The 119,107-nt window shown below is 37.2% G+C and overlaps 1 protein-coding gene across 1 annotated transcript; it reads right to left on the bottom strand.

Moving 5' to 3' along the window:
* Positions 1-3,251: 3,251 nt before the first annotated feature.
* On the bottom strand, positions 3,252-118,751 carry AFDN (afadin, adherens junction formation factor). Its single transcript, XM_036379461.2, is given in 35 exon segments — positions 3,252-5,409; positions 6,168-6,246; positions 10,387-10,678; positions 12,871-13,005; positions 19,373-20,395; positions 23,005-23,193; positions 23,631-23,722; positions 23,988-24,182; positions 25,220-25,338; positions 25,852-25,925; positions 26,100-26,165; positions 44,842-44,928; positions 46,381-46,484; positions 48,082-48,280; positions 49,430-49,573; positions 50,061-50,326; positions 52,239-52,333; positions 53,376-53,521; positions 54,264-54,284; positions 57,983-58,188; positions 59,126-59,187; positions 63,951-64,066; positions 66,188-66,257; positions 67,765-68,027; positions 68,754-68,848; positions 72,953-72,997; positions 74,349-74,446; positions 74,448-74,536; positions 74,929-75,039; positions 79,407-79,564; positions 80,540-80,700; positions 81,141-81,304; positions 82,837-82,949; positions 84,473-84,668; positions 118,280-118,751. Coding segments are annotated over 35 exon segments (5,529 nt in total). The 5' UTR covers positions 118,391-118,751; the 3' UTR covers positions 3,252-5,264.
* Positions 118,752-119,107: the final 356 nt, after the last annotated feature.

Below are 119,107 nucleotides of genomic sequence, written 5' to 3'. Positions count from 1 at the left end.
TTTAAAACCAAAACCAACATGATAATTACAGAGGAATCCAGTTCTGCAAAATAGCAGTTTCAAGTTACTCTCTACTGAACATGGTAAATGTGCTCTCATGTGGACAGTAGAAAATCCAAAGACACAGAGCAGTGAATCCCTCCATGTTTGGCACAAAAGATATAGTGTTCCTTTCCTAAGGAACCCAGATACAGCCCAGCTATCACAGACCAAACCAAACATCTCTGTGCAGCTCTATCCACCATCTTCTGGGATCCTGCATCTTCAACAAATTGCTACAATCTATAGCCTTTGTTTAAAAAAAAGAGACCCATCTGGCTGGTTGCAGTTAAGTTTGGCACACAAAAGTGTAACTCAGCAGTTCCTCCTTGCAACTAGCTCTGCTCTGATGGAAAAATGAGAACTGACAAATGGATACAGGCTAAAAAACAGTTCAAAAGTGCTGCAATGGTGTAGATGTTACAAGATGTTGGCACTAAGTAAGGCAGACAGGATTTTAATCAACAGGATTTTATTTTGGGGAGAATGATTTAGTTGCTTGCAGGGTGTGACTCACTCAATTCTTGACAATGAGCTGTGATTTTATATGTAATGCTTATCCTGCAGGAGCAATCAAGTCAGAACAATGTTATTTACCAGCGAAACTCAGCTTCATCCCAGAAGGATCATCTCTGAAGTGTAATGGTTAATCTCTCCCTCACTGTGGATTTTACCCACAATTAATGAGATTAAGGATCTTTGTAGGCTGTAACAGACAAGACTTAATTTACTAGCACTCTTTGAAGTAGTAACCTAAAACAGCATCCACTACTCCTATTTAGTCATTTCTCTGTGCACCTCTGAAGGTCAAATAGTACTAAAAATTGTCCCATGAGCAGAAAACCAAAAAATTTCAGTATGATGTGTAACTCTTCATAACAGCAGCAAATCTCCTTAGGATCTTCCTTCTATTCCCAAAGCTTAGGAGAGGTTGCTTGATGAACCGAACAGCCTGTAGGTGAGACCTGGGAAAGAAACAACATCCAGCTATCTTCTAGAAATGCTGCCAGACTACTGCAGCACACCCTTCTACACTAATTCTCTACTTTGAGAATAATTTTTCCCCCAAAAATTCACCAACTTGATCCCATATTCCCCCTGCAGATGCAAGGCCCTGCCATATCACAGATCCTTCTGTGGAACTTCAGGGCCAGAAATTTAATGGAACAGTCTAAATCCACATTTAACTCTTAATTTTAGCTTCAGAGAAATGCCATACGTGGATTATAAAATCTGTCAATGGATTACAAATCTTAGGATACTATTAAGTAAGCATTGTCTTGAATACTTCTGATGCATTTCACTTTAACCCCAGTGGTGGAACCAACAAGACCTAAGAGGTCCCAGCTCCATAAACTTCGGATGAGTTGTCCATTGCAACATTCCTAAATGCAGAATGGATAGAAAAGCATTTGGGGAAAAAGCCCAGGAGAGAAGGCCATTATCCCTCTTCTGCCAAATACAGAGAGATTCTGCTGTACGCCCCTGCCTTTTCTACTGCCTCTGCAAGGTGACATTCTCCACACTCAGCAGATGGTAACTTGAGACTGCTGTACTGCACACAGCCTGTAAAAACATTATTTGATGAAGCTGTAATTATGTCATTGCACATTTTTTGGTAACTGTAGTTGAGTTCTGAGCACCTGTCAGTAACAATAAACAGATTCTCTGGGCAGGTGTATTGCACTGTGGTCTCATTATGTTTACCTGCTACTACAGCTGGGAAAGAAGTCAGCCAACTCCAAAGTTTTAGCCTGTGAGGCTTTGCCTTCTGGAACACACAACCAGTAACTGACCCCGAGACAGCAGTATCATTTGACAAAACAGGAGGAAGAGCCAATTCTTATCATACATGAGTCACTGCATGTGTTTTAAGACTGTTATTACTGAAGCTCATTTTTTACCAGGACTATGTTTTGTGTTATCTAATTGAATAAGGAGGTAAAGAACAGTCTTGTTTATTCTGCTACTTGTGTACTCATTGCTTGACATATAAACAGCAATCTGTATGATCAAGTATATTGCTTATTATTTCAGGGAACAGGATGCATACTATGGACTTGGCCAACATCTTCATTTCACTGCCTTTTCCTCAAATCCCATCAAGATTGTAGTACAGACTACCTGAAGGAGTTGAAAAACAGTGTATATGGATGACAGGAGCAGAAGGGAGAATTTAACACAGATTTAAAATTATTTGTTTTGTAGAGAGCTGACTGCATATGCAAATGTAACTTCACAGTTATCACTCTAAGGGCCATCATCAGTAAAAGCACAAAGAGCTGTGCTGCCAAGGCTGACAGCTCATGTCCCTAAAGCAAAGCAGGTGCTGCAATGCCCAACAGCATCACACTAGTATGCTCACTGAGCAAACCTGACCTGAAGGCATAGCTCAAAACATTTTTCCCACTGAAAATGCATTACTACTGCCCATCACACACAGTTCCTCTCATAAGCCTGGAATAGTTTGGTCTAGAAATAAAAGTTTCTATGACAAAGTTCACAGCTGCAATAACTACAGACTCAAATACACCACTTTCTGTTTGTACTGGCTCTTTTGTTTAGACTCAGGGACTCACATACAGAAGAGCAATGGATTGTTTTCATTTTCTTCTAGTCTAGACAGTCTACATTCAAAATGAAAAGTTGTGTTCTTTTGAGGTTATAGGTGTACATCTTCAGCAGATGTACACCTACAGCAGAAGGCATCTACAGCACTTCACTGGGGTAGGCTCCCTCCCCAAGCAGAGTTTGAACTGCTGACTCCCATTAACCACAGCAATCACAGTGGAGACTCTGCATACACTATTTACTTTTCCAAAAGAAGCCATGTTCTAGGTTCCTCTTTGCTGTTAGAAAAACAACTTTGCACTTGAGGAAGATACAGATACAGTGTGACGAGTCTGTATGATCAACACCACTGGTATTTACAACTTCATAAACTGCTGGTTAAGCTGTAAAAATCACTTCCTTCGTGTCAGCACTATAGGTATCAAACAGGCTAAGAAATTCTCCTCTCTGATTAGTGAAGGTCAGCCTCTGTTGATTCTCCATGTAAAATTAATTTGAAGTTTTCATATGAGATACACTGACTTTGCTCATAAATATGTTTTAAGAGGACAGGCAAGGCAAAACATATTAAGAGCCCCTCTGGTATATTGTTGTTAGTAATGCAGAAATAAATAAGAATACAAAAAACATTAAATGCAAAGTTAAATACAATACAAACTTTATTAAAAATAGGTTGCAAGTGAAATACAGTAGAAATGGGAAACTACAGCAGTTTTGATGTTTTTTTTCAAATAATGCACAGACAAATATGAAAAGCACTTTTACACATATTCACACTTGACCTGAATGCCCAATAGCGGCCAAATCCACTCAACTGAAGGTTATAGGTACTTTTTTGCTAAGCCTTTTTCAGAGTCTAGCAGCAACAGTAAATTCAGCCACAGCATAAGTTTTTTTCTTCAAGAAAAATGTGTCACTGTAAGGCTGCTAGTGTTCTCAAGATAAATTGGGAGAGGCTTGCTTTTGCTGATGAACAGACATAGCAAGCATGCAGATCCTTCATTAACACTTTGAACCAGTTTAATCTTCTACTTCATATTCAACAGGTGAAACGGTAAAAGCACACTTTCAAATAAGAAACCCGAAATACGTAAAAAATATTTACACTCCAATTTTCATTAACTTGCATTTATTTATCATACAACTCTTATTAAAAGTGATTTCTTTCCTAAGGCAGTGAAAGTCTACCCCTTTGTATTTGGAAGTGTGCACAAATCCCTAAATATATATTTATAAGAGAACAATATGATACAGGGGAAAAAAAAATCATCTAAAGCCAGTAAAGGGCTTTGTCAAATAGAAAATTTGTTTGGAATCACAATATATATTGTCTTAACATCACACAATGAGAAAGACTCTGATGAGGTCCTTATTCCCAACATCATCAGCCACATAAGCATAGCTGAGGAAATAGTGGGAGGAAAAAGATTAACAATTAAAAATTAAATAAGGCTATAACAGTGTGAAAAAATAGCTTGAACTGCCAAAAAGGCTTTCAGTACAACCATAATAGGATGTCAGTAAAGCCAGCTAGACGGAATGGGAGCTCGCTAGCACTGCTCCTCAGCATGAGCAGGGATGGTTCCTTGCTAGCACACCAGCTCTGTTAATGACCTTATGAACATTCCCACTTCCAGAATGCAGTACTGTATTTGATGCTTTGCTCTTCAGTCTTCTTGATATCTCCATAGAAAAAAAATCTATTGCTGAACTGATAATAACAGACTTATCAATGCTGTTCCAGGCCTAATTGCCCAATAACTTCTAATATGAATTTCTCAGAAAACATACCCACGTGTTCTGCTCACCTTCTGTAATCCTTGCCTTTAACACACTACTAACATTTTGGTCCTAGCTGATGAAGGGCCACTAAGTGTAGCCTACTATCTATTGCTTATGTAATTTTTAGTGAAACAGTTATCCAAAGGTTGTTATCTTCAAATTTTTTCAAAGTCTGAAGCACATATAATGGGGATACAACAACGTAGACTTTTCCATAACTACAGATAAAATCTTAGGCATCCATTTTAGACCCAACAAATACATAGGAATAGAGACACTTTTATTCCGAGATTCTATCTAGAGAATGCATGTTATGCCAGTACTAAGTAATGGTAAGATCTGTATTGATATGCTGATTCTTCTATGAACACCATACAGTATGTCACACTTGCATATGAAACCTTATTTAAGGTGGCCCAGACATTGGCTTCTTGTCAAACAACCTAAAATACTAATTTCTAGTGCACAGTTTAGTTTAGGCAGTTCAAGCTATTCTCACTCTCTCTGCTCAGCAGCTAAAACAAAAGTGTGTCTGTAAAACACCAGGAAACAGAACTTATCTTTGACAAGTGCTACTTGGTCTGGTGCAAAAGAACTTTACCCCCAAAACAGAAAAAAAGTTACCTTCACGTGATTCGCATCTTTAAAAATTTACAGTGCTTTCATTGTATAAACCACAAGCTCCTGGCAAAGTAATCAGTTTTCTTGCTATTGCAACATCTCTAAGTCTTAATTAACAGTCTTAGATATAGAGGAATCAAAGTCACTCCTTTCAGAAAACATTCATTTTCTGTTCATACTTAGTAGTGTGCCCCCAATCTCAATCCCTCAATTTGGAGATCATCCATTACATCTCATAAGGTGCTTTAATCTTATTTTGTGTTCAACTCATTTTCCAGTTCCATTAGTTTCCTAGAAGCTTTTACTTTATTGGATACATCCTGACCCTGTGAAAAAAGTCGCTGGCGTTCCCTGAACGTCAGGTTTTCTGGTGCTCCAGGTAAATCTGCATCTTGACTGCAAAGGAAACAAAAAATATTTTTTATAATTCTCATCTACAAGATCCTTAAACATAATCATTCTTGATGACACATAATTAGAGTTTCTTTGACTACAGCAAAGCAGTCTCCACTGTGTTCTGAAAGGTTTTGTTTCTCACACATACCTTTAACTCTGACATTGTGCTATCACTTGAGAGAAATTAATAACTTGACCATTTATTCCATGTCAAAATAAATGGACATGCTTGCCAATTTCAACACGAACGGCAGGTTATAAACTAAGGCTCTGCCTGTGTTAGCACAGCATTACTGCTTTGGCTAAACTAAAGCAGTTTTCTGTGGTGGCACATTTCTAAGAAATAGCACTGGAAGTGCTTTACTTGTCCTTTTCTTGTCCCATCATCAATATGCTACATGGTAAAGCCTGTATGAGATGTATACACAGCTTAAATCTTTAATGCTTATTACAGGTTTTGTAAGAATCCCACTGCGGAGGTACTGCTCAGATTTATAAATACACCTAAACCAGGTGAAGTTGCTCATTTACAGTGATCATTTTGTTTACTTGTAGTGCCAAAACTCGTTGCTATTCAGCAGTGCTTCAGATCATCTAAGGGCTTGTGGAGAGAACTTAATTGTGTTTTATAGTAACCCATAACAGAGCCAACAGCAGAACTCTGGAGTAGCCCCCAGAGATACAACGACGACAACAGAAAATACTGCAGAAGCTAGCCAAGTTAGTTGTATAGAAGTCAATGGACTCCTGTATATCACCTTTTAGATCTTTTGTCTCTTGGATCCCGATAAACATCCCCAGCAGCTGCTCCTGTAGATCCAGTGTATGAATTTATTCCTTATGCAAAAGAAAGAACTAAGTTTAAGGACAGCAGCAACAACACAGAAGTTTTATACTGTATTCCTTCAAAAAGGTGCAGTGCTTCTTTCAAGAAACAATTCAAATGAGAATCATAAATAATCAGAGGTCATGTGACCTCTAGACTATTTAATCCCAGTACTATTAAATTCAAACCCTCTTCAAATGGGCTATTTTTTTAATTCCTAATTTTGAGTCAAAACCCATTTTGTTTAGATTGTCCAGCACATGCCAAATCACAGTCTTCTAGAAGCTGTTCAAGAAGATCAACAGAAAGAACAACACTCTTCATTATCCTGTGACAAACTTCACAGGAAGTAAGTTAGCTGTAGCTCTTTCTGAGGCTAAAAGTAAGCAAAGATTAGTATATACCATCTTTGCAATTCAGCAGATTCAAAATTTTAGTCCCTGTTAAGTCTGATACACAAACTGTATCACTGAGAAGATGGCCCCTCCCTCCTGCCTCTGAATTTAAATTTCAAGTCCTGCAGCACTGCACCTTTAAGTTGATATAACACACAGGTTTTACACATCATATTAATTCCTTGTAAAGGCCACAAGACAAAACCTTTTATTTCCAATCAAAAGTTTAATAATTTAATTTACATTTAAGACCATATTCTCTTAATAACTGTCATGAAAAGACTAAAAAGAAGTGTAGCACACTACTCAGATTTGTCTTCAGACAGTTATGATCTTAATATTGTTCATGTTATGTCTTGTGAACCTTCTTTGGTACAAAAGGAGATGTTTGCTTCTTCCACTGGTATATCTAACTTCTCAGAAATATTCAGTAATTCTGAGTGAGGCTAAAACACATAAGCCAATTTAGCTAATGTGTTGTAGGCCAAATTTTTTCCACCAAAAATTTGCAGCAAACCAAATCATACTAGGTATGCCAGGCATATAAAGATTTTTTTTTCCTCTTAGTTGTGAGTCTTACATTCCTGTAAGTACTGCCTTCCCTACTTTGAAAAGCTTGTGGCTGGATCCACAAGGTTTCATTTGCATTTGGATAGTGGTTTTCATTTGGGTGGTGACTTTTTCCTTAGTGAGCTGACAGACCCAATGGTCCCTAAAGACCCAGTGGAAGAAAGCACGAGAGCAAAATTTGCAGAAGCATGGTTCACTAGAGTTAACACTCAGAACAGGAAAGAGCTGTAAAGGACAGGAATGTAACAGAGTCAGCGAGATGGGAGATGGTCAAACTGCACAGTGAATTCTGCATTTTGTGCAAACGGCTTTGTACGTTACGCAGGCAGTCTTCAGAGAAGCTTGAGCAATCAAGTGAAGTTAACCTGTTCTCATGGCTATTTTAAAAATTATGAAATAAGAGTATTCAGAATTAGTTGTATGGCTTATGAATTAGGCTATTAAAGGCGAAGCATCATACTACAATATTCCTTAATTGTTACCAAAACCCTAACAAATCTTTGTAAATTGTCCTTTCGATTGTTTTCCATGAAAAACAAATGTGCACAAACAATACCACTGAACATTTCACTTTCCTGAGATTCATTTTTCAATTAATATTAACAGAAAGCAGGATTAGAAATGCAATTATATACTAAATAGCATTCTGGGTTGTGGATGATGGGAGGCAGGGAGATTGGTGGTGACAACTAGTGACTGATGGTTCTAGGGTTGCCTAACTGATTACATGTACAGCCTTCTAAGTGCCAACTAGGGAAGGGATGCAACGGCTTTTGCAAGCCTACATGCTGTGATTGAAGGCACATTTTACTTTTTATTACAGTCAATTTTAAATAAGAATTCCTAGAAAATCCTTTGAACGAAAAAAAATTAAGTACAGACATAAAGTACCCATGTTTCATGTGAGAAGCCTGCCCTTTCAGAATAGTCTTAATTCTTTGTGATATCTGGTGTTCAAAAGCTGAAGTTCTTCTGGTACAAAATTGGCTGTGGGTTTATCAGTGATTTCAGGTGCACGGTAGTAGGCATTATGATAGTACACAGCAGGTAGAGTCCAGAATTATCCTCCAGTCTAATGAAATCACACTGAAAAGCTAAAACCTTCCCTCACTTTCCCTTAAGATTCAGAAACTATTACAGAGCCAGAGAGGAGTGACAGTAGGTTTGAAAAGAGAGGCTATTATCACAGAGACAACTAGGTCCTGAGATCTCATAGGCCACTCCATCATAAATTACCAGGCTTCCCCTGACTTTACAGGAGAATCACTGTAGATACTTTTATTTATGCAACTTGGGTGTTGTGCTGACCACAAACAGTGGAACTACTGATCATCAGCTGCACCAGTGGGACAGTAATTATAACTGAGCTAAACTGTCCCTTCAGTAATATTAAAAACTACACAATACAGTGCAGAGCTTCTCTTCAGCACTGGAAGCAGTTCAATGGTAGCAGAAGCTAATCTGCCCTGCAAAGGAAAGGATGCTAATTTTCATTGCTGGAAAATGATGACTTGAGCCTCAACTGAACAGGATGTGGACAAGCAGTTCAGTGGCTTTGTATATATCCTAAATCAGATTCACATATTATTGCAGCTGGATTAGAAGTGCTTCTAATAGATGGAACCTATTTGGAGGCTCATATCCTCCCAATGCCCAGGGCACACTGCTGAATAAAGCAAGCGAGTGATTTTCCCAATTTGTTAGGTGGCCAAAAAAGTGATGAGGGATGTAACACACTACAGGATTCCATCTGTGCCACTGAGACTTGAGTCCAGCAAACAAGTTGATCATTCAGCTAGAAGCCAGCATAAACACCTTCCCTTGGGATCTCAGGTGACTTGCTACCTTTCTCAATTTAAAAGGATGAATGATCACATAGAGTTGGTTGTCAGACACTTGTTAACTGCCAGTGTAAGTAAAAAGAATAAACTAGGAGAATGTCATGGCCACCACCTTCAAAAGAACATAGAAGAAAACAAATGTAGAAGTACCAGCAGATGCTGCTGTTTAAAGACAAAGTATTATATCAATAAAGTGCAATCTTATCAGAGTGAGACATACTCAAATAGTTAAGTATACAAGATTACTCCTATACAGCATCAGTTTAAAAAAAAAATCCCCAGACTTTGGACTGAATTAGCTTTGAATTCAAGAGTATAGTTCAATTAGTACTCTGCAGGTAAAATATGGTGCTGAAGTTACTGGCAGCTAGAACTTTAACTGAAATTAAACTTCATTATGGTTAGCTTGGAGTTATACAACAACAAGAAGATGAGGAGTCAAAGAAACATAGAGGTAAAGAAGGGAAGGAGGAAAACAAACAGCACTAAGATGAAATTTAGATTTTTGTCTCTCTGCAAGGAAACTGCACTGTACAAACCAGAAATTCAGGAATGGTGCCTAATACATGAAACTAACTGCAAGACCTGTATTTCTCTTGGTGCTTGTGTATTTAAGATCTACATCTACAAATACAATTTTTAAAGCCATTTGCACACACTATTAAAAAGAGAGAGAACCCTGGTACCAACAACAAAGCAGAAGATAAGATCTGTCCATGAACCCCTTAGGAGAGATTTCCTGTGTTCAAGAAAGGTGCACTTCCAGATGCTCTGAGTAAACAGCAGTCATACAAAACAAATCACTTAGAGATACAGAGTGAAAGCCAAAACCAACAGTACTTCAAACTGATTGAGTAGCAGTTAAAATAATTTCTGATTCATACATGAAAGATGGAATTTTTGCTTTTGAAAAGTTTGGGTAAAGAGCAAGAAAATTTGAGAGATCAAAATAATTAAAAATTGAAGGATTCATATTAATATCAAGATTTAAGTTAGATCACCAGAGTGAAAACAGTGATTAAGGGAGGGGGAAATCACAAAATAAGTGATTAAATCTAGAGCCCTGGAGTTGAAAATACAAGGACAGTTTTGAAGAGATGACTTATTTCATTGTTTCTACCTTTAGAGCTGCTGGCATGGATGAAACTCGGTTTGTTTGATGGGGGCGGGGGCTGGCTTTTTTTGACAGTAGTACTGTTGGCATTGACAGAAGATGACTGGAATGAGTTGGAAAGAAAGATGCCATCTGAAACTGGGCGAGGCTGGCGGGAGGGCTGCTGTGGCTTAAGGGTGGCAGGAGGAAAGTCACCATAGGATTTTCTTGTGCTGGAGTACTTATCCTGACCTGCTAGATTGGAATCCTCCTCCTCATCATCATCATCATTGTAAGCAACAAACTTGGCAGTATAAATCGTGTCAGGGGAGAGGACCTGTGTTTTGAGGTAAGAGGTGTTTCGCTGAGGTGGGGGAGGAGGAGCGTTAGATGAAGGGGTTGGGGATGGGAGTTCATATTCCCGTGGAAGTGGAGGTCTGTACAGACCAGGCTCGTCAGGTTCCAGCAATCTTCGCTCAGCTTCATCGTGCTGCCTGCGCCTTTCAGCCTCTAAGCGACTGTAATACTCCTCTTCCTGGCGCCTCTGAAAGCCCAGAGGAAAAAGAAACACAGTGGTCAGACATTTCAATCCACGAGATTTAAGCTTTCTATCACTTAGCTACAAACATCCTCCGTCAATCTTTTTTGTCTCCTTTTCTGGCTATAAGCAGGGCATCTATATGGGCTCGTACAGAGAATATTTACTACTAAGAGTGAATGATTTTCGTGGGTGCACTGGTGTTTGGCCAGTGGTCAAACTGTCACATTTGCAAAAAACGAGCAGCCATCCAGTAACACAGTGTAGCTGTTATTTACAGATTTACCACTGCCTGTGGTCACTAAAGCAACTGCCTGCATAAACTAAGGGCATTCCAACATTTATTACTCAAACTGTAACTACAGTTAATAAGGTGCAGATTTACTAAAGTTGTAGAGAATCTGTGGGAGAGGAATATAACCAAAATTAACTACCGCCTTAAAAAAGGAACTTTGTGATTTTGTTTCATGCTTATACAATGTAAATTAGTCAACAGAGCCTTGGAATAGATGACTCCTAACCAACTTTCTAGTATAAACACCAGGAAAACTACTTTCACACAAAAAAATTATTACGAAGAATTTTTCCAAAACAGGCATCAAACAAATACTGTTAAAGGCATTTAAAACAGAAATGATGGTAATGATATCTACATGAGGTTACTGACCATTTAAAAGGTCATTAAATACCTTCTGTGTATTCTTCCGCTTAAAAAGACTGTTCTGTTTTTAAACTAAATAACATTTAATTCTGTTCAGCTCTTGTCTCAGACACATTGTAAATTAATACAAGGGGTTTATTCAGTAGTTCGATAACAAATGAGGTGTATTTGGGAACTGTATGTACATTACAAAACCCTTTGCGCATAAGCATAGAATAATTTCTGCTGAGAATATATGGCATCTGAAATAACCATAACTTCTGGTTTTAATCCACATGTTTAAAGAAATCCACCTCAATGTTTATCTGTCCAATACTGAGTCAGTTATCCTGAAAAAATAATAAATAGCTCTGATCTTGTTCATCTGCGGCAAAGACATGAAACTCATCTCCTTGTACTACTCTCTAAAACCATTTTACTGATGGTACTGAGTTCTGAGTTGGTAGAAGTATCTTAGTCAACATCTGCTAGTGAAAACTCTTTCAAGTGTGATCCAAATGTCATTTGGCTGCATCGTTTTCAGAAGTTAAGAAAGCCATAGTTGTTTTCTCTTGGTTGCATTTTTTAAGGTCTCTACAGTCTACTTCTAAAAACTTTCCGCACTCCAGATACACCTTCCTCACTTCTCTCTTATTACCACCTCTTCCACTCATCCAACCATACTGTTTATGGAAACAATTTAACAAAGCCTGAAAAATAAATGAACAAAGTTAATGTATCTAAAGTTTGGGGGCTTTTTAAACGTATTTGCTCAATCTTCCAAGATGAACGACTTTAAAAACCAGCTTTCTTACTGAAGTCAGTGTTACTAACAGGCAAACTGAACAGAAGTAACTGCTTTCTCTAGGAACAAAAAGATCTTAAGAAACATGCTGAGTCAAATAAGTTGCTTTGTCTTCTAGTTGATCAGTTAAGCTTCTCATATTTATGTATAATGTTTCACAGAACCTACAGCCCTGAATTTTTATAATTTGACTGCACACTTATCTGCTAAAATTATTTACTTGCTTTCTAGAAACCACTTCCCTCCAAACAGTCCAAACATAAAAAGCAATATGGAATATTCATCACTACTCCATCGCATTTCATGCTTCTCTCTGTATCTATATTAAAAAATACTACAGAAATATGTAAGTGTCATCTACTGGGACATAGGAAAACCCACTAGCACTAACTGAGCCATGATAATAAAAAAGGTATGCAATTTATGATGGGAGCTGAAGGGAAACAGGAAGTACCTGATTTCTTCCATAATTTTCAGAAAGGCTCTGAAGTTAAGAGCCTCGCCCCTGCTAAGAACTGTCAGGCACTAAGCCTGCAGTACTATTTCTGCAATACCAGTCAACTCCAGCCAGCAGGAATGGGCTGTTTCTTTAATTCCTTTTTGGTTTGGATAGACAAGTTGAAGCCTTGGGCCATGATCCCTATCACCAGGGCTACTGTGTTTAAACCCTGCTGAACCAACACTGAGCTGGTACTGGGCAGGCTGAAGAGGAAAGGCCTGCAAGAACCCCTGTGGCACTCAGAAGACCACAACCTTTTCTTCAGCCTCTCTCCTGGTCCGCTCCTCCTCTTGCTGTCTGCGCTCTTCTTCCTGCCTGGCCCGGTCTTCTGCTTCTCTTTTCCGCATTTCTTCCAGTTGTTGCTGCCGTCTGCGTTCTTCATCCTGTAACTAACAGAGACACAATTTTAATTGGTCACTCACATGGGCAAGATGGGTCAAAAAGTTAACTAAAAATGTAACTAAATACTGGCATCTAAAAATAACTCATTCAGCAGAGAATGCTATGCTACATATCCATCAATACAATTTCCAGTCATTACGAGTATGCTTTGTTACACTGTTGCCAAAAATCCCTAAGGAAAGAAAAAGCAAAATAGAGGTGCACAGAACTACATACATAAAAGCACAAATTTCACAGGGAGACATTTTTAGCAGTCATGTATGAACCCCCAGTAAAAGACTGATGTGACTCATGCTCCAAAGAGCTTCAACAACCATAGTCTCATAGGTACAGTAAAATGAAATTAAATACTTGGAACCAGAAGTCCACAGCTCCAGCAGTCAATTGTTTTTTTCTTTCTGGATTAGAATTCAAGCACAGGAAAATCATGACTCATTAGTCAAAGGGTCAATCCATTTAAAGTAACAGGCTCATTCAGCAAGTCTGCAAATAGTCTCAGGAAATAAAATCTCCCACTGTATCTGCAGCAGATGGGTTTTGGAAAAAGCAGAGAGCGAAGGAAAGAAAACGTTTGACTACTGGGATGAAACAGCTCACAAGAACAATTCATGTCCAACAGACAATACTGGTTTATATATGTGTGTGATGCTGCACAGATAGGAAAACTGAGCACTATCCAAACTTTGCATGATTCTTTAAAGCTAGCAGTATATAAGCCCTTGATGGACAGGAATATTCACTGGCAAAGTAATACAAGTAGAAATTAGACTACATGCTGTGTTATTTCTTACTGTTGCATATGTTTTAAAGTAATTTTTTTTTCCCTCCACACAATTTTTTAAAAAAATCCTTATTAGTATAAATCAACAAATTATTTGATCTTGCTATAAACTGCATGTAACAGGGATACTTTTCTACTCCTGGATTTTATGTTACAATCCAAATTCACTTATAGAAAAAGACCCTTAAGACACAAAGCAGTACAAGAGAGAAAGAGAAATTAAATCTTAATAGACTTTGTGAGGACAACCTTCATGCAAGTATCTTCCTCCCCAATTAATTAATAAAAAAGTATAAACAGTTTGGCTAATTTTCTTCCAATTATTTCTCCACATTATTCATTTTTGAGCATGAAAGCTAAAGAACAAAATTAATTTGATGAATGTATTTTAGAGGATGCTACTTCCGAGTAAATTCCCCTTATTTAGGGCTAAAACTTTGTCATTCCTAACTGAAAACAACAAAGATAAAGATCGAACTCAGTTTGCACTGCAGAGCAGCGAACAGAGTAGTTAACCAACTCCCTACTTGGATTAAGACTTCTTGTCTTAGTTATTAGAAAAACATTATTTTAACAAAGGAGATAATATTGCTGTCAAAAGGAAATACAGCTACTAATTCACAAGAGTTTATACAAGAGAAGTCATTTCCTCTTAATAATGAAAAGAAAAAAGAAAAAAAAAAGGCAAGCAAAAACTGCACAGTGAGAAAATACAGGAAAATTCCTGTCCCAACTATATTAGAAAAACACCCTAAACATGGCAGTTACTGCTCCCAGGTTATGGTATGGATGCCTTACTGCTTAGCAGCAAATATTCCTATTCAAAAGCACTTAAATGGTAAAGAATTTCCAACCAAATTATAGAGAAAGTTAGGACTGGTTTGTTTAATTGTCTTCTGATCATAACTAAAGAAAGAAGGCAAAAGTTACCAAGCTGCCCACCTGGTAATTGTTGTTAACATCTGAATCATAAGAATTGTGAAGACAACTGTATTCATGTCAGAGGCTATTCTAGACATAATATATCTATAGGAAAATAGCTAAAAATTGTATGGAAGGCAGAAATGAGAATACAGAAACTTAAGAGATGACATTTCATTTCCTGATGATCACTAACTAGTTTCTATTTTGGAGCATTCCCAGACCAAGGCACGGAGTGGTAGGATGATGAGATATGCCAGAGCACTTGCAGGCATGTGTCTGTAATTCTGTGTGTTCAACAGTACCCAGTTCTAACTTCACCCTAAATTTTCAAGATGCAAAGGAAAATCAGCTTTGCATCTCACTTCTAGTGAGAGGGCTGTAAGATTCCCAGGTGGAGTATTTTGATTGGATGCTTCTCTATCCAAATCAGTTTCTCTCTTGTTTAAAAGTCATGTTTTCACATGATTTACTGTACTTCCACTATCTCCTCCAAAGCCAGGTGCTTATATTTTAACAGGGAAGAACAACTAATTTGTACAGCCAGAGTGATGGAGAAGAGCATTCTCCCAGCTGTAACTGAGCAAAGCAACTGAGCACAAAGCGCCAATTCTTCTCCCCTGCTTTGACTCAGCTCTACTGCAAAGTGCCAACCATTTGCTCAGTCACACAACTTTGTCTCCCTATTGCCAACATCACTCGCAGCACTACTCCTACACCTCGGAGGGCAGAGAAGTCCACCCTTCCTCCGAGCTACTGCTTCTGGTAAAGGGGTCAGTGGGCTGATCCTATCAGGAATGTTAAGATATCCACACACCTGGCAGGCCATTCTCAAATCCAGGAACTCTCAAATTTCAAAAAACGTTAATTTCTCCGAGTACTGCTTATAACACTCTAAAAGATGCTCCAGGAGAACTTTAAGTTTATACCTATTTATTTAACGACAGCTAAAAAGCTGTGTCAGATCTCATAGGTCCTGGGGAATTTAAAAAACAAACACTATCTAATACAAGCTGACAATTCTTGTATTAACTGTTCATCACCTTCCTTCAGCCTTGTAATTAGAAGAACAGCTATCAACCATGCTCACTCTAAACATACAAAATAAGCATCAAACAAGACAAAGTTTTGTTGTTGTTGGTTTTGGGGTTTTTTAAGAAACAAAGTAGCAATTACTTGGGTATATGAAGTATATACAATGCATTGTTTAGATGCATTTATGTCTCGAAAGTCATGTGAATAGGATAAAAATCATGAAAATATGAAAAAGTGGTATTTTCTGGCTGTAGTGTTCAACTATTTTAGTATTAGCTTGCTGCCTTTTTTTAAAGCTAATTTTATGAACATCATAAATCATTGACTGATTCAGGCCATGCATCCATCTAGCCCAGTATTTTTCTGTCTCTGACCAAGGCAAAAAGAGCTGCACTTGAGCCTGGCCTTTTCTTCTAGCATTCCCCTGGCATTTAGCACACTACTAGAGATGTCAGCTGGTACAGCCTTGTCTAATCCTCTGAGCAGCTGTTTGCAGGCGTGATGTCTATGTATTTGTCTAATCCATTTTTCAAGCTGGTGATACCATCTGCCTTCATCAACCTGTTGCTGAAAGATCCAGATGTTTGCTGTCTGCTTGGAAAAGCTTTCTATCTATTGAGTTGCAGCTCCAGGAATCAAGGTTTGAGCAAAAAAAATATAGGTAGTAATTAGAAAATATTGATAAGATACTAAGTCTGAAAAATCCATGACTCCTGGCTTGTCCTTAAATTCAAGAAGGTGAAATGCTTCACCTGTTCCACTGCTGTAAACTGTTTAACACTCACGTAGCACACAGATACAAAACTGAGCACCTAAGATTTTATAAGAAGTATGCATTTTAGAAGGTGATTTTTTTTCATAAAGCAGTGCTGAATATTCAAATCCATATTTCGAACCGACACACTGACAGTTTTTCCAAGCAGCACAAATTAAATTTTACTAACATCCCCTTTCTTTTAGAACTGGTACACTAATTACACAGAAATTGACTTTGAAGGGGATGTATTTTTGCTATGGAAGACTACAAAACTCCTTTTCCATGCCCAATGAGTGCAATAAAATACAAAATTAGCTGGAGTCATAGCAATTACTGTTCCAGTTTGAAAGCCTGTCATGTTTTAGATGCAAGAGAACAGTATTAACCAATTGAAACTGAAATTATATTGTAATTTAATGATTGCATGTTTATGCAACCAACTTGGAAATATCAGTTTGGAAGTGATTTCTGAGTTTACAATCCATTTTTATGTTAATCTGCCAAAACCAAACACCTGTAACACCTGCAAACAGCAGGGTGTCAGCATGTGCTGAAGAAGTATGCTGTATTATTAGGCTCTCAGTACAATCTCCCTTCAAACTGTAAAGGAAATGTTCTTAGAGCTCTTCTAAAACCTGCATGGGTGCAAAAGGGAAAGGAAGCAATCTTACCTCACAGCCTGTTCATTCAAAGTTATTAGTAAGATTTTGTAAAAAAAATTGCACAAATCAATAGATACAGTTTTTATGTTAGATCACTGCTGCAACAAACAAATCAAGTCTGCAAGCAGAACACAACATCTAAGAGGAAGGAAACACAGGGAAAGGAATCACCATATCTGAAAACATTCAAATGCATGCTTGCAGTTAACTGACTGCTTACAGTATCATAATGATCTCTGAACACCTAAAGATGCCAGATCATCATCCAAAGCACATAGGGCAGTTAATAATAATAAGGAACTGAAATGGGAAAGAGATATTGAAGAGAAAGAAACAAACATACCAAATCTAGAACAGAGATTGCTGGCACAGCAGTCTGCTGCAGGTAGTAAGAAAGGGGAAAAAAAAGAAAGATGCACAGTGTAAATAAAGATATGTTAGACATGTGTTATTTCAAAAGCATTTTCTTTTATTTGTTTAGTTGGCTGCTTTAGAATGAGGAACTGAATGGACATAAATGTGAAATACAGAAATTAAAACAAATAATCCAAAATATCCAAATAATCCACCTCAGTAGTACCGCAAAGATGCTACTTAACTGCATCTCTAAAAGTGAAATGTAATCAAAATGAAAACATGAATTCAGTTCAATACAACTGTTATTTTTTAGTTTCAAAATGTTCCAAAAAGCTGGAAGAACTTCATGCACAAATAGTGTTTTAAAGCCAGCACTTGCAGAGAAGACTAATATTGTTATGCAATACAACTGGCTTTTTTTTTTCATTAACACGTGGCTTTCTTAGCCTCGCCACAGTAAAATTTCAAAGACACTGTTTGTTAAAATGGCAGTTACACATTAATTTTTTATGCCCATAGGTAACTGTCTACTGTGCCACAAATTGCCTGTTAGCAATGCTGGACTTTAGGGAAACCTGTTTGCTGAATACATATTTAGCTTTTTCTTTCTTCAATTTCCAAGTTTGAGGTATCTATTCTTTTACACAGTAATAAAGTTAGGCATAAGGGAAAAAAAAGGAAAGCAATGCAGACTGCAGCGAATATGAGAAGAGTAAGTTTAGGAAATGAAGCTGCCAAAACAATCGTGAACTCAAATCCCACTCAAGCCACCAGCTATTTCTGAATGTCAAAACAAGCATGTCCAAACATTTCTCAGGAATTAAACACTGCTTATCACAGAATTAAGTCAACTTTTCAAGACAAACACACAGAAGACACTGAACATATTACAGAGCTAGCTTTTAAGCCTGGAAAAGCATAGCTATTGGTATGTAATTTTGGAATCCATGCTGTTATTCAGGAAAGAACAGATTTTCCTATAGACACCTTTTCTCAATATCAGTAGATTTAGCAGAGTCTTGGGAGACAACAGCCACCAGCAAGAATGGTTAAAAATTCCACCGAACCAACTGTTCAGTTGTATTATCTTATTACAAATATTATGAGCTTTCACAGAACTGAAGCTAAGGTAAGCAAACCTCAGATGCTGATTAAACTGGACACCATGAAAAATCCAGGCCTCGGATTACAGGAGCTGGAGCTCTAGACAGGGTGTATTAGCTATTACACCACCCAATACCACACAGCTCAAGCAATGCCCCCTCCACTGCTGTGGTCAGCACTGAGGGGTGTTAAAGGTAGAGGCAGCAGCTGTATCAGACCAGCAAGTTGGAATGTCTGCTCAGCTCACTACTCCCTGGAAACAGTATGCATTCAGTGTCTGTGTTCATGACCCAAGACTGTAAATAAAAACTTTTAGAGGTAAATACACTGGGGAGGAGAGGGAGAAATCACACTATTTTTATTCCTGATTCTCCTACAAACTTTCATTAATTTCAAATGTTTTTGCTTACCTTTCTCCAAGCAAATTTTTAACATATTTTACCCTCTAGCCATACTTGAGGTATGTGGCAAAAAACCTTTATCCAAAGGAAACTTTTCTCTCCCAAAAACCAGAAAAATAAATTCAATTGCTAAAATTGAATTCTATAAAAGGTAGCTTCAATATTTTCACAATATATTACTTAACTGATGAAACCACTCTAAGTTACTAATTTTAAAATTCAAGCCATTTAAGAAAGTCTCATCCTTCTTTACTGTCTAGGAACATCAAAACACTCAAAGCATGAAAACCCACCAAGCTAGAAATTTACAGTATTTTTTTCTAGAAAGGATTTTACCCTTGCTCTTCTTTCTGCCTCCAGTCGCTGCATGATGAGCATAGTATCCACCTCATCATCCTCTTCTTCATCATCATCCTCATCCTTTTGTTTTGATTCTTGCAGTCGCTTTTGGAACTGCCACTCAAGCATGAGTTTGCGGAGGCGGTCGTTTTCTTCTGCTGTACGATCAGGTTTGTTCTGAAGGTCCTGAATCTCTTTACTCAGCATGTCCACGATGTGCATCTGTTGCTGCTTTTCCAGCTTCTCCTTCGCATCCCGTTTCCATGGATCTGGAGAGAGGCTATCACCAGAGGACAGTTCTTCCTTGCTGATGGTAATGTACTGCAGGTCTCTCCGCTCAATAGTCCGCGGCTGCTGCTGGGGCTGCAGCTCTCGAATAACTGTTTCTTGAGGCCTCTGTAAAGTTGAGGGCTTTTCTGATTTCACTTGTTGAAGTGAGACGGGAGGAACTACAGGCTGAGCAGGAATTAGTGGCTGAGAACGCATTTGGCCCAGTTTTCTCTCCTGCTCACGACGTTTCCTTTCTCGTTCTTCTTCCAAACGTGCCTTTTCCTTTTCATACCACCTCTGATGCTCTTCTCTTTTTTTACGCTCAGCAGCAGCTACCTGGGAGGAGGCTTGTGCTCCTATCTGATTTGGAGGAGGAGGTGGAGGCAGAGGCAAATCCATTTGTAGTTCATCAAATTCAGCAGCATAATGCACTGGAGGAGGTGGCGGTGGAGGGGGAAGATCTGTTCTGATGGGCTGGGAAATGGCCACTGGAGTCGGCTGGCTAGTGGCTGGAGTTTTCCAACGGCCAGGTCCACTTTTAGTTAAACAAGAACCAGGTGACACTGGTTTGGAGGAATGGTTCAGGTGTTCCTGGCTAGATGTGCTGGAATCCGCAGATGAATTCATCCACTGATCGCTGTCTGACTTCCGATCAATGTACTCCACATCCTTGCGTATGACAACTTCCAAACGATTCCTCTCTGGCTGGAAAACTTTGTCTCTGAGCTCTTCCTGAGAACGAGCTACACGCTGAAAAATATTAAACAAGTCATGTGTATCACAGTCCATCCACATTAAAACATATTTGAAAATGGCTTACAAAACACATTCTTATTACTGAAGGTAATTACTTTTAACAAATTTCAGCATTTCCATAACCAGTAGGTTTCCCAAAACCAACAATAAAATATTTTTCTCAGTCTTCTTAACTCATTCAAGCGATGGAAGACTTAGTAAGCTCCTGGGAACTGCCTGGTAACTGGACTGGGAGGAATGATGAATGCAAAATGGAGTTTAAGCTGAAAACCTCCCCAGCTCGCACAGTTTCTCAGGACTAACCCTGACAGCCCCTCCCCCATGTGTGAGTATGAGAGTCCTGGTAGCTCTGAGCAGTGACTCAGTCATACCAGCTCTGCCATTCAGACTTCAACTGGCTTCACTGAACATGTTTCCTATTGGGAAAGCAAACACAAAGGCTGCAGACAGAGAGAGAGAAGAATGCCTCTGCCTACCCTCCTCCATTAGCAGGAGAGATGCCCTGAAGAAAGCTCCCATTACTGACACAATTCAGGGTACAGAATCCAGGCAGGCAATCTAATTCTACCTGCTCCTGGAACATGAGTATAATGGTTTGAGATTTTTGTCACTTTAGTGCAACACCAAGTCTTTTTCTATAGAAGCTCTGGGTCCCATTGCACTGAACAACCACCTGAAAAGGGACACTGGACCATAAACCAGGATTATTAAATCTGTTAATGATTTTCTTGAAGCAAATATTCATACTTTGAATGTGAGGAACTGCTACGCACTGAACACATAATGCACCAATTATCAACAACTGAGAGAAGACTAACAAAGCAAACTCCTTTTATCTTCCTCCATCAATGACCTTAACTATGACCTCTAAAGAATGCCTTCTTTGAGAGGAACAAGTGTATTTTTTATGCTCTATTAGTCCAAAGGAGCTGAACACAAGTTATTTGTGGTAGATTTGCTGTAAAGATGCACCTAGCCAAAGTTTGCTAATGCCTTCAGAATAGAAAACAGGCATTTAGCAGCTTTTTTTTACAAGCTCAGTTTTCTCTACAAAGATTAAAGCGTATTTTTTTCATTTTTGTAAAAGTTTTTCTTCTGTTTTCTTCTAATTTTCAACTTAAAAGAACTATTGTCTGGCAGGGAAAATCTATTAACACTTTCAGTGCTAGTAAGGAGTTAAACCTTCTATTTTGCTTTAGCAAAATCCTTTTCTGTCCTGCCTTCAGCCTTAAGGCTATAGCTCAAATTCAGTGTCTGTCAACAACTTTAATAGATGGGCTTCATCTTTACCAGTTTTAACCACCTCATCTAAGCTACTCACTTAAACTTGTTTTAAGCAGGGGAGAGATGCATGTCCAGGCAACAATTATCACAGAATTCAGTTAAGACAAATGGGTAGGAACCGTTCTCTGGAGACACCCACCTCCCTTTCTCCCATAACTGACAGAGAGCACGTAGATGTTAGCTATGCAGCTAAGATTAAGTGAGAAGAAATAATGAAATGTGTAAGAGTTAAGCATGGAAATTCAGTAAAATATTTCTGTATCTTATTTGGTAAAGTTGTTCAACTTGCAGCATTTCCCTTTCAAAATTACTGTCTTACTTTGAGCAAAACATCTATTTTTTTAACAGCCCAAATATCAAGAATTTACTCTCTAGAATACTAAAAAACCACTAAAATAAAAGTGACTTTTTACTGAATACTCTTGCCCATGCATGTGTGAGCAACCTATAAACAATTCTTTCTTTGCTTAGTTAGACAGAATCTCAAGCTAATTTACACAACACTTTTCCAAAAGTAAAAGATAAGTCTGGTGTAAGGCTCTGCTCTTATCACTAATTAAGAAATAGCAAGGGAAAAAAAAAAGTTCTCTATATTTTTAAATCTGGTAGATTAGAGAAAGAAGATGATCCAGTAACTAGATTTAGGAGATCTAGGTTTAATTTCCTGTATGGATTTGAATGAAGTTCTCACTACAAGGAGCAGAACAGCACTGTGTTTGAATTTCTAAAAGTACACTGGGTGTAAATTCATTCCATGTCAAGATGTCAAGATGTATCCACACTTTGATAATAGATATGATTTGAAATTATACATTTCTTTTTTTAACTAGGAACAGGGAATGTGTTTCAGTGAACACCTTGATAGGTCTTAAGAACTGTTTTATTTCAATTTTAATACTTTATCATTTAAATAACACACCCTTCAGGCAAACAATTTTCCACATAAACCTTCTTGGAAGAATGGAGATTTAGTTTGCTTTTCAGAAAGCCACAGAACATTTTACATGATGAACCCTACTACCACTTACACCCCTATTATCTCCAACAGGGGGATTAAAATATCCCAGAAAACAGGTCTGCAGAACATGGTAACAAATTCTGTGAAAGGAAGGGGTGGGGGGGAGGAAAGGCAAAATGTGAAGGAAAAAAACCCAAACCATAGGGTTCCTGAACTCAAGCCCACCTTGGCAAAAGTACAGTTGCCATCTTATGGTATAGTTGTAGAGAACTGACTATTCTGAAAAAAGTCTCTAGCAGCCCAGGAATGGAAAGCAAGCAGTTTCCTTCTTTCCTCATACTGAAAAAAAATTACTTCTCACCTGCATGGTAGTATTGATAGAATGATTACTTTCTGCCTGAAGCTGTGGTTTTTCTTCATAACTTGGCCACTGACTCTGAGCTGGACCCATTCGATCCTGCGACTTTGAAGCTGGAAATGTGAAATATTCTCTAGTATAGGTCTGTGTTGGGATGGGATAAGCTTCAGGTCGTGGTGGCAGAATCTGTTCCTGAAAAAGGGAGAAAAAAAACCAAGGTAGGATTCTCTAATCACATAGATCTGTATTGAAGATTGTTCTAAACATGCTTTTTCCAAATATTTTCTTTTGGCTCCTAAGAGCATTACTCATCTGGGACAGGAGATGAAGAGGTTGCCTAGTATCAAATATAACTGTGGCTATGACTCATGTTTTTATGGTCTCAAAGCGAGTATGCAACATTGTACAAACCTAAAAATCACAAGGACAACTTCATTAACAAAATTTAATGAAATCAATGAAAACTTTCCAAACCTTTCATTAGCTGTAATAAGCAAAACTCCACCCAGTCACAAGCAACAGCATGGTGGTCAAATAGTTCAGTAAGACACTGATTTGACTCAAGCCCACTGACACTACTAATAGATAAAGAAAGTTTAATAGCCAGCATTTTGCTTGCCATTTCTGACCTCTGTACAAAGATTTCCAGTAGAGACTGAGGTTATTTTGGTGGTAGTTCCAGATGCATAAGCATTCTTTCCCCCAGGGCTTGGAGGCTGATCTGTTGGAAAGTTAAAGGAAGCATTTACATGACTGTTAATAATAATTTACAGGCCTTAATAAAGACTTAATAAAGTAACAGTATTCACAAAATAACTATTTTGTCTTTAAGTAGTTCTAGCAAGAAGCTTGCTCCAAATGTTACCACTACACTGGTATTTTAAACTTAATTCATTTTTAAAAACAGTCACCCCCTTTTGAATACAACAGCCTCTAAAACTACTGCAGGAGGAATCTATCCCCAAAAGAAGGATAACTTTTCTTACTTGCTACATTGGGACTGGAACGATGATCAGCCCTGTTCTTCATCAATCTGTCATCCCCTGGCAGCTTCTTTGGTTCACTGTACTCCGTCCAGGGCAGCTGGGGACTCTCAGGTGATCCATTTTGCGTGGAATTGTTATACAGCTCAAAACCTTCACTCTTTGGTCGGGGTTTACCTGAGCCACGGCGGTCAGAAACTGTAACAGTTGGATATGTAGTTTCTCCTTTTCCCTTAACTACTGCCTAGCGTATTTTTTTTCAAACCAGAGCTACCTTGAGCTTATATTTAAAAATTAAGTTCCCAGTAAAGCAAATGCTAGATTTAAAAATCTTTATTTCTTCAAATATGTAATCCCAATCTTCTATCAAATGTACAGAATTCCCTCCATCTGTATTCTTCAAAAGAACTTCTGACAAGCTATCACAACAATTGGAAAAACTAAATATGTTATACTGAGAGGTCTCTGGATGACTGGGACATATGGCATCTGGGATGGTGGTGTCAACTGTGATAATAAGGATTTGTTCTTTTAACCCATTCTTTCCTATACTGGTACTGTATGTAGAAAATGTCTTCATTAACAAAATTGTTTCCTTTACAATACTATTTTATATTAGACTTTAATGCCTTTTGTTAGTACCCTGAAGTAGGATGATAAAATAAAACATTGGAGAAGCATCCAAGAACTTCTTATGATCAGACACTGAAACTTAAGAAGATACATTTCAACATTTCTAGTTTAAAAAAAATAATTAAAATTCAATGGCAAAATACATTTCAGGGCTTTTGTTTCCATTTATTTCTCTCCTACTAGTTACACTGCACTCTGTGGTTACAAGGAAGACATATTCTGAGAGGAGAGAAGCTCTTATAAAAGGGATAAAAAAATGCCATTGAGTTTAATGCCCTTTATATTAATTGTATTCCATTTGTTAAAACAAAAATTAATTCAAATCAGAATTGTGTTTAAATGCATAATTAACTTTTGAAAGGTGCATGTGCAAAGGATTTATTCATTATTAGACTAGGAAAATTTCAAGCACTATTTAAAACTAGATGAATTTCTGATAAGAAAGGAAATTTCTTTTTTTCTGTGCAATTACATTTCTTTTCTGATTTAATATTATAGTAATGCTTGGTATGATACTGTAAATGATTATATTTTCTGCATTCTTATGAATGCAGAAGACAGACTTACGAAGCTGTTATTAACATCAATATTAGTATCTTTACCTCTTTGCATCATTGGGGATGGCTGATTAAGCAGGGTTGCCAGGCCATGGTAAATTGCTCCTTGTTTTGCTACTTCTAGTGTTACTACAGAACCTGTCCTAGTCATAAGTTCTGCTGCCCTGCAAAAAAAGGCAGAGAAAATAAAACAAAATTAAATTAGGCACTGCATTACTTAGTTACCCTTATTAACAGTAATCTGTTGCTTGACAAAGCACTCTTTTTCAGATTAATACTTAAAATAACTTTGAAAAAAATTACAATATAATGACAAGAAGATAGGCTTATGCACGCAGACAATACCTACTGGCAAGTACTATTTAGTCCCAGTTTCTGCTTCAAAGGTCAGAAGCCAAAGTATTTAAAATTAGACTGAAATAAAGATTGTTCAAAACCAAAATCCAAAAGTATAATACAATCTTACAATCTCTTTTATATAAATAACCCATACTGCAGGAAAAGAAGAGAAAAATAGTACACAAACAGTTGAATTTGTTGCCAAGGTTATCCATAGGCAGTTATCAGACACCAAGACAAAGCCTAAAGTGTAAAAATCATGAGCTTCTGCCCATTTTGGTACATTATTAGGCTAACATTTTCTTTGTACACAAACAACCAAGGAAAGCATTCCGTACCTCTCCTGGGACAGGCCCACCAAACTTCGACCATCCACACTAAGCAACTGATCCCCCGCGGCCAGACGACCATCCTAAATACGTATTCAAGAGAAGCAAATTCATACGTCAATGCTAGCATGATCGCCACTAAAACAATCAATCATTCACAAACTAGTGAATCATACAAACTAGTAAACAAAGGATTTTCAAGCATTTCTGAAGGCTCTTACTACTTTTGAAATTGATGAATTAAGAATATTACTGACCACATCAGCAGCACCTCCTTTCACAACAGACTTGACATATATTCCAAGTTTGTCTTGACCAGCACCCTACAAAGAAAGAGGCATTAATTTAGTTAATTTATATTTGATCTCTTAAGCACTCCACAAACTTTAGAAAAGTTTACATGGTTAAGTAAACCTTTACTTTCTCATTACTTTTATATATTTTCAAACTGCAGAAAAACCAATTATGCAGAGAAGAGTTACATTCAATTAAAGTCATATGAAAAATTTAATAGTAGGCCTATTAAAACTGCAAGCTTTGTTAGAAGCAAAGAATATTTGGTCTTAATGCAAGTTGGAATAAAAAAAAACATTAACTAAAACTTATACTTCAGAAGTTTGCTCTAGTCTCCTTCTAATAAAAAAATGCTTATTTGCACTTTTACACACATGTTAATTATAACTCTTCGTATTATGTTTTTAAAGAGAACACTGTACCCCAGTGAAACAATGTAAATTGCAGATTATATGAAAAAGGAATAAAAATGTTTTTTTACATTCATTAGGACTGTAAAGGAGCCAGTGTAAAGGAACAGAAAGTGCCTTTAGCTTTACATAAACAAGTAAAGCAGACATAAGTATTTTAGAATTGACAGAGCCAATATTTAAGTCTAGTGCAAAACCATGCAATTTTGTTCATAAAACATCTTTCTCAAAAGTGTTCTGCTACATTTTGAAAGGATTGTTAACAATGAACTTATTGCAAGACAGATACCAAGATACAAGAATGGAAGCATCTATTCAAGCCATGCTGTTGTGTCATCCACATGCTCCAATGTACAAGACACCACACAAATCAGTCCAAATGTTAGTATCACAAACCTTTCCATTGTCTCTTATAATGTAAGACTATTACTTGTCATTTATCTACTTCAGCAAATGGTGCCATTTTACTCTGCAAATCACTTAGGAGAGTGCTAAAGACATTTTCAACAGAGCACAGACTTAATTGTAACATCATTTTTCTAGTACAACCCCCCAAGTTGCTTTGATGTTGAACATACAGCTTACTCCCTTTTTTCCCTCCTCCTTTGCAACTCTTTTGTTTTGGCACCAAAAGCATGCATTGCTCCCATTGTTTTAATAGAGTAAAATAAGAACCAAGGTGAAGATTATTCCAAAGCTAGTGTTACACAGACATGGTTTTCTACACAAGTGAAAGACCTATTTTCATTAAGTCTTAGGTTAATCCCAAATGTTTACACGAAAGACGCAGAAAAATAATTCCTTCAAGTCTTATGATTCCAGATTAGCATTTGACGTGTCCAAATTTTCCTAATAATTGCTTAAGTCATACTTATGGATAGAAAGGAAAAATGCAAAAAATAGCTGAAATACAGATACTTTCTTTGTCTAGAAAGAATACAAAGAAATTAAGAGAGTTCAGTTTCTTTTTGGTTTTTTTTTTTTTTTAAGGCTCTAAAGAAACACTGCTGTAACTGCAGAATAATTTTAACTTTATACCAGGAAAATTGGCTAAAGTTATGAGAAAACAAGTCAGAAGATAGCTAGATATATGTAATGGAAAATGAAATCATGCTTCACAAATCTCTTTGTTTTTCCCCCGAGGAACCAAGATGCATATGAGGAAGGATGATCTAGCTGAACACCTAGACTTCCAAGATGGACATCACAAGATCTTTTAGCAGGAGTTCTTCAAGACTTCAAGGTGACACGCAATAAGAAAGAACCTGTCCTTGTGTATTAATAACAGGTTCAATAATGAATCAAAAGTTGTTAGTTTTCACAAGGAACAGAACTTTGCAGAGGAGCCCTAAATGTATGCGCTGTTTACCATGCTCCTACGTGTTCCAAAAAAAGGGCAAATAATAGTAATGTAACTAAATGTACCAAATAGAAGATTCATCAAGTAAGTCAAAACCAAGAGCTGCAGATGGATCACCTGATGCTGAACACTGGAGCAGTAATGGGGTGAAGATGTACTTCACTGGTTCAAATGTGATGTAATGTTTCAACCTTCTAAGGTGCTGGTTCCCACCAGGGCACTGTTGGCAGAACCAGTTACCACCTTTCCTAGCTGGGAACTGAAAATTAAATGACAGTGTTTATATGTCCCTTCCTATGCCTCCAGCCACTAAGCATACCTGAAGGCAAGAACCTTGAATTCCAAAGGGCAAAATAATCAACAGCAACTCACCCACCCACCCTTGAGTTGTAACCTCATGCATCACATCTGTCATTGCAGGAATCAAACACCAGCTTTTTTTGGAGGCCACACTGACCAAGGATAATCAGATTCCTCTTAAGCCACCTGGAATTGACAGCGTTTTTATTCAGAACTAACTTCAAAGGATGCTAGCAGGAATCTCTTCCCCTTACGTCCAGAAATTCAGACAAAGATCTGTCTCATACCATGATTAGGTAAAAACAAGCAAACCTTTGGAAGAGCACTGCCACTTAAAACAGCACACAATTAATCACACAACTCTGGTACTCATTTATTGCATTAGACGCTACATTCATCCATATACATCACCTTTGTCATGCTTGATTACAACTCTTAGGCACATTAAACAAACTTGAAACCTTCTGTATAAGCCCATGATAAGTGGCTTATATTGGATTGCAGATAATGATGAAATAAACATTTTCAATTGCACAAATACCATAAAGAATGGTTTCTAAACTGACTTTAACTTCTGAAGTTTAGTCACTGTTTCCAGAGCCATCTTATATCAGCTCAGAAATCTGGAAGCCAGCAGAATAGAAAAGAACAAAGCAAAAACCACCATGGTCACTAAAAATCTAAAAGGGTCACATTTAGAAAACTGCTTATAATTCTGATTACTCCCTTACAAAATGACACTAACAGACTCATCAGAAACATGGAATACCTTTCTTGAGAGAACCAACTAAGCAGACAAATTGGCTCCTCAGCTCAGCAACAATCAAGGAACTGAAGGCCATTGGGATTATGAGTTGCACTGATATAATTATTTATCATCTCTCTGATCAGCCAGTAGAAAACACGTTCTTACTTCTCCTATCACATCTAGAATGCTTTAAATAGTAAAACACAAACAAAATGCAACCAACCTCCACCCTGCAAAACATTTTCCATAGGATTTCATAATTAAATTGGGAAACAGCCAGGAACAAGACTGCTGAGAGGTGCCAAAGTGTAAACAGAAGCCAAGATTCTCGGTAGAGCTCTTTGAGGCTTTAGGGAAAAAAACCAACCAACCAAACAACATAAACCCCCCCCTCCCCCAAACAGATACAAGGCACTCTGAAATTACAGAAAGCTAAAAACCAGGATGAACCACAGAATAGTCGGGGTTGAAAAGAACCTTAAAGATCATCTAGCTCCAACCCCCTTTACACAGACAGGGACACCTTCCACTAGAGCGAGTTGCTCCGAGCCCCATTCAGCATGGCCTTGAATACTTCCAGGGATGGGGCATCCACCACTTAGCTGAGTAACCAGTTCAAATCCATCACCACTCTCACAGTAAAGAACTTCTTCTGACCATCTAATCTAAACTTACTCTTATTCAGTTTAAAGCCATCCCCCCTTGTCTTACTCTTCTAACAAGTCCCTCTGCAGCTGGCTGGCTGGCACCCTTTAGGTATTGGAAGGCCACATTTAGGCTACTCTGGGGTTTTTACTTCTGGCTGAACAATCCCAATTCTCCCACCCTTTCTTCACAGGAGAGAAAGATCTTACACTTTTGTTATGTTCTTTGGCTAAAGGCACCACAGCTAGAAGATACCATATCAGTCAGATTTTTGCTTTAACTGCGCCTATAACCCTGACAGTAATTCTTCATTATGATTCAAAGGAGATGGCATTTTACTCCTCATTGCTTCTTTTCTAATGTTTTTATGATATCTATACAGTTTGTCAATCTCTTTCCTGTTCTTTTAAAGGAAGTTATGAGCAGATGTATTAGCTCCAAGTTATCTCACTTAAATACAAAAATAATGCATTTTGAAAGCATAAAAATTACTTAAAAATAAATCTCTGTTCAGATTACATGACAAGAAAATCTCTATCAGTTACCACATTTACTCATCTCTTATCAGGACCAGCGAGCTTCTCCTCTAATTCACATGTCATTTAACATGTTTCTAATGATACACTTGTACAAGCTTGGGAAGACTTCTCACTAAATACCTTAAAATCAACTCATCACCTTCCCTTCAACTTTCACCCTAAGCTTTACGGTAACTTGAATCCAAATTCCTAATTTCTATTGAAATAGACTTGATTTTGCTTTGTTTCTACCTTCCAGAAGGCTGCATTAGAAGAAAATATACAATTTTTAGAAACATAAAAAGGTTCTTAATATGTAGTCAGCCATACTAAACTCCAAAGTGAATAAAATTCTCATATGCTCCACATGGGTTTTCCTGTTTTCATTTAAGGCTTCACAATTAAACAGATTTCTTGGTAAACTACTTATTAAACTGCTTTTCTTTCAAAGGAATGTGAAAGTCAACATCATTAAAACTATTCCCCCACAAATAGAGCAATAACACGTATGTATCAGTAACAAAAGTATGATAAACCTTCTTTTCACTTCATTTTATTTTCTCCAATCTTTAATACCAGAAACATGTGCATCCATATGGCCTTTAGTCCAAACAGAAGAACACAACTGTAAAGGAGTCAGATGACTGTGGAAAGCAAGAATGCAATAAGCATAAAGAGATGGCGTATTCCCTTTCCCCAAGATTAACATACTGAAACCTACAGCATATTTTCTCAAATATACATAACCAAATACAAAATCACGAAAACCTTTTCAAGGATTTTTCAAAAAATAATGTAAGATATTCTATATTTTAAAAAGCCTCATCCGCTGTACCACACTTTCTAGTGCTACCAATCTACCCATTTTCTTTCACACTTGATGCAACTTCTTCTCATTATCCTTGCAGAAAGTAAAAGATACCCTTTGAAGGAAAAATTTGGGAAATCCTCCCCTTTACGTAATAATTTAAGGAAAAAAACCCAATAAACTGCTAGTGCTGCTTCAGTTCACCTGGGTGACAATATTCTTGAACTGAACTGAGTATAATACAACTCTGAGGACTTCTAAGTGATACCTACTTTTACAATGCATAGCCAAAACAGGTCCCATGGGGAAAAGAAGTTCCACAAGGAAGATATTAGCTGAGCAGAATTCAACAAATAGTGAAGTGGGGACTGAAGAAGGGAATATGGTATTTACAAATGCTCATACCTGATGTACATCAGACCTAAGCTGCAATATGAGAAACACTTCCATTCTGTGCTTTTACAATCCAGTTAAATAATCAATACACAAAAACCTTTATACACAAATAAAGCGCATAAAGCCGAGAGAACTAGTTTGGAGGCCAGCAATGAAGCACTCTCCACACATTTCAGGATTTTAGAAATCCCCTAATAATAAATTAATTACAGTGACAGTAGCAGTGTACTTATACAGTGTCAGGAAGAAACCCACCTGTCTGCTCCCATGCTGTCTCACACTTGGAGCTGTGCAAGCACTACTGTGTTGTGGCAGGTCCCATGACAGACCTGGCTAGAGACTCAGCTGATCCCTGTCTCCAGTTCCCCTCCTCCCAAATACAAGCTTTGTTTTCAACTTAATCAGCTTCCCTAAATTGTTTACAGCACAGCATGACTTGTTCATAACAGTGCAGGAAAGGAGGTTGCTAGGAGGGGCCTGAATCATTAAGGGAGGTCAATTCCTTTATTTTGTGAATAATGTTATTTTCAACCCAACAACTTAAACCATTTGAAATTCCTAAATCTTACTATGGCTCACCTATTAACTTTTCAAGCAGCTCTGTGCAGTGCCTCCAAACAACCGTATTCTAGTGGGAGCTGAGCCCCCAAACAATTGCAAAACAAACACCCACATACATGCAGGTTCCCACACAGAGAAGTGAAGTACATAGTGGAAAATGTCTTCATTTTTAAGCTTTTGAATGCCTCCATGGCAAATGCACTGAAAACACACTTTCCAATTTTGCCAAGTCCCATCCATTCCCCTTCTAAATGTTAAAAATTTCCTAACTTTAGCAAGGGATGGAGATGAATGACACATGTAGAACTGACGAAAATGCATCTGGCTAAAAAGCACAATGCGCTTTTACTCATGTAATTGCACAATGGGATAAAAATGTTATGTTCCTGCCCTCCTCTTTTTCCAGAGAGCTTTATTATATCTCTGAGGCCAAGCATGAAAAGATTCTTGAAAATAATCTTCTCCATGCTTGGGGCTTATTCATCTTTAAGATCCATAAAGCCAACACATGGGGGAAACTGAGGCAAGCTATTAAATCCAGTATCCAAGATGAAGCCACACATTTGCATGAGATACAACACCTGTATAACGATTTTCTAATCATCTCACACTTATCTTAAGAAGTAATTAAATGTTTTAAAAGAGCACAAGTTGAAAGATGTTAACACATTGCGCTTGGGAGTTTAGTCAGAGTATGAGAATAATTAATCCTAAATTTGCTGTGGTTTACAGGTTGGAATGCTATGACAAAGGACAACTTTTCAATTTAACTGGAATTTTAATAACTAGAACTCTAAAAGATTTTCTAATCCTGCTTGGGAGGTAAAAATAAAGACAGGACACTTCTGCATAAAGATGTCTGCTAGAAGAGTAACTTGGGTCATTATTCTAAACCTAAATGAAGAAAATCTATGGGAAAATGTTTAAGTGACCAAACTACCACATAAACCATGTAATAACAAAATAAACAAGGAGTCCTCCCTTACTGATAGACTAAATGGAGCTACAAGTCAAGAGGATAAATGAAAAACTGAGGTAAGAAACACTATCAATAAATCCAGAGATTAAAATTCACTGGGAGTTCTACTTTCCTTAGACCTACCTTTATCTCATCTGTGTGGCCCTGTACAGGGTGTGACAATATTTAAAGTTGGACTGAAGGAAGATAGGGAACCCTTTAGAAAAGTGGAGTAGCTCTATTTTTTACAAGGCAGGCTAGTTTGAAATAGTTCTTACCACAGAACAAAAACATGTTTAGAAAAATCTTACAAGATGGAGTCTGAAATTACAACCAAAGGAAAATAAAAAGCAAGGAAATAAAACACAGAGAGGGTTTAATAGGCATCTGGCTGATGATGACTGTTGAGTTTTCTATTAGTACTGGTCACAGGCCATGAGTTGCAAAGTCCATACAAATCTAACTTCACTTGAATATATGACCAAAGACTGGAGCAGAGAACAGCTAACCAGCTGGAACTGCAGCAAGAGCTTCCAGTTCTTTTTAAAAAAACACTACTATTTATCATGGAGATGAATGAATTCAGACAGACTGAAGCCAACAAAAGCCCATTAAAATCCAACAATTAAAGTCGACATTAAAATCTCACCTAAGAGAAAACTTTTTTTTAACATAGATAAATAACATTGGTATATTCTGACAAATGTGCTCTTATACATGGATACATAATATATTCTTCTCAACTAATGCAGGAAAAGTGCTTGCTAAGTACTCATATTTGGAAAATTAAGACGTAATGAAGACTCTGTAAACTTTCACTTACAATTGTCTTCTAAAAGGCAGTAGGATAACTGGAAAACCTGAGCTGGATCTCAGGCCATATCACCTTTCATAAAGAAATTCAGTAAAGAATTTATTGAACAAACAAACAAATAAATTAACTGAATTGCTTTCCTGTAGGGCCTGAAAGATTAGAAGAGTTCCGAGAACTCATGTACCTATGGCAATCCATAGGAGCTAAAGACCCAATTTTGGCACCTCTGATCAGCACAACTTCAGTCTCTATAATGCTGATATATTTAAGATGGCACTGACACAGGGCCGGGGAGCAAACAACTAACCACTACAGTACCTCACTAAAACAGAACCTGAAAGATGAAGAAAATAAACAACCTCCCCCCAGTTTATAGGATTTTCATTCTTCAAGTCAAAGACTTCAATCTCAAAAAACCCCCCAAAAAACTACAAATTCACTGAGAGCAGGAGGATGGAAGAAAAACTAACTTGATACAACAGAGCCAAGTCAATTTAATGCATTAAAAAAAAAAAAAAAGCTCAGCTGAAACAATGCTATACAAAGATTTCATACCTGTTGTCCAAGAGGGTATTCGCCTCTTTTAAGCCTGGTACAATTTTCTCCTTAAAAATTACAAAAATTCTGTCATATTAAAGAAGCCGAAGGACCAAGCTGGATAATGGAATCTAACTTAAGTTTTTGAGATAGCCTAACAAGAAACAAGTCCTTTCCCATCACATCCATTTTTAATATATTAGTACACAGTAGCCTATAATTGTTTGCACAATTAGGATTACTTTGCAAGCCCCTCCTTTCAAAATCTGAAAGGATTGTCCCCAAAATACTGCATTTGCTTAAAAGTATCACTATGAAAACTGTAGAAATAAAAGAGGCAGCATTAAAGAATACGTGACCAAAACAAACCATTACAGCTACTTCTATAGAATATTCAGACTAATGAAGACAAGAACAAGATAAACTACAGTGATCTAAAAAAAGAAATTGCTACTCCTACATCAGGAGGATGTAAAATTGAGGATGTACAAAAGTACCACAGTAACAAATTAATAAACATGACAGATTTAATCAGAAAAGTTAAGGAGAACAGATTTTATTGCTAGTCTCAAGATGAGTTTTATAAGACTTCCTTGACAGTAGCAGACACAGGGAACTTTGTCTGACATATATTCTATTGGCCATTAAACCAGAAAACACCATACAGTGCAACTGTATAGAAAAGTCACAGTTTGAGTTAACAGGAATATCCAACAGACTTCCTAATGGCAGCAGCACAGCTATCCATGAGCTGGTGAGTCACCACAGAAACATTAAAAGCAGGTAGAAGAAATTCTGCTTGCTCCTCCTTCCCATTTGGTATTTGCCAGGACAAGCAGCCATAAAGGCATGGTGAAAACAACAGCCAGCTCCTTCTAGTGAGAATCAACATGCAGCTTCATTCCCAGGTGAGCCACCCATGCTGTGACACGCTCATGAGGACCTGCCACGTGCAGAATGATGGCTTGGAGGTGCTGAGACACCACACAGCCCCACCAGCATCCCAGTGTAAAGAATGAGAGGGAGTGAAGGTCCACTTGTTGACCAGGTGCTAACCTCTTAACAGCTGAACCACTCCCATGCCCACACATCCCCACCCAACATAGGTGGATCACAAACCAGCTGTACTTTCTGTGAGGTTAGCAATATTCCTGCAGTTTTAGGAGACCTGTAAAATGACCTGGTTATTTCAATACCTATCATGAGAACTAGAACTACAAAAACTATTATAAAAACAGTTTTGTTTTTATAAAACTATTATAAAATCAGTTGTTAAAAATAACAGAAGATTTGTATTAAGTAATTAAGGAAAAACTATGCATCTGCAGAGCAGATCTGCAGTGGAGCACCTAACCAAACCGGTGCTGCTCCAGACAATTAACAGGAAGGTCTTGTCATTACTTGTTCTGAAGCCTCTTTTGCCCACACCCGTTGAGCTTCATATACTTTATCACTCTGATAAAACTAAAGCAATGAACAGCTTCCAATGAAGTCTGGTAAAATCATACCTGATTAAAAACATACCCTTCAATAACAATTTTTTTAAAATGTTAGATGTTTTAATATAAAGAAAGTTTTAATTTCCATAAAATGTCAGAATGTCTTCCTAATGATCTTTCAATATAGAAATGTACATTTTTGTCTTAAGTACATATACATGTAAATGGTTTCACATTTCACATAAACAGTAAAATGAAAAAGTAGTACTGAACTGGAAGTATCTTCCCTCTCCAACTATACTTTGAATCCACAAAAGTGTCATACAGTCACCAACCTTTTTAAGTAATACTCCAATTTAAGTGGCTTCAGATACCAAGACTATGTGTCAAAACATTAAAAATTAAACAGTTTAATACCCAACAAATCAACTGCAAATAACATGTGTTTAAAGAAAATAGCATAGAAATGTAGCTTATCAAGCCTGATACCAGCTATCATGCCTTTTATCTGCCTACACCCAGAGTAGATTTCACTGATTTTTATCAAGGCTAATTCCTGATTCCAGATTCTTAAGCTTCCACAGAAGCTCTCTGCAAGTTGTAATAAACATCCTTAAAAGCAAGTCTATGGAACAGAATCAAGTCTCATTCTGACTGCCTTGGAAAGTAATTCATCTAGAAGCAATTAAATAACCCAAGCTTGTAAGCATTTTAAAAAATAACAGTTTACTAAACTATGCAGCAAATTTACAAATTCATTCTCTAGGAGGCAAAAGCAAAGGTTTTTGACCACCCACCCACTCACATTCCATAAAGCTGCATGTGTTCCTTAGGTTATATCTGGATGAGTAAAAATTTTAATCTTCATTAGGTACTAAATATACTAAGTCTAAGACTCACTGAACTACTTGCTGCAGGCTCAGAGACAGAGAAAGGCCAACTTTGTAGCTACTGGTCCCACCTCTAGCAAGTGCAAACTTTTCTGGACTTGAAAATCAGAAAAAGCCCACTTTGTCAGAGAGAGCTAAGGTCTGTGTTGTCTCAAGACCAATGCAGACACTTCAGAAATCTGTCATCATTAGAGAAAATACTTTTCAAATAGAAATGAGGTGAACCAGCCTACTGTATCTAAAACTGATCTGTTAGCTGTGGTTAGTTACAGCTGCACTGAGTCATGTTGTACCCTGACTCAAAAAGAATTTTAAAACTGACCCATGCTCTACATACAACATACTTCTGCTTTCCCCTCTCACATACTCCTCCATGTTGGGGGCTAAAACCCAAATGTTTCTGGAGCAAGAAAAAGTACAGTCACAAGTGGGCAAAATATTTCCAATTAAACAAACCAAAATATTTCCAATCAAACAAACCAAACAAAATATTTCCAATTAAACAAAACAAGCACAAGGTTATCACCAAAACTTTGGTGAAAATCAATATTATTCAACAGGTAAAGATACTAGGCATTTAACTGCTATGACCAATTCCACAGCAGCTTTAAAATGCACTGAGTGGGAAAAACAGATGAGAAGTGCCTTAATACACAAAGGAAAAGAAAGGCAGATTGGCAGCAGTACACCCAACATCTGACACATCCAACAACCTAGAAACTTTATGTCTGGTGTGTCTGGATGCTCTACTTATAAGAAATCTCTAAGGGAGTAAAGAGAAAAGACTGAAGAGTTTTGTTGTTATTTTTAATGGAATAAGGGTTACATGTTACTTTTTAATAAAAGAATGTTTGCAATCAAGATTGACTTGCACACAAAGCAAGCAAGTGAATATACTCTCGTCTTTGAAATGTGCTTCTCACAGGACAACCCAGGATGTTCTGAAGTGGATGTCCTGAAATGGCATTAATAAATTATCCTTTACTGTACTCTCGTGCATATGTGGTTGTATGGGGATTTTAACAGTGTTCAGCATGGAAAGCAGGTACACTGACACAAAGAGCTCTAGCATCTTCTGTGCTAAACAGAAATACATAAATTTACAACAGCATAATTCCTCTCACACTCCAGGAATGTAACTGACCTAACATTCAATCCTAAGATTGGAATCAAGTATGCAACAGTTCCAAACTTACTTTACTTTACTCTTACTCTCAAGAAATGGGAAAAGTGGTAAGTAAATGCAAAAGGTTTCATATACAACATTTGTAAAAGACTAAGCAAATTTTGTTAATTAGTCTGTCTTAATCCTTCAGGAAAAAGTCATCTTCTTTATTATTATAAATGCTGTAACTTAATGTAATATACTAGAAATGCATTAAAGGCACTCTTAATTAAAAAAAGAAGAAATTAAATACATGAGCCTGTTTGATTCCACTTCTCTTTTGTTTCAAAGAAAAAACCTTTCACTGAGCTCAAGGAAAATATATTGCTTGAGCTCTATTTCACCAGACAAGGGTTAACTTTTTCACGTACATTTGCTATAAATACTGCATGAGCACTGACACACTAATAATACTCAGAGTTATGTATGAATCTACAAGTTGTGCTGCAGATTCTGTGATGGTCTTCCTCGGTAAGTAAATTCTGATCCTATGGTTCAGCTTAATTATGTCTGCATTAGGCTTCACAGGCAAGACATACTAGGCAATTTATTTTGGAAAAAAAACCACCTTGTATCTCTGCACTTTTTCAAACAAACGGCACTTGCCTTTATAGCTAAGGATAAATTACAACCCAAAAAACCCCAGAGCATTAACTTCCACATAATGCAGGCTCTGCAGTTTCAGATATACAAAATAATCCTGGATCAGTGTGTACACTAACACATACTATTAAGCACCTAAATTCCTACTCCAACTGAGAGTATTACTCATACAGCAAAAAGTCAACACAGAACTTACTAAATTCCAAAAGTTTTTTTCCATTAATAGGAAAAAAAAAGAAAAGCTGTATTAACATGTATCTAAACAGAATTTTCAAAGTTATTAGAATGCCAGAATTTAAAGAAGCCTGGTACAGGAATTCTAACTACAGTGTATGTGCGCTACAATTTTAGCAGGCACGCTAAGAGGCTGCATACACACATACAGGGTATTAGTGCAATGAGGAAATGGCACATGAATTTTAAAACTCACTTTCTTTCAGAAGGCCTAAAATACATGTCTGGGTCACCTATTTGCAGTATCAATCTAAATACCAGTGAATAAATAAGACAAAACCACTCCACTTAAGCAGAGCTGAGGTCTCACAGCTACTGAGAAGAAAAATCACATTGTGACAGTGTAACCTTCAGATTTTACACAGTACATAAAAGCATTAAAAAATTTTGTACAACATCTCCAGGGCACCAAAATGTAAGCAAAAACTCTGCTGGAAGCTAGGAATCAACAAAATCCAAGCAAATTGCTAACACACAGCTACTTATTTGTTCATTATAAAAACTAATCTGGCAACCTACATACTATTTTATTTCTATGAGACTGAGAAATCTGTTCTGAAAACAAGAATTATACACTGTATTTTTTCCCTAAAGTCCTCCTAAGAAGCCTGTTAAGGCAACACCAGTAGTTTAGTTTAGCAGTTTAGTACTGAACACTAAAAAAAAAAAAAAGAATAAAACTAATAAAAAAGCACCTCCACAAAATTTTAAATCTTATTACAGAAACATTTCAATTAATTCATGCTGGGAGGAAAGGCCAGAAAATTTCCTTAAATGCTTAGAAAACACAGTCACAGGAAGGCTTTAAATGCTGAGGTATTTGAAATCTTAAGACCTAAAACCTGTAAAAAGCTGAGAAAGTAAAAAAAATCCTATCAACTGTCTGTATTTGCAAGGACAAGCTAGATCCACATTTGTACATTATTACCAGTATAATTAACTATAAGCATAATTTTCAATTTTGGGAAACAATAATTAAAATCATGTTTAAACCTGTTCCTTCTACATGGATCTCCTACAAGATATTTGTCGGAAAAACCTTCATAAAAATTTTATTTTAAAATTGATATTCCTGTAGACTCAAACCCTCCTTAAATTTAACACCTTGAACTGACTGCTAAATATAAAATGACAAACAGTGGTTTAGAAATTAAAGCAACTTAGAATCATTTAACTTATCCTTAAGAACAAACAAGGTTGCCAAATAATGCAAATTATTTCTGGGTAAGATGTTACAAATTTGTTTTTAGAACAGTAATACTGCTGAACTGTCATACTCATGTTTAAAATGCTTCTATCAAAAAAGAAACACCTTATCACCTCTCACACTATTTCAGTAAGCACTACTTAGTCAGACTACCTGCTAAAAAATCCTAGAAAATACACTCTGATTTATGTGCCAGTGGGGCCACATACATATGCATTTTAAGGTCCTTGTATATATCTTAAGGTAACTTTTTCTGTTGATACTACTACAAGGTGACTGGACAAGAAGTAGAAGTGCGCCATACTTTAAAGAACTAAATCACAATATACTAATGAGTATAACCAACATGCAAAGATTAATCAACAAAACTTCCTGCAGGACATGGGAATCCTTTCTTTCGTGCAGTAGGAATCTAAACAGAATTTAAATGCCTCTCCTCTGCGAACTTGTTCAATAAGACACCCTAACTGCAACAAATTTGAATGTTCTCATCTTTTCAGAAGGGTCTAGAGAGTATTAAAAATCTTACACTGCTTGGGACATTGATTTTAATTATTCCACTAAGATTTTTTAAGAGGAAAACAGACTTTTAGAGGAACCTGAATTAAAGCCAACTAATATGACAAGTAAACAGATCACAGGTCATGCTATTAATGCTCTGGCACAGTAAAACAGTAGTTATCACACCTGAAACTTAAAATATTAATAGTCACTTCCACAAATTTCATATGAAGAGGAAGCTATAAAATTAGTTTTTTTCTTTCTAGATTTTAGAAAGTTAGCTACTAACATCTGACTATATTTAACTGCATGCTGTATTACATAGTTGCTACGTGAACAAATAACTACTGGCAGGTTTAAACAGGCAAGAGAGCAGGAAAAAGTACAGGGATAGTAAAACTTCAGAGAAAAACAGTCCCAACAGAAACCTGAACGGACTTACCATGGATTCTGTTCTTCCAACAACAGAAAACCACATTTTGATCTCCGGGACTACAGATCCTTGAAAGAAAAAAAACAATTCTCCACTTCTCTTCCAGCCCTCAACAGCAACCACCAGCTCTAGTCTGCTGGATTTTCCAAGATACCCATCGAGATAACTCGGAGCTCGATGCTATGACACAGTGTAGCATTTATCAACACCAGCTATAACCAATACAATATTCAGACTCTTACGTAATCAGTTATGCTGTTCTGACTTCCATTTACTTTAGAGGCTTTATTAAACTCTGAAAACTGCTAGAAAAAACAAAAAGGGAGCCCTTTTGTACTAAAGACAAAAAACCTCCAAATTAAACAGGAAGTAATGTGCTGGCCCACAGATGGCTAAGAAGTCACATGTGAAAGCCCCAAAAAAAGTGATATATTTTTAAAGTAAACTGCATGCACACGCAGCTTCCAAATCATCTGGATTTCATAAAAACTTAACCACAATGTGGTTGGGAGTCTGGCAGCTTTTAACATCAAAACATCTTTCAGGGTTAGAGCAACCAAAGTCTGCACACAACCTCAAAAAGCAACACTGTTCCCCATTCCCTATGCACGACCACTCCTACCAACTACATTTCCATATTCCATTACAAAAGCTATTGCTAATAAAGCTACAGAGTATTACTGTAAGAAAACATGCAATATGTACCAAAGGGCAGAACAGGAAGTTATTCTTCTGGATCAGATATGAAGCTATACACTTTAATTTTAAATAAAAATAAAAATTGTTTTAAAGCATTCAGTTTAAGAATTGCTGTTAGGTATTTTCTCAATTTATAAAAAACAAAACAAAACCCAAACAAGCACAACACTGTTTACAGTGCTCTGGAAGCTAACAGCTGTTTCATAAGTAAACCTGTTTTCTCTGCTATGCTTGCATATAGCATATGCACTTAGTGCATATTTGCTCAGAGGGACTGTCCTGCCTCAGATAACACCAAAGTGAGGTGAATTAGGTGATGCACTGAATTTCTGCTCTCTCTGGCACTCCTAGCAGGCCTTTAAAACTTCTAATTAAATAAAGTATGAGTAGTTGTGATTAGAAAGTGAAAGAAGTAATGCACTCAAATATTTTACCTGTCTCTATGTGGGAAGATGATCCAACAGAGGGTTCTCCAGGGACCCAACACTTTCATATACTCCTTGACTCACCTCTTCAGGTTTCATTTTGGTTTTAATTATATTAATGTACACATGTTTACAAACACCTAGTATCCCAAAGTAATACTTCTATCATAAAAATAAGCAGGTGCACAGCATTTTAATGCAAGCTTCCTTCTCTGCTTGTACAACCTTTGCTTCAATTCTTTTTTTTTTGACTGCAGAAGAGAAGGCGTAACAATCACTTGATAATTAGGAACATTTGGTGTAAAGGTATTATATAAGGTATGATTTCTAATTTTGTCATTAGAAAATTCTTAACTGGCACAGACTTTAAGCCAATGAAACCTCAAAACTAATAAAACCTCTATAATTATATTACAAATTTTTTAGCTGTTTCCTCAGAGATGGACAGATTTACTAGGAAAGCACACATTTTTTTGCAATGGATGGAAGAAAAACAGTCCATTGGTATTATTTTTCTTTTTGATCTCCTGACAATCTGCCCATTTTGTCAACCTCTAGAATATCATCAAGCTGCATGTTAGCAAACTCAATCCAAAGCCCATCACAAGTATGAGAAGCCCCGTAACACGTAACAAGAAAGGCAGGTCAGCACTGACATGCAAAGGTATTCTCACAACATGTTACTGAAAGCAAGTATTCAGGAAATACATCACAGGAAAAGAACTGCTTTCCTAACAAAAGCTAAACAGATTCAGGGTTGTCCTTCACTGGTTGGAGCAGGGCGTGTTGACCAGCTGCACTTTCTACTGCTACAGCCCCTTTTGAAGCATAAAGCTCAACTTTATGAGCACCTAATAGCCAACCTTTTACTATTAGAAAGTTAGAAAAATCTGAATCTATTGTAATACTTGCCTCTCCCTCTCATTTCAGGCATTCCATCCAGTTAATGTTTAGAAAATTTTAACAAATAGTCTATTGGACTTCTTCCTACCTTTTTGAAGTTAAAAATGAGAATTTCAACTTTTATGCTGCTAAAAGATATACTACTTGAGACATGTAGAAATATATGCTAGTAAATATCACCAATCTAAGGAATAGAAAGAAAAAATGCACCAACTCTTGCTAGCTTCTCAGTCACATTCACTCAGTTCTCTAAGCTGTTCTGCCCTGACCAGACTGAGAAAATTACTGCTTGTGTATTCTTTGTATTCTTCTTTACTCTTTTTTTTAATGAAGCCTATTACAGGAAAAGCAACGCTGATAATTACTCACAGTAAGCAACTTTGAACCTCTTGAAAATAATCCTACTTAACAACTACAGCAACTTGTTTCAAACAATGCATAGAATCATTTCTATCCAATGAACATTCTAATGACTTCATATTAAACAGAATTTCTATTGTATATACACCAAAACTAAAACAATCTGTTTCTTGCTTATTTCAGAGCAAAATTTAAAACGTGACTGTTTTTATATCAGAATTCCAATATTAGGGCAGCACACAGTGGTAAGATAAAATGGGACTGCCTGAACCAGTGTTTCCTGCAACTGTGCAGATGAAAACTGTTCCTTCCATGACTGACGAGGTATTCCTTTACAGATGTCAGAAATCATGAAATGTATTAAATAACTTGTAAAAAACTTTCAGATCAAGCTTATGCACTGACCAGTAGCACTCTTGCATACTGCTAATGGAAGCTAAATGTCAGTTGTTAAATCAACATCTAGAAGCCAGCCAGCTCCAATGAAAAAGGAAACTTTCCTCCCTGTACTATGCTGCTTCACTCTAGATGAGAAATTAGATTTCACAGAGTAAAGTGAAAAAAAAATTACTTCCATGGCACATTTTGAAACATTCAACAGAAATGCAGATGGCAGTCAGAAGTCCAATACATATTTAATCCAGTGTCAAGAACAAGTATTTGCTTCTCAGATTATTAACCCACTCCACTAAAATCAGAGCAGAAAATTGACTTTCCAGATCCTGAACTGTTTCCTCAATAATTGCTAATTGTTTACAACTATACACCTGACACCAGGTATTTCTTACAGATGTCAGAAATAATTCTTATAAGCTGATACCATGCAAGATTACCATTTCAAGAACAGACTATGAAATGAGTGAAGGTTGTAAAAATAACCAAAAAACCAAACAGTGCTGTTTAGAAGCAATTAACTATGTGAGGTAACTTAAAAGTAAAACAATCATGTTTTCAGCTCATGCACTAAGTGCCAAGAGTACCACAGTATTCTGAAGTTTCACATACTACACAGTGAAGAGACATTAGGAAAGACTTATTCCGTCTATTGTAAACCACCTAACCACAACATAGACTTTTCAGTATCACTGTTGCATCATTTATAACAAGTTTTAAATACAGAAGATTATGCCTGCTATTTGATTCAGCTAATAAAGCAAAACCAACCAACTAGTGGAGTCTTCCATCTGGTGGCAGGAGCTGTATGTGCATTCTAAACATTACTATGTCGTGCTACAAGCTACACTACACCCTAGCTACTAGCTACAGATACTAGCTACAGCATACACCCACAATTTTAGCTATTACACTGTAGGTCTCCACTGTAAAGAAACAAAACCGAATCCATTCTTGCACCTCTATTCTGTGCAAAAGAAAAGGTGTTGTGTTCATGGCGGAAAGTATTCCAACTTTAATGCATACATTTGAATTGTTTTGTTTATTCATCAATTAACCCACACACACATTCTTTGTGTTTACTTCTTTACTTTCAGCAGAAGTGCTAAATACACCTGTTTATTAATTCCATTTAATAACACTGCTAACTTTCAGCTCTGAAAAAACAGAATAAACCTGTAGCAGAGGTTTGAATCAAAGTGTTGTAATAACTACATCCATATTATGGCTTCCCTTGTATTGTCCCCATCTGTGTATTTTACAGAAACATTCCCCAATCAGAATAGAAGCGTGATCAACACAATGTGCACAAACAACTTAAGGGAAACAGACTTTTTCCATTAATATTTTCCACAGCAGGCTTTTCTCAGTAAGACTTAAACAAACTGACTTCCATACCTTGGCAGCAACAATGCTCAGTCCCATTCCATTTTGTTTTTTTAGTGTTACAGTGATAATTTCAGGTTCTTTTCTCAAAGGCTGAGCCTATCAAATAGCGAAGGGGAAAGAAGAAAAAATTCAGAAGTTCATATTCACTGCCAGGCTAGTAAAGTAACTAAGCAAAATAGTTAATTACAAACAAAACTATTTTGTTAGAGCAGCAGGTCTCACATCTTAAATAATATATCTAGTATCTATTTTATAGGTAGAAAGGTAGAATAGCTAACATTTAATTAATATGGATTCATATTAAGTACTACACCTGTGTTATACTACACCACAGAAACTTCAGGTCTACTCATTGTTCCTCCTTCTTTAATTCAGTAAAGAGATTATTAATGAATCACAAATCAAAATGTAACCGCTCTATAAAATTGTAGTACCTTTTAACGAAAACTGACGTTCAGACTCCACAGGTGCCTATTACAAAGGTAAAGGGTGATCTACACAGAGAGCTCAATTTTTAGTGCTGCATCTAGAAAATGATATTAACTTTGCAGAATTATTAAGAAGCCAATTAATTTCAAAGGCAGAATTAAACCTTTGAAATAAAGTTTGAAAAAATTTCACTTCTGAATACTCTTGAATACAGCCGGAGTCCCCAAACACGTTTGGTAATTTTTTTTTACATATCTTTTAACATTGCCAGTTCCTCAACTCAAAAAGTTGTCATCACAATCTTCATTAGCTGAAGAATGTCAGTTGGAGCACACCAGCTTGTATTCATACTGAAACATAACTGCAAGTTCCACAAGACCCATGACAAGTAAAAATATAAGCCAAGGAGAGTGATTTAAAAAAAATTAGTACTTTCTGATTGAGTTCAAGTATTAGAAATGCAAGTAGTTTTTAAGCTGAAAATACTAATTAAAATATGCTATATCTGTTCAGTTGCTCTAAAAATTATTTCACATAAAGCCACCCTCTTTCCAAAACCAAGCTGTTCTGTAACTTTTATATTCAAACAGACAAGCAGAAAAAACCCACCACAAAACAAACAAACAAACAAACCCTTACAACAGAAAAGAAAAAAGCCCTTACCTTGCACTGAAGTGAGACCCTTTTTAGTAAGTATAAGTAAAGGAAAACTAAAGCTTTTTTTTTCAGGAAAAAGTATCAGACTAGAACTTAATATTAAATATTTGGTTGGTAACTGCCAATTTATAAATAAAAGCAGCCTGCAGTTCCATTAGTTATTTATAGGTCCACATCCATATATTTTTTTGCCTGTGTTTAGAAGAAATTTCTTCACTGTTTATTCTCAGATGGGGGAATATGACAAAGTTTACTTATGTGAAAATTATAATCATGCTACAGCCTAGAAAAACAGTGACTTAAAAAAATCTCCAAACAGTTCCTTAAATCCACCAAGTCACTGATGAACTACATGTTTAACAATGAAGCCTATTCTTCCTAATAAGGGCTAAAACTGATTACATAAAACTCAATGCCTTGCCAAGACTGCAGTCAGTAATTATTCACTAAATCAATACTTACCAGCTCAGCATTCTCATGGGACAGGTGACTTTCATAATCTGCACCCTCAAAGTATATTGTCCATGTGCCTGGTGACCGTGGATGAGGTGTTAGTCTACAAAAACCTAAAAGAAAAAGTAATGTCAATATAGTCACGGTATTTTTTCAAGGTATTAATTAAAATAAAATAGTATTCATCTTTTTATGTTCATTAACGTGTCAACTCTTATATCTCAGATGCCATTATGGGCTTTGCCACAATTTTATACTACTACCTACAAAATCCTATAGTTCTATAGCTGTTGCTTCTCAGAAACATACTTATTTAAAACCACTGCAAGCTCACAGAAAACTCCAGGGCTGCAAAATATTGCTTTTACCAACCAGATTCAGAAGAGACATGAAACACCAAATCATCTTTTAGAATATAAACTATCAGAACTCTGATTAAAACAGTGCTACAGAAATCTACTTTGAAGAGGGTCTAGCTAAGCAGTCTCAGCATAGATTTAGCAGAGGAGAATGCAATATGGTTTTAAATGCAGCACTGTAATTTACAGGTATTTAGCTTGATTTATTTTTTTATTTGAAAAATTCCTAGAATTTTGAAAAAGAAGCCACAGCAGTTCAATCTAACATTTTCTCCTAAATCAGGGACATTGAGAACACACATCACACAAAAATTATTAATCACTCCATCCAAATATATGATACTCTCCTCCTCATAAAAACCATTTTTCAGCAATTCAGTTTACACTGTTTCACTTCAAAAAGTCCCTCAGCATAATTTAAGGGACACCCAAAAGGCAAAATTTTGAACATATGCATTTAAAAAGCCTTACTTGTAATCAACGTACAGCCACTTATATGGCAACTGAATTATACTTACTAATTAAATAATTTATTCTACTAAGCTCCTTTAGTCTCAAAACTACATTCTCTGTTACTAACTGGACTTTCAAAACAGTCAGTTTCCTACTTTTCTTTTAAATGCAAGAATATAGCTTTTCTATAACTAAGTTGGAAGCAAGAATTGCAAAGGTTCACTGTAGTACAGAGTGAGTCTGCTTTTTCAATAGCCTCCTTTGCTACAGCCCCTTATTTACCCTGACATTCCTGTACAAGTTTTTTTAAACAACTGCTTTTAAGCAGAAAATCAAGAAATTCTCATAAAATTGAGGAGCACCAAATAAAGATTTTAACTTGCTCATTTACTGAAAATGCTCAGACAGACCCCCTGCTTTACTTCCACAGGTTTAAGTCTATCATCTACTTGTTGTCTGAAATTCTGTTGGACTACAAATGCCCAAACCGTAAGTTCTTACACTGATCAACAGTGAAAGAATTATTTTAAACTCATAGGGTTTTTACATGCTATATGGAAGCAGCTGATGAATAAAGAAAAATTAGATTCTAACTATTCAATTCACAATAATTTTAAAAATCAAAAAAGTTTTGGAGCTAAGGCAAAACAGTATTTCAGCAGGCTCTAGCAACTCAGCACTGCTTACTTAGAACCTTGAAACTGAAAGGAAAGGACAGGGAGAAAGGGTAAGGATTAAAAACCCTAAATTTTAATGGCTTGCAAAAGCAAACACTTGAAGAACATAGTATAAAAAGACTGAATCATACGCAAAGAAAAAGAGGCTTACGCTTTACTAAAATATATTCTGTATTCTGTGTTTGCTACACAGATCATTGCAAAACAACAAAAGAACTAACCTCTTTGACAGAGTGGATCTAAAAATTCTTGCAAACCACTTGGAACATTTCTGACAACATCACAGGAATAGCCATCTTCTGGTAAGAGAAAAGGCAGCTGTAAGTCAGGATCCTCTTCCAGCTGGACTTCTCGGCCATCGCTGCGAGCAAGTTCATCAGCCGTATTTTCTGCAACAGTTACTACATTCTCTATCAATTCCTGGACAGAAGGCAGAAAGACGTTATTACTACAAAGTAATAATTTTATTAAGTTAAAAAACCTTACATTAAGAAGATGCTAAGATTGCAAGAAAAATCAACTTCTTTGGCTCTGCTATGTACAGTCCGTACACTGCATTGCTTTATTTTATGAAATCCCACAGATAATTGTATTAGCAAATGAGACAGAAGCTCTTATTTTTACTTCAGTATTTTCCAAATCCGTGGTGCATGTTTTTAATTTATTATTAATAATAATAAAAACCCAAGCAACTATGGAATTCTACCTATGTGCAAACAGGTAATATGGGTTATGTTCTTCAGCAAAAGACTTTTTAGTTGGGTAGCCAATACCTAAAAATATTTCCAAGCTACATGTCCTTCCTCCCATTCCCCCAACACCTTTTGAGCTGTTGTATTAGTGCTTCTGACTTAATAAACAAATGTATCCAAAGTTAATAAAAGATGGACTTTGTAGATAATGCATTCAGCTATATAAATATTAGACTACCTCTTCCTTTTTTTGGGGGAGGATCAGTGAACTATCAGAGCTTACTCAGTGAACTATCAGAGCTTACTCAAGAGTGTTTTTTACAATTCTGCAATAACACAGCCGTCTCTTGAATTTTGCCATGGATAAAACTTAGAATAGTCAGTCATCTTAAATATCAAGAAAAAAACACAGTCCCAAAAACAACATTATACACATATATACATACAAATTCCAGGTATCAATATGTTAATCAAAGGACAATCTGTCCGCTGCTTGTATGGAGGGATTCAAGATCCCTCAATATTTACCTCCTACATGTCAAAAAGAGTAGTGTTTCTGATGCTTTCCTTTGATTTCTATAAATTAGAAAACTTTGTTCCTTCTAGTTACACAGAACCAGATTTTAGGGGCGCTTTGTTCTCTCTTCTAGCACCTTTCTGTATTTCATTACAAATGGTGTAAGATGCAGTGACACCTCTCTGAATACGTGCAACATGGAATGGTACCTTCCTTTCCAACTCAGCATAAGAGATTCTTGTTAACACCGTGCTTGAGTCAGGGAAGTACATCCACCAAAGGTAAGATTGCTATTGACAGCCAGTGTTTTTTTACCTCCAGTATGTTAAAACTGGACAATGAGTGATAGAAGAGACTTACTGTTGGGATGAGTGGTTCATCTGGAGCACAGTGGTAATTCTGCAACAAGGCTTGTAACTGCAGAGAATTCAGCTTAAAGCAAGTACTGTTAATATTTGGAACATCTGCATGTGAATATTTGTCCATGGTAAGCAATGTGGTTGCCTAGAGGGGAGAAAAAAGTCCCAGATGACAAATTAAAACCAGAATAAAACTTTAAGCTTTATGTCTAAATGCTCTTTAGATATGGGAAAAGAGAAAGCAAGAAGACAGATCTGTAACAGAAGCAACATCAATAGCCTCCCCAAAAAAACACTAAATAAAGATAAATTAATACTAAATCTGTAATAAATTTTTCAGCTGCTCTTCCTGTCTCTGTTCGGCATAGTTACAGCTCAGTCTTACAGCTCAGTCTTCTTTCTAATAAATGGAGATTTAACAGCCATGTTCACTATTAATTTCACTTGTAACTTAAACATTAACAATATTGAAAACATGTTTTGTGTCTTTACCTCAATGCTATCTCAGCATTCCAGGATTAACTCACTCAAGCTATGTTTGTCCACATACTATTTTCTAGGAACACAGCATAGGCAAATATTGTCTTTGAATATACGAATATGTGAGAAGTGTTAATCACAAATACACTCACCTGTACTATTCTGCTCAGGTGGCAATCAGCAGCCAATTCCAAACCCTGTTTTTCTGCCCAGGCTTCAATGTGGCCAAGCTGTTGGCGCATGATAGCTCCCCAGTAATGTGAACATAACCCTGAATCTGGGGCTGTAACTAATCTGTTAAAAAGCCACATGTTGATAAAATGAAAGAGCTGGGAGAAGAGCTGTATGGTCAGAGCAGCATTTACTCTGCATCGTCGCAACAGGGACATGGCTCCAGTCAAGGTATGCAGCACATCATCTACAGAGATAAAACAAAAAGTCACTCATGTTCACAAACTGCAGAGTACACGTGGTTTAGGCAGTAACACAAAGACACTCAAGGCAGGCTGGTGAATGCTAGGCGGAACCTATGTGTATTTAATTACACATCTTTCAGAAATACACTTACTGGTCCATGATTTTAAAGATAGAACAACATTCAAATGCTAGGTGGAACATAACTCCTGAAATGAAAATAAATTCTTGGGGAAAATATTTATCATGCATGTAAATAACTAACTATACCCAATGTTTAAATCACATTCTCACTTCAGTAAACTGATTTTTCTATTAGTTTTTGTAACAAGTTCATATTCTGTTCTTCTGTGCAACCTTTATATTTTACTGTTTCAAATGCATATTCTAATTATTCCATAGCTTCTTCTAAGTATCAAATTGTACTCAGAAATTTCAGCTGAAGTTATTTGCACTGTATGATGCAGTTAAACTATGGAATGCACTTTCTTTTCACACATCAGATTTTTAAAACACTTCAAAATTCCATTTTCCAATTACTCCCCTGCAATATTACCTAACAAGCAAGAGGGACTTCTATTAGCACCACCAAGAGCAAACACCCTCATATGCTTCCCAGTAGAAGCAACACATTTATCACCAGGTCTTGTTTAAAGCAATACTTTTAATTGGAAATCTCTTTTGAAGAGACCATTAGTTTTTTTAGAACTGAAACTCAGAATTGTGTCTGAAAAAATATCTATAATGGTTATAAGAAATCTATAATGCAGCTCAAAAATAACTGAAATAATCAACAGCACCTGCTTTTATTCCAGTATCAGTTTGCTACATTTTCTGGGTTTGTGTCCCCAGAAGTACTCTCACAGTACATGGCCCTACAAACATAGCAGTGCCTCTTCAGTCTGCCTTAAAGGCTCAATGCAGGAGAAAAAGCAAGAACAGAAAGCTTAATATCTAAAGTACCAGAAAGTATCTATGAAATTTTCGTAGCTCAACAGAATGCTCTGTTTAATTGCTCTGCAGATCACTTTTCTTTCAATTATTGAGGCATTAGAAGTCTGAGCAGAGTCACTGAGCCAGGATTACAAACACAGGGTGATACAGCACACATTGAGCAGGGTGCTCTGGTGGCAAGCATCATGTTTCAAGTATCACAGCAGGGAAGCCTGGCAGGAATCTACATGGCCAGCCAGCCAGACCTTAGTAGCTGGGAGGCTCTTCATCAGGTTCTCCCATAACATCTCTACAGTTATGGGAGGAAACTGCCAAGGTGAGGACTGGATAAACTGATGGCAACACATGGTTGGACAACAGGACTCGGTGGATTTGCAATGTCCAGTTGGCAATCACAGATTAGTGGCTTCCCTCCTGTTTTGAGGGGAGACTGATACTGTTTCATTAACGCCTTCAATTAATGATCTGAGCAATGTGATGGAGCACATTCTCAGCAAGTTCACAGATGATACCAAGAGGGGCAAAATACTGATACACTAAAGAGCAGCAGCATTTTTCAGAAGGGCCTCATTAGGCTGGAGTAATGGGCTGACAGGGATTTCATGAAGATCAAAGGCAACTGTCAAGTCCTTTACATACGACAGAGTAAGTCTGTGCAACAGCACAGGACAGGTGCCACCTGAACAGAAAACAACCCCAATGAAAATTATGGAGAGATCCTAGTCAACATCAGGATGAATGCGATTGAACAGTGTGTTGTGGCTTGAAAGGTATCCAGTTGCACACTTAGCTGCTGAATCAGCAGCAGGGCAGCTGGCAGGAGGGAGAGAGGGAAGCAATCCTTCCTATGCACTCAGCATTGCCAGACTGCCTCTGGAGCACAGCACCCACTTTCAGAAACCCCGGCACAAGGAGGATACAGGTTTAAGGGACCAAATTCAGCAGAGATCAAGTAGTCTAACCTATTTTAGGCCTCTGAGGATTATTTTCCTCTGGATCATCCAGGAATGCTGGCATGTAGTTATTAAGCTCTGACTGCAGACAATGAACCAGGTACCTGGAAGGGAATGGGGAAAAAAGTGAATTTTAAATCCTCCATGTGTTCATTACAAAGGTTCTAAAGAAAAGAGTTCTATCAAATTACAAGATTCCTGAAATGTCTGTGTTATGAATGTGATTATATGAAACCCAATAATACTTTTTAAAAGGGCTGAGAGACCAATTTTCCCATAAATTTCCTAGAAATGTTGCATGAATAATTAGGTTGTCTGGGAACAAGCAATATGCATTTACATGCAATATTGCCACCACACTGGTAAGAGACAGTCATATGCTACACAAAGAGATGCTGTCAGGCTAATCTTGGGTTCCACCAGCAGTGGCTTGGGGAGAAGGAAAAAATCTGCACATGAACAAAAATTAAGCCTTTATTTTGATTAATGTTGTGCTCAGCCAATACTGTTATCCTTATTCAAGAACACTTTCCTCTGAAGGGTTTCCCCTTCCCATTTGGTTATTTAATACAATTTTTCCTTTAATCAGTACTGTAATTGCCTAAGCTGACAAGTATAGCTTGATTTTTTTACTCCAAACCAAAACCTGTCCTTCCTTTTTTAAGAAAAGTCTATGCAAAAAAAAACCACTGTGAAAATTGCTATTTAGGAGAATTATGAAAGTAGATTATATTCAGAAGCCTTTAAAGAGCAAAAGATTCATTACTTTAAAGACCCAGGAATATTTAAGCCTATGTATTTACATACTAACAGCAAAACTAAACTTTCCTCACAATTTCACATTAAATTAAGAGAAAGCAATCAACATAAACTAAATTTACCTAAAATTATCATTGGCAGCCTCAACTATCACAAGATCATCTAAGAGATAAAACTTGTGCACAACTCACTGATCCATATTCACAAAACAGGGCATCTGTCTAAAGAACTAAGTCTAGGCCGTTCTTTTAAGTTTTGCTCTCAGGTATTTAAAAATACTCAAAGGATATTATTGCAATATCTAAAATTTGGCAGAAATGTGAAGTTGTTCTATAAATCAGAGAAACAAAGAAAGTGGTAATTGAAACAGAAGTTTGATAGCCTTACTTGAATGCCATTTGAACCAAGTGTGCCAAAACATCTTGTGCATCCACAGTAATTCGGCTAAGATCTCTGTCTTGCTTTATGAAATTGAGTAGTTCAGATGCATTTGCCATCCAAAAGGCAAGGGCCCCAGCAATATTCTTCTGTTTCTGTAAGTGGAAAGAAGCAAGAAATAATACAGGGAAATAATTTTCTGATAAAGCATGGCAGCTTAAAAAGGCTCCAAAAGATAGACCAGTACCTCTTCCCATTTCACCAAACATCTCTCAGATACCAGATATTTGCAAAATGTTTGTACGTAACACCGCAATTGCTGTAACTACTACGTTCAATTTTAACATGTTCACTGAACACATGAAATGTTAATAAATTGCCAATAGCCACATCAATGAAAGCCACAGTGTAAGCATCAAATTACACAGTGCTAAGAACTTAGCAGATGCAGTATCTGGTAATCTGTGCACTTTTAAGCGCATATTCACTACTGCCCACTGCCACACTGATACTGTGCTCACTGGCTTTGATACCATGTGATTCAGTATCAAGTACTGATCTATCTCACCATCTCCCGACCACAAATGCCAGGCCAGGCAACCTCAGATGAAATCCAAAGAATAGGAACCACAAACAACAAAAAAAGAAAATAAAGGGAAGAAAAAGAACTTTGGTCATTTCATATCCACATTGAAGTGCGTTAAGCAGAAATTATGGAATGCCGTAAAAGTTGCAAAGTCAAAAAAGGATTTTAGTACTGCATGTTCCAGTTGCTGAATGAGTGTTATGAACTGTTCAAGTCCAGCTGTTTGAGTATTGTATTTTGATATGGAAGCAGCATGAGAAACTGAGCTAAGCCAACATAGCTAGGATCAGTTCCCAGCAAATATATCCTACCTGATCAACCTGGTCTACCTCCTGGAGAAAAACGGACGAAGGAAATCAAACAGAATAGAAGAAAGAAACTTGTGAACAATCATGAAAGCTTTAGAAATCAAACACTAAATATGAAGGTACAACACATGTTCACAGTTATACACAGATGCATTAATCAGTAGCTACAATGCAACTGAGCTTCTTCTAAAATATTAATGATTTTACTAGGACCAGTAGCACAGCAGCTATGAACTGAAGTGCCTACATGTCACAATTAATTCAAGGAATTAATGTCTTAAACTAGTTGCCATTCCAGACTGGTTATTCCATGCTCAGTGTGCTAGAGAAACCTTGCAGAAATTTTTGCAGGCAATGGGGTAACTAGCCATCCAAACAACAGATCCTAGGAGCCATTTGCCCACACTGCTGCAATAGAGACAATATACAAACACACACAAAGAGGGAACAGAAAATCCCCATCCAAAATGGAAAAAAACCAAAACAACCCAACAACAACATTCAAAAGCAAACAAAATACACAGAACACCTAGGACAGATTTAATACATGACTTTTCAATTAAAGAACAAAAAGATTGTTTGAAACAACAGAAGAGTCAAATGAAATACCATACTAAGTTTCTTAAATGTTGGTAAGTATAAAGCTACACTGAGTTAAAAGGAAAAAAAGAACCCACCAGATGTTTGTCTGATTATTTAGAACTGAGCTCTTAATTATTTTTTCTTTCTGTTCAGATCACTCTCTCCCACCTGCAACACAGTGAGCTTAGATGCAAATATTTGAGGTGTTACTATTTTAATTTTAGTTAGAGCTCAAAACACCAAATTGCTGCTTTTTTGTTTCCTCTCCCTTTCCAACCAAAGCACTCTTAACTGACTGAAGATGTGTTGGCACAGAACAAAAGGAAATGCTCCTTCTACAAACAAATGTTAAAATTTAAAAAGGATGAAAAATGCCACAGAATGATTTGGGGGAAAAAAAATAAGGATACAAAAAAAAGGGATTTTTAATATGAACTAAATTTCTAATCCTGCTTTTTTACTGAAAGCACTGAGCCTTCTCATACATCTCTCCTATTTTATACTTATCTCATACAAAGTCATCTATAATATTTGGATATAAATACTATATCTGAAGTCACAAATGTAATTTGTTAGCAAATACTTCTTGAGTTACTTCACAAAGAGACTTGATAGCTTTCTGATCTAGGCAGGCAAAATTAAGATCTCAGTCATTAATTTACTCCCACAATATAGCACAGGATTTTGTGCACCTTCTCATTCCTGTTTTGGGTGCCTCTCTCCGCTTGCCACTCATTTGTCTTCTGTGTCTCTCACACCATCAGATCCCCTTCCGTGCAGGAATGCTTTACACTTGAGACACCAAAAAAGCTATTGTGATACAATTTATTACATCGTGATCTGACTGTGACAGCCATAAATACAACCACTTATGTTACACCTTAGATGAAGTAATTTGACTTAGCTAATCTTGTACTGCTTCTACTCCACTAACACAAGTCCAAGCTAAAGACATTTTACTGGTCCCTATGTATTTCTTTGCCTTCAGACTATTAACCTTGAAATTCACTAATGTTTTTCTCTTTTGTCCTGGGTGTATTTTCCCCCATTTCCTCTGGCTCCTTTCACCATGATATTTGAATGAACCACCTCCCAATTTCTATGCAACCTCTGACTCCTTTCAGTTAATTTCTTGCAACTAGGCAACATCTTTCACAAACCACAAATACTGCTTCCTTGCTGATGTATTCCATAATATTTAGGTTGGAGATTAGAATGCAGCTGAAGTTACAAGGCTGTAGAAATAGTCTTCCACAAAGGACAGTCCAGACAAACAGCTGGGTTTAACAGTTTTGTAACAGTATTAGCAGGATTATAGAAAATACATTTGCTTACAAACACAAGGATGCATGTGACTTGGGAAGCCCTTCTCAGTGCAATAAATGAATGTTTTTCACAGTATAATATACTTTCGAGCTTTGATTTGTTTTCAAATCAAATTCATGTTTGAGTCCATCCCTCTACTATCTTCTAGCAGTCACTTCATCAGCCATTCAACTAGGAACAAAAAACTTTATCTCTGCTTTCCCACTGTACCTGCCTCTGTCACTACAGGTCTTTTTAGGTTCATTATAACTAGTATACATTAGTTCTATAAACTGAGTGACTTTCTTTGATTCAGACTTGTAATTTCAAGTTCATATTTGAAGCCTACTTCTCTCTGTTTACTTTCCATTCTAGCCACTGAACTGCTGATGTGCAGGCTCTTGCTAGTTCATGTTCTCCCCTGTAGTCACAGTCTCCTCTCTTACAGAGACAGATTTCTTTTTTTTTTAATAAAAGAGCCCGATATTAATTTTTGATACCATTTCCATTTTATCAAATATCCACTGACTGTGCCATCAAGATTCAAACAACTGTGACATCAAGATTCAAAGCAACATACTAGTTCTTCACATCAGAAGCAAACTGCCGTTATGTTTCTGATCAGTTTTGGAATGTACACAAATCTTACTTTCGTCTTGCAAAGTGTCCTCAACAACAGCATTTCCTCCCAATCTTTCTTGTGAAAGGTAGGAGCTTGTTGTGTAAGATTACACAAGTGTCTAGAGCTAACATTCCCTTGCTGAAAACTTCACTAAATCTTTCCAAAACCTGAACAATTTTGGTTTGTTTTGAGTTTCATGCCACTCCTGTTGATTACTTTCCTACTCTCCCTTACTCAAGCTGTTGTGTAACACTTGCGATGTAAATACGTTAAGCAGGACTGACACATTTATGTTTATGCATGTATATTATGTTATGCCTGTACAGCACTTAGTGCAGCAGGGTTCTTGCTGCTACTCTGGCAGCACTATTTGCAACAAACACACCTGTTTTAATAAACACAGAAACAGATTTCAATTTTTCTTCTAAGAAAAACCTGCAAAGAAGCTTAATTAATTAATTACTGAGGATACATGAACTAGTACTCCTTTTTGAGAAAATGACCAGTCTGTTTTATCAATGCTGTCTGTCTAATATCACAGACAGCCCAGTGGATCTTATCCTGAATTTTTACACAAAACAGAATTTCCCCTGTGATTCTGTAGAAGTCTTGCACATATAGTAGTAGCAAGAGTGTTAGACTACATATAAAACATTGGAACATTTGAGAACCTGTATTTCTCTTTACAAAGCAGTTGTGTCAGCTTGGTTCAAGATGTCCAAGTTTTACATCCAGCTTTTTGTTCAAGATGTCAACCATTTTCGTGGTTACAAAAGTTGTAAAAGTGACAAGGTCAGAATTTTAAAGTTGTGATTCTTTTAATACGTTCATTTCAAGTATCAATCAGTGCAAACAAATGCTACCTATACAGTATTCTTTAATAAACCAATCCAACTTGTTTTACAAGGGTTCACAGCCAGAAATGTTTCCAAAGACCTTACCTTCTAGAAAGGAGTCACCTCTTGTCAGGGAACAATCTTCAGAGCAACAGCCACTCCCTAACTTCCCACATTGCTCAGGAGAGAGTTTCTTACCACAGACATTATTCACTGACATAAAAGCAGTGACTGCCCCTCATAAGGGCAGTCAATGCAGGTACTACTGTTTAATCAACTACTGTTAAGGGTCAGACTAAGGAAAAGGCTAAGAAGCTTGTTCAATTATCAACAAACGGTAGGTAATTCCCTTGACATATTTTGGCAGACTAACTCACCTGTATCACTCCTTCCATCATGTTCACCATCTTGTTGACTATTGCAATGACTTTGTGAGTACGCTCAGCAGGAGTGATGTCAGGTCTGTATTGGCTGGACAATACATACCGACATGTCATATACAAGACATATGTTGGTGACAGCTTAAAATGAACTGTCGAGCTATTTGTGTAATTTATAATGGCAGATAAGAAGGCATCTTCAGCTGCAGACAAAGAGGAAAAGAAACACTATGCATTAATCCAAAGACAGAAAGAAAATGAAAGAAAACTATTTCCTAACTTGAGGCTTAAAGGATTTTTTTAGGGAAAAGAAGAGGAAGGGGGAGCAACTTACAGGCACTTGAACTCTAAGTTGTCTATTATGTACTACAGTTAGTTAGACACACTAACAAAACACTTCCATATAAAGCCAGAAAATCTGATCATCAGGAAATATTTCTGTACTGTTTCCTATCTACTGAAAATTTGCATCTTCAAGGGAACAGGAAAATGAAAGATTTCTCTTGCACATTTTACTCCAACAAAGCTCTCGTACTAATAAAAATCAGTCTTTGCTTGCTCACTAATCTATTTAGTTTCAGATATTTGAAGTATGGGCAATCTCTAGTATGTTATTTTGCTACCAGATCTGAGCCTTAAAAGTCTGGAGAACAAGATAATAATAAATTAAGTTCTAAATGACAATGTAAATCTAATCAGACTTTATAGAAAATGGATTTTGACCAAGATGCAATCTATTACAGAAGGCACAGAGAACTATATAGAAGACAATGAATCCAAGGTACTGAGATGGAATTAAATTTTTTTCACATTTAATCTGAAAATCTGAAGGTGTTGAAATGCCATCAGAATTAAGATATGCATGAACACGCCTCAATATCTAAAGTATCTGCTCACCCTCCCAACAAAACAAGTTATACTGTCTAGCATATAGACAGTATATATATATAATATATATATATATATATATATATATATATATATATATATATAAAACAAATTATACTCTCTAGCATCTGTATAGTCATAGTTTCTTTCAATGTTTACTTATATCACCCTTAAGTTTTCAAGCTGACTGAAATATGACAGTATAGAAGAATGCATTAACAGGTTAGTATTGTAACTTCACAATTTACTCACAGCTTTCCCTGAATTCAATACTGGCAGGCAGTATCAGTTCTGGTCCATGGGTATCCTGAGATCTAAAGAAATATGAGAAAAATTGAAACAAATAATCCACATGGGTGATATTAATTACTGTAAAACTACATATTACTCCAAATACACTGGTTCCAAATATTGACACAACAACCTTCCACAGAATGACACTTTTTTTACCTTTCCTCCAGAATCATTCAAGCTGTATTTGCCTGCAACACAACAGACTTGAACTGTGGAGTCTGTGATATTAATGAGCACCCTCTTGTGTGCTGCACAGCAGACTGATAGGATCAGTTTGCCATCTGCCATTTACAGCATTCAAATAACAAATTATTCATGGACACATGAAAGAAATTGAATGAAGCTTTGCCTGAAACATCAGCTCGGTTACAACAAATGTACTTTGCTGCCTTCCATGCCTTCAAAATTTATGAAGACTTTAGTCAACCTATTAGACCTTCTGGTAAAGAGGGAAAGGAGGTCAAACCCAGTCCCTACCTAGCTGTTGCTACATTACATCAAAAAACAGCTATTAGCCCCAGAACTGTCCTCACTGAAACTGACTGCAGAGCTATTTCTCACCAGAACCCATCAGAGAAATCACCAAGTAGAAAACTGAACAGAGATTTGACTTTTCTCGTGCCTGCAAAAGGTTAAGTGTGTATTTCACAGAATCACAGAATATCCTGAGTAGGAAAGGACCCATCAGAATCATTGAGTCCAACTCCTGGCCCTGCACACGACACCCCAAGAGTCACAACATGTGCATGAGAGCATTGTCCAAATGCTTTTTGAACTCTGTCAGGCTGGTGCTGTGAGCATTGCCCTGGAGAGTCTGTTCCAGTCCCCAACCACTCTCTGAGTGAAAAACCTTTCCTAATTTAATAAATCATTACTGCCTTAAGCAAAGATATTACCTGAGCTGTTCTCTATAGCTGGGCACCTGTTTTTAGGGAATGAGTAAAAGCTTAACATCTTCTGTATGCAATAACCATTTTAACCACGTGTAACCACAACAGGCAGCTTTCTACTTCCCCAACAACTTTGACAAAGAAAGGAATGTAATATATTAACGTCATTGTCCTGAAGATTATTAGTTATGCCACAAGGCAGAGATAACTGAATAAAGGCTTTCAGTGTCGTATCTCCTGTAGTAAAAATCCACAATATAATTTTGATGGCTGTCAAAAGATCTAAACTAAATTTTAGCATATTGAATCCAAAAATCCGGGGTACCTCTGGGTTTTGGTGGGGGTTTGTTTGGTTCCTTGCTTTTTTACAAAGTTGCAAAAACCTTAAACCAGCAGAGAACTCAGGTTATGCCACCTAGATATTGCATTACTAGAAGTGTTCAGCAAATCCAATTTCTGTATAAGTTGAAAGTTAAGGAATAGCAGGCACAGCATGGCAGTATGTACACAAGTTTCTGCCATTTCAGTTACATTTCAAACATGACAGCACACTGTCTTTATGAAAAGCACCCAGCTGGTGTGTAAATTGTAGTCTTTTCTATCTTTTTATTGCTATAAATTTAAAATTAACTAATTTGTTACTACTCCCGCACCGTCAAAAGTGCTCCTCCACTGAGAACTTAATGACTTCTATAGAAAAATTACTAATACACAGTATTATAAAATGGAAATATAGTGACAACTCCAGAAAAATTTTTAATCTTTCATTATTGGAATAGTAATAAGAGCTAGAAATAGTTCAGCAAACTGGCCAGTAAACCAGTGACAGATTTCAGCTGATGATTTATTTTCTTTTCCTTAGAACAAAATGATATTGATCAGTTTCAGCACACAAACAGAGAAACTGGATTCCCAGCCAATAAGAGACACTGTGTCATGAATGATGAGGCCTGATATTAATGTAAGATTGCTCACAGACTTCTGGAAATTGGCCATAAGAGCTAAATTAATACAAAGTATTCTTTAAAAACTTAAAGTTTAATTCTGTCTGTAAATTAGTTGCCCAGGAAGTGATGCCGTAATCAATTATTTAACTACCTAATAGGAATTCCCTTCAACAAATCCTGGAGCCATAGGATGGTCTGGGTTGGAAGTGGCCCTTGCAGATTATCTAGTTCCAACCCCTGTACCATCTTCCTCCTTTCCCTAAAAACACACAAAAGAAATACTCTCTAATTAAGCCTTGCACATTAGAAATCTAAGTTGAAGTCATTCTCTGTGCTTCTGATATAACAGATTTTAATGGATACATTTTAAGTGTATATTGTCGTTATGCTATTGCTCCTATAGATAAAGCCTCTCTGTGGTGATGAAATTCTTTGAGCTAAACCAGTCTGAAAGTCTAGTTAGGTTTAGAAGGCCCATAAATATTGATTAGGCGTTGTCTCCTTTCTCAGTATAGTGTCAGGTAATATTACATTTTAAAATCACATTAAAAGTAATAATACATTCTCCTGATATTTCAGTATTCCCCTAGATTTTGTCTCTGATAAACCACATAAAAAAAATGAAACATCCTTGTGTGATTGTTTCTGTCAGCATACTATGCAAAAATTTTTAAGGGATGTTAATTTTTAAGGCAAGGAATTAAGTAAGCATCTGCATTCAGTTAACACCACTTATATATCATCACACTCTTTTCCAACCCAACACACCTTAAAGAACTCCTGAAAGGCATCCAAGGCAAAAAAACTCTCTTTTCTCATTTTTATTATATTGTAGTCAGTTACCTAATGATCATGGATGACCACAATCCTTAACTGAGTAGTCATTATGTCTGATTTCCAAGAATCATGTTACAATCAGAACAAGCATACCCAGTAAGTAAACTGGAGTTATGCTCTCAGATGTCAATCTTTTTCTTTCTAGAAATGAAAAAAAATATGGCAGCCAAGCTCTAATCTTCAGTCTCAACCTATTCAGCGAGTTACTAGAAGAAAGTCTTATTTGTGTTATTATTCACCTTTATAGAGCAGTGATGAACACACAGACTACCCACAAGAACATTTAGCGTGGGCTGGAAGTTGTACAGTAACAAGAACCTGAAACTTGCCAGTGAAGAATTTTTGTTTTTTTAAACTAATAAAGCAGTTCACAATTACTGTCCTTAGAGTTCACAAAATGAGACCAGAGTATCCCACAGGAAACCTAACTAAAGGTCACAAAATACATCCATAAAGGGGAATTCCATGTATTCAGGCAACTCACTGTCCAATTTGTCAAGTCCTAATCTGACATCCTGACTTTGCTAATTTGTTATTCTCATGAATACAGTGAATGTATCGGAGAAAGAGCACATGATAGAAGGGCTGTATCTGGATGAATACGACTCATTACACAACATATACTACAGACATTTAAGACATATACAAAAATAAAATATTAATGTCAGGGCTGGTGATGAAGATCTCTGAAGTTGTAGTTGTCACATATTTAAGTGTGATCTAGATGCCTCTAAAATTAATTTCTGCACACAGGAACCATGGCAAAAAAACCTTTATAAAAACTAGCAATGAGTACTGTCTTTAAAAGGAATTTAAGACGTTAAAAAAAACCCATCAAAATGAATCCAAGCAAGATACAGCTCACAGATGGCTCTGTGGTTTTGAAATACAGAACTACAGCACAAGATAATCCTCTTCATAGAAATTTAATAAACTTCATACACATGCAGAAGCACAGTTCAAAGAATATTAAGAACAGAAGCCTCAAGAACTTCTGACAGGGCTATAAAAAGTTCAGACAGAAGTTTTTGTTAATCTTTTATGAGGAAAATTGCAATTAAAATACTAGTATTCCAAGAAGGAGTTAAATCTTCACAATCTTAATAAAATTCTAAAAAAGAATTTTTTTAGAAATTTCTGAAGATGGTCAGACACTCTAACAAGGGAGTGTAGAGTAGAACTGAGTTATATTCTAGTCTAACTTCACTGAAAGTATTTAAAATATGGCCCTGCTATAGAACACTTGAATATTCAAATTCAAGTGGAAGCACAGTTTTCTGCCCTTTTTTGGTATTTTTTTCCTATCACTCACATCTCTGAATTCTCTTTTCTGTCTAGTGAATAATATATCAATTTAAAGATAAAAAAAAGCTTCATACTGCAAGCTTTACAACTTGGATCACTGCACATTTTAACCCTGCAGCACATTTACCTTACCTTTCATCCATTTATCACAGCTGTTCATCTAAATTTAAAAGTTGATTTATGTAGACAGCAATACAATCTTGTATTTTTTGAAAGACTTGAAAAAACTTCTATTCACATTCTCACTGATTTGCTGAGGTGTGACAGAAGACACTAGAGATCATCTGATTCAACTTCCCTGCTCAAAACAGGGCCAACAAGAGCAAGTTGCTCTCTACCCTGTCCAGTCAGGTTTTAAGTATCTTTAGGTATCTTCAAGGACAGACTCCACACCAGCTGACAACAGCACAGCAGACATAGCAACGACCTTGTTATTTCACTCTCCAGAGTAAATCACATCATCTTGCCACTGACAAATGAAAGTTTTACATAATCGTACTTTTCATTTTATATGACATGCCTAACCAGAAATCAACAATGATGTGACACGACTGTCAGCCTGACTTTACAGAAAGAGAACCACAAATAACTGAATATTCAAGCAAAGGATTACTTTTTTGGGGTTTTTTAAGAATGGTGAAGTTTTTTGCTTTGGTTGTTAATCCTGGGGCTTTTTTGAAGAGAGATCGCATTCTCCATATGGAAAACCAGATAATTTAAAATATTTTAACATAGCACTTGATCCACTGGAAAAATAAATCCATTTTTTCGATTCTGAGCAGTAATGGATGCCACGTTTCCTACCTGCTGTCCTGTCGGCGGTAATCCTGCTGGTCTATCCTAATCATCGGCTTCACCATTCCTCGCTCGGCCGTGCTGGATGCGGATGATGCCCTGTCACCGTCCAGCCTGCTGGTGCTCTAATTCAAAACAGCAGGACAGGTGCTTAGCATGCAAGCACTGCATGAGCCAGTATTTATGCCTAGCAGCACTAAAATGAAGCTGAGGTCTGAGGCTTGAAAAGAGACGGGGAAACAGAAGAAGGGAATATGGCACAGAGAGCGACAGCTCAGCAGGCGTTTTCACCACAGTGAAGCACTGAAGAGCCTGCTTCCAATTCCACAGACAACAACAGCCAGCCAGGAGCAGCTCTTTGTTAATGCACTGCTAGAATTTATAATGCAGCTTGCAAACATCTTTAATCAAAAGTTGCATAGCTACAATACAAAGTAAGAATGAGTTGGGAATCAAAATTTTAGGTAAGAGACAAAGTTCAATGTATGTACAAATTTACAACTGGTCATGCTCCCACCCTCTGCTTCTGCAATAGTTCCAAGTGCTTGCACTGCTGATCTGTAACACAATTTATCCTGATCTTAAGGAAAGTCTGATCTGGTAGGCAGTACATTTCCAAGACAAGAAGGGGCAATTCAAACTGTTATGTTTTTATATAACATTTGATTTGTTTCCTTTTGGTGTCTCATGCTCCTTAATAGGAAGCTTTTAATTTATGATTTCTAATTCAATCAAACCCTATCAGGAATGGGACAAATACGCTGCTTTAAGCAGCAAAATAAATAGCAATTTTTTTCAGCATAAAGAGTAGAAAATAAGACATCAGTAAAATAGAAAGTGTTTCAACATTTCATAAGAAATTTCTAGGACTAAATAATTTGCTTCAGGAAATAGGAAAACCTGCCAACAAGTGCATCTCAAAGCAAGAGATTGAACTAAATCACTTCTCACCACCATGTCTCAGAGAACTTTCACTAAACTTACTGTCACCCTTTTTCCAAACAAAAGCAAACTTAGATGAGAGCAAACGTTAGAAAATGAATGATTCATCAGTGCTTTAACAAGATGATGTACACAGTCTCAAACAGCACAACTGAAAAAGAAACTAAATTTTCCCATTAATCCCTAAGTCCACTAGAAGTATTTTTCTAATGACTGTGAATAGGATATGAAATAAACTATATAATAAAGCCAGAAACTCTTATTCTGAGAAATTTTAAGATATTTTATTAGTTTACAAAGTTTCTGTTCTTCCTTCTAAAGTATCACTAAAATTCCTATCAGAAGTAGGTGAAGAACACTTATAAGATAAAAGCACTACCCAACAGTACAAAGAAAGTAGAGAAACTGAATCAAAAGACTGTGGTAAGAAAACAAATAAGACTAAATATACATTCAAAAGCTATCAGAGTTATTAATACCTACACTGCTACATTAATATCACTAAATAGTTACAAGTATTTCAGTTGTGTAATAGCAGAAATAAAACACAAAAGGGAATGAAGTTCTGCGAAGATTACTCCATTTCATACTGCTGAAATAATTCATTCTCTCATTTCATCTGAGGCATGTGATCATAGAAAGTAAGGCATTAACCATTGTGTCATTTACTCTGTTTGCTCTTGGAAAATGCAATTCTGACACAAAATCTATTAACAGAAAGTGCAGAAAGAAAGCATGAAAAGATTATCACCTCATAAAATGTTTATAATTATGACTGCAGAGACTGTTTATTCAATGTGTGTACAGGAGCTCTACTGATGTCTAAAGTCACATCCATTAAATTTTAAAAGCGTTGTTAAATTAAAATTGAACACCCTTTCACATTTTATATAAAACATTTATTTACCCCATCACCAATGACAACAGCCATATGCTACACACACAAGGTAACAATGTACCAGTTCTAACAAGAATCTCTACCTGCACCTAATCTGCTTTCCAGAAGTCAGTTTGAGGAGAAACGACTTCATCTTCGGAGAGTTTCTCCTTCTAAAAAATGTTACTACCCTTGACATGAGATGCATCCCCAATGCCAATACAAATGTAAACAAAAGGGTTTTGGGGAAAAAAAAATAAACTAAATCTAAAATAACAATGCATATAATGTCTAAGCCCATCCACAAGGAAAAACAGATGGGGAGACTGATGAATTGGCCACACTTCCCTAAATAGTACTGCTGTTGTAATTTTGATTTAACTTACACATGCTGTTATTTATTGCTAGCTTAGCCATAATACAATACCTTGCTTGCTGGTAATGCTGTTCCACTGTGAATATCTCCCTCCAGATCAAATGTGGTTTCCTGGACAGCTCTACAAGCAAGATAACATTTCCAGTATGTTTTAGAGATTATACTGTTCAACATTCAATAAACAAGGAACAGAGTAATTAAAATTACAGTTCAAGAATTATACCATATGTCCAGTTAATATTAACTTTTTTTAATACTATTACTTCTTCATATCAATAAAACCTAAAAATATATATACAGACAACTTCATTTGCAAAACCAGATTCATAGCTAATGATCCCAGTCTGCTGGGAGAGAAACCAGATTCATAGCTACTCTTCCCAGTCAAGTGAGAAAATAAAAATACACATTGCATTCACTACAATAGACTAGCTACAATTTTTTACTCAGGTCTTTAGTATTAAATGTACAACATAATGTAAATAACTCATAAATCATAGTCATGCATATTACTATCTCCTTATTCTAAAGATTAAAAAAAAATTGATTGTTCAAGCTGCAACAGCCCTTTGCCATAGATTTTATTGTCCAGATAAAGCTCTGCAATAATACAGTGCTTTCCAGTTGACTGTAAATCTGCAAGAGCACTTATCTATTGATGTGCAGGCTAAATGCAGGATGAACTCAAGATTTAAGCAAGAATATTACATGACAGCCACATGGCTGGAGGTCTTCCAGCAGACAGGGCCTACAAAAAGTACAGTGTCCTTCCATAAAATACAGTGGAGTAAAAATAAAAATGCTTAAAGCATACATCTATATTAATTTAGCAGATAAGCTTCTTTTCCTAGGTATCCTTCATTCATCTCCAAGCCAATTTGTTACTTTTCTAAATAACATTATACAAAAATGTGTATATTAACAATAGTAGCCTCAGTTGGACTCAGAGAAGATGGAAAATAGGATGTTGCTTTTTCTCCTGCTATACAAACTGATTTTAAGATTGTTTCTTCTGAGTATTTCTATAACCATTGAACAAAACACCTGAACCCCTATGAGTCACAATATCCATGATCAGTATTTTTATTATGTACCTATCAAAAAGATAAATGAGAAACAACAGTGTACACTTCTGGACTGTCAGTCCTTGCAACACAGAAACCAGTGAGTAAGTAATCACACTACAAAAAGTGGTTGTTATTTTGAGACATATAGTTCCCTATCTTAACAGTCTTATTTCATGATTACTTCAGTTCCTAATCCTTTCAGTGGAATTTTGAAAGTTGTTATCTGAGAAAAAACAAAAACCAGACTCTCTGAAAACATTCAGCAACTTCTTGACTTTTCCTGGAGCTTGGATGAGCTATGAAATACATGAAAATAAGGCATTATAGTGTTTTTCAGACAGAAGTGAGCATGAGGAAAACTTGTTTGAATACTTCATAATGAAAAAGACACTTGCTAATCCTACATAAAATCACAAGGTGGAGCTCAAGTATTAGAAGTATATACTTAACACTTAAATGAGTTTACACACTAGTCCCTGGCCATTTACAATGCTTTCATTATGTATTTTTTCCCAAGACTCTCCTTCTAACCCCAATAGGATGAAAATAAATTTTACTCACCCAGTTTTGTGTCTTGGACCTTTGACCATAAGACTTGCATCAGTAGATCTTTTGGAAATAATATGGTCCTGAGTAGGATCCACAAACTTAAATACATGAGAAGACCCAAATTGAACCTTCATTCCACTTTGCAGCATGGTGGTTTCTGAAATACGCTGACCTTCCACATAGGTTTCAGCATCAATGCTTCTCGGGGTTACAGTAACAACTCCATCCATATTAGTGAGGTCACAGTGATGAGGCTGAATTCCTGGACCAAATAACTGGGAATAAAATTAATTAACATAGAATAAATTTAATTATACTGCAGCAGAAATAAAAAACCAAAGACTAAGATGTAGCTACACCTATTTACAGACTGGTTATTTAAATTTGATTATGAATTTACAGAGATGAGTGGTACTAAAATCAGTGAGTTTCACTTCATTTTTCAATGCAACAAGAATAATAAAACATATTTAACTAACATGTGCAGCAGACATCTCTTAAAGAAAAACTTTTCACTTTTCGGTCATATACTGTTTTCTTCCACTTGCTGTTTTATATGCAATCTCACAGTGCAATTAATTATAAATCAACTAAATGCACTGACATGGACCCAGGCTACTGTAAGAAACTCCCTGGCATGAACTTCATACAAATATGCTTGTTTTATACTCTTAAAAAATCCTACCTCAATGGGATTGAGACTAGGACTTGAAAGCCATTAAGCAGTTACAATAACACTGATATGTTCTTTTTGATCCAGTTACAAAAAAGAAAACCCCTTAAAAAAAAATTTGACTTAAAATAATAAAACCCTTCTCTTAAATCAAAAGTGCAACTAAATTAAAACAGATAATTATTACCATTAATACAAAATTTCAGCAATATTTTACCCTTCAAACTTTGAAGCATATTTACAGCATATTTTTTTAAGACTCCACAATGACACGTAACACAGCAGAGACCAGATCAGTACTGTAATGTGAGTCTGCTTTTTTCCATACCTGAATGGAATTGTCGTCAAATTTTTCAGTTCCAACTTCAGTGACACTTAATTGTAGACGATAGAGCTTTGGTTTATCTCTGGAGTCAGAACCATCTGTACAGCAAGTGACAAATATTAATTTTAAGATAATAAAGTTCAAATATTCACACAGTATTTCTACATTTACTGCAACTTAGTCAGAATGGCAATGTTTGCAAAAAAAGAAAACTCGAGTGACATTCTTTCAAGATTGTAGAGAACTTGGTTGTTCCTCACAATATAAGAACCCTGAAAGTAGAGAAAGCCTACTTGAAGCAGCTGTTTACTACAAATGCAAAGAATAAAGTAATTAAGAACTACTATTCTGAACATACTGTGAAAAACCTTTTCTATTTCCTTAGTACTTTAAGCAATGCAACAGTTTTTGTATATCTCTAAGATTTTATATGGGTATACCAAGTATGGGTTTAGCAGATAAAGAAAATAAAACACCTCCAGATCCCACATTAATAGCATCTACTGATCTTACTAAAGTGCACGTTATCAGCAATATCTGCTGTCAAGTGATCCACATACCAAACTTTCTAATTCATCAGATACTGAACTAGAGCAATATTAAAAGACAATCCTACAAAATGTTTACCTATGATATTTAGTCTTATGATATTTAGTCTTAATATACAGGACTTTAGCACTTCTGGCCTTATCTTTATAGTTCCATTGACCTATCTTTTAATCTCACAGAAGATTAGGTAAAAAATAAAGTCCAACTTCCTACTCCCCTCAGAAAAATGCTGGACATACAAAGTGTGCACAATTTAGCTGGTGCCTTCACAGGCTAACACAAGTGGGATTTGTCATACATATAAATCCTCCCCACTTCCCAGAAAATCCTACAACTGTAAATATGAGCAGAAACTGAATTAATACTGTCATTTCTAACTACTCTCCAATCTCCTCTCCAAAGCAAAGTAAAAAGACAGGTTGCAAGACAAAGAATGTCTTACCTGTGGAAATGAACAATGATTTTAAGTCATTTCCAAAAAAGCAATAGAGAATATTATTAAAACCATGGCACATACATTGATATTGTCTGCAGTAGGCTACTAGTTATCTTCAAATTTTTATGTGAAAGAATATAAACAGAAGCTCTATAAATCTAGTTGTAAACTCCCAGAACACCTTGTATTAAAACCACAGCACTAGATACAAATGCAATTTTTCCTCCACAAAAAGGAGAAAATTTTAAGGAGTTATTCAGAGTTATTTGGATTATTTGTTGAACTCCATCAGTATTAAAAGCCTATTTCTACAGTAAAAGGTATCTTAATCTTGAAGATAATTACAACAACTCCTAAGAATGATTAAAGGTCTTTTTGTTCCAGGGGAGAGACGCAGGAGGGAAGGATAGTTGTGTTATACTACAGTGTAAAGTGTATTTTCTGTTTTCCAACAGCGGGAACCTCACCTAAATGGTATTTGGAATGTATCCCTTATAACTCACTGCAGCAGGATAGATATTCTGCTATACCTATGGTGAAGGCCCTACTCCCTAGGCCACAAGAATCCACAAAGCTGATCTTAGAAAATGATGCACTACAAACAGATTTCATCACTTGATTTATGCACTTAAGAGTCACCATTCACATTTTAAATAGTAATGTTATAAAAAAAGCCTGCAGTGAACAAAAGTGAATAATCACTGTAAGGACATCAAGTTTATAACACAAACACGTATTTTTTAAACAATAAAAAAAAAACAAGACAGGGCACTATTCATGGATATATATTTTCAATGTGTTACTTCACCACCAAAAGGTGAATCCTACACCACTTTGAAAATTATAACTTCAATTGATTTCACTGGTCCGGTGCTTGAAACAATGCTGGGAAATAGTAATGACTTAGCACAGACCAAAACAAATGATGACGATCAGCTCACAGAAAACAAGTCAGCCCAAAGTTGAACAAAAATGGTCACACAATGGACTTTACCTATTGAGATAGAATAGTTTAGTCTTAGTTTAAGTCTACACTTTTAAAGCATATTTCCTCTACAAGTTCCTAACTACTAAGGGTTTAAATACTAATAAGTTTAGCAGATGGTTGGGCAGATCTGAAACACCATGTTGAATTCAGGAGATAATTCTACTCTTAAATTTCAGACAAGATATGCACTTCCAGCAGAAAGAGCCAATAGTAAATTTTTTTTATTGTAACAGACAACAAACTCATGTGAAAAAGTATTACACATACTACAGTTCTGTTCTCAGAAGGAAGCTTAGCCAGGAAAGCCCCCTGGTCAAGGCTTTCCACTTCTCCAACTTTCTGCAATTCTTCTGTCCAAGTTGCTATACCTCGATTTCCTCCACATCTCCCACCGCTATTTGTTCTACAGCTCAAAGGAGCTCTTTTTTTGTGATGAAGCAAGGAAAAAAGCCTTATGGGGCTGCCTTTTTATTTTTTATGTATGCTTTAGAATTTTAATTTCAGGTTTGTAGAATCTGAGGCTCACATCTGAAAATACGGGGGTTTGCTATTTTTCTCAGCCTTTAAATATTATGGTTGTACAAGTGAAGTTATTAACATTCCTGAACTCATCAAAACCATATTCACAGATAGGACAGACAGAATCAGCTATTCAAAGTGCTGCTGAATGTCATTTCAGTCTACCCAGTCTATTTCTATTACTATCAGATTCATCTCAGTTTACTGTTTCATTCACATGACTCGGATACAGTGACAATGCTGACTGCCACATGTACAGCCACAAGCTACTGAAGTGCATCATCTACCATACAGAATCTAATCTTCAGTCAATGAAACAGTGGTACAAACAGCAACATCAGCAGCTGTGGAGAAGTGGAAAAACTGGACATAATTCACTAGCAAACTTCATGAATTTGTGCAATTGCACAGGGCATGAAAGTGAGTCTGCTAGGTTCTTCTGCAAAAATATAAACACCCTCTGTTTTGACAGGAGGACATTTCTACTGGAGTTATTTCTACAATAAATAAAAGTATTCTAAAGTGCTTTTTTTCCAAAGACACAGTCTGACTCTAGAGTATGAAGTCCTCTTTTGCACACACTGAGATAAAAATTTAAAAAGCTATCCTTTTTTTTCCCTCCAGTGACATGCAACCAAATTTCAATCTTCCTAGTTAATGGTCAAGTGTTCCTGCAGAGCCCATCCATGATTTTTAGTTCAGCACACTCTATGAAACCTTTCTGCTCTCTGGAATAACAATGTTAACAAAACGGAAGTCCAAATTCAATTCACATAATGAGCACTGGACACAAGTTTGAATACAGTTCTTTAAACCCCAGTACTGCACTCCACAACTGTAAAGGAAAGGGTGAGCAGTGCTGAGAACCACAAATAGTTCTTCTACAGCAGTCTAGAAAATAAAGTGAGGAAACAGGGGAAAAAAGTAATAAAAAAATATTTTGGCAGACATTTCACAATGAAAAGAGAATGGCTTTGTATTCTTGTTTAATCGGTCAAACCAGAACACCTCTGCACATTACTCTAAACTCTAAGGAGAATTGAAGATCCATAATGATTTGTACATTAGGCTATCAATTTTGAATACTACAAAAAATGAACAAGTCTCTGCTGTCTGAAGTGCTAAATCTTTGACATACACCATTAATGTCAGACAAACAGGCATCAGAAACACCAAAGGATGTTATGGAACACCACAGAGTAGAAAACAAAGTAATTTTGCCAGGGGTCAAAACACTATTTCCCATAAAAATCATCACAGACTTCATCTACTGTATCAACACAGTCAAATACTGAAAAGGACAGCTAAGTTCCATGCCATTTACCTAATAACCATTTTAACTATGAATTCTGCAAGCAGCTGGATCAAAGAACTTTTAGTTCTACTACAACACTGCTTGTAAACCACCCTCTGAAATTTAGCTGTTAACTATAGCTGGAAGGTTGAACTCTGGATAACAGCATATTCATGACCTAGTTGATGTTTGTTCACCAATCAAATAATTAAAATAATTAAATGGCAACTAGCAAACAATTAAAATAATTAAGTGGTAACTAACAAAATAGATAACTACATCACAGAAGCAATCCCTTGGGAAAAAACCCTTAAGATAAATAAGATAGTCCTTCATTTGTCATAAAGAAACTCAAGATTTATAGTCAGAGAAGTTTTTAGTGGCTAATGAGAGAACAGTATCAAATACAGCGTTACCTTCGTAAGTGTGATAGTTGTAGTAGGCAAAGTGATTCCTTCTCCCTGGGGTTAGAAACACATGCAGAGGACCCAGGTGAAGGCAGCACCAGCAGGACAGATACCATGCAGAACATGCGGAGGAGGGCAAGAAAAGACAGGAAAGGGTGAAACTGTAGCCAGACAACACCTATTCAATTTATAAGGATGAAGTTCATTAAACTCTTTCAATTTTAGAAACTGTGCAGAATATAAAGACATCAGTACTACAAAGCTACTGAATGAAACAATCCTTATTGTTTAGAGAAGTGATAACAAGCTGTTAGAAGAAGAAGATGAACAACAGGTCAGTCCCACAGGCAATGTGTGAAGCTCAGCACACAGCACTAACACCTGCAGCACTGCAGACTGGGTTTACTCTCTCTGTTAATGGGCATCTCGAGCCACTGCCTGAGAACAACATTTTAATGATAAAGCACCAAATCCCACAGAGTAAGAGAATAAGAAAAGAAATCAACAGTACTATTAAAAGAACTCAAAATATTAATATGGAAACCAAACCTCAATCTACAGAACATGACAGTACGTTTCATATATTCTGTGTACTGATAATTTCATCTGGATTTAAAACAAACAAAAAAAAAATTCCCACAGTATTTGACCATAAATTTAACCTTTTTTTGCAGTTCTGATCCAGCAAAGGTTTCAGCACCAATTTCCAACCTTGCTTCCCAAAAGGTATACAACCAGACTTCAAACTGTAACATTTACTTGAATATCTGAGTGTACTCAGGTTACACTTAATAGGAAAAAGAGCTGTATCTAACTCCACCAAAAATAAAAGTCCATATCCAAATCTATAAACATGAGGATGACAGAAATTAAGAGCATAAATCATGTATGTTTTATCAGTAGCTATGTATACACAATCACCCCAGCTGTTCCTAGATCATAAAATTAATTGCAAATTACCACAAAGCCCAGCAAGTTCCAATTATGCCAAAATAAAACTCAGCTTGGTAGTGATTAGAAAGTTCTATACAGGCTGAAAAATGTTTCACATCTAAGTTTGATTCATGTTCTTGTCCTGTTAAAAAATGTGATTTTCCACGTATGGCACTGTCAAGTACCACGTACGCTACGATGTACTTGTGAACGTAAACGGAATCAGATCTAAGCTTAGTAAATAATTTCTCCTTTTTTTCCACTCCAAACATTTGCTGCTAAGATTTTGATATTACAACAACATGCACCTCTACCTTTAGAACTGTAACCTCCATTCAGAATCTGACATCAGAAGAACAACTCATGTGGCACAGACTTCTTGCCACACAGAGTTCCTTGTGTTTACAAAGAATGTCTTATTTTTGAATACACAATAATGTAACTTAGCTTATTAGATAGCCAGAATTCTTACCTGGGCTTAATTCTACCAGGTATGGTAGTTTCTCAGGAGGAAGGCAAGAGCCATAGCCAGACCCGTCAACTCTTTCTTCCCCTTCAATGGCTTTCCATCAGCTATCTTCCTGGTTTTCTTTGGACATAATCAGGAGGCCGCCTTTTCAACTGAAAGACCAGTATTCCTAAAACACAGTATTAATCATCCTTTGAGTCACACTACCACTGCATAGGCACACAACCAACATCTATTAATCTGCAAGTGTCCCGTAGGATTACTTTCAGCTTACTAAATTCCTGTCACTTCTTTAGAATAGTTTTAACTTAAAAATAACTACACACAGATTAAAAGCATACTACAGTATAGTGAATAATTTAGAAAATTTGGGACAAAATGCAAAGCCTTTCTACCACCTAATGGTGTAATAATACAAACAGTGCATAATGAAACAGTGAATAACTCTAATACTCCCTAGTATTTTAAGTGTCCAAAACCAAAACACACTAAAATATATGTTAGAATTTCTTCCTTTACAGGGGCTCCACAACACGGATTACAACCCAAGGCACAAAAATATCTTAAAGGTTTTTGGACATACCTTATCACTAGGCCACTCCCTGAATATCTGCAGTGGACACTCATCATCATCAAGAATAGTTTCTTTAGCACCTTTATCATCAGAATGCTGAGCACCAGGAGGCAGCATGACCTAAAAAAGAATTATCAGTTTTCAGAGCTGTTAGTGGACAATTAGAACATTCAAGGCTATATTCTCTGATAACTTTTTTGCATGTGTTATTTATAACAAGAGATAAGGCCAAAGAATTCAGTAACTTGGAATGTATTTTGTTTCCAAGATTTTCTAACACTCCTCTCTCACCTCTTGCTACAGTTAAATTGCACTTCCTAGAACACCAAGTCTAAAAAGCAAAGAACAGCAAGTTACACTTAAAGTATGCAAGATTTTCTTTCAGTAAAAAAGTTATTTCAATTTCTCATCAGCTAAGAGAAAAAAAAAAACTGTGGAGATGATAAGTCAAAAAACAAAACGGAACTCTCCATTATTATTTCACACACTGGAATCAGCATTTCATTTTGCTAATGCCATTCTGCTATATGTAACATATATATCTTTAGAAAAGACACAGCAAAGACTATGTTACACCTGCTGCATCCTTGTCTTACCCAAAATTTACCTGTTCTACACAAGGGACTAAGGGTACAACTGGAGCACTTCACACAACTGCTTTCATGCTGCCTAGCTCTAAGGAAGAAACAAAACCAAGAATACTTTTGGGACAGAACTGCAGACTGTTGCTACCTTTTCCAGCTATATCCTTACAAGGCAGAGGAAGGGGGAAACTTTGATTCATGAAATCTGATCTTAGAGGAGACACAGCTTGTAATTTCATGCATTACTGCTCCCCACAGAGATCAAGAACAAGTAACAATGACAGGCAGTATTACAGTTATTAAAGACAGATCTTTCAAAGCTGAATCAAAAAATAAAATAAAATATGTTGTACTCCCACACTTGTAATCCTAATAATGTTATTTAAATTCATAGACAGTTCTATTTTAAACAAACTACTCCAAATTATTCCCATCTCTGAACGATGACCAAGGTAAGGCCTTCTGAAGTGATGTAGCCATTGGCTACAGCATCCTACTACACTGCAGCCCTCTAGAGACTTTGCACTCTCATTTGTTCCCTCCTTTCCACACCCATTTCTGTGTTAACCGAGTTCTCACAGATCTACCTCAAACATCTTTTCATCTTCTTCCAGGCAGGAAACAACTACATTTAAGATTAAAAGTATGCAATCCCTAAGCCATTTTCTATGCAAAACATGGCTAAACATAGGACTAATTAAATTATCTTTAATTAGATTTTCAAATAGACAAGATATTATAAAAGAAGGAAAACATTAAAATGTATAAACCAGAGGGAAACAGAAACACATCTACACTCAAACCTTATCCTGCCAAACTGCTCTATTTCACATCTCAGATTTTAAAAACAATTACACATACAGGATAATTAGGGTAACACTGTGTTTCAAGCTATGTTCAAGAAGCACCAATCTTAAAATTCCAAAGCCCTTGAGACAGAAGGTAGCTAGTTACAAAGCACGAAATACATGCAATACCAGGACCTGACCAATACTGTAAACCAAAGAAAAACCAAATGCAGGGAAACATGCAGAAAATACAAGCTAAGAAATTTAAATGAAGACCACAGCAACTTCCGACTTAACTTTCATAACATTTGTTGGAATAAACAAGTAAGAGAAGGCATGTATTTGAGTATTAAGCCTCCTGTCATAATAACTAGAGATCAAATTATCAGACCCATCCTTAAAAAAAGTCTCACATGAGAACACCCCATGCTGCAACAGGTCTTCAATAAGCTCTTCTGGAATTCTAATGTTTAAGTAAAAACCCTCATAGCTATAGTATATTTGAGTATATCTGCTTATCATGATTAATCTACAGTTTTCCTTACAAGCAGGGAATGCAGGCTCTGTGCATGCCCCTACTAAAACAAACAAACAAAAAAAAAAACCCAAATAAAAGAAAACCTAAGAAAACAAAGCAACAACACCACAAAAAAACCTACAAAATCTCCCAATGGTTCTTGCTAAAATACTTAATGTCTTATGTCTGTAACAACTAATTCTCAAAAAAACCCAATAAAACTACTCACCAAATGCATAGTTTTGCTTGACATTACAAGAAGTTATTTATGCCTTACCCTCAAGTCAAAAATAAGTGCATGCTAAAAACAAAAGTCTAATCAAGATTCTGCTTTCAAGAGTTAACTGGTTTGCTGCATGCCTGGAGTCTAACGCCCTGAGGGAATATGCACAGGTAGCTTGGAAGACTGTCTAATTAATTTGACATCTTCAGAGAAGTGCAGTGAACCCCCACATTACTCAGGGAAACTCAAACCAAGCAAACTGAAACAAACAAAACACACACATTGGAACAAACTGGTGTCTACTTGCTTACACAGAAAAGCACTTTAGAACCAGGAATAAAGGTACAGCCTGATACACTGCAATCCAATGTATGAAAGCAAATAACCAATAGGAAAATGCCATTTACAATAGAAGTTGTCAAAAATGTTATGAAAAAGTCTTACAATGTTTATCTTTCAACTGAAACTTCAGGAGTGATCTTTTTACAGGTATTATTACTTATACAGCCTTATAATGGTCTTGTCCTGTAACTTAAAATTCATCTTAATAATTAAGTAAATGTCAACTGCTTAAATCTTCAGAGAAGACACTGTACCTGGCACTCAAAGAGAACAAAATGTTTCAAAATCCTAACCAGTAAGAAACTGAACTTGTATGTTCCACTGATAATAGCTGAACTTAGCAAAATGTAAAGAATAAGAACATGTGCAGGACCTGTCTAACACAGAGTACCATAAAGTGCCAGAAGAACAGGGGCAAAAGCCAACCCAGGGACAGAGAATAGCGGTGAGACATCAGTACAAAGGGAGTGCCGTTGGATAAATTTAGTGTTGTGTTTCTGAGTTTCCAAAAAAGACAACAGTGATTAAAGACACATCAGGCTAATTCTTGGGTATTTTTATGTTTCAAGCAAGGAAAGCAACTTTATAAAACATCAGGAAAAAAGTAGATTTTAAAATCTAGATTTAAAATACTCAACTTGATGAATAAAAGAAGAATTAACATATTAAAAGCCAAGCACTGTATCAGCAGAGGATGGCCAAGCAGATTTTAGCCAACTACAAAACTTACTGTGAACAAATAAGGTCTCCTATACTTAAAGAGAAACAGATCTTCTATTGGTCAGTGCAGACCATTCCTGTATGTCAAATGTAAACATAACCACACAACTGACACCAGTTCAGACACACTGTATGAAGATGTGTTACTCAGGAAACACAAAATATTTTCCAGAAGTACTTCCCAAAATACTAATATAAAAAAAATTTTTTTTGCATCAATGACTTCATTAACCTTTGCCAAGATCAAAGCAAGGTTCCCCAGACTATTTTCTACATTAAACATCCCCACACAAGATCAGAAAATAGGATCTAAGGGGGAAAAGCACCATTACAAAAAGAGTAACTTTCAACAGTTTCCTGGGTAAAGGTGCAATTAGTCCAATAAATTCCCTAATACTCAGAGATTTTTTAATTTTTTAGCTCAGGCATCGTAAGTCTGAACTAAGCAGAATGAAGTAAAACTATCTTCCAAATTTAGTCTCAGTGTCTCTGCTGTAGCCGATGATTCTCCCAAACACCACAGTATTGTAAGAAACAAATTTTTTCCCATTTTTCCAACATTTTAAGGAGCAAAAATGCAAGTTTATTAGACAAGTCATAGCCAAAAATGTAATCAAACACTGGACTCAAAAAATATTGTTTTCAAGCCTCACTGTTCTCCCTGAGAAGACAACATGGTCAGAAGTTTGTAATCTTTAATCAGTACTGCCCATGGGACTTTTTGATTAAAGCCACATCTCTAAGAAATAACAATTCTATGCAATTCATTTAGAACTCCTAAAATAATTAAATTCTGAAATTAAGAGCGTCACTTTAATCTTTTCTGATTTGTAGTGAGGGTCAACTACCACTGCAAGGTTTAAGGAAACAGCACACAACATACACCTTTCACAATGGAGCTCACCTCCATTGTTCAGGGAAATAGTTTTGTTCAGGGAAATACTAGTTCAGAGAAATAGTTTTGTGCACAGGTTTAGGTATCCACAGGATGAACTATTAGCTTATACATCTGTCAATCACCAGCACATTTAGTGGTATGAAACCCATAAAAGTGCCCAGTGAAGAAATATGTCATTTTCAGTATTAATGTTTTCCTGTACAGCAAGCAAAACAACTGGAAAAATAAAGTTTTAAAAACAAAAAACCTGATATGTCACTTCACAATTCCTGAGGCTGTTAGATTTGGGGGGGGGGTGGGGGGGGAAATTTAGTCACAGAACTCACTGAGTCATTCTATTTAGCTTGGAAGCTATTGCAAGAAAAAAAAAACAATCAAACATGAAATGTGAGAAGGTTGTGTTTTAGTAACTTACACGAGCAATACAATAATCCTTGGGATTTTCTTTTTCCAGGCCATATTTTTCCAGTGCTTCAATAACTGCAAAGTCTGCAGTATCTGTAGTGGACAGCAGGATTGTCTTGTACGGTATATTTGGTTTTAAACTGTCTGCATAAATTCTCAGCGTCCCACCTTGGAAACCAAATGGAATTAACAATGCAACCACAGAATAAAACGACAGACATGGAGTAATTCATTATGTTTCTAACAGAATATAAGAACAAACCCTTTCAGAAATAACTTCATTACTCTACTAATAAAAGACAAATTATGTAATATCCCCAAAATAGATTTATCTCTCCACTGGTAAAAATCTCCAGTGATATTTCTGTAATTTATCTAATGAAGTGTTTTCCTAACGTTTCACCATGCTTAGTATTACATGAAGTTAAAATGAAATAATGTCAATGACTGGTTGATGAACAGACCTTTACCATCTTGTCAGGAAGTCTGTGCTGACCTCCCCTTTCTTTAAAAAGCCCATTTAAGATTTGCTTCAGGACAATGCTTTCTACACCTCTAACTCTTCCTTCACTACTCTTCCATGAACAGATAATAATTTCAGATTTTAGCAGTTCTAACATAGCTTCACTTGTTGTTTTCTAATGATGTGTATACAATCATTGTTATGTCCCCATTGCATGAATGAGAAATACTTAATCACTATTATTCACAAGATCTACCAGAATCCCTTAGGCAGAACAATCAGTCCTTTACATCCTTTATTTACGCTACTGATTGAATTTTCTATCAGGTCATTCAGCTCATTCTTAGTACAGGGAATGTCAGTTATCTCAGCCAACCTCCTCAGTTTGCCAGGCTAAGCCCATCCTTCCTTTTTCCCAGTTTAGCACTACTGTAAGCAAGCTCAATGAGCACAGTCTCTCTCAATCTGCCCACCACTGAAAGCTTTGACTTGCACTCACAATGGAACATCCCCCTGTGGAATCCTACCTTCACAAACCCTTTGTTCAGTTACGCACCAGATAAACTAGCCATGTGCAAAAAATGTTGGAGAAAGCAAAAGTCAAATTTACAGGAATTGCTGGCCTTAAGAATATGCTCTTGGTAAAATGTTTATAACTTAACCAGAAGAACTTCAACTACCTGAGTCTGGCCTGCCATCAGAACTGCGAAACTCCTGCATTCTCTTCTCTAGTTTTTGCTGTCGTCGCCGTTTCATAACCACCTCAGGATTGGATATTGTGCGAGTGAAGCTGGTCTCAGGCATATCTTTGTAAACCTCAGCTGCAAGGCGAAAATTCTCACTGCCAAGTTAGTTTAAATAAAAAGAATGTCATTAAGAGCTTAAAATAGATATATCCTTATTATTTCACATAGGATAAAAAAGCAACAGGATTCATAGACACAGGAGCTCATTTAAGTTATTTTAAGATGGTTTCTACATGAATTTCACTTTTGCTACAGTTAATGCCATTCATATACCCATGCTCACCTGATATAAATTTAAGGACTACTAGCTGCTAGTTTTTAAAGAAAACAAGAAGTCTTCTACCTCTTAAACACGGGGACAGGAGGAAAGACACTAAAGAAACTTTACATACTCCTAACTTTATTATGATTTCCAATACTGCAAAGCATGGGAAAGCTGAGTTAGCATATGTTTGCAAGTCACACTTTTTTCTTTGCAAATGCACTTAAAAACAACTATCATTTAAGTTTTAAAAAATAAGTTAAAGCCACTTACATATCATCCCCATGAAGAAGTCTATCATCTTTATCTGACGCTTGTCGCAATGCCTCTTTTTCACGCCTCTTTTTTTCCTTTTTTTCTTTTTTTGAGAGAGTTCGCTTGAAATTCTGAATTACTCCCTCTTTTTCTTGTTTTTCAGGCCCATTACTCTGAGCTTTCTGAAATAAATGAGTTTAAAACAGCTTCCATCAATTTCAATCCAAAGAAAAGTTAGCATTGGTTTTAACTTTGCAGATGAACCTGTTTAAGATACAGTATCATTGACCCAAAGCCAACACTCCAGGCAACAACACTCCATTACACAGTGATAGGACTAATGCTCTCAAGGGAAACACAGAGAAGGCAAATGTAATGTCACGTTCCCAAGAAAGTATGAACTAATTGTACCCAACCAAGTGAATAAACTGCAGATTTTTACTTAAACAATGCCTGCTATCTACTTGGCCTCAAAAGATTAACTGAAGCTGCAAAAGAAATTTTTGCTTCTGAGTAAAAATACTCTGTAACAGTGCTGTGCTTAATCTGCTTTCAAGGCAACTGTGTTGGAGCACCAGATAAGAATAAACTGCAGACGGAAAAACACTACAGAAGACTTTTGCCCAGTGGTATATTTTTCCAAGTTGTCATTCCAGCATTGTCTTCTTCAATTCCTGCTCCTTGCATACACAAGATACCTGTAATCCTAGGCTCATTTGCCTTCTGTAAAGATTACAGAGCATGAGAGAAAGAAGATGCAGATTTTCTCATTTCTATCAGGAAGCAAAGAACATAGAGAAGGAAAATTGCAAATCACTTAATTCAATTAATAGGAATAGCAGGGTTGGTACACATAGTGCAAGGCATCATTAAGTTTCCCTTCCGCCCTGTAACATGGATGTATCCTGTAGTCAAATGCCCAGTACAAGCTCACATCTCTATATCCAAAGCACTTCTAAAATTAACAAGCTCCAGTTCCAAAAGCAAAGGGAATTTAGTGCTAAGCACAAGATCAAAAACTTGCCTTAAGATAGCCCACACTGAATAGCATGTTTTCCATAGCTATAGGCAAACAAGCTACATATAATATATATAATTATATGACTTCAGGAGCCAAAGTCTAATCTAATTTAATGTTTAAATTGCTAATATTAAAGCAAATTTTTGTACAGCTGATGTCGGCAGCTCATTCATTTTGCATTTGTAAGAGAAAAAAATAATCAAAAACCAAAAAAGCAAAACCAAACCAAATCAAAAAACCCTGCACAAAAGCAAAAAGTCTTCCATCATTTTTTTCAAGAAACAGAATGTTACCTAAGGAGGTAATAATTTTTAGCTCTTTAACTCCCCCTGCCATTCCCTTTTAAAAGCTTTGCAAGAGACAGGATTACCTCCTGGTATGTGGCACCATATACTATTTGAGGTATTTTTCAAGTCATCATAATAGAACAAAGCAAGCTCTAAGTTCTCTTAGCATGCTCCAGTACTAGACAGCTACATGGATCACAGCATCACCAGCCATCTAAAGATAACAAAAGAGCTGTGTTGCAAAGATGCACTTCAAGTATTTAAAAATACTTGCTCCAGATATTGAAGGTCATGAGCAGCAGTTGTTTTCAGGAATTAGAAAAGTGAAAGTTATGTTTTCCTATATAAGCAAACCCCAGAGATTTCAAAAGTGCTGTTAGCACTAGCATGCTCTGTAGAGACCCACCTTTGGAGGAAGTGTATCATTTTCATTCTTGAGGACAAACCTTCCCTCGCGATCATCTTTGTTCCAGTTTAACTGTACAACAAGAGGCTTCTCATCCACATCTAATCTTCTTTCTTCTTCAAAAAAATGAAAAGCAGAAACAATTACTTGGTATCTCAAGAGCAAAGATAGTTTGAAGTAAGTTAAGCTTTCAATAAAACCAAAAGGTTTGCTTAACAGAACACATCAGTTGATGTTTCCCTCTTAAGTACAGGGACAGAAAGCAAGCTTGGGAATGTAGAATTAATTACATGTCTCCTTTCCAGCAACAAGCCCAAGTGTTCCATCTATTGACATAAGCTAAATGTCCCCATAAAGTAGTCACACATAACTCCTTTGTCAGAACTAAGTCTTGGAACACAACATTACCACTCTGGAGGAGAAGTTAGATTTAGAGTTGAAATGTTTAGCATTTTGAAACATCCTGGGCCTTGTAAATACTCATTTTTCTTATTTTAAATTTACTTTTTAAAGTAGACCACAGTCTGGTTGCAGCCCGAGAAATACTATCCTAAAAAGACTGCACAAAAATAAACAAGATTACAAAATTTAAACAATAAAACAAATCAAAAGCCCCCACGACATTATTCAGATCCAAGACAAAATTTCATTTAGAGTATTGCATCTATTTTAAGTATATGGAAAAACAACTGACAGAGTGGTTAAAAAACTTAAGCAAGTCTTGCCATTTGATTTTCCCTTTGAAAAGGAGGAGACAGTACATATGCCCAGGAAAACAACGATGTCTTTGTGGTTAATTTTGTTCAGTAAGAAACACTCCTATTGACCTTGTATGCCTCAATCATCTTTTAAAAATCAGGAACTTGTTCTGCAAAGAAAACAATTTCATTTTGACTATAGGTACTAAGAGACTTTTAAAGAACTCTAAGGCAGAAAAAAAAAATTATTTTCAGTCGTTCAAATGCAGTATTTAAGGTTGTTCAAGCACTTGTGTATGCTTCTGAAGCACAAAAATAAAAAACACAACCAAAAGATAGTTTCTCCTTCATCTGTCGCCACCACCACCACCACCACCACACACTATCACCTTCTGATCTGAAACAGACAAATTTTAGCAGCACCAAAGACTATTTAGATATCCAAGTTCTCCACAGGTAACATCAGAGGATCTGTTTAAGAAACACAGTGGCTTCAAACAATATTAAGCTGAACTTCCCCCAGTTCAGCAGTAAAAGAACATGAGTTACAAGGCTACCATCACAGGTCCACAATGTCAAAGAACAGAAGGTGTACTCTCAACTGGTCAATTTAACAATCCTAGTCTGCCATTATAAACTTAGTCTTTACCTACTAATCCTAAAAACAGCAACTCTCTCACAAATGTCAACAAACTAACAGGATGTCAATCACAGCATTTTACAGATCATAATCAAATCCTACATTAACTGCAGGCCTAGTATGCATAATTAAGTTTTGAAAACCACTCCCCAAAAAACAATTAATAGCAACATATTTAAGAATAAAAAACCCAAGTCTCATGTGATTCAGAAACTGAGGGCAAATATAAAGATACTTAGGCTGGGAGTAGATATGATGGTGGTGAGGATGCAGGAAGGACTTAATGAATAATACAAACCTCCACTGACATGCACTTCATAAAGTGAGTATTTAGGGGATGACAACATTCGCATGTCTGGTCGAAACTTCTCTGCAAGAGTTTCTATGACATCTTGAGTTGTGGCAGTACTAGAGACACGGATACATTTTGTTGCAAAATTTCCAGCTGCTTTGTCTTGAAAGTAGAATCTCATTACTCCATGAAACTCAAGATCCTGTAAAGAAATAAAAATACAAATCTGAGTGCTGGCTAAGATTATAATGTTCAGAGTTCTTTTATTATTTGTTACAAATTTATTATGAAAATATCAGATCTCCAAATATTACATTGGTTTTCAAAATTTTCATAATAGTAGAATTAAAAACCAGGAAACTATAAACTTGAAAAGCTATCCTGCAAATAGAAATTAAGGACTATCTATTATTGAAAATACTGAACTTAAATCTTTTAAGTATTCAAATTTACATCTATATTCATGAGAATTAATAAAACCTCTTTTCTAAAACCTAGAGACATCTTGAAGACTAACTGACAACAGGCCCCTGCAGCCCAAGTCCATAAAAGTGCATGCTCAAGGAACAGCAGCATGTCCTGATGAGAACAGCTTGCTGTCACAGAACTCACAGGATCATCTTTTCTCTCCTTTTTTCACCCCTTCATGCACTCCTGTCTCATGGTGACATCTGTTTGTCCCAGAAGCAGTCTTTTAAGGAAGCTAAACCATTTGACTTGCTTGTACTTTTTATTTTAAGAAAGGTTGGTCTTTGGTACAGCTCCCTAAGCCCTCTGTGAGGGAAAAAAGCTTCAGCACCAACACGAGGTGAAGAAAGGGACTGCAGCTGTCAGCCAGGTGGCTACACTACAACTGCAAAGGCAATTTGTTCAAACTATTGTAATTTCACATCCTCAAGCAATTTCCTTTGCCACTGGAGCCTGTGGCTCTACTGCAGCACACCAAACTTCAGGAGGATACTGTCTGCTTATGCTACTCCACTACCAGTCTGAGCAACAACTCCAAATTCAAATTTTAGTTCCCCAGTGGTCTCCACCTGGCCAACTTTTGCCCCTTGCATAAACCCCAGCAATCATGGGGCCCTGCACTCAAGGGAAATCAAGGATATTCAAGTCTCCAGTTGACTTTGTCAAGTTTACTCTACAGTTTGATAATCACTGCTCCTGTCTTCACTCTCCAGAGGCTCTGAAATAGGCAAATCCTTAGGTGTTGAGCACAGTGATAGATTTTATGCTAGGCACAGCCTTTTCCAGTACTACATCTGATCACAGGACACGCATTGCAATGCTTCTTTGAACAGCAAAGAATCAAGATATTTACTGAAGCTACTCTATCATTCAGAAGACCTTTGCAAAAAGAAATGAAAAAATAAGAATATTTAAAAAGGAATTAAGAAGTCAAATAACCTACACTTAGACAAACATCTGTGTCACCTAGATACATGCAGAAATAAGAACTGTTCTTCTCAGGATATTCCCAAGCCTACACCAACACAGCAGTCCAATGAAATGCACTATGGACCACAACAATAGCAAATTGTGTTTTCTCTGTTGTTATCTGAACAATTTACAGAATTAATCTTTCCGAGCCTGCACTGCTGTTCCCACAGAACTATGTATTGTACTTAGCAATACAGTATTCCTTCCAGTGTTCCTTCCTGCAAGTTAGTTTCCACATTCCTCACTCCAGCTAACTCCCACCTCTACATACACTCTGAACTTAACTACAGTTTATACAACCATGGGTATAATTCTTCAGCTGTGAACATTTTTGTAACAGCTACTACTCACCTCTCAGAAGTATTCTGACTACTTCATTTCTTGTCTTTAATTATATATTTCGAATTATTAACTAATTATCCATACAAGGACTTACCCCTCTCATGCAGAAGGCTACTAAATGACTTCTGGAAATCCTACCTATCATAGTGAATTGGAGCTTCCCTTACATGTGCTCTTGATAACTTCTTCAATGAGTTCCAAAAGGTCTGAAGCACAACTTCCTAAGTCCTGTTGACCTTTCCACAGGATATAATAACAGACACCACGCGTCCATGAATTCTGTAAGTTTATGCAGTTTCTTCTCACACAGAACATCACCAGTGAACGCCCTTGTAATACCGGTTTCACAGTGCATTTGCCTCCAACGACCTGAAGGTGTCCACCTAACAGAGCCATTACAGACCACTTAGAAAATTACTTCATCTCTCACTTCCTTCAGTTATTGGATAAAGATTCTCTAGTTCTAGTAACTTGCTTTCCTGCCTTTTACTCTTTTAACAAATGCTGACTTGAAAGCATTCCTCAATTTTTTATATTTTTTTTTATCTCATGCTTTTATATTCTACTTATCAGATTTTACATCCTTACAATTTTCCTCATTTGGATACTACTTCAGGTTTTTTCCTCATTTGGATACTACTTCAGCTTTCTAGTAACTATCTTTGCCTGATGTTCAGTCATGCCAGCTTCCTTTCACACTTCCCTCGATAGCTGGCATGCTTTTGGTCTGTACCTCCAGCACAGCAGCTTTAACTCTCAGCAGGAATAGGCACTTGGCTACTTACTTGCCCCTTTTAGCTTTACCAAGCCTTCCTAGGGCTGCCATGCTGCATCTCCAACTGGCTTGGAAAACTCTGTACTTTTTGCAAGAAGAATGAATCTAAGCATGTCATGATCTCTAGAAAGCAGAGCATTCTCACAGGTAATATTCCAAGCCACATTCCATGCACACTTTTGTAAAGATTTGGTTTCAATGGTTGCCTCTCCTGCTAATACTCCTTAACCATGATGCTTCACAAAACAGCCACAGTATTTTTCTAATCGATTTTAAGTCTCAATCCACTTGTTGCAAAAGACAACACATAAGCCTTCTGAAAAAGTATCATGAAGCACAACCATGATTTCCCTTTATACAAGGGAAATAAATGTTCTAAATGAGACCCCATCTCACCCCACCACCATCTCAAGGCACTGCTGAAGCAAGAATTTTAAAAGAGAAAAATGAGCACATTCCTAATCTTTTCCATGCAGTATGTACCATGTGAGTACATAATGAGGTAAGATTCAAGTAGCTTTTTTCCAAAGTTTTTTGGAGGTTTTTTTGGGGTTTTTTTTTGTTTTTGTGGTTTTGTTTTGTTTTTTTTTTTTTTTTTTTTTTTTTTTTTTTGTTTTTGTTTTTTTTTTTTTTTTTAGGGAGAGCAGATTATTTTACTGAGGACACATTCTACTGCCAAGTAGCCATGCTTTCAATCTGCAGATTTTTTAACAACACAGTACAGATTGAAGAGCAAAAGATGTAAAAAACAATCCAGGAAGCTTTCTAAACTACCATGTTTGTTTGTTGTTGTTGTTAATATAAGTAATATCAATAATATTGCAAGTTACAACTTATTTCTACTTCCAGGTACTAACAAAGCAGATGAGACAAAAGTGTATTCTGAATTCTCAAGATACAATGTCTGCATAAGCAAGTTTTGTTTTCATTTTCCAAAATGAAGTAATGTGTTTTTCTAATATTGGCATTTGACAACCTGGATATAAAAACAACGGAATGCAGTGACCACTGACTGTCCATTACCTCCCCAATCTCTTCTACAGCAGCTTCTCAAGCTGTGTCCCCACAAACCATGTCCTTGTCCCCTCCCCTCTACTTTTTCCAAAGTTTTCTGTTAAAAAATAAAGACTGCACAACAGCATCACAATCTTCTATCACTTCTCAATATAAAAGTCCTTTTAATGTTTAATTTCCATTACATTCCAAACTGTACCTTGGGGCATTGCTCGGACTATTACAGATATAAGTAATTGGTTTCACATTTAAAAAAAATCAGGAAATAGGAGACCAAAAAACCAAAAAAATCTCTTCCAAGTCTTCATTATTTTTTTGATATCATGTTTGTGTGTGTGTATAGCTGCAGTTCAAGCCACTTTTAACTTTGCAGCCACATACTTAGCAGATAAATCCCAACTGCACAGAAACAGATGCCACCACTCACACTCAGACAACAAGGCAGGCACTGCACTTAAATTTCCACTCTGCATTAAAATGTTTATTTTTCAGAGTTTTGTGTTTCATCCACAAACTCATTCACAACTGAATTTCTCTGTCAAGAATGCTAGGCACATTCACTGCAGTTTATCATTTGAACTCGTGTCAGAAAAGAGGCTGAAGAACAAAAATTGCTTGTCCTAAACCAGGCAGATACTTCTGTATCTATTATTCCCTGATATATTCTTGTAAGCGAAAGAATCTCCCCAAAACACTTACAAATCTCTTGAAACTATCTATCTTTCTCCAAAGATAAGAACTGTCATTTATCAAAAAGAAATGAAAATGTTTTCTGGATTTCAAGAGTGACTGATTACTTAAGTGTATAAACACTCCTAAATTCCTCTCAGGAGTTTATATGCATGATAAGCAAGTTAAGCAATTTATTATCGATCGCATGTGGTATTTTATGTATCTGTAGTACAAGTTCATGGATCATGTAGGAATGCAAGGATACAGACCAGTCTTCAGCCACACAAGTACAGTCAATTTTCACAAAATTTTAATTCTGATCATCTAGACGGCAAAACATATTTTGAAGATCATACAGAGAAAGTCAGCTTTTTAGGCTTTTCAAATAATAAAGGCAACTTTCCTCAAATACAAAGCATAATTATTCCTTTTCATTAGTATCAAATGAAGTTATAGTAGTTTCCAAAAACATATCCTACTCAAAAGGTTTCAACTTACATAATAGTTGCCAGTTAACCATTGTTTCCCTGTTTTACAAACAGAAGTAAGCTGCACCTCCTCTTCATTAGGCACAACGAAAGAGTTCATAGAAGCACTTCAAATACCTAGTTATGACTTTTTGCATACAGTCAATGACAGGCAGCAACTGCTTCAAAACCAATGGAACAAATGTTCCAAAAGTGTGTCTTCAGAAAACAAAAATACAAACACATAAAAGCATCAGAATGAAACACCTGAAACACTTTCATAAAGTGAAACTACTTCAAAATTCTACAAAATCTTGTGAAAAGCTTCCATTAAACATTCTTAGAAAACTTCTGCCTTCTCAGTGCTATCACTCTCCTCTGACATTCTCCTTGAGGACCTCAGACCATCATTAAATGAAAAGGAGCACTACGAAAGCAGGAAGCAAACAAACTTCAATACATAATGAAGTTAGCCACACAGAGCACCCAAATCACACTTAAAACTGAAGATGTGAGGCAATTTATCACATAAATTCCCTCCAATTTTTTCCATGAGGCTTCACAAAAGTGACTCTGGTTTCTCAAAACAGTTTGATCTTTAAATCTAGTTCCCAGTTACTTACTGTCAAGGGTGGATTTCTGCTTTAAAGCAGTAAAGCATTATTACTTTACCGAGTAATAATCAAGATCACTCATTTGAAGTTATGCTACAGAGAAATGCGAGTAAGTAAAAGATGGAGGGAAGAGCATCTCAAGCACCCCTCTCCAATTACCAAGAGTGGTTATATATACATGTGAGAAGTGTTAATAATTATGGAAGGCAAAGGTGTTCAATACTTTGGCAATCCAAAACAAAGAAAATCCCCACAAAAAAAAAAAAAATCACGTCCAAACCTCTCTTTCTGCCAATCATCCCAGGCTTTTTACACAAGAATATAGTAGTCAAGAAGGAATATGGAAAACAAGTAGAAAGAGATAAAAAGACTGCACTGTACATGAAGCTCAGAAAAAGCCTGCAATGTGACACAATGGGATTTGCAGCAGGGAAACCTGGACTTCCTGAAGAATCTGAGAAGCTTCTGCAAACCAAACAGTAATATCCAGAGCCATAATCTACAGCCATGCTCACATGAGAAAGGAAACCCCTGCTTTAAAGTGTCAGAGATAATGAGAGTATTTATCACAATATGTAGGGCACAGCAATGAATGAGATCAAACTACTACTCCCACAAGCCAGCAAAGAATACCTATAGGCTGTTAAAACTCCTATCCCACCTGTATGCATCACAAAACACTACATCAATACTTAAAGAGTCTTACACACTACCCATTCTGTAAACTATTCAGTCTCTGGAGCAGCAGAGAATATACAAGTTTCCCTTCAGAAATCCTCATCTGCACCCCCTCCAAGAGGCTTTGATCTCTTTCAGCTGCATTGATAACACTGTTTGCCTTGCAAGCACATTCTGCATGACTGCATCTAGAAAATACCGAAATCCAGCACTAAGAACATCACATCTTTCTTCGTGCCCCATTCAAATTCTGCAAGCAAAAATCTACAGAGAGCTAAGCTGCGATTACTATTCAGGTACATGTGCTTGCTGCTCAGGAGTTTTGCTAATAGAATATAAATAACAATAAAACAAATCCACAGTGCAAAAAGTAGAATTAAAGCACATACACGTTGCTTTCAAATGAATTCAGGTCACAATATGAATATAACAGGTCAGCATAGCAACAGTATTATCACTGCAGAATATTCTGAAACATTCATATAATGCCTTTGTATCTGACCTGTTGTCAGTCTACACAGTAAAATGGAACTGCTTCCTTTGCCTCTCCAAAAGCCATAAGTACGCAACCAATCTGTGGAATTCTAATGAGTACAAGAATATTTAAAAAAAAATCTATGATATTTTAAAACCCATTTAAATCAGTAAGGCAATAAGCACTGTGAAATTACATGAGGGTGAGGTTTCTAGTACTCATTTCCAATTCTAGCACTCAATTCCAATAATGACTCAACTTGAAACTTGAGGACAATGCTATTAAAAAGGAATTTCAAATAGTTGTTGTTTTTTTTTTTTTTTTTTTTTAATCCTGGTAACGGTTATAAACTGTTTCCCATGTAGAAAAGAAACACAGTGTTCTTGCTAAGCTACAGTTTTTGAGTTAACTTCAAAAAGTGCAGCTTCATGGTAAAAGACACCTTTAATCTAACAGAAGAAAGGAAGGACAATACAGATGAAAAAACAGCTCCTATAAAAAAAAATTTTCATCAGCTTTACTTCCTCTTCCAAACCTCTGACACCTGGAACAACAAAGACTTTCCACTACAGAATGACTCATTCTGCCACGCTTTAGACACTGTAATGTTCACAGAAGCAGGACCAACAGCTGACCTTTCTGTCAGAGAGAATTACCAATAACCCACAACACGAAAATCATAACTAAGTGAAACCTCCTCTTTATTTTCCTGAGGAAAATTGCATCTTATGAACCAACCCCACTACATTTTGAAACAAAACCGCAAAACCAAAAGATAAGAGATACTACAAACACCTTCACAATATAAATGTAATGCAATGAAGTCAATGCAAAAGCCACTGCATGTATGACAAACAGTACACAAAATCTTAAACTAAGGCCAAAATTCAAGTCTATAATTATCACATCCAGCAAAAAAGGAATAACTTTCATAAATGCAGCTTTAATGCCCATATGAGCCCTGAATTATCACAGATGTAGATATTTTACTGTATACTTTATATGCATTGTCCCTGCTTCCTGTTGCTTATCTGTCCCCAACAGCAAGACTAATTAACACAAAAACTCTTGGGATTAAACAAACACTATTGTAATCTTCAATACTTTCCTGCTAACTTACATCTCACAGATCAAAAAATTAAGTTTCAAAAAAGACCTATCTACACCAGGTAGATGAAGCGGCTCCTACTGACTTAAAAATAAAATCAAACAAGGTGTTTTCAGAGTAGTCTTTTACCAGAGCCACATTCTGTGGTGCCATCAACCCTACTTCATTCTGAATACACCAAAGTTTTCATAACCTTTTACAAAAGATATTATTAGACAAGCAACATGAACTGTCTTCACATAAGATTTATGAGTCAAAAAGCAGCTTTTCATTAAAAATAAAAAAAAAAATTGCCAAGGGCACTCCTCAAAAGCACAACAGACATTACCTTCCAATCCTTAATTTTCAAACCAACAGTACTGATCAGCAAAATCAGCACAGCACTTGCAACACAGCTGCTGCCTGCCCCCTGCAGAGTGTGCTTTGTTAAGCTGTGGTGGACAGCATTTACACAATCAACCAGAGCACACCCATATCTGTTCTTTGTACAAAATGAAACCTGCAGCCAACTGAAGAAATCAAACAAAAAATGTTTTCAACAATAAGCACTACCAACAGCTTGGTAACTATTTAATCATTCATCAGCCTGATTACTTTCAAAATAAAAATAAAGCTACAGAAGATTAAATCATATCCCCAAGTTAAAACATACCACCAGTTACAAACTATATTAAGGCTGGTATCATATAGAGACTCTCCCAATACCCTTATACTGAGGGCCTTGCAGCAACTGTCAACACATACTGTGAAAAAAATATACCCAACAAAAGCTTGTTAAGAAAGTTGTTATTATTATGATTAGGAAAATTGTTTGAAGGCGGTGATGTGACATTAAGGAAACAGAAAAGTGATTGATGTACATCTGGTGTATCAAAATACCCTGAAGGTCTCCAACAACAGGAGAGAGGTACAGGCAGAGCTCAATCATACCTGAAACCAGGTAAAAAGCAAGTCAAAACCAAACAAAGCCTCTTTTGAATTAACATGACATATTTAAAAGAGGAGAAATAGCAAGTAGCAATGGGCCTCAATAAAATATTGCTTACCTTTCTACTATTTATTTACAACCTGTCACTGTTGTGCAACTAAGACAATTGCTAAGGAGCAACACCAGAAAACTTAGAGAAGAATTAAAAGTAAAGACAATCCCCTGTAATATTTTTCAGATGCATCTTAAAAACCCACTGAAACAAATCAGAGTTCTCAGTACTATTTACTGTGTTTAAAACTGTTCCTTTTGAACAGTTCCATTTAGAGGAAAAGAAACAGGTTATTACATCCACCTCAAACCAAAATACAACAGGAAAATTGAAGGGTGAGAATGAAAGTTCAGGCACTCGAAGTCTGATTTTTCACTGTCAATGCTACTTGCAGAGCTGCAATCCCTGTATTTAAAACATCTTCAGACATCAATCAGGCCACAAAAAAGACTGCCCTTACTCACTTTAACATTAAAAGTGCAGACACACAGTCAGCAACAGAAACTCTAGTGCTGCAGAAAGCACTTCCTCATACTGACACACTCATTCCCATCTCCTCTCTCTTATGCCAGGCACCAGCATCCTGCAGCTGTACAGCAACATGAATCAGGTTAACTCGGAAGATATTTCCCTTCCCGTCATTCAGTGTGGAGGAAATTGTCAGAGCCAGCAGCTGGGGGAAACTCTCCTGCTGGCACCTTGTGTCAATTTGAAGGAACCATGAAACAGTAACCTCTGCCAAGCTGGACACTTCATTCCCACTTCTGCACCAGCATCAGCACGTACCTGCCTCCAGCACGATAAGCTGGAGCCTCTTACTGCGTTTTGTCTCAGGCTACGCTGGCTCGGCTGTGAAGTCCTAACACAGGTCAGATAAGCACCAGACCAAAGAAGGCAGCAGAAATGCAGCAGCCTAGCAGAGACTGGCAGTCCTGGTGAGCTAAGTGGGAACTGTAGTTTGATACAGGAATGGCAAATCTCTCAAATATTTTAAAGACTTAGTCCACAATCACATGGCATTTAGATAAATTAATTTTCTACAGTCACAAAGTAAAATTTAGAATACTGTAATCTTAAGGCTATTTCTATAACAGGCATACAAACTGTTAGATTCCAGAGTTACATGATAATTTCTCTACAGCTTAAAAATATTACAGTTTTTCCTCTGTAATAAAACTCCAATACAGGAATGTCTTAGGAACAGTCTTAAAACCATAAAAAATAACAATACAAGTAGTTTGCAAATTCATCTGTGAAACTACTAAAAGCTAAAAAAATACTTCTTTTTGAGTGAAAACTCAGTATTTCTAACAGAAATGTCAATCTACTTACAGCAGAAAGCTGCACTACAGGAAAAAATATTTCCACCAGCAATCAAAATCATGAAGCCAGGTTTCTTGTGGCTGTCTTCCCAAAGCTGATCACAGTTTTATTATAGATGGCACAAATAAAATTATTCTTAACATTTCCCTCCCATACAGATTCTCTAGCGTCCAGAAGTACATATACTACTTAGTACAAACTAAATCAAATTTCTTGTCTGTTTCTGACCTCTTACAGTGGCAACTTCACACTCCTGACATAGGCTGAAGATTCAATCAAAGAACCAACAGACCAAATAAAACACAAATTTGACAAGCTGGTACCCATTGATAAGCTGTCACCAGCAAATACATAGAGCAGCTCAGAAACTGCCCACTTCAACCGCCTCACATTCACTTGATAAAACATTCATATTTATTTGCTTTCAGTATAACCTATACATTTATATAGGAAATAATATAAATAAACTCTCACTACAGGACAAAAAAACCCCCACACCAACAATCCTTTAAATGAACAACTGTCTGGATTAATTTCTTGTAATTAGCACTGCATTTTTACTATTTTAGTATCAGGCTTTAGAATGATGAGGCTATCAAAGGAAACTATAAAAACATAATCAATTTTACATAATGCAACAAGGGTCATGCCATGTATTTATGCTGACACAGCCAGTAAAGTTTGAGCCAAGTTCTACTCAGTAATGATAATCTTGATTGTGTTACCCTGGTTTCTCATTCCTGTGGGATGAGCTGGAATCAGCACCATACAGGGTTAAGACATCCAGCCACACTGTCTGAACTAGAAAAACGCTGGTGCTATCTGATACACTGCATGCAGGAGCTTTGGCAACCAGGCTAATTAGTCAGGAGTTTGAAGCAGGAATGCTAACAAGCCTAACAGAAAAAACAAGCACCTGATTCTCCTGAAGTAGACAAACTGCAGCCCAGAATCTGCATTAAAAAAAAAAAAAGCCTAAACCTCAAAACTCAACATTCTGATTTAAATACAACCTCTGACTAGATTTCAAAAAGTTATTTCCCAAATAAATTATGTTAGTAAATCAGGTTTTAAGTAATATTATAACGTCAAAATGTACCACTAAACACAATTTTACTGTAACAAATTCTAGAGAAATGGGGCAAAGGATCTCTTTTTGAACTACTACTGTTTTTCTTCCCTACCTGAAATACTTTCCCCTTTGCTTTGTAAGGGCAAATCAGCCATACTTCAGGCTATGGAGTATGGCTACAAAAACAGTTCTGAAAAAAACCCCAGACTAAAAATCTGCACTGATGATTGAAATTATTGAGATGATCTGTGTCATAGCCAAAGACACACAACCTCTCTGCTTTTATATGCAGCTTTGTCTAGGGTAAACATACACATACAAGAGCTAAGACATCCTTCTGGTTACTTCTACCACACATTCAGAAAAAAAAGATATTCATTCACTACAGATACAACCAAACACGTTTCAAATTAACACATGAAACTGCCACACAGTTTTCAACATTAGAAAGCATTAACTTGAATACTAAAAAGAAAATACAAGGTTGACATTACAGCTTCCAAACAGGAGCATGTCCCAAAAAGAGCTCTGTGTTTTTGTTTGTTTGGGTTTTTTTTTAATTCAGTCACTCAAAAACTCCTCCAGGAAGCCTCATTGTTATATTTAAAGGAATCAGGTAATTTCTTAACACTTACAAAGCAGTTTTTTAACGTCATTAGTTATCTTAATGTTGGTTATCTTCATGTTGGACTACCAAGGCCACAGACAGTTTGTGAAAAATCTATACAGCAATTCTAATAGTTTGGTAAAATTCATCTGTTAATAGCCTTCTCTCTGCAAATCCTACTTAAACCTGTTGTATAATCTTTGGCAACAATTTCATCAAGCACTGTGCTTCGTGAATGACATTCGGCCTCAGTTAGTTGCATTTAAAAACAACTGCTGACAGCTAAAAAAGGGCTTTCTCTGCAGAAACACCATATACAATATCTTCATACTGACAGTGGTTTTGTACTCCCTGTTTTGTGATGTTTTCTTTTGACTGTTCTCAGTCAAAAGAAAACTACAAAATCCTCCATTCCAACACAAAAGCTAGCTCAAAACACTCCCCAGCACATAAAAAGGTTTATTCCTAAAGGCACCTGCACAACCAAAAACATTACCTTGCTTCTGATTTTACTCCCTCAATGCTCTGTTTACTTTTAGATTTGAAAGAGAAGATACCATGTAGCTATCAACACAACAATACACTTTAATGTTTTGTACTTGAGCTGGCACCCTTCTCACTGAAGAAGGATTTTACATTCCAATTACCACCAACTTCCTTTTCCCCAATGGGGTTCCACACTTGCTCCAAATCTGTTTTGCCAGACTGGAAGCAAGTTCATTGGCTGAAAGGTCCTACTCTCTAAACAGGCTTATCTAACAAGAAAATCTCTACATATGACTACTTTCTTCTTTTATGTATCATCTTCCATATTATTATTATTATTACAGAACACAGAAGGTATTAGTCACATAGACCTAGAAATAAATTCCCCAAAAAGTCCCTAACTGTTGATTACTGGATGGCTATCTCAAGAAAAAAATTACTCTGTAAATCCCGCTTGTGGCAGCAAGGGAAAATATGACATTAAGCTAATCCAATGGCAACTAACAGTTACATAGGAAGGGGCTTTCCCTATCCCTTTCTACCCCCACTCCAGCTGTGTGTCATTGTAATTGTTTCAACACAAGCATTTAGGTGAACTCTAATGAGCCAGTTCAGAGAGAAAAGGCCAACAAGAACTAATCCTAGTCTCCCAGCTTCCCTAAGAACTTCGCCATGGAGTCACATAAAACCGAATGCCAGCATAAAGGAGGGATTAAAAAAACCCAAACAAACCTGTTCAATTGAAGAAGGGGTGAAGGGAGCACTCTCTTGCAGCTAGAAAGCCATTTTACCAGCTTCAGCTAGAAGTATGAAACCTCATCCACACACTTTTCTCTTGGGTAGCTGTTGACACCCAAAATAAAACCAACAGCAGTAGTTTGCAGAGTCAAGGAATGTTTCTGCAGATCCAGAAATCCAACCAATCGGCTGTATGACAGAGGCTGGCTTCCACAGTGGAAATAAATTGGTTATCTGTGGGAATGCAGGAATTTCATCATCCCTGTCTAAACATCTATTTCACTTGCCTAAGGATGAACAAACAAAACATTATGAAAGTAATACAGTATTGAAAATCACTATAGTAGACCTAAAAAAGGCTAGTAAAATAAAATCAGACTGTAATTCAATTATTAAATCATTTAACTGAGAAGAACTTGATCCATGTTTTTGTTTTAGTACTAGAGGACATAGCAACTCACACCTATGAGGAGCACTACACACAAATATACACAGTTTTCTACAGCTTCAACTAGAAGTAACTAAAGGTATCAAATACCAATGTGGCCTTATTTTCTATTGTAAATAGTATTTTCTCCAAAACATCAGGAGCCACCAAGTGCAAAGTCCATTAGAGCTCAAATCACCAGCTAACTCTAGCCTCCAAATGTCCTGACCATAAAAAGGCAGGGTTCAGCTCAAGCGGGAATGACACCAATGGTACAGGAATTACTCAGCAATGCCAAGAGATCTTCCGCAAAACACTGCTGCATCAGATGTTGTACACACACAAACACTGACAGTTTTTACAGTCTCTAAAGTCCTGCAGAGACCACAGTAGCACCATTCCAACAAAACAAGCCAGAGGAGGAGAGGAAACAAAATTATCAAAAGACAATGAGATTTTAAAAAGCAGTCAATTAACAAAGTCAGTTCAGAGACAGGGTGGGCTACACATTTTTAAAAAGCTCACTTAGATCTGCTAAAGGTAACGTTTCATTGTGCCACCAGTCATTAAAACAGAGAAGTACTCAAAAGCTGAACTGTGGGTGCAAAAAGCTACTTTCTTTCTGTAAGTGCAGTATTCCATAACTGTAGGGCCACTGTATTTCCTTTTTTTTCTACTGCTTCACAGTCTCCTATTCCATGCTCAGGACAACAATGCAAACACAGCGACTGTGAGTAATCGCTAACACTATTCCCGATAGAGGAAACAGCAGTTGACCACTTGATTACATAGGAAGCTCCTCATTTCCTTTGCAGTTCTCTTCATAATAGCAGAAATAATCTAGAGAAAGGTATCTTGTGGTAGTAGCATAAAGACCAACTCCAGCGATTTTTTGTCAGAAGGAATTCAGTCAGAAACCACCATTAGTTTTTCAAACAATAGTCGAGATACACATACCCCAGTTCAAAAAAATAGTTTGACTTATAATTGTTATCATAACCTCTCAAATATTTTGGAGTTGAGTCCCTCATTAGAGTAAGTGTTCTGTGCAAGACTACTCATGTTTTATGAAAAACTATGATTCTCAAAAAGTAGCAAGGCAGCTCTTTTCCCAGTCGTAAACACTAATATATCATTACTTCTTTAAAATTATATAAGACATCTTAAATTATCATTCTGTTGCAATATAAGGTAATGCAGAAATCTGGCCTCACTTTTAGACTTGATGAGGGTTTGAAAGGCAAGTATGGGATTCATTCAATTGATTAAGTTCTCAAAATTTGATGCAGTCAAGAATTGCTTCCTCACTTCTCATTTTAGCATCAGAACAAATCTAGTCTGGTAGGTCAGCAACCAGACTAATACTGCCCCCTCATTTCATAGTGCCTTGCTCTTTGTTTCACAAAAGGTTGCCACCGCCTGCTCACAGAAGAGTGAGGAAGTTTCAGAGGGCAGGTCAGTCACATCATCAGTTACAGGACTGGGTGTGTGGAGCTGGGAGGAGATAGAAACAACAAAAAGACAACTGAAAAGCTGAATACTTAATCATCACATAGGCATCCTTCACATTACTACTTTCTTCCTCACCCTTCCTACCCACCCTAGTCTGGAATAAGGAACTTGAAAATAAACAGTGCAATTCTGTATTTGTACATTGCTTACTCCAGGCAGCAGCTTCATTCCTAGAACTGAGAGAGCAGATGATTACAGATATTAGAGAATATCTGAACTCAATAGCTCCCTTCCAGAGTTTGTTCACCCAGCTTTAAGACTTCATGTTGTCATAACCTAGGCAGTCTGCCCTTGCTCACTGCAATGACTGTCTTCAGCAGAGCACATTCCACTTATGAAAGGAGACCATAAGAAGGGTATTTTTCTTGAGGAACTTACAATTCTGATCTCTGAACTTCTGGGGCAGACCAGTCCTGATCTAATGACTTCCCAGGGTGCACAATAAACCTTTTAAACCATGTTTTTTGGAAAGAAATCCCAGAACAAGCATCTGGACATAGGGATTAGCAGCTAAAGGAGTAGTTCAGCTACTTAAGAATGGCTAGCAAGATTGCATCAAAGTAGATTCAAACACAACATGCAGAAAATGTGACTTAAAGCTTCTTTAAACTTAATATCAGCATATACAATGTAATGCTGAGTTTCTGAGATGTTTCTTATTTGGTTTATTTCAGTTTAAAATGCCTATTATATTAATACTGGCCTAAGAACATTTGCAGAATTAACAGTCTAATGCTACCCAAGTTTCAAAATAGCAACTTAAATTTTAACAGTAAAAATGCTCCATTCAAGTAACAAAGTTGTTACAAATATCTGTGGCCAGGCAAGATTATAGTCAACTTTCAAACTTCAGCATTTCTTCCATCAAAAATGGTACACTACCAGCACGGCCTATTTTTCAGCATCACACAGAGACCCATATCACAACAGCAGAATTCAAAACAAAGAACATGAGGCTGAGTATGAGTAATTGAACTAGTCAGTACACCATACTGTATAAATACAGTTTTATACACTAACAATAATCAGGAGTGAAAGCAAATCTTTATTCCCAAAAAACACACATCAACAAAAATAATCCGGCACGGCTCATTCACTGCAACTATCCATTCCAGTAACTAATACAGGCGTGTCATCTGGAGAAGGAAGAAGCACCGGAGCAGAAAATGGGAGCAAAACTGTGTGCAATTTACACAACTTACAAACACTTCCTGTCCTGCATCACTAGGACCTCACCTATCATGCCTAGGCAATCCATCACACAGGATACATTGACAGAACATAGTTTGTTTAAGTCAAAGGATACATAAAGTGATCCTGAAACATTAAGGTATTTTCAGTCTTGAAGGTTGTGCAGGATGGGTAGAAGAATGCTGTGCTCAACTTCAAGAAGAATCTAAGCATTTCAATATTCAAAGCTTTCAAGTACATGCCTAAAAGCTTTGCCAAAGGAAATTCTTCAAAGTGGGGGTTTAGGTGGGGTATTTTTGCTTTGCTTTTTGCTTGAGATTTTGAGTGGATTTTCAGTTCAACAGAATTCAGCAAGGGCAAAAGTAAAGTCCTGACAATGAAAGGTAAAATGTCCTGCAACAACACAGACTCAAGAAAAGACTGGCTGGGAAGAAGCTCTGCTAAAGAAAACCTGAGGATCTTGGTGAACAGCAAGCTGAAGATGATTCAGATGCATGCCCTGGCAGCAAAGTCAACATCATGCTTAGGTGCATTGACAGGAGGAATACAAGCTTTAGGTCAAGTAAAACAATTGTACTGCTCTACCCATCACTTTGGTTTTGGTGCTGTCAGTACAGGAAGAACAGAAATCAGCTGAAGTTCATCAGAGAGCTACAGAATGTTTAGGAGGCTGAAGAACCATCTTAGGTGAGACAGAAGGAACTGGGTTTCTGGCTCCTGGAGAAGAGCTGGCTTTGGGGAGACCTACAAAAGCAGCTCAGAGGATCTGCAAAGAGGCCAAGAAGACAATGCAGCAGCGATCAACAGGGCATGGTGGGAGGACAAACACTGGACATTAAGTTGGAACAAAAGCAGCCTTTAAACTGACTATACAGAAAACTTTTTTCATCATTAGGACAGTCAAGCCAATGAAGGAGGATGCCCAGAGTTACTGCATTTACTGGTCCTTTGGGGGTTTTCAACACCTTATGAGAAAAGCCCTCAGGGGCATCAGGACTGAGGTTTCTTCAAGCAGGAGGTTGGAGCAGAAATCTCCTGATGTCTATTCCAAATCAAATTATCATATTTAAACATCTTTAATCAAAGGAACATATTTAAACATCTGTGGAGGACAGGCTAATTTTCCAAGACTGTTCAGCTACAGAAAACACTAATTGTTACAGCAGCCAGGCAGGCAGATACCCTTAATTTAGGCACGACCTCCAACCAACAGGAGAGCTCCCAATGCTGAGATGTACCAACACGTGTGTCTCAACAAGGGCCATGACTAATAAAGGGATGAAAAAAGCTAAATAAAGTACTCTAAGTGGCAGCATAACATTTGTAAATTCTCTTCAGGTACAAGCTCAACTGGCAAACAACAGAGACAGTAAAGCCTACATAAGTGGTTATACTACACATAAGAAGAGTAATTAATAACACAATGCAATCCATCACAACTGGAAATAAACTGGAATGGGTATATACACCATAGAACCACCTAAGATTACAGGAAAATTCAGGGAGAAAGGAACTTCAGGAGTTTACAATCCAAACTCCTAGTGAAAGAAAGATCATTTCTGAAGTCTTACCAGGCTCTTTTGCAGCTTTCTCCAGCCTGCTCTTAGAAATCTCCATGGACAGAAACTGCACAACCTCCCAGTGCAACCCGTTCCACTACTTGACTATTCACTGGCATTGGAGAAGTTTTCTTTTGCAGAACACTTTTGTAGTTAGTGAACTGCATAATGATTTCACTTTTAATACAGATAAAATGAACTGTATGCCTGAAATAATACTTCTTTTAGCATAGAAGTTCATCCTTCAAGAAAGATTATATAACCAAAAAGCAATGAAAGATCAAAAACTCAAGAGACACAGAAATTTAAGGCAAAAACTCAGAAGAAGTGGTTTTGAAAAAAAAAAATTCAGTATTCCCCACCCTCCCTACATCCTCAAACCAGTGAGATTTCCATGGGTTCTACATGTTACTTTTGAAAGCAGCTCAGTTCTGAAGCTCTAGACAAGCATCTGAGTGGAACAAGGGAAGTGATTCATTACCACCAATACACATTTGTTGCTAACCTATAGTTGCTATAGGGTATGTGGGGCACAGGAAAGCAGGAGTGGGTGGAAATATTACTATTAATAATCACAAACTAACCACAGCAAACAGCTTGATTTTGAGAACACCACAAAGCAACAGAACATCAGAAGAAAACAAACTCAGAAAGCAGGAACAAAAGGAAAGTGGGATAGACCAAGATAAAAGAGAAATCAAGAGAGGAATTATCAGAAGGCTGGAGCACCTCTCCTACGACAGCTGAGACATTGGGGTTGTTCAGCCTGGAGAACTGAAGACTTTAGGGAAGCATTTTTATAGCAGCCTTACAGTATCTAAAGGGGGCTACAAGAAACATGAAGAGGGACTTTTTACAAGGGCATGTACTGGACAGGACTAAGGGGAATGGTTTTAAACTGAGAAAGAGTAGATTTATATTAGTTATTATGAAGAAATTCTTTACTCTGAGATTACCCAGCAAGGTGGTGGATGCCCTATCCTTGGAATAGTTCAAAGCCAGCAAATACATCTTTTCCCCAAAGCCAAATTTTTCAAACATTCTTCTGAATGACAAAAAAAGAGAAAGCATAATTTTCTCTGTAAGGATATAGGTGTCCATTTCGTAAGCTGTTCTCTTCAGACCAATCCATACTAATAAACTTCGACGGAGTCATTTGCAACATCAAAGTCAGAAATGGTAGTTCCAGTTTCCATTCATTTTTAAGCTATGATCAAGAACTAGTGAACTTAGATGTGCCATTACTCCCTGTCCCACAAGCTATCCCCTCTCCATCATCAGTAAGGTTTACAAAAATAAGCACTGAAAATTTTCATGCTTGTTTCAAGAAGCAAGTCATCTCAAGGAGCAGATTTTTACAATAATCAAGCCCAGATCAGATGCATTTTTATTAAAGCAATGCAATTCTTTTCTTTTTTTTTTTTTTTCCCTTAAGAAAAATTTGTTCACTATTTAAATTCCAATCCTCTGGAATATACTTCAGCCTTCAGCTTTATGAAAAAAATGCTTGAAATGCTTTTCATTTTGAAAATACAACCTAATTCTTTCAATACATTGAAGTAAATTTTATACTGCAATTTTATACTTGAAACTGATTTTTTTGTAATATGCCTCAAACACACAAAAAATATACTTTTTTATTTGCATGGAATATTATTATATACTTTTTTACAATATAGAACAAGAAAGTGAGAAGTATTTCCCAAGCCAGGAAAGTAACTTTGCTCAGGGGAGTCTACTCATAAAAATGCTCATTTCACCTTCAAATAGCACATTTGGTTACCAAAGAGCTGTGTTTTAAAAAGTGCTACCAGCTCTACTCTACAGATTTCTTCTAGAAGAGAACAAATTACTGTTTTTATCATATAACACTTGTTAACAAAACTGGTCTCTACAGCTCTGTTAGTCAGGTGTTGCCAGAAGAAGGTGTTTGCCAGTGGACTGTGCATGAACTCTCACTTTTAACCAAGTTCTGCACCTCTGCCCAGCAGTTAATTTTGCAGCCAGTGACATGGCTTGTATGTTTAGTTAACTTCACTTAAATTCCCACCTTTCACTTGTCATCTCTACATTGCAAGAAACTATCAGAAAATTAAATGGTTGCTTACTTTCAGGCATTTTCTTGCTCCGAAACACAATTCTATCAAATACCCTTAATTTTATCCTTATCAAGGGACTGTCAGTTGAGTGGCACACAGAGCAAGGACAAGTTACAATGCAAACATTAACGCAGATTATTAACCGTGAACAGGACTATTTCGAGTTTAAACAGGCTCAGATTACAAAAGCATTCAGTAACTTGGTTTGGCTTACTCAGATATGAAAACATAGTTAATGAAGGCATAAATGATACTACTGTACAAGATTTCAAGTACACTCTGACTCACAGTGAAGCAATTTAGACTTTAACTGCTAATATTAGCCAAACAGTCTCTGCAGCAAATAATCAGAATTAACACAGCTGAAAAGTGATTCCAATGAGGTCTACCCTCTCATTAGTACAGGAGTATGACACAAGAATATGAGAAGATGACCCAAAACAAAAATTCTGTCAGGAAGCAAAGACAGCAGCATGCAGAAGTGGAAAAGAATTTACAAATCTAAGGAGTCTCTAGCTTCTTTTCCTTTTAATTAACAACCAATAATGCCTCCTAGTGTAGTATGTATCCGGACTACAGCATGTGTGTTTCTCTACCACTGAGGACAATAAACTTTTCCAGACTTATTCCTATGAGCTTATTTGTATAGAAACAAAAATATATGAAACAAAACACCCAAACCTCAAGCAAAAGCAGAGGCACATTCTATATAGTCTTAGTTAACACCATATCATTTGTTCTGTGCATTTTTTATTACTCTCCACAGTGAGACACAAACTTTCCTTATGATTAGATACTTAGAGTAACTCATTCATATAGATTTCATTTTTTTAATTACTATTGCAAAGCATTTGGGGATTTTGAATTTCTTTCTATTCAGTATTCACTTCAAAAATGTTAATAAAACATATATGCTTGCCTTAATTAACAGCTTACAAGATGCTAGAACACCAGAAAGTTACACATGTGGAAAAAGGAAATTGCTGGGGAAAAAGCTAGGGCTGTTCAGCCTGGAAGAGAAGGCTGTGTGGAAATCTCAAGCAGCCTTCCAATATCTGAATGGGGCCTACAGGGAAGCTAGAAAAGGAGTCTGACAGGAACTCCAGTGATGGGACAAGGAGTAATGGGTACAAAAACTGAAAGAGGGAAAAGATTAGATATTAGGAAGAAGTTCTTTATTGCAGGGGTGGTGAGACACTGGAACAGGTTTCCAAGGGAGGCTGTGGATGCCCTGACCCTGGCAGTGTCCAAGGCCAGCCTGGATAAGCCCTTGAGCAACCTGGTCTAGTTGGAGGTGTCCCCACCCATGGCAGGTGGGGCTGTAACCAGGTGATCCTTAAGGTCCATTCCACCTCCTTAGCAGTTTGAGTCCCCACATCTGGAACTAAAGTTACCTATTTACTGAAGTGAGGCAGTCTCATGTACATTTGATATAGAAGTATTTCTGAAACAAACAAAACTCCAAATATGAGAATTACTCCATTTTTCTAGGAAGATACATAACACTCTTCCTACTGTATGCAGCTCCCCAATAGAGAAAAGGGGCAATCTTTGCTATACCATAGAACTCATGTAAGAGTTAAATCAGAGGTGGTATGATGGTGCTGATAGATGACACTCTAAGTGTGATTAACTCCCTTCCCCCTATGTCTTATAAGGTGAAATCCCAAATTAGGATAACCTAGAGAATTGCATATATCCATAAAAATCTAGTTTCTCTTTCTGCCTCTGTAGTAACTAAATTTACAACAGTTTTCAACACATTACTTCATGTATCTGCATCACTTTTCCCATCCCACTGTCCTGGAAACATTATAACAAAGTGAGAATGTTAGCTGTCTTTTATACAAACCAAGACAGTTTATGAAGATGGTACAGCTATTCACACATACAAGCTAAGCATGATCTAAATAAATATCATCCTAGAATCACAGAATGGCTTGAGCTGCAAGGGACCTTAAAGATCATCTAGTCCCAACCCTGAATTTTGCTAATAGCAACAACTTGGAGAAGCACTCCAAGGGGGGAAAAAAAAAAGTAAAACCAAGTAATATGGCTCAGTTCCAAACACACATGAATGACCACTGCCCACTTTCAAGAATTAGACTTGAAATTGCTCATTGCATGAACAAAATGTATCATAAATGTTCTACTTATAAAACTGGTTTAGACAGATAATCAACATAAGGAATAGTCAGACTACCACATTATTTTGTAATGGCATATACAAACAAGAAAGCTCAGCAATTGAAGAGGAAAGTCTCCTTGCATACAAGTAAGAAGCTCTTCCCAAAAACAAATGCAGTAAGCTTTAGCAAAACCTGAACTTGGTAAAGTTTTTTTTTTTCATTTTACCTAAATTTCACTAAAAATTTCATTATTTTCTATATATGTAAATATAGAAAATAAATGTTGAAATAAACTAAGCACCAATTTTAAACATCATTAAATGTTGACAACATTTTAAGTCAGATGGACATTGGAGGTGGAGAATAAGGCAGAGAAAGGGCTGGTCAAAGCTGAAAGCCATAGTAAAAAGCAGCATACAAATCTAACTGCTACCACGTACTTGTGGTTGCTGTAAAAGTCAGCATCATCAACACCACAGAGCTGGAAAACAATCAAAGATGGACAGTTCTGCGTGGCACAAGACAGAACCCCATGACAGCAATCACACGATGGCAGGGATGGCAGGAAAAGGGTCAACACTGCCCACTTCCTTTCTGTGCCTCAGAAGTGCTGAGAGGGGGGTGAAGAAGGGGCTGCAGAACACTCTGTGTGTGTGTGTGTGTGTGTGTGTGTGTACCTGTGAAAGTGCTCATCCTCTTTAGCAGTTGCTGGGGTGGAAACAGCTTCAGATTACTCACACATCCATCAGCTATGACAAAGAACACTGCTATTCAACATTTCACTTCATACATCAAGGATATAAAGGTATCAGAAATATGCTGGTATCTCACTCTACCACTACTGATAACATCATGATATTGCCATAGAAGAAGACAACAGACACTAGGAGAAAGGCGTGAACATCAAGGATCAGAGAAATTGTCCTGACCCTTTTGCAACATACAGAAACATCTGTTTATCCTCAGGATTTGGATAAATTAAGCTCTACATGCTCTGAGTACCATCCTTATTACTCTGAGGTGGTTAGGAAGGCATTTTTCCCCTTGGAGCAAGATTTCCCTCTCAGCAGCTAAGGAATTCAGTATAAGGTTAATCCAGGAAACTCAGTCTCTCTCTACCTAACAGATACCCAGAAGAGATGACACAAGCCAAAAGCCTATTAAAAGGAATCCTCTCCAAAACAAGGGGAAAGTATCTATGGTTATAACAGTATAGCAAGCAAAAAAGCACTCCCTCCCTTAGAAGAAAACCCAGGTGTCACAGTCACCATCAGCACACAGACTAGCTGGTTATAAACAGGTCCAACTGCAAGGCCACTCCAAACTACAAAGTCCACATGGCAGGCGTACAGGATTTAATGGCTGATCTGTAACCTCGCGGGAAACTCCTGACAGAGGCAGATAATAATAAGGCTGCTCTCTGAAGCCAGTGCAGCAGGATGAACACATTTGAAGACTGCTGTAATTGGCATTTTTCCCTTAAAGTAGAAGTTTGGAGTGTCTGATTTAAGGTTGTGGATGTGAGAGTTTTGGCACAGAGTGCATGTGGGAGGAAATGAGGGGGAAAAAGTCTAAACACAGGTAGGTTTACTGAGAAATCAGTACATTTATAATTACATACATGGATATTTATGAGCATCCAAGAATGTCCAAAGACCTGGAGACAAATGTGGAACACTGAAGATAAGACAGGCACTTAAGCAAGTGCTGGGTTTCAAAAGTTTTTACAAACCACCAGTATCAGAACATTGTACAACACTTGAGTTTCAATACGTGACTGTCTCACATTGGTACACGCTACCAATTTTTGTGCTGCCACTTGATCACTCAAAATGAATGAAGACCTCTTTGAGAAGGCAAAGTTTTCAAATGTGTCTAATCTATCAAAAATTTGAGGTACCAATTTTTTGAGCTCAAGCTTAAACTCAATGCAGGTGAGAAAGCAAATTGTGAAACAAAAGTATTCTGGAGCTTGTAGCAGACTACAAACAATTTATTTACAACAGTAAGAATTAGTGGCTCCTTCAGAACTTCTAATACTCAAGATACTAAGCCAGTATCAGAATGTTAGAGGATACAGCTGATTATTGCTTCAGAAAATTCTACCAGAATTTTTAACACTGTAAAATTCAAACATTCTAATTTCATCACAGATCCTATTTTATAGGATCCTACTTTAGTCAAAAGCTACAGACAGATAGGCAGAAATCAGAAGGTAATAGAAAACTAGATGTTTTACTGTAAATCCTGATGACAAAGGCTGCAGGAGAGAGATAAATCCTCTCTTCTTTCACTTTTTTTTTTTCCTATTAAATGGACAGAACACCTGAGGCAGACTGCAAACCCAGCTCATATATGGAAAACTTCCCAGAACTGCAATAATGTCACCACTTTGGGTTGGTTAGGTCTTTGGATGCTGGTAGATGGCTTTGGTGAATATACCAGTAGTCAGTGCATAAAATTACTTCATTGTTCTCTCTTTGTTCTCTTCTTTTTTTTTTTCCCAGTCTACATATCAATCCTTATCTGTCTGAAAACAGTTTGCTATAGGCATAACAAGTGAAATTATTGAAATAGTCTTTGCTGCACTATGACAACAAGAAAAACTCTCATGAAATACTATATACAGTTTCAGTATTGCTGGAGACTTTATCAAAAGTATTACAATACATCTCACACAAAACAAAGAAGGGCCTTGTTAGAGCATTTCACTGATTTTTAAAGAAGGAAACAGTTGTTTGGCCTTTTATTTTTTAAAGACTTCAAAAAGCTAAAAAACTAGATCACAAAATGCAGTAATCTTAAGTAATTCCAGTTTTGACCTTCTTCACTATACAGCAAACCCTAGACCTAACAGGCAAATCCATCAAAATCAATTAGCAGGCTTGAGCAGTGTTTTCATTAGTAAACATTGGCTTTCCATCACCATTTTCAGATTATTTTCCTTTTCCAGATATGAAAATAAACTATCCTAATCTTTAAACAGTCAGAATCTGTACAGTGAGTACTAAAGAAGTCTTAAAACTTTCATTCTGTCTGCACTGGAAGTAAGTAGCAGCCATGTTCAGCAAGGCTATCACTTTAAGTGGAAACAACTTACATGTTTCCCAATAAAACATACAGCATTCTACAAGAAGTATGCAATGCTTGGATATGATCCGAACGCAGAAAATATTATCAAACTGCATGGAAGGTGAATGCAAACCAGACTTCCCAACATAAAAGAAGTGATATTATGAAAAGCATTTTAGCAATGCAAAGCTTTCTAAAACACAACCTGGTTCAATTCTGTTTGTTTCCACATAGACAATTTCCCATCCAGGAGGACACTGTATCACAGACAGCATTGACCCGATGTTTTTAAAATTAAGAACATGGCATAATTGTTTTTACTAAAATTGAAAACAATAACAAAATGTTTAAAGGGACCTTCTGAATTTCAAGCTGATGTACTGCTCAAAGTAGAGCACCTTCTGGAGGGCCAAGGGAATGAGACCTTTCTTGTTTTAGACATTGGGGCAGGGTTTCTTTGTCCTTTGAACTCTTGCTCAACCACAGGTTATCCAACAGCCCCTAATTTTCATTAAGAAGTGAGATTCTGATTTTCCACTGGGTTTTGTAAGTAATATAATATATGAAAAAGCAAAATGTAAACATATGTAAAAGCATGACACTGACATCAAGTTGTGTATCTTGCCTCTAAGAAAACAGAAGAGTGTGGACTGACAAATCAAGTGATCTAACCAAGAGAAAGCTCTACTAAACACATCATGGGGTGCTTGAAAAGTCTACGCACTGAAATCTTAGTTCACAAATACTGCTCTGAGCAACATACTTTGTCAGCTAAATAAATACTGTTGCCAGATAACTCATTCTTTTTCACTTTTTCACACTACAAAAGGTGCCATGATACTACACAGCAGGGCCATGCCCTGGGACACAATTCACCAAGGGGAAGCCTTAAACCACATAATCAGGACACTATCATCTTTCTCTAGGTAGTGAGTTTTTGTGAGAGCTTTCCTATTTCTGAGTTCTAGTTACAAGAGTGCAAATTATCAAAGTAGTAAGAAAAACACTGACCAAATAAAAAACCCCACCCTGCAGCCATTGTTTCAGTCTGCCATCACTCTATAGCAACTGATACTGTAGTGCATAAAACCCATTCCAAAATATTTACCCAAGAGTTGACCTGGCAGAGGAGTCATAGCCAAACACATACGCAATTGCCAGTTCCATACCAAGCCAGCCAGTTTTCTAACATCTATGAATAAAATCACTATACTAACTCATATTTTTAAATATTAAATTTTAATATTAAATTTAAATTGTGTACTCTTGTAATACATAAGTAAAATTAGAAATCCATTTATTATTATTATTAGGATATACCAAGCACCACTTAATAAAAGCTTAAAATTTTCAAAACTAATGATGCGTAATTTCTGCTCTTCACTGGAAGAGGTGACATGAACAAACTTACAGGAGCGTACACAATTTCATCAGTACAATCAAACTCTTACAGACTCTTCTATTAATATGATGAAATTCAAACACAAATTACAAATTCACATATCCAAGTAAAGTTTACATTTGAGTGCAAATTTGCACTTAAAACTAATGCCCTATACTGATCTTCTAGATGACAACCCCAGTCCTAGGACTTTTTCCAGTTCTTACAGGATTCAAACTCTAAACAAATTTCCCAGAGTAATGAGTAATCTACAACAAAATTCTGCAAGACAGACTAGGGCAATAAAGAGCCCTCTTCTACTCAGTTGCATAGAGAAATGAAGAAAGTAGTATCTACACAGAAGGCATCTTCATAGGAGACAAGAATGAGCATGAATCAGAAGAATGGCTCCCTAGTAAGAGTATCTGTGCTAGAAGATGATCTGAAGAGGAGCTGTCTAATTTGAGCACACAATGGAAGAAGGCAGACCTAGAAAATTTAATTAAATATATAATAACAATAAGTTGATAACCTTGAGGGCAATGCCCGTATAACAGAAGGAGATGACCATTATCCTGAAGCATTACACAAAATAGTTTTAGCAAGTTACATGTACCTAACACAAGAAAACATTAAAGTCATGCATAATAAGAAGGTATGAGAAAAATAGGTGATGGCTGACAAGAAAAAAAAAGAACAGTGGACTTCATGTCAAAGCAGATTTTTTTAGTCTTTCTAGAGAACTAAACTAGACAGCAGCGAAAGGCAGAACTGCAAGTGAATGACTGAAGGCAACCAAGCACGTGGAAAACTTATCCCTACACTGAAAAAAGTTATGTTACAACGTTATACATCTTCATTATGCAAAAGCTCATGAGGCACAATACAGTCCAGGAAGATAATTTGACTGCTACTGGTAGGTCTGAACTACTACAGAGTTTTATCTCTGTTGACTCAAGTTTTCATCTTTGATTATTAAGCTTCTAGACAGGAACAGTTACAGAAAAGCAGTAATTTTTACTTGCAATTAATGACCTGAGGGGAAAGAGGAATCTCTGCAAGAAGTTTAACAACAATTATGAGCCAAGTGATGCATGCATCCAGAACAACTATCAATTACCTCTCTGGTGTATCTACCGAACAATCTTAACAGCAGAAATTAACAGGCTTTAGCCTTTTCACATGATGAAATGAGCATCACTCAATATCTATTTTACATGTAAATATTCTTCCTAGCCAAAAATCTTGAAAAATCAACAATTACCTAAATAGTGCTTTACTCAAATACACTTCAGAAGAGGATTCCATTAGTATGAAGTTCACTTTGAAAGACAGAGCAGACACTTCATTACGTATCTGTAATATCTGCTAAATTAGACTTCTCTTAAGTTTAAGTAAACATTTAGTTTACTAATTCACACTGTGAGTCTCAATTCCACCTTCATCAGAACCACTGATCAAAACAAGGAGTCTTCTTTATGCATGTTCTGAATTTTGCACAGCTACCATTTATTTCCCTTTATTTATAACAAAGCAACTATTCCAACAGATACTGACACAAAGACAAACTCAGAGTGCTTTCTTATCATCTACAGCCCTCCCACAAACACCAGTTCATTTCAACTTTTACCACTTTACCAAAAAGTTTTAGCTTTTGTTACCCCCTTTAGATGACAAAAGCATCTAGAGACAAGAGCAGAATTTCGTTAATCATAAAGCTAAGTTTTCCTCAAAAATCATGACCGTGTGTTCCATTCATCTTGGTTTAACCTCTCTGAAAGAGAAATGGTTTTGACAGAAAAAACACACTTGCACAAACAAAGCAAATCCCTTACGTGTCTAGATGACTGGGGGTTTTTCAGCTGAAAAGTAATTTTTGTCAATGGCATTTTAGGCGGGGAACAGATCCACACATCAGGAGGGAATTCTTAAAGCCAGTATGTCTGAATTGAATGGAACTAATTTGCCACTGGCTCAAGAAATAACTTATATAAGGAATATTAAAAGCACAGCCTAAAACTTCTTCCTAGAATTATTTTCATTACATTATGATGTCTGTGGACTGTGGTCAATATCTTAATTCAAACTTATAATTGGGACTCTCTAGAGAGCGCTAAGACTTCATTTGTAATGACTATTCACTTTGACTCAGTTAAAGGAAAACTGGTCTCCAAATACTCCTTCTGATGCACATGAGCAGGCCTGAATCTCTGACTTTTTTCCAACCATTTTAATGCAGAACTAGAGCTCAACAGACTCAGTAAAGTGCAATTAGTAACCCCGAACCTCTAATGCCTCAGTGTTTTTATGTCCTGCTGAACTGTGCCTGCTTAGTGGTAGCAATTATTTGAAAAACATTCTGTTCACTAAAAAGCACAGGCATCAGTCCTCAGGATTCCAACCACCCTTCCAGACTGACTAAATATTAGTTTAAACATTTGTTGCAAAGAGAGTTTACTTTCCACACCATAGGTTTGGCAAACTTAAAAGGATGATACTTTCAGATATATTACCAGCTTCTTGAGGCCTATACACTCTGAAGAGTTGCACTTGCTTAAACTACTGAAAGTGGTACAATCCAACTAGTGGAGATGGCACAAGTACTTCCACCATTTAGATTGTGTTTCATTAGCTCCAGACTTGCATTTCCACTATCACCCATAACACAATTGATTACCAATTTTAAAAACAGGTCTTGAAAAAGCCTCAGAGACAGATTTTTAAAGGGTGAGATTTTTTTGCGGATGAGCAACCATGCAGATAAACAGCAGGAGGGTTAAAACCTAAAAATTCCCATTTCTTATTGCTTTAACTAGATTTAAGTAACAAGCTTGCATAACTACCATTAAAAGGCTGCAAATCTTATGTCTTCCCTGTGACACTTAATGAACCAGAAACAGATCTGAACCCAAAAAGTTCAGAAGAAGACCAAAATTCCATCAGCCCTAAAATATCCTGCCATACAATGTACTGTGCAATATTTTCTGTTAATAGATTGCTTACCTGTATTGAAAGTCAAAGAAAACAATATAAAACATACTGAATAGACCAAACATACATAACACAACATACGGAAAGTCAATATTTAAAAAAACCAAAACAAAGCAACCCGGAAAAAAAAGCCCTGCCCACATTCTGAAGGGTTATTTCTAACACCTTGTTGCTAAGACTAAGTTTTTTCACATATAGAGTAATCAAATAGCCATGAAGACTTTTGAAATGCCTTCTTTTTTTTTTTTTAATGATGGTCATTTAAAAGTCAAACTCTCAGGAATTATTCTTTAATGCAAAGCATGTTATTTTTTCTCTAAGCTTTTTGATTAGACCTTTCTACTTTTGCTGACACAGAGGTATATTAGTCTAGAAAAACATTCTCCATCAGAAAACAAAACTACAACAGATCAATGTTTCTGACAACAATCCCCTAGCCCTTGGGAAATCGTTATAAAAAAATTCCACTTGTTCTACAAGTGTCTGTCTCAAAAGAATTAAATGCAATTCATATTCCTAGTCCACAAACCATGCTTAGAAAAAACACAACACTTCTCTTCCTCTCATGTAACACCTATGAAAGCATACACTAAAGAAGAAACCTTATTTTGTCATCAACAATAATTGTAACACCTAGTTCAGATATGGCATCTCATTAGATGCACTCAAACAGTGATAAATGCATAGTCTACAGTACCCCTCCATTCCTTCCTCACACCCAAAACATCCACATGCAGTTATTTTATATAACAACCAACTCCAGTTAGCACTTTTATTAAAGGAGGAGGTTAAAAAAGCTAAACCGTACAAATGCAAATCATTTCCTATCTACAAGTTCCCAAAAAAACTCTATGCACTTATTACAAAATCATTCATTTGAACTTACTCCTTTTTGAAAACTTTACATGCTGTAAGCACCCAAGACTTAAATCAAAATCAAACCATCATTTTATCTCCTACTGCAAAAGGTTTAAGTATTTTTTAAGTCTCTTTACTGTGTTTCTATGCCTGACCAAATAAAAAAAAAAAGGAAAAAGCATCCACAATACTTGGACCAAGGGCAAGGAGAAACAATTGAAGAAAAAGGTTAACGTTCTGCTTCATTTTGAATCTGTTAATTTATCTACAAACAAAAACACAATTCACTCCACCTTCCCCCAAAAAGTCCAGTATTTTTTCAGACTTGCCAAAGTGAGCAGCTGCCTCACATAAGTAGAGACAGTAAAGCCTAATCAAGTTTAAATGATGACCAGTATTACAGACATCTTTAGCAAAGGTCTGTACCTAGCAGCAGTCCTGAAACACTGTCATTTAAACTTCTGCTAGTAAACGCAGAGTTTTGTTCAATTATAAGTTTCTCAAGTCACAGAGCTCCTCTGAGCTACTTTCTGAATAAAAAGAATTTTAAAATTTCAGAGTAAAATAGTGCAAATTAACAGGTTTCTCAGAACAGCAACAATGGTTCAAATAGGTAAATATCTAATAAATTTAAAATTACCACTTTGTTCTCAAGCATGAATCCACAAATTACTGAAAGCCAGTGAAGATATGAAATCCTCACTCCAAAGAAGTCTTTCAGCTTTCCACGTGATACAGAGAGAGGAATACTCAACTTTGAACATGCAACAGAAAGTTTTTGGTTTTGTTTTGCTGGGGTAAAGCAGCTCTGAATGACTTCATTAACTACTAGAGTCAAAGAGAAGTTAAGAAAAAGTCAGTAACAGAACTCAACATGCCCTATCCAATGCTTTTGCTCTTCAGTGTCTTACATACCTTAACAATTTGTTCCTGAAGTCTCACAAGAGGCAAGTAAACAAGCAGATCTCTAATCCCTTAGGACTAGTCTACTCAATAAAATATTAACAGGAATTCAAACAGATTAATTTCATGAACCACTTCTCCAAATAAAGCCCCACACATTTGAACTACTTTGAAAATACCACCCAACCTTCAAAACAAAGTCATATTTTACACACTGCAGTAAAGCGACAAGGATCTAATGGAGTTGGAAAACTGCATCTCACCAAAGAATGAGACCTTTCAAACTAATACCAAGGTACATCAGTCGGTCACACTGAATTCCTTTCACTGTCACTGCATAGTCTATATTGTCAGAACCCTAGTCAATTTACATTAGATTTCACTTTTCCTTTGCTTTACCAAACACCCTGAACCCCACTATTAAGGCTGTGATTAGCCCTCTGGAAAAACCTACTCTCTTACATAGGAAAGTTACAAGACAACTCACTTAAACCAGGTCACTTTCACTGAGGAAATGCCTGAAGAATCACTACAAGGCATCAACTCTACTGATACATCCAACCAGCAGCTCCTGGATGACAGTCTGCAGTTTGGGCTACACAGTTAACTCAGCAGCCCAACAACTATGCCTGGACAGCTTAAAATGATTCAGTTTGACTCAGCTCAGGCACACACAGCCAAAAGTCATATCCAGGTTACTGCATCTTCACAGATGCCAGACTTGCTGCAGTCCCTACAAAAAGCAAGATATGCCTTATGATCAAGATGAGCCTGGAAAAACAACAGAGGATTGTCAGTTCTCAAGCAGTCTAGTAAAAGGGCTTTCATTTAAGCTGATAAACAGTACAAATGTGAATCACACCATGGTCTAGGTTGAAAATATTGCCAAATTTGTGTCAGCTCAGGGTAAGAGTGAAAATAAATGCAAGCATTTGTAAATGTAATTATCTGGAAGGAAAATATACTTTATCTATAAAATTGTTACCTGCTGCCAGTTTGATGTAAACTCACCTGTAGTCTTATCAAATGCTTTTAGAACTAGTAGACTAAAGAGCTCATCCATTCAAGGATGCATGCACTTCATTTTTTACATTCAGTAGTTCAACTGAAATGTCATCACTGACAATGGTGAGTATGCTCCTATACAGGTTCAGAGGCTTAAGTGCAGAAGTGTGGAGTGAATGCCAGTAAAATTTTTTCCTTCAATAATATTTATAATGAAGCTGGTAACTTTTGTGCAAACTCTAGTTAACTATGATAATAAATATGCATAGCTGACCTAAAGAAAGTATGATTTGTTAAACTACTTACTAACAAAACCACAGAAGCACAGTCTGCCATAAACACAAAGAAGACAGGCTGGAGTTAGAATGTACTGGGAATGGACAAACACATCAATAAAACAAAAAGTTCAGCCACAGGCAGTTAGCAGTCAACCTGCAATTCCAAAAAGACCGCGCTATGTTCTCAAACACAATCATGAAAGCTTCTTGACACTGGCTTCAGCCCGCTTTTTTGAGACACTGTCAAGCAACGACATTGTTAAAACCTAAGCAACGCAATCAAGGAACTCTAATTATGATAAATCTTGGAAGATGTAGGGAATAATCACAGAAAACCTTCACCTTTGTGTTCAAGAAACTGTCTGCAATAAGCAGAACTGAAAATACCCGAAGGTGTCGTAGTTCCTAATCTTAGAATTGCTTTCAACACTTTTTCGTGGCTCTGCTAGCAGTCAGCACCTAGGTGCAGAACAGGAGCCAGCTCCAAGACCAAGCCAACGTGATTTCTCAGAGGCTTCTGTTAATAAACAACCAGGGCCAGGCCAAGAGCAAGTGTGAATTTCCTCCTTTTCCCCGGGAACACGCACATGATCAGCCTCCACCCTCTGAGCAGGGAGCCCGCTGTCACACACAAACAGGGCTGTAACCTGCGTCCCCAGCCCTCCCCCTACCCCCCCTCGCCGCTTTCAAACCAGACGCGCAGCACGAACCAGCCAAAGGGAACATGACAAGGGGCAGCGGGAGGGTGTGGTTTGACTATTACATTTTTATTTTTTTTTAAAAAGGACAAACCCCAGCCTCTCTAGGCCATCAGAAACACCCACTTCATTAGGCAGAAATTACCCGCTGTGTTTTTCCAGTACAACATGTGAACTCGGGTCTACGAACCTGCTCCTGGTATTTACTTTAGGCGGCGGGCTGGCAGCCTGCAGGCTCGGAGAGCCAAGGCGCTCCGTCCGTCACGCCCTGGGAAAGCCACTCCGGGGATTGCACCAGCAACCCGGAGAGCCGCCGGACTGTAAGCGGCAGGTTGCTTTGTAAGAGGCGCCTTCTGCACAAAGACGAATATTTAAAGAAACAAACAAGCTAGCAACAAAAAAAGCGCCTAGCACCGGGCTTCTCAATCCTCCTCCACCAGCCGCCTGCATGTACTGTTAAAGTCACAGACAGACAAAAAAAAAAAACCAAAAACCCACGGAGGTACCCGGTGTCGGGCTAGGGACGGGGCAGCTCCTGTATTGTCGCCCTTGCCCGCCCCCTTTCGCCACCTCCATCTCCCAGCGGGTTTCTCCCCTGCCTCGGAGCCGCCTGTCCCGCGGGGTCAGGCCGGCATGTGCCTGCGGGAGGGAACAGAGGGAGGAGGGGAGGGCTCCGGCCCTGCGCTCCCTTCCTCTCCCCGGCCGCTGCAACCTGCCTTAACCCGGGCACGGCGAGGGGCCCCCGCTGCCCACGGAGGAGCGGAGCCCCGGAGGCGGACAGCGCAGGAGCGCCCGTGTCCGAGCCGCCGGCCGGGGCGGGGGGCGGCGCGGGAGCCCGGCGGCTGCGGGGCGCGGCCTGGCCCGGGCGCGGCGTCTCACCGGGCCGGCCGGGCGGGAGGCCCTCGCCGGGGTCGCTCACCTCGGTGGGGTCGCTGATCTCGAACAGGTCCAGCCGGTTCGCGTTCCAGTGGTTGATGATGTCGGCGAGTTTGCGCCGCTCCTCCTCCCGGCTGCCGCCGCCGCCCGACATCCTCGCCGAGCCCGCCGCCGGGGAGCCGAGCCGGGGCCGGGGCCGGGGCCAGGCCCTCTCAGCCGAGCCCCGGACGGAGCGGGGGGTCCCTCAGTCCCGGCCGGGCAGGGCAGGGACCGGCTCTCCCCGCGGCCGCTGCCGGCTCGGGCGCCGCGGAAACGCCCCGGGATCGTGCCGCCGACAGCGATGGGCCCCGGCGGACAGTGGGGAAGGAGAGAAAGAAAAGGGGGAAGGGCGGGCAGGGGGCGGGGAGGAAGAGGAAGGATGCCCCGAGTCGGCAGCGCCCGCCGTATCTCCCGGCTCGGCAGCGCCTGTGGCCGCTCGCCTGCCCTGAGCCGAGCGAAGCCGCCGCTGCCGCCGCCTTTCTCCGCCCCGGGATCGCCCTCCCCTCGCTCTCTCCCTCACACACCGGCCGTGCGCGCCCCCGCCCGGCCGCCCGCCCTCCTCCTCCCCTTCCCGGGCGTGTGCGCGCCTGCGCGCGCTCCCGGCGGCCGTCGCCTCCCGCCGGTGCGCGCCTCCGGAGAGTGGCCTCCGTGTCCCGCCTTCCTCTCGCTCCCCTGCTCCCGCCGGCCTGGGGGGGCGGCCGGGGCCCTGCGGGGGCCGGGGCGGGGCGAAGCGCGGCCAGGTGCAGCGGGAGTGCCCGCCCGGCGGCCGGGGACACGCGGTGGCGGGGTCAGCGCGGCCCGGCGGGGAGCGCGGTGCCGGCGGGAGGCCCCG

This window comes from Molothrus ater, chromosome 3 (assembly GCF_012460135.2).
Source record: "Molothrus ater isolate BHLD 08-10-18 breed brown headed cowbird chromosome 3, BPBGC_Mater_1.1, whole genome shotgun sequence".
Classification (NCBI taxonomy): domain Eukaryota; kingdom Metazoa; phylum Chordata; class Aves; order Passeriformes; family Icteridae; genus Molothrus; species Molothrus ater.
This window is presented reverse-complemented; position numbering and strand designations above follow the sequence as displayed.